The 104335-nt window shown below is 49.7% G+C and overlaps 4 protein-coding genes and 1 long non-coding RNA gene across 6 annotated transcripts; 1 reads left to right on the plus strand and 4 right to left on the minus strand.

Moving 5' to 3' along the window:
* The first annotated feature begins 3363 nt into the window (after positions 1-3363).
* On the plus strand, positions 3364-58868 carry RIMS4 (regulating synaptic membrane exocytosis 4). Its single transcript, XM_032126711.1, has 6 exons — positions 3364-3636; positions 34502-34643; positions 47885-47997; positions 48642-48743; positions 49002-49141; positions 51034-58868. Exons 1-6 carry the CDS (start codon positions 3540-3542, stop codon positions 51250-51252), a joined length of 813 nt encoding a protein of 270 aa, XP_031982602.1. The 5' UTR covers positions 3364-3539; the 3' UTR covers positions 51253-58868.
* A 1859-nt stretch (positions 58869-60727) lies between these two features.
* Positions 60728-66795, minus strand: KCNK15 (potassium two pore domain channel subfamily K member 15). The gene is made up of 2 exons (XM_032126710.1): positions 66453-66795; positions 60728-63073 (listed from the first exon to the last, which is right to left on the minus strand). The coding sequence occupies exons 1-2, from the start codon at positions 66733-66735 to the stop codon at positions 62160-62162; spliced, it is 1197 nt and encodes a 398-aa protein (XP_031982601.1). The 5' UTR covers positions 66736-66795; the 3' UTR covers positions 60728-62159.
* Positions 66796-77805: 11010 nt separating this feature from the next.
* LOC116452508 (P2Y purinoceptor 1-like) lies at positions 77806-80469 on the minus strand. The gene has a single exon (XM_032127083.1). The coding sequence runs from the start codon at positions 80133-80135 to the stop codon at positions 79080-79082; it is 1056 nt and encodes a 351-aa protein (XP_031982974.1). The 5' UTR covers positions 80136-80469; the 3' UTR covers positions 77806-79079.
* A 3675-nt stretch (positions 80470-84144) lies between these two features.
* Positions 84145-92314, minus strand: CCN5 (cellular communication network factor 5). 2 transcript variants are annotated; one of them, XM_032127084.1, is made up of 5 exons: positions 89680-92313; positions 87133-87349; positions 86232-86483; positions 85840-86033; positions 85197-85314 (listed from the first exon to the last, which is right to left on the minus strand). In XM_032127084.1, exons 1-5 carry the CDS (start codon positions 89737-89739, stop codon positions 85291-85293), a joined length of 747 nt encoding a protein of 248 aa, XP_031982975.1. In that variant the 5' UTR covers positions 89740-92313; the 3' UTR covers positions 85197-85290. The 2 variants fall into 2 exon arrangements, with proteins under 2 accessions (XP_031982977.1, XP_031982975.1); XM_032127086.1 differs by lacking the exon at positions 85840-86033 and having other exon boundaries at positions 84145-85314; positions 89680-92314.
* A 335-nt stretch (positions 92315-92649) lies between these two features.
* LOC116452510 lies at positions 92650-99056 on the minus strand. Its single transcript, XR_004243518.1, has 2 exons — positions 98830-99056; positions 92650-98408 (listed from the first exon to the last, which is right to left on the minus strand). It is a non-coding gene; the product is annotated as an uncharacterized LOC116452510 (long non-coding RNA).
* Positions 99057-104335: the final 5279 nt, after the last annotated feature.

A 104335-nucleotide genomic window follows, 5' to 3' on the forward strand; every position in this document is an offset into this window, starting at 1 on the left:
CCCAGCATGTGGACTATTTTTTGAGCAAGCAGTGGGCAGAGAGAGCAGAAAGAGCAAACATACACAAATCAGAGAGTTTGGTTTTATTTCCAAACAGGCATACACAGAACCGTAGGGAGTACAAGAGGGAGAGGGCAGCATATCCTCTTGCTCCAGTATAAAAACAAACTTCCTAGGCTGACCCAGACACCTAAGAGTAAAGGCAAAAATATAAGCTACGTGACTAGTGGGAAGAGAAAGAGCCAGCAGGAAAAATCTATCAGAGCTTTCCATGGTTCAATCAGTCAGAGCCAGCTTCACTGGGGAAACAATCAATTAACCACTTCCACTAGGGCAGCCACAGACGTGCTGTTCTGGAGGTAGTAAATCTTTGAGTTCATTTGTTCTCGGTTGCACTCTCAGCTTATTTACAACATCACAGGAATCTTCCTCCTTGTTTATCCTCACTTCTGCAAGTCCCTCCCAAGGATTTTTCTGTCCGTGTCGATCAATGAGAAGAACTCTTACAGATTAACAGTTTCCAGCTTCACTGCAAATCCCTATTTCCCTTAAACAGGTAGCCAAAACAAACAGTTTCCTCCAGGCATCCAGAGGGCATTACGCCTTTAACTGTCCGTCTGATTTCCAGCTGTCAATGCATTTTGTCTCACTTCAAGGCAGATGGTTTTGGTTAAGGATGTTTTGGCCCAACCAATAATCAAAGAGCCCTGCAGGACACGTATTTGTCCCCACCCTGAGGAGCAAAACGTAGCAGTCAAATGAGAGGCAGATGACACCAAAGCCAAGGGGTGATGTTTAGAGCACACAGCCCAAGCCACACTGTGGCAGAAAGGAGCAGGGAAGGACTCGAGCATGGCTGGTCCCACAGATATGGGGAGGTGGAAGACAGCCACCTCCCACAGAGGGAGGTGGAAGACAGCCTGGAAAAAATGCACAAAAGGAGCATTGAGAGGATGTGACCAAGTGGTGCTGAGCTGTGCAGGTGCAAGGGGTTCAGACTGTGTCTGTGGAGGAAGCTGGCAGATGGATGAGCATGGAGAAAGCTGCACAGAGGTGGTGTGGGGGGGATGATGGTCCTCCTCAGCACCTCTAAAGGAGGTCTCAAAGCACTAAAAGCAGAAGGGTCTTCAGTCCTAGCATGCTGGTGAAGAAAACAGAGGACAGAGTGTTGGAGACAGAGATCAGCTCTCCAAACCACAGGCCTGTGTCTGCCATCACTGTGCTTTCAGGATGTAGTAAAACGAGCAATTTAGATGCCACAGCATAAAGCTGAGATTAAACTTCTATTCCCCATTTGAATTTTTTATTGAAGTCTTTAAATGAAAATAAACCACGGTCAGCACTTTTAGGTAACTTCTGTGCCTGGCAACCTGGAAGCAAATTTTGATTCACAGATGCCTCTTGCTCCTCTGATCAAATGTGCTGGCAGGACTGGTAGACAGGAGCTGTCTTAACAGTTTTAATGCACCTAAATTTGTCCCTGTAGCTGCTGTTAATGCCTTGATTGGTGCTATTGAAATCTCTTCTTAAACATATGGAAATACATTCCTCACTGATTTCCCTGCCTTTCAAAACTCAGACCTGGAGATATCATTGTCTGTAATAAGTTCATTCTGTTCCTTCTGCTTTGCTGCCTGCCTGGCCTAGCTTTGATGAAGTAATTCATATAACTCAGTAATTCCAGACCAAATTTTTGATTAGTTTTTGAATTAAATAACATATTTTCTATTGGGAAGTCCTGCAAACTCAGCTTGGCATATATTAGTATATGAATATTCATATGACCTCTGTCATTCTGGATGCATCACCAGTAATGAAGAGTCTGGATGTCAGGGCTGGGAGTGCACTAACTGGCCTTAATTCCCCCAAAGAGCTTCATTTGGGCCTTACATTTACCCTCTCTGCCAGGAGCTCCTTTTAACCTCCAAGCCCGGGGGGGCTTCTAGTTCTTGCCTGGGCTGTAGGTGAGACTGTCTCAGACCTGTTCCTGACCTGATGTTTGGCCTTCCATGGATGACTTTGGAGATGGTGTATTGATAGGAGCCACTGCCATCACCCCCTGCTCTATCTCCCATGGTATGGGACTGTGCCTGGTCACAGGGTTGTTCCTGCCCTGTGCAGAGGCTGCTCCTGGCACCCCTTTCCTGGGAGCAGCCCTGCTCTTGCTGCTTCTTGGCACTGGCAGCCACAAATACAATACAGCTCTGGTAGGATTTTCAGTAGATAGAAGACTTTGAATGGATTGATTTAGTAACTGTTTGAGAGAAGAATACAAGCTGTTGTTCTGTAGCACTCAACATGTAGTAGTTTGAGCCACACTTTTCCTGAGGGAAATACTGGACTCTTGATACGCAGTTTTGGAATAGTAAAAGCAGGCCTGTCATTTCAGTGGGATGACATTTAGTTATCAGGACGGGGGGACAGACCAAGCATGAAGAACATCTTCCTTTGCTCCCTGATGGAACAGCAACCTTTCTGTGCAGACCACGTCACTAGTGGAAAACACTCTAATACCATCCCAGGTTTTTTTGCACTGAATAAATAAGGCTATGCTGCGTTTCCTTCCCCAAAGCAGGAATGGGTGATGCTGTGATGTCTCTGCCATAGGCAGCACCTGTGGACAGCTGGCACTCTTGAGCCACTAATTCTCCATAAAGCTTGTTGGAAAAGAAATCAGACTTGGGGAAGGATCTAAAATTCACTCATTTCACAGAGCACAGCAGCTTCTATCCCATGGTGTGCTGCAGAATGAGCTGAATGCTGAGCCATAACAGGCAGCAGCCTTCCCATTTAACACAACACACCAAGGAAAACCTCCCGCTATGTGCTTTCTACCTGGGGGCTTGTACACATCCAAACAGTGGCTTTTTTGTGTGTCTGAAGAGAGGTACGTGGGAGAAGGCTGGGAGCCGGGCTGCTCCTTCATTCACACCGGTGTCACTTATATCCCCTCTCTTTTGGAAGAAAGCTTCAAGGCTCTACTCCTGAAAGCTTCAAGGCCGTTTTCCACCGTTTCACTCAGTGAGATCAAAGCCAGGAAAACGCTCAGCCTCCTGCATCTCTTCCTCTGTCTATTTCACTTCCCCAGATCAATTCACAGGCAAACCTACATCTGCGTTATCTCTCTGCTCGGGATGCGAAGGACCTTCTCCGGCCCGGGGAAGGCTAGAACATAACGGGGGCTCACCGTGGCCAGGCTCGAGGCAGGGCGGGGAAGGCGCACCGCGGTGCCCGCGGCCGCTCCCCGGGGCCGTCCCGCCCTCGGGCCGCGATTGGCGGCGCTGCGGCCGGGGCGGGGGCGGGCGGTGCGCAGGGCCGGGCGGCAGCAGGTGGCTCCGCTCCGCGCCGCTCCGCGCCGCTCCGCGCTGCCGCCCGCCTCGCCCGCCTCGCCTCTCCTCTCCGCGCCGCCTCAGCGCGGCCCCGCCGCCGCCAAGACGCCGCGGGCCGTGCTCCGAGTGAAGAATGGGGCGGCCAAGCTCGCCAAGCCGCCCGCGGCCGCGGGCGAGACCCCCGGCGGCGCCCCCGGACCCGGGCTCTTCATGGAGCGGTCGCAGAGCCGCCTCAGCCTCTCCGCCTCCTTCGAGGCCCTGGCCATCTACTTCCCCTGCATGAACAGCTTCGACGAGGAGGACGCGGGTACGGGGGCCCGGAGCAGGGGCGCTCGGGGCGGTGGTTCCCGGGGTTCTGTGTCCGTCCGCCGTGGGCGATGGGGGCAGGCGAGGGTGGGTGTGCAGCGCGTCAGCGCTACCCCCGACCCCGCCGTGGGTTTGGGGGCCGGGGGCTCATCCCCGGGGGTGTGCGAGGGGTGCCGGGGACTGCAGGGCTGGCGAAGGGACGCGTGTGCCTGCGGAGGTTAAAAGTGGGAACGTGTTCCAGCGGTGAAACACGCACCGGCTGCTAATCGATAGGAAACACGGGTTATTTGCAAATGGAGCGGCTCACGCTCCATCCTCCTCTGTGTGAATGAAGGGCAGCGCTCAGGGAAAAGGCGTCCATTCTGCCGGGTGGTGTGTCCACTCTGGTTTATCCACCGTGAACTCTCGGGCTCATTGTTCCCAGGGGTTGTTAGCGCCGTACACCGTAGTGCTTTTGGAGAGAGGAATAAAGGGATTCAGTTTAAAGGAGGGCAAAGTAAATCCCAAACCAAAAGCCTTTCAGAATGGACGCAGTGATTTTTTGCCGGCGTCAGAAAGACCTTTCCGGCCTCTAATAGTTGGCGGCAGTCATAAAATGAGACCAAGCTTAAAGAAGAGGGGCACTGGTAGGGAAAAGTAGGAAAGATACTGGGTTGAACGGGAGAAGGAGGATGGTGGGTGCTGGAGAAGGTGCTGGGAGTAGAGGGCAGCACAGCCGCTGCGTGGGTAGGGAGGGCGTGCGTGGGAGTGGATGGAGAGCGATCGGAGAGCACTCTGTCCATTCCCAGTGGCTCTTTGGTAATTGAGGGGTGTTTTTCTCAGTGCACACTGTACCAGAGACTGAACCTGTCAGTGAATCTTGTGAGTGGCAAATAATGAAAGTTGGTAACGAAGGTGTATTTTAACACTGACGGTCGTGGTCGCATCCCTCAAAATGCCGGCATGCTCCTTTGTCTAGTGGCTCATCCCAAGATGTGCAGATGCCAGCAGGAATACATTAGCCTGCCAGCTGCTACACCTGTAATGATGTTGTTTTTAAAGGAGTTGACGTAAGAATCAATTCATCATCTGTGTGATTAACCTAGACTTGTCATCAGCATCATGCAGGGGTGGCAGGCAGAGGATTGTCTCCTCCAACAGATGTAGTTTTTAAAAATTCTGTGTAAAAATTTTGCTGATGATTTATTTGCACTTCAGATTTGGTTTGAATGCTGAGGAGCATACAAGAATGATGGGAGCTTTGGGAAGTCTCAGCGCTGTTGCTTCAGGAATGATTGATAGTGAGACATGCTCAAGTATGAGAACCCAACACAATGCCTGGGACAGCATTTCATTCCCTGGTGTCCAACTGCTCCTGCTTGAGCAGGGTGATGGTTTAGGTGAATGCTTTCTCTTCCAGCGCTTAAAAAAGCGCTTTTGCGCTGAATTTTATTTATTCAACACTTAGTGAATGTTCATGCATGAATGTTAATCAGCTGCTCTTCATACAACACAAGTACTTGTCCCTGAATTAAATAAATCTACAATTAAGACCTCATTCTCCAGCAGCTTATTAGCAGATCTTGCCTGTGTGAGTTGTCTCGTTAGTGAAGCTGCTCAGGGTGGGTTCAGTGCAATGGGGATGTTGCAGTGTTGCTCCTGTATTTTGTGCCTGTGTGCGCACATGTGAGCAACCAGCCAGGAAGAACGTGTGCTGCTTTCTATTTCTGGTGTTAAAACTACAAGTGCATAATTTTCTCAAGCAAATAGATGTCATGAAAGAGAAATTATAAGAGAAATGCTGAAATTCTGCCAGATAAGATTCTATATTATTCAAACCCATGCATGCTTCTGAAATTGTGAGAGATTCTTACCAGTTAGGGTTGCAGCATGATTTCTGTCAAAAAAATAGCTCTCGATAGCTCATTCAGGGAGATGAATACTGCACTTGGCAAGATATCCTCTGTAGGAGATGGCAGAAAAAAATGAAATTGATCCCAGGAGCATTGACAAAATAAACAATCCTATTTCAAACAGACACATCATCCATTTTGTCTGAAGCTGAGAACCACATCTTTAAGAGAATAGTCATCCTACGGAAAAAGGAGAAGAGCTGATAAATGGCCAAGCTTAAAGGAAACTTGACGTTTTCCTCTGAAGGAGGAAAACAGTCTAATGATTGTTTAAATCAACAAACAAGAAAAATTTCTGAGGTCTTACATTTAAGTTACTATGGGTGGGTCATATCAAAGGAGCGTGAAAGGAAATTTACAGATGTGCTGAGAGCCGTGGACACATTTGAGCAGTGGTAACAATACCTCTGACTTCCAGTATTTCACCCATTTAGTCTGGAAGAATGGCTCTGCTTTTGAAAAATACAGAATACATTTTTACTTACATGCTGTTTCCTTTTCTGCCATTTCCCTTTTGTTCTTCTTTGCTGTCTACCTTGTGGACATAAGGTGAAAAGACTCTTCTCATCTTCCACAGTTCCTTTGCCTGCTACACCTGCACTGTGTCTGGACTGAGTTCTGGGCAGTGAACTGGGTGCAGATGATCTCTTAGTGTGCAGAAGGAGGCAGCCAGTGGAGGCAGGAGAGCAACAGGGCTCGGAGCAAGAGACAGGATCACATTCGAGTGCTTCCAGAGCATGAGGGTTTCAGATTCCTCATGTCCGTGTGTCTCTCCAAAGAGGCAGATGTGGTCTTCAGTGTTCTAATACCCTTTTCATTCCTCAGCTGCGTCTACAAAGAAGATGCTGTGAGCAAACACGGAGCTTTGTTCGCCAGGAAGTTGCAGTGGGGCTTTGAAATAGCCAAAATGACTGTCTGCACTCAGCAGTTCAAGGACTCGGGGTTAACAACTTTTTTGATCTCAGCATGGTAATGTTTCTGGCCTTCCTGCTGGCTGAGTGCCACTGTTTTTGCTCCACTGAGGTCCCCAGCAATGTCAGTGAAGTTTAAGGATTTTTAAACTGCAGTTATTATCAGAATAATTGTTGGTTTAACTTATGCAAATGTCTATCCTACATTTCAGTTGTGGAGCAGTAGAGTAAGAAGAGGTAAAAGTCAGTCATGCACTCTTTGTGGGCACATGTCTAGAATGCGTGTTTCTAACACAAATCTTGTGAACACAAATCTTAGCTGTTCTGAGGATCTGCCATACGCTTGGTCTTGGCTGGAATCAGCCGTTTGGAATGCTAATAATCCTGTGCGAACGTATCAGAAGGAACCAAACTGCCGAGGACTGAACTGCCAAGTGGCAAGTGCATGTGGGTTAATAACAGGATCCATGATGACTGTGGGCACCTGCCTTGTAGGCAGCTTGTGGTGCACCTGGGTGCAGCTCATCATTAAAACTGTGCGAATGGGGTGTATGAAATCCCCCTTTGACTGGCAGTGGCCTTAGCACAGCCCTCCCCAGTCCAGGATGAAGGTCATCCTTAAGGTTAGCGGGGCTGTGTTTGCTGGTGTGGAGGAGCATGAAGTTTGGAAACCTGGCTAAAGCAGAACAGAAAGTAAGGATTTTGCAGAGTAACAGGAACTGACTGGGAGCTGCACATACAGAACAAGCAAGCTTTGGGCAGGAGAGAGGACGTGGTCTGAGTAGCTGGGACAATTGGTGTAACAGTGGTGAATCCACTGGGAGTTGTTGGGAAGTCAAAAGCCATGCTCAGCTCTGGAGAGGTGAGAGCTTCCAGACGAGTGTACTCCAGAGGACAAGAACTGCACCTTAAGAAAGACAGGTAGGGAAATGCGAAAAATCACTGGAAAGGATGGGGTTTCCTTTCCTATGCCTAAACTGCAGCACTTCTTGGGTCTGGGTGTGTGCTCCAGCTGTGCTGTGGCTCAGCTGGGTGAGACACTGTAATGCACCAGCTCCTTTCATCCTAATCCTGTTTTTTTGGGAAGGACACCTGCTGGCACTGGCAGAAGGCATCTGAGGCATGCCCTCACAGGAATGCAGATTTGGATGTTTGGAGCTGTAGCTGTGGGTCACACTGCGAATGAAGCTACCCTGGAATCCAGATCCAGCTTGAGCATCTGCACAAGGGGAAACGCCTGTTCCTTACACACACAAGTGTGAAGAGCAGGGCTGCTCTGGTCAGGAAGCAGGGGAAGGTACAGAGCAGCTGTGAGGGACTTGTAAGGGTCCTCTCTTTGATTGGGACCTCAGCACAGGGACTGTCCAGCTTGGCAGACCCCTGCCCTGGCTGCAAGACAGGAGAATCAAATCGTGTCTCAGCCAGCTGGAACCAAGTGTCTGGCAGAGAGAAAATGGTTTCCAAAGTCAAAATGTCTCCTAGATACTGACAGTAAGCCTTCCTCGTGTCAGCTGCTCATTCAGAAAAGAGTTGAATTAGAGATAAAATTCAGCCCAGGCTGCTGCTTTCACACACTATAAAGTACTGGCAGAGGCACTGTGTTACGATCAATTGCTTTGAAGAGCAAGTATGTGAAATATTAATTTAATGGATTGATAAAAACATTTAAACTATTGGGGTGTAAGAATGGGCTGTGGATATTCAGGCTAATATTCTTTTGTTTGGGTTTTACCTATTGAACTTCCTCATAATTTTAAACACTGACCTTCTCTATAATTTCAAACATTAAAGCGTTACAAAGCTATTAAATAGAGAGAGCCCCTGTGTGTGTTTTCACGTTGCCATGGATATTTCTCAGTTGCAGCACTGTATTGGGGTACATATGGTTTAAAAGAAAATTATGATTCAGGACTTAACTACTCCATTTTTACGTTTTTAAAAAAATATAGCCCAAGTGTGTTAAGTCCTTTTCGTGCTTACTTTGGTTTTGCTTCATCCAAAGTTACCTTTGGAGCTCTGTAAGCCTCTAACTGGTTTTGTTAGTTGTTCATGAGGTAGGTAACCGTGCTCATGTGGCAAACATATAGGGAACAAGGGAAATTACTCCTCCATCTGGAATGTTAGCTATTTTTTAAATCAGTCTTTTATAAATGAAAGGATGCTTTATCCCTGTAACCCTCCAAAGATAGCTCTTAGAGCTCACCTGGCCATGCATTACCCCAGGGGTGCCAGCTCTCTTAGCTGGTGCAGGAGGCAGCAAAATCCAGGGCTTTTCTCTTTTCTTGCACAGTAAGGAGTGTATCTTTGTCTGTAGGCTATCCTAGTGATTGTAAGAAATGCATCTCTCCCTGCTGGGCACATTCTAGCTCTTGGTAAACGTGTTTGTTTCATAAATGGATTAAGTTGAAATAAAAAATGAGAACAATTCTAGAAGAGCTGATGTCAAATCAATCATCAGAGGGAAGTGTATGAAAGGGACCAATGGCCTGGAAGAAGATGCTGTGGATATTACCTACAGAAGCTGGTGATCCCAGACCTGGTTATGAGTTAATCCAATCCTAAATACAGTGACTGATTCTTACACCATGGGTCATTCTTACCCACCTGGTCAGGGTAGAGCTGAACAATCCATGCTGTCCCTTACCTGCCCTGTGCACTGGAGGTAGCTTTCTGCTCTCAGGCCCTGCTGCTGCTGCACGGGTGATCAGAAGACCACAGGTACAGACAACAGGTTTTGTCTCTTGTGGCCATGGGAGACTGGAGCGGAGCAGGAGCCCTGAGAATGAGTCAGCACTAGGAACAAGGGATTCGAAACCTTGTCCTTGTTTGTGTTGCTCTTGGTGTTGTGGCTGCACGTGAGAGCTGTGGTCCTGGGCCAGGTTCATGCTGTGCCTGTAGAAATGCAAAACAAAATGTCAGCGTCAGTCCCAGGGCGCTCGTGGTCTGTGGCAGAACCCAACAGATGGGGACCGTGGGACAGATGGGCAAGCGCGGGGAAGGGTGACGTGGCATCGGTCAGCGCTCAGCGTGGCAGCCTGCCTTCCTGGGCCACCAGCTGCTTCCCACTCCTGTCTCCCATGGGGTGTCCTGCGGAGTCCTCCAGCACGCCCCAACCTGGAGCATCCACCTGTGCCTCGTGCTGAATTGTTATAAACACTGATGTAAGGTGGGGGGAAGAGCGGTAGCTGCTAGCCCAGGGATCTCAAGCAATGTGCCACAAAGTGCTGCGTAGAAGTTTCTTTGGTGGGCGTCTGGGTGTGGGTTTACAGGGAAGAGGGGATGTGGATGAGGTTGTGGGCTGTGGTGGCTCTGTGCTGTCCCCTCAGCTTTTGCAGCACACACATGCAGCCATGGAGAGCTCAGTGTTGTCTCCTTCCCTCGAAGATGGCCTGACCTGCGTTACAGATACTCAGAGAGTGATGCTGAGTTCCAGCCATGTGTGCAGGAGTTTTTGAGGGTGGGTTATATGTGACCCCTGCCAGCCACAGGAAAAGGATATCTCATTCTCTTATTCTGCTGTCACCTAGTTTCCGAGTAGAAGAATCTGTCCCTGGAAAGCTTTCTATCCAGGAGACACTGTTTTCTTACTGCTTCTATTTCATGTGCAGTTAATTCTAATGCAACATTTATTAATTCAAAAGCACTCTGTTCTCCAGGCAAAAAAAAGTTATCTTTGCTCTGTCAGATTCTTGCATCGGGACAAGTTGTGAAATGCTGTAACTACTTTGCTTCAATATTTCTGTTTGACAGGATGTGTGGATCTGCTTTGTGTAGGGAAGAATTAAGTTTGATTGGAGTAGTTGTTTTGAGGAATAATTTATCCGTGCAATTGTTTTCTGAAGCGCTATTTGCTTATATTTGAATGCCTTCAGTTAGATTAGAAATGTGAACAATTTAATTTAGGAAATGGTCTGCAAGTCATTGATGGTTTTAGTGGGGCAGTGAGACCTGACTCACTCAAGACTCTCAGCTCTGCCGTCTCCTCCTCTCTCCCACAGACATCTGCTGAGAAGCACCGTTAGCATATTTGAATAAGGATTTCTGCTCCTCTGTGGAAGTGTTCAACACATTTTGAATATCCCATCTATCCAAATGATGTTCCTTTGAGGTTTGGATTTATTTTCTGGGAGAATGCTATACTATGTGGCAACACGTGTCACGATAGGGGTTCTGCAACACAATGAGCCACAGTTGTGCCATTGCTTAAATCATCTGCTGATGACACACAAATTAGGCACTCTCTGCTTTCTGTCAAACCATGCTTGCCTTGAAATCTGCATTTAAGTTATATCTTTGGCTTTGCTTTTGCAAAACAGCACGCTTGTAAAAGCTGGAAAGCCCTGGTACAGCCTCACCACAGAGGGGTACAGTAAGCTCTGTAGCCCTACCTTTTAGTCAAATCCAGCCACAGTTAAATCACTGAGATGGATAATGTTCCACTGTCATGCCATCAGGGTGTTATATCAGCTTTGTCCAAAACACAAAGCACTCATACAGCCTTGCAGAAGCCAGTGTAAAATGTCTGAGTGCTCAACAACTTGGAGAGTACACCGTGTACAGAGGTAAATGTCACATTTTTCTCAAAACTGTTTTATGACTAAGAGGAACTTAAGCTATTGTCTGTGTCCTTATTCTTGCAAATGTAGAGGTAGAGGGGTTGCTTGTATCTGTTTCCCAAGTAACTAATCTGTTCCTAATCAGAAGGATAGTTTACCCTAAAATTTAGCTTAAATCCGAATGGAAATACCAGATGGCCATTGCATTGCTCCCAGCAAAATGGGAAGCCATTGGTCACTGCTCTCCTCAAAGCAGCTCTTCTCATTGCAAAACTGTTCCTCGTTGAGCTGATAATTCCAAGTCAGGAAATGACTGTAATGACAGCCATTGCTGCCTGGCCTCCCTCTCCCTCCTTTTGCTTTTTGGTCCAAGGAAACACGATGGAGGGTTTTGTTTTTGTTGGGTGGTTGTTTACTGTTTGTTGGTTTGGGTTTTTTTTTTTTTGTGTAGAGCAGTTTTCCAAGTGTCCTGTTGGCCTTCTTGCTGGACTCAGGATGGTGTAGGAGGAGCAGTGTGGACAGTGCCCTGGTTGCTGTCTGGCCCCCTGCAGTGGGGAGTATCTGTTTCCCACACTTTGTGTGCAGTATTCCTGTAAATACACACTCTTGCTTTGCAAGAGTGTCCCTGCTCCTGGCTAACTCAGGGTATGATCCGTGCTGTTTTCCAGATCATTCCCTGCACGAGTGCTGCTTGGCTATTCATTCCCATTCTGGCATTTGTATGTTTAATTTTTTCAATGCTCTGAAGTTACTACTTTTTACATGTGCCTTCAGTGATTTTCCTTGTATTGCTTTGGAGGATTGAGCTATTTTATCCCGTGGGTATTGGCCTGAAATCAGTATCTGTTGTTTAGCAAGACCTGTGCTTATGGGATATTTGTTGCATTGGGAGGTGGGGTAAATGTCTGTGAAAAAAGGTCCTTTATCCCCTGGGCTCCAGGAATACAGCACTGGTTATGGTTAATTTTGGGAGCTGGAGGAGATGCTCTCTAACTGAGGATCCAGTAACTGGGCAAAGTGCAGCATCCTTGAAAACATTTGCTTTCAAGGGTGCTTTTTGGGTGTCATTCACAGTTAGTAGCTGGAATGAGGATTATAGTGGTTCTTCCTGTGCTTCACATTGGTGACGTCTGATTTAAGAGATTATAGTCTCTCTCCCCAATGAACACATGGTTGTGTCCCTGTCTGGAGCTGGCCATCCTCTGAGGAGCAGCAGCTCAGCTGTTGGTGGGGTCAGACTTGCAGAATGACCCACCTTAGCAAGGAAGCAGCAGTGTCACCAAGGGACAGGAGTGTGGGCACAGGCTGCCCCTCGCTCAGCTCCCTGGGCAATATGGATGAGGCTGACATTTCCCAGTGGTGACAGTTTCCCAGTGGTGTGGGACTTGTGCCAGCTGCCCACCAGCAGAATGCATATTTACAGTTAGCAGGGAATGTATCCTGCCATGTGGATGAAAAACATGTTAATTGTGTTGCAGCCAAGATGTCTAAGAAGATTAAGATTTTTTTTTTTTTCCTGTTGTAAATCCAGCTCCTTGTTTAGCACTTCTCAGCATCCTGGGAGGATTGGGTGGGTGGGTGTTTTTTTTTTTCGTTTTATTTTTGCTATTTACCTTTCCTTTCTTGTATTTTACACGTGTCATCACAGCTCCAGTGAAAAGTTAGGAAACCTTGACTCAAGATTTTAAGGTGTCTGCTTTATATCCATATTTGTGTTTTAATCAGATTGTCAGGAGAGAGGGGAAAAAAAAAAAAAAAGAGAAGGCTTTTCCTTTCTAATGCCTGTTGGATTTCCAGCTGCTGTAGTTGATAAATTCCTGAAAGTATCGTAACTCGGACCCAGTAGCTTTCCCTGTCCCTTATGTTCAGGTTGTGCTGCTGTCCCTCTGGCTGAAGCCCTGCTGCCTGCTGCCCTGAGATCTCACCAGTAGCCTGTGAGATCAGAGCAACTGCTCTGCACCACTTCTGCAGAGCCCTTGCACATTTATAGCAGTTTGAATTAAATTTACAGTTCGGGTAGGCAGTGCTCCAGACTAACTTTTGAAGCTTGTCAGCATTCTGCTTTCCCCCAGATACCTCCAAACCAGAAGGAATTGCAGAAATTGCTGTCACAACCCACTGTTGCATTTCAGTGGTGAGTTTGCTACCAATTTTGGGTTGCCAAAAACCCAGGCATCTTTGTGGGGGTTGGTGCCCACACATCTGTGGATCACACAGCCCGCAGTGCATCCCCTCCAGATACGGGATTTTTGTTTCAATGTAAGTAAAGGGGAAAGGCTTAGATTGCATTATTTGATGTACCTTGAGATAAAAACAAGTATTCCGCCATCAGCATAGCTCTTACAAGAGTCAGTGCTTGTTTTAAATATTAAACGTGCAAAGTGGGGCTTTTTCAAAAATGTCTGTGAGTTTTGGTCTCTGGTATTTGTTGAAAGTGAATGGGATTTGGGGCTGTGTCTGCTTCTGGCAGTTCAGAAAATCACCCCACAGCTCTGCAAGTGTGGGGCTGAGACTACTGCTCTGGTTGTGCAAAGCCAGCTGGAGCAGAGGAGCAGACCCTCCCTGGGATTCTGCAATTCAAGGAAGTTGATGGGGGAACATTGAAAACACTGGTGTGGAAAGCAGGGCAAGCAGTGCTGAAAGTGGGCGTGCAGGCCAGCGCTCAGCCTGGCAGACAGCGCGTGTTAAATCAGGGTGATTTATGGAACAGTTTCTGTTAAAAGCTTCCTCGTGCACTTTAGGAAGCGGAGCTGCCAGATTGGTCAAACTCCAATGCCCAGACAGTTTGAATTGGCTGCCGGCTGCAGGAACAAGCGTGGCAAAACTCAAACAGCCGTTTCGTGCTGCCTTTGCAGGCTGCCACATCGGTGCTGCTGCTCGGAAAACAGACAGTGTCAAAATGTTACGTGGTATGAGGACATTGCCATGGCAACGTTAGCATCCCATGACACCCGTTCTCGTACTGCGGTGTCAGTGCATGCTGTCGTCGGTGCACTTTCCTCCTTCAGCTGGGGCCTTGAGGAATGCTGTGGTACGGATCGTATGGATTCCTTCAGTTATGGGGCTGAGGGTGGTATGGATCGTATGGATTCCTTCAGTTATGGGGCTGAGGGTGGTATGGATCGTATGGATTCCTTCAGTTATGGGGCTGAGGGTGGCAGAGACGCTCTCCCTGGGCTTTTGGGTGTCTTAAGGCAACGATTCCTTCTTCTAGCATAGCAACTCTCACATGATTTGGCTCAAAAGCACCTGGATTTGCTTTCTGCTGCACTGATGAAGCAGCTTTCCCTCCATCAGATGGTCGCTGCAGTAGCTGTGTCCTGCCTGGCATCAGAGGCACCCACACTCTCACAGGCAGCTCTGAGATCACTCAGTTTAGAAAGACACTCTGGTCTTGTTTTGGAACCAGTTCTTTCAGCCCAGAGAAAGCCTATTGCTGATGTCCATCTGCAGCCTGCAGTGGTCTGCTCCCTCCTCCCCTTCCTTAGCAGGAGCCATCAGCTGCCCTGGGCACTGTTGGCTGTGGGGCTGGTTTTGGACAGCAGCCTCACACCTTTGGGTGCAGTTTCCTTCATGGCTACCTGGAGGTTTCATCATGTTTTGATCAATGTTTTTGGCCTGCCTAAAAATATTTCAGTTTTTGCTGCTACCTCTGTGTCCCGCCAGGATTTTAAGTGTTCCCCGTGGTTTATTTTCCCCTTGTCTTCCTATATTTCTGTTTTTCCGCCAGGTGACATATTCCAAAATTAGCATCATGGGTTTTTTTTCACATATGTTTATTGGCTCTTTTCCCTTGGCATAGGGAAGGCTGTTCTCAATATAAGCTAGAGCCTTGGCAAGCAATAAAGGTGGAGATGTTTCCTGTATGGCAGCCTGTGGACCTTCCACCAGTGCACGTTTCTCACTTCTGCTTGGTACTTTGTAAGAGCAGGAGAGAGACCTGGGGTTAGTTATTGTGCATGTGAGGATTCTGAAAATGGCATGGGCAAGGAGATGCTTAACTAAGGATTTGCGTACCCAGTGATGCAGGCTGTGGATGTGCAATTCAAGCTATGTGGGTACACAACAAAGCTATTTTTCACAGTGGTGCTACAGCATAAAGGGATCATCTATGATAAAATCCAGAGCTTGTGATCTTCACATCTGGTCTAAAGGGTCCGAGACGTGTAAATGTAAGGCTTGAGAAGGTACCTGGTGGGGCTGGGGGAAGGAGCAGAACTTGATTTTTCAATCATATCTGTTTGTCAGAACCCACTTCTGAACTGTTTCACCACAGTAATTCTCAGCTCTCCCATTCTGCCCAGTGCTCTGCTTTGAGTTGTGCCAGAGTCCCAAGTTACCATTCTAAAAACTTGTTTTTCATCTGTTTCCACTGAATTCCTGGCATCTGCCTAGTAACAGGAGTAGGTCTGTTCCTGTGACCTGGCTGCTCAGTCTGTGCAGAAACGCTTTTACTGCTCCTGCACAGGAGACGCTGCTATGTCCTAAACTCAGTTTTTCCCAAGAGCCAATCCAAGTGCCTCTAAACCTGGCATCGTGTGGGCCCTATTTCAATATTTTTCTATTTCTGTCTCAGTACTGCCTGGCTTACCTACTAAAACACTCTGTGAAATATTGCATGGTTGGTTGAGGCAAAATCTGGCTTGTTGCTCTAGGAATAATACCAGGCAAATTATCCACAGTCCATTTTATGTGGTGACTTTGACTGTTTTCACAGCCTGTTCACTGCAGCTGTCTGCTTTACAAAGGCAGCAAGCTTGTTGGACACATTGGCTGTAAAAATCAGGAAGTCTTATTTCAGGCCATAATTTTGTTTAATTTCCTGAAATCTAGAAAGCATATTTTCTAAAACATCTTTGCTCTGGAGCTCGAAGGCTGGGTGTCCAGAGATTACCCCTACAGGGTACTACCTGCATGAAAAATGTTGGTGGGAGGGTTGAATCCTGAAGCAGGGAAAATGTGATGGTCTGAAAATGTTTCACTGAGCAAAATATTAATAACTTCACAGACTTATGCCAGTTTTGTTAAGAATGTGCTTTTATATACAAGCTGACCAAGACAGGCGTGTTCTGTGAATGTCAGTTATGCAAATTAGAGCAGCATTTGGTGTTTGATACTCAGATAATGGTTTGAAAACTGGATTTTGCCTGCTTTAATGCTAAACTACTATGTCAGGAAAGATTATCAGCCTTTTATTTTGGCTTACAAGGAAGAAAAAAAAAGGCTTAACATCTTGATACAAGTACATCTTGGAGGGTTTAGACATTGTAAAAGATTTGGTGACCTGTTCTTTTGACCTCTTCTAGTCATCAGATTTGAGAGGAAATTGCAGTCAAAAGTGAACATTTTAAACCTTGCTGATCTGAGTGGTCTAATAGTCAACCTGTTCTTTCCTCTTGACATTCCTGTGCTCAGTTCTTCAGACCTGCAGGTGTTCAGTCCACTAAGGCTGCAGTGCAGAAAGGGGGAAAGAGCTGCAGAACTAGGACAGACTTGGAGTATATTTAACAATGTTCTATTTCGATGTGACAACAGCTATCGAACACCTACAAGATTGCAAACTGTGATTCACTTGGAAGCTGATATAACTGATGTCACGTTGTATTAATAGCTACAGAATTGTAACTGCTTTTAGCAGTGAGATTCATTAACAGCCTCTGCAAACACTCTTGACAATCAGTTGAAAACCTGAAAATATTAGGTGTATATAAAAATGGATTATGCCATAAAGGAACCTCCCTGTGCTGCCAAGTGTGTTTACAAATGCAAGTTCTTGAGAGTGTTATGCATAATAATTCCTCTTCATCACTTTTGGTAGGTCTTAGTGATAGCAAAAGGTGTTTGAGGACTGATCTACACTCTAATTTAATTAGGAGGTGCTGATCTAATGGGGTTACACAATGTGAGTGTATTTGGGGATTATGGTGTCCATGACATTTTCCTTGGCACATAGAAGCTGCGCAATCTTGGAAGGTGTTTGTTCCTTCACTTGTTTTAGCTGCACATTTTGGCTTCAATGGGTGTGGCAAACCATGCCTAGACAGAATTCTCCAAGGTGTACCAAGTGCAGGGAGTTCTGCTCCCCTCTGAGCCTTGCATGCTTTCCTCTGTGTGGGTTGATAGCTATGTCTGAGGAGATGGGCATGGAAGAGAAGGAAGTGTTCAGTTCTTCCTATTTTTGAAGATACTGAATTAGTAGCTAACAATGATGGCGTGTAAGGGTCCTCTCCAGCCTCTGTTAACTCTCCTCTGGGCTGAATGAGTTGGTTGCACTTTCAGGCTCTTAGTAAAGTTGTCTCTTCATTACATACATGTGGTTTTAAGGTTTGCATCCCCAGCATGATAGGTCAGGACGTGGTTGTAGAAGTGAAATGAAGACTGAGATTCAAGAGAGGAAGTGTTCAGGGTGGCATTTGCTCAGTGTCAAGTTGTGTAGTCAGGCTTGTCACTGGAAGTGAATGTGTGGACAGGTAAATCTGGGCTGACGTTTCCAATGCTCTGGGTATTTCTGAGAGTTGTTCCATCACAGTTGGCCACCTACTTCCCTCAGTTCCTTCTTTCCCATATATATCACAGTACTTCTTCTCTTCCTTTTGGCCATGAATTATTCCCTTTTCTTTAAGTTTTCAGGTGATGTCTGCTCTGTCTCATTCATCTGTCACCAGGTTTTGGCATCTCTCATTTGGATGTGACCTTACTTTTGGGGGCCTGTGACTCTTAGGGTGTTGTGTGATGACTTCTGGAGATGGAGTCTTCTGAGACTGGTAGGAAAGGTTGGCTCAGGACACAGCAAAATTGCAAATAACAGTCCTTTGAAAACAGTACTGTCTGCCAAGGAAGCAAAATTCCGTATTTTGAGAAGATGAAAACCCTAGGCCTATTCTTTCCTTTTTCATTGTTCTTTTTTACAAGGTTAGAAATCTTGGGTTTGAGTCCATCGTTAAATGGTCATTCACCCTTCCTCCCTAGAGTTACAGGCAGCTGTCCAGATAATTAAGTACAATTGATCATCTTCCAGTAACACTGTTTATATTTTAAATATCTCAATAGCAGAAGATTCCTTGGGCACATAACACAGCAAGTAATCAAACCACGTCTGGCTCAACGTGTCTGTTGAAACAGCCTACGACAGTTAAGGAGTGTAATTAGCAAGACACATAGAATGGGATTGAAAAAAGATGTGAAAATAAGCAGAAGGATTTGAAAAGGATTAAGAGAGTAAATGACAAACCAGTAGTTAAATGGTGCATGATTAATGACTATAGAAGTAAAAGGTTGACTAAATATTGTGACTCCGTAATGGCTGCCCCAAAGAAATAGAAAAATAGTCTGTTCGAAAGAATCCAGACCTGGATTTATATTGACACATATGCTGACTCTGGGTTTAGACCTGTTTCTTAGACTTGGTTTAGGTGATAATCCTCTGAGATGCTTTCCTGGTTGACTTGATGACCTGGGATTCCTCTTCCATCTTTAATAGTAATGATCAGCTTCAAGATGTCATGTACTCCAGTGAAAGGCTGAATCCTCTTCTGAGCTATGGTACAGATGGACAGGACTGGCAGTTTGCAACATGTCAGTAAAGCTGTTTCGAGGAAAATCAGGCTCTGTGTTCAGTAGCTCGCAGCTTACAAAGTTTAGTTTTGAGCACTGAATTGCTTTGATTTCAATAATTCATCTCCCTCCAACTGCTTTATTGTCATTTGATTTATTAGTGAGTTGGCTTGGACGCTGTCCTAGTGCTTTGTCACAGCTAAGTGAAAGTAAGGGTTGTGCTAAACACAGATTGTGTGAAAAATATACCATTTCCCTGGAGCTGGCTCCTGAGGGGCAGCGTGGTTAGGCTGGGTGTGCAAGAGCTGCAACTCCTGAACCTATGACCTCGTTATCAGTAGCCCTTCCCAACACTCATTCTCTCTCTCTCTATTGCTGTAGAAGAACTTCAGAGCATGCTTTCTTTTCTTTAGGAGTGGACTGTGATAGTTAATTAGAATATGTTTGTAGAGCAGTGTACAAAACCTGCCAAGGGTCACTGTCCTCACTGGTATTATTAGAGCTGGAGGAAGACTGCCAGAAGGTATTGATTACTTGGTAAAAATAAACCCTTCAAACTTCTTTGGGTTGTATTCATTACTGCTTTTTATCTTGGCATCCTGCAAACATTTCAGAGGGTGGATTTGTTTGCCAGAAGATCAAAACAAAATGTTGACAACTACTGGTGCCAATTTGTAGCCTCCCACGTGGGCGACATCAGAGGAATTTGTGCAGTGCTCTGGAAAGTCTTTCGAGGCTTTAAATCCCCTTGGATCCTGGAACTGTTGTTTGAGCAAAGCATCCAAGTGTCCTGGTGGGATAGCACATTGAGTATCAAGCATGAGAGGATCTCTTTGGGGCTTGTGAAACTGTATTGTGTATAGAAGCTTGTATATACTTCCTAAAGTTGACATTTTGATTTGTTTAGTGAAGTTTGTTGATTAATTGTGTAAAGCTGAGTGTTGCAGGGTGCAATGGGTGCTGTTGAGAGCGCTGTGTCTGGCTGGTGGGAAGGGCTCAGTGCCCTCTGTGTTTTCTAGTTCATCTCTCAGCCACGGTTTACACTTCTCGCACACCTCACCATGGAAAACAAAATGTCACACTTTGAATTCATTAAGCAGCTGTGACTGTTGAAAGGGAAAGCTGTTCCATATGACAGTAAAACATGGGGAAAAGTCATGTATCTGTAGCAGAAGATACATGAGAAAGACAAATACTGTGTAATGTTCAGAAGGGCTAAGTCATGCTTCATAAAGGGAAATTTCTAAGGAGAAGGGATACAACAGGAGGACAATTCAATCAGGAATATGGCTTGTGGGATACAAGGAGGATGTACTACTCATTTATGGATCCAGAGGACTAGAATTCAGTAGTGACTTCAAGTGTGGCCTTGCGGTTTCTCGGGTGGAAATATGCAGCTGGAGCAGAAGCAAAATGTTACATCTTTCTCCGAAACAGGCCAAGGACAAAACACAGACCTCCAAACATCTGCACATGTTCTGACCTAAAAATTGCTTCAGCAGGGAGACTAAACCAGGCTTTGGTGGAGACTGCGAAGTGCTTTCTGTGCATGTGCCAGACTTGCAAATGGATTCACTTTCATTATCACAAGTCCCCTTCGTGTTCGTTTCAAACCATTAAGTTCCTTTGAATGAATATTTGGGTAAATGGGAAGTTTTTAAGTGGACTGATGGTCATCCAGCAATCTTAAGAACTGACTTGTCATGGAGCAAAGGGCATGTCTTGTCAAAGCCAGCCAGTGATGCTGGAAGGTCCAGTGCTGGCCTGGCCTGCCAAACTGCTTCTTCAGGCACAGAGCACCTGTTGGGGGGGTGCACTAACCAGTGATACTCTTTGGTAATCTTGAACAAGCACCAGCTGCTTTTCTTTTAAAACTCAGCGCAATTCATGAGCAAAGGAAGGGCAAGAACCATCAGCAGATGCTGTCAACTCACTCCCTCAGTGCTAGGTGCTCAGATTTGTTCTAGAAGTAACTGAGATGTGAGCAAGTCTTCCAGCTGCATAAAGTATGGGTGAAAATGGTTTTTAAAAAAAGGCAGATGACAGAATTAACATGTAACTGTATGGCTGGTGAAAGGGAAGAACGGTGCTAGTGCTGAGAAGTGGCGAAGAGGTTTCTGTTATTGAGATTTCTGTTGTGGAAATATGTCACAACCCATCAGTAACTTAAAGATGGAGAAAGGGTTATGGGAAATGGGACAGTAAATACCTGCCAGCACAATTTTAATGCTCTTTCAGTTGAGCTGTTTAAATGTAGTTGCCTATTTGAGGAAGCCACTGAATATAGATTTTAATGCTTTTGCTGCTCGGTAGATTCTCATGTGGGCATTGCAAAATCATCCCTTATGGTCCAGACACGTGGGGAGTTAGACATGAGCATGTTGAGCAAGAGAGGATCAGCTCTGCAAGGTGGGACAGGGCTTGCACTGGTGGTCTGGGCACACAGACTGTGCAGGGCATCCAGTCTGCACAAACTATAGAGGAGGAGAACTTGGAAGCAGCTTAAAATGCATGGGAAGCTACTGTAGTCTGAGGACTGTGATCTGACTTCTCTCTTGTGGCAAAATGGAAGGAGTAAGAGATTTTTGTGTCTGTCAAGGTATTTGGAGAAAGTCAGGGAGATGGCAAGGTTTCTTAGGATGCTTGTTCAGGATGCTGACCCGGCTTCCACTGCCTTGTGGCTTAGGGACTTTCTCTGCTCTTGAATTTTTTCCTCATTGGTTTAATCCAATTTCTTTTGGACCCCTTGTAAAGGTCCATGAGCATCCCAAAGTCCTGCACTGAGGAGATACCCAGCAGTGCCACTGCCCCTGCCACCTCATGAGGATGTCTGCTGAAGTATTGGCATGATGGGTTCTTGGCTGTGAGTTGCCACAGAGCTGTGGCAGGGCAGACCCTAATTTTAGCACATTATGCTGCTTTAATGACAGTAATAGAAAGTCAATTTATAGGCAAGAGCAAATTGCCTTTTTATATGGGGAGGAGGATAATTCCTCCCATATGTTGCATTATTAAATTTGTAATCTTCATTTCTGATGCTTTTCAAAAGTGAATATTAACAGAATCTAAAATGCAGATCATAAATTCATGAGGTGCATTTTTTTCCCCAAATTCAAGTTCTATAATTTGTCTTAAAAGGTGAACTTCAGCAAGGTTAGGGTTTTTTTTCTTTTTTTGCTTAACTTAATAAATTAAAATCCCTCACTTGCTACCTACCTCTGGACAAGCTTAAAGGCTCCAAAGATACTGCAGTTTAAATAGCAATAATGGATATCTATTTCCATTCTTGCTGAGTGGGGAGTTCTGAGTTCAGGCTTATTCCCTAGTGATAAAAGACACCGGAGAGAAAAAAAATGACACGTTTTCGTATGTCATTTGCTAGCGAGGAGGCTGTTGTGATGCTCTTTTTTGTTGCCAAGGAAACAGAGCCCTGAACTCCTGTCTCTGCAGCCAGGAGGAGGAGGAAAGGATGTTATTTCACTCCTGAGCTCGATTTGTAATTGTGATCAGAGACTGTGAATGGGTTGGGACTGAGGGTCTCACCTTCAAGTTTGCTTTCAAAATTGTGTGTCCTGTCTCCTTCTGTTTGTTTCCGTGTTGAGATGAGTGTGAAGGGTGGAGCCTGGTGGGGTGGGTGGCTGGCTCAGGTTGCTGGCACAGTTACTGTACAGCGGAGTGAAACGGAGCCCTCGGAGCACAGGCGGCGATGGAAGGGGATTGTACTTCTCTGACCTTGCCAGTAACATCTGGAGAAATCCCCAGGCTTCCTTATGTCAGCCCAGTTGTTAAATCTGAGAACAGAAACATGAAAGTTACCTGCAGGTGTCAGAAGGCAGGAAGTGACGGTGATGCAGGTGCTTCGTAAGCAGGGTGTCCTCTCCTGACCTTCTTCCAGTACTGTTGGGCAGTCGTTGCCTGCACATTTTATAAAGAGATTCCCATCAACCTTTTTTTTGGTGGTTACATTAGAACTATTTTTTTGCTCACACACTGCCCTTTAATGCGTGTTTGATCTCCCTGAGCTGTTAGCGTTGCCTGCAAGGCTGATGCTGGCTGTATCACAATTGCTTCTTTATCTGTTCTCTTTTCTGCTCTCATAGTAGAGAGAGATTAGCAGGGCACTCTAAAGCATTTTAATCCTTGCTCCTTCTACAGAAGTTGTTCAGAAATATTTGGCACAAATCATGGGATTTTGGTGAACATTCTGCCAGGTACATGTCATGGGGTAGCCATGCTGCAAACAGGCATTGCTTCTCAGGATGCTGTGCTGGTGTGTGGCTTTTGTACACTGTGAGTGATCAATGCAAATTCCAGTCAATACGATATTGAACACTCTGGTGTGCCTCTTCTTCACAAAGGACTGATTCTTACTGCATCTTGTTGTTGATAATTGGGAAAACTAGATTTTCGTATTGTTCCTAAAGTGTATTAATCTCCTGTATTTTTAATCTGTGTTAGTCTGATGACTTTTTACTTCAATCCTCGGTAATCTGCAGCCAGGCATGATAGTTTGCTTGGTTTCCCACATTCTGCAGTATCTTTCAGCAGAGATGAACACATTATGTTTATTTTCCAGCTCTGGCCAAAGGGCTTTTTCTCCGCTATTGGAAGCTCAATACTCTGCATAGACAAACAGTGAACTGAATTTCCCGAAGGACTTCAAATAATCTGGGGTGTTTTTCTGTCTGAGTGCTGCTTTTGTGCATGCAGAAAGCAGATGTAGGAGGCAGTTATGTGTCTGCCATGTTCGTCTGTGGGAGAGTGTGTCACTCAGATGAGAGTTTGCATGTGTCTCTTCAGGGTTTGGGCTGTGAAATTTTTGCTTGAATGTTTTTTCTTAGGTGTCTACTAGTTAAATTTCAGCGCCTCTGTTTTTGGTATTGGATGGTGTTTTCCATGTGTAGTGGCCTGACTTGTCCCCAGCTGAAGATACTTATGATGTATGATTGGCAGGGCTGTTTGCAGTGATACAAACTCACTTTGATTTCTTAGTCACTGTGAATGACTTTGCATCGTAAGGAACTGTTGCTCCTGTCCTGCTTCTGGGCATTGAAGCCTGACCTTCCAGCTGTCATGACGTATCTGCAGCCAAATTACCACAGTTGTGAAGGGCAGGGTGCTCTCCATTTACTCCACCCAAGCAGAACCTGGCACTTGTTCCTGGAAAGGGATCTGTGTGAGAGAAGCAGTATGAGTGCAATGGATCTGTTTGCAGGCTTTTGGGAAATGGAGCCACTCTCCAAGCTCTCCCTTCAGCAGCACAGGTGTGCTATGAACAGGGGGTTTTGTACAGTTCTTGGTACCATTTGGGAAGAAAAGGGTTCCCTTTAGTGCAGCTGTGGCAGGCTGTGGTACTTGCCTGGCACAATAGATGCTCCATGGCCATGGAGCTGTCATGGGATGTCTCCGTGTGAGTCAAAGCAATATGTAGAATTAGAGGGGAAAAACATACTGGCTTGCTTCCTCTAGCATTTGCTACAGGTACCCCATGAGAGCACCTTTGGTGAAGCCTGACACAGGTGGTGGTATCGTCAGGTGAGATTGTCTGGAATTAGAAACTCAATGCCTGAAATTGTTTAACTTCTCTGGAAACCAGACCATCAGCTCCCCCTCTCTGCTTCCACAGTGGATCAAATAATTGCTTCCAAATGGACACAAGTTATTAAGCAGTGTGTATAATTAAAGTCAACTCCTTATGAATTTGATCATTCATTTCCTTAAGGAAAATATGATGAAGTAATTACAACCCAAGCTAAACACAAATCAAATGCTATTCTAAATGCAATTCTGCACCAGGATTCTAGTTTATGAATGACTCCAGGGTTCTGTGGCTTCGTGCCTGTTAAGGAAATGGGCCTGTATTTTTAATTGTATTTATAACGAGTGAACAAAAGGTTGCATGACTCATTCACTGTGCCAAGGCTGTTGCTCTCTGTGCTCGCACACACGGTCTTGACAAAGCCGCTTGCTCCTAAAAGAGCGTCAGTAGGACAGAAGAAAAGGGAAGAAATCTCATTAAAAAATATGGCCTTGTCAACTGCTTCCCTCTCAATTTTGTCTGTACCAAAACTAAACTTCACCTGCTGTGCAGTAGCTGTGAATTTGAGGGAGACAAGTATTTCTTCAGTGCTTAAGCCGCTGTCCTGACTTTCTTCCCGTCATTACTATGTAGCAGATACTTTCTAGTTTCAGCCAAATTTGGGGGAGAAGCCCAAGATGAGCAGACTCTAAAAATGCTGGAAAAGATGGCTCTGGGTAGAGAGAGACGCACAAACTAGTGCCCCTGGGAGAAAAGATCTGATATATAATCTCAGTCTAACATTAACCTTGTGGGTGAAAGCAGACCACTGGAGCTGAGCATCCAGTGGGACAGAAAGGTGTGTCAGCACCTCTGGGGGGTTTTGGTGGCTTCAGGAGGCTCATGACCCGAGTCCTCTTCTGCAGTAGGAATGCACAGCTTGCAAACAGGCTGCTGAAGTTATTTTACCCCTGCTTGCTTCCTGAAAGTTACCAAGTGAAGAGCAGGATGCTGGGCTCTGCCAGGAGGGGGGCAGTCGGTGAGCAGGCAGATCCAGCGGACTCGGGAAGGGCGCAACAGCCTCGTGCAAAGTTTCTTGGCTTAGTGAAGTGTAGGCTGGGCAACTCTTTCATCTCATGCCGTCCTTCTCTACAACGGCTCTTTCTAGTAGCTTTATTTTTGTGAATTCACCTCATTTTTGTGATCCTTTTCTAAATCAAGAGGTTTTCTGCAGCTCAGGCTCATTCATATTTCAGAACCTGGACTTAAGCAACATCCACAGTTATTAATAGTGTGAGATGGATGGCAGAATTAGGACATTAGGGTGCTCTGGTTCAACTCTCTTGTAATTAAGTAGAGAGCCTCACCTGGCCTTCACAACTTATGTTGGTTAGCTGGAGGACTTTCAGCCATGGGGACACAAATTGGCTCCACCTCTGTTCTCCTTGTGAATTAACAAGGAGAAAGCCCTGAGATGGTGCTGGCACACAAACCAGCCACTCACCTTTCTACTTTCATGTTTTCCTGATACCCACATCATGATAGCTGGCAAAGTTCTAAGAGTTTGGAACTGAGAACATGTAGAGCACTGCTGGTTGTTGATTCTATGTGTGATGCTTCCCTCAGCTTTCTAAGCAATAAATATTACAGTGTAGTAGCTTAAATAAATCAGTTAAATTAATTGCCTGTGTCAAATGTTCTTGTTCTCTGAGCCCATCAGCTAAATTCTCCTTACCTAGTTGGACTACAGACCCTCAGGGCTTCCCAGGTGGGCTGATGTCAGAGGGGAGTTTAACTCTTGGTGAGGCTTAAAAACCAAAATCCAGGAAGTGGAAAGATTGAATCCCCTAGTTGCCATGCAGTGAGAATGTGTGAGTGTGTATATATATATATATATCTGTGGTTTATTGCATTATAAATATCATAATAAGATTATATTTTTAAGTCATCACCCCTTGCCCAAGCACAAAAGCAGCAGATGAAGAAAGGCCTGGGATGTGGGATGTGTCTGCCCCAGACATGCAGCCATTCCAGGGACAACTGGTGCAGCATCAGCAGTTCTGTGCTTGTCTTTCCCTGGAGACCTGGGCTACGGACAGGGCAGTGTTCAGGTTTCATTGCTAGGCTGCTGCAGAAATATTACAGCAGTGAATGTTCTGGATGGATATGGCCATTTCATTTAATCAGGCTCTATTGCAAAGCCTGGCAGATTGGGGGAAGAGAAGGGGGCAGTGTGTTCCATTTTCTTATAAAAATAAAAATGCAAAAGCAGCCATCAGATGAAGCTATTTGGATCCTGCTGCTGCAAACAAAATAGAGACATGGAAAGAATTCTGAAGAGCTGGATCTAGCTGCAAAGTAGTTCCCATGAAATAACTCTGAAAGAACCAAACGTTTTTGTTAGTGTTATGGTACTGCAACTTTTTTATAGTGAAAAGCTGAACAATTTTTTATGGTAGTCAAAAACTCCATTTGAAAGTCATTGACAGTGGAACATATGTATTTACCTTTTTGGCTCTTGGCTTTCTCTCTTTTGACAGTGAAGGGAAAAATCTCCAAGTGATTTTCCTGGCTACATGTTTGTTGCAGAATTTTTTCTTTAGATACTTCTAAATGAAAATTTTGGCCATTAAATTTTTTTTTTATATAGATGGATTATCAAAAAGGTCAAAATTAAAAATAGTATAATGGGAACTATTTAATTTTAACCTCAAAAGGAGGAGAAAAAGTATGTTTAAAATGTGAAAATGGAGCTTATGAAGAAAGGAAGAAAAATTGCTGCTCTACCCGTGCCCCAGGCAAGCTACGAGAGATAACATCTACTGGGGTGGAGACCTGCTTAAATACAGGACTTAAACCAAATTGCAGCTCAGGCCAGGATGGAGGAAAAAATGCTGCTTTAAGTGTCTGATGAGATGGGGTTTGGGCTGGGTTGTGGGGGAAAGAGGGAAGGCAGCCTCAGAGGCTGTTCATGAAAATAACCCCATGAATGATTTTTAGTCCTTATCTAATGGTGAGGGGGAAGAACAAAAAACTCTGGATTCAGGGGGAGTTGGTTTGACATCCACACATCTGGGCAGGGGTGTCAGCACTGCCTGTCGGTGTGGGTGAGGACAGGCCAGTCTGAACTCTAGGTTGAGAGAAAGCTTTTTTTGTACTAAAATACCCTTGTGGGCCAGCAGCAATGGGATGTATTGGGATTGTGCTACATTGGGAATTTGGAGGTGTCTCATTGGCATCTCCAGAAGTTGCCCATACAAGCAGGGTGTCCTGGCCCTGCTCTGCCTTCACTGGAGTTGGTAGCTGTAACAGCAGTGAAAATAGTTGCTAATTTTATTATTTTCTGACTCTCACAAGAAGAGCTGATTGAACTTTCCGAACCCTGTGAATGTACCTAACCTCCACAGATTAGGAATTAACATGTTGAAATACTTTTTTCCATCCCATAGAAGATTCTGTGCTTAATTTGGAAAGAAAGGGTGTGATTTTGTTGCTGTCTGAAACTAGGACAAGGGGAATGAAGCAAACAGCCTGATTAGTGCCCCTGCTTATCCCCAGCCATTTTCTGTCATTCTGGTGGATTACTCAGGCTGTGATGATAGCCTGGCATGTTCTGGAGCACAGTACAAACTGCCTCTCTTTAGGTGCTCATAATTCACACTCCATTAGGATGTTGATGTGGGGAATGCTTGGCAGGATGTCAGGGCTTGCCAGGCATGATGAGATTGAGTTCATCTCGTTAAACTGCATGCTGAAGTGACAATCCAGTATTTATTTTTTTTTCCTCAGCAGAAGCAACCCCTTAGGAGAGCATCAGGGCTTGCTCTGAAGAGAGATACCCCTGTAAAGGGGCCTGTGCTGCCCACCCCGGCAGACGCCAGCTCAGCGTGTGCCAGGCTGCACAGGTGTTGAGTATTCATGCAAGGCTGTGGGAAGACTTTTCTTTTTCTCCTTTGAAGGCGAACAATGGAATTTTTATTCATCTCAGAATTGATTCATGGCACACAAATCTTAGTAGGTGTCACAGGGAGTCAGCATCTGACTAAACAGAATTTTTTTTTTTTTTAAATATTTCAGGAACAACTGTGCAGTGACAAAGTTTAAAGTGGAGAAGTTAATGTGCTGACTCTTTTCTCAGAGTACCTGAAAATAAGTAGGAGGTCAAATGGTCAGTGTTTTAGCAGTCTGATGGGGTGCTGAGCTGAGACTCCCATTTCTGCTTTTTGCCCACAGACATGCCAAAGACCAGTTGTTGGACTTGGGGACCTTCCTCACCTCAGCACTTGATACCATCCAGATGGGTGCTTGATGTTTTCCCTTCTTCATTTTCAGCCCCAAACCTGCATCATCTTTTCTGATGATGTGCATCATCTTTTCTCAGAGGCAGATCTTCATGGGGAAGAGAGATAGAAACAACTTTTAGGGTCAAAACCAGAGAGTGAAGTTAGTGGTTGTGGAAAGTGAAAGGGCTTGTGAACCCGTGTTTGAGCCAAGGGTAGAGCAGGCAGATTCAGCATGAACTGAAAGGAGATAGCTCGGGGCAAATCTCCTCTGCAGGCAGTCGGGTCCTGTCCTTTCTCTGCTTTCTACGTGATCTGCAACGTGCTCTGAAGGCTTCATTGGCGCTGCCAGATGGGTTTTTCTGTGTTCCTTTGCTGGAGTTGTCAGTTCTTCATGCTTCATAAGTGCAAGTTGGTATTTTGGAGCAAAACAGGCAATTCATGTGCTGAGGAACCCAGGTGTGAATCCAGAGAGCAGAGTCTGTCCAGGTCGATGCCCTGCAGCATGTTTGGATGGGAATTGTTCCATACTGCTTGACTTCGGTAAGAAAAGCAGTGGGGATGTAGTCTCTTTGCTCAAGCTCAGACAAACTTCCTTGGAAAATACAAAATGTTATCTTTTCCAGAGCTTTGCAATAGGAACAAATGAAAGTAAGCATCCAACTGATTTCCCTTTCTGGTTTTTCCCCATGCTCATCAAGTTTGGGAAAGGATAACAGCTACCCAGGCTGTTTTGCCAGACCCTTGGTGTGTCTTGGGTGGCCTGTGCTGGTGCTGTGTGTCCATGTGCTTTGGGTGCCACTGTGTTCTGTGCTTGGAAGTGGTTGGGTAATTTAGGAGCAAAGCTGATGGAGTTGAGATTCAGTCGATGCCTAATCTCAGGCCTAAATCAATACCAATTAATTCTAAAGTACAGGGCGGTCTGTAGCACATGCATCATGTTGATTTCTTTTTGTGCTGGTAGTATCCAGCAAACTGCAAGCATGGAGGAAGAAATTGAAAACAAAGTGGAAAAGAGAAAGATGGTACCAAGTACCTGGGTGGAGGAAAAGGAAGTGACAAGAGAGGAGACAGTGTAGGGATAACAGTGAAAGGGGCATGCTGTCTCTCAGAAATGTCATCAATAAGCATCTATCATAGAGTAAGTAATTCTGGGTAGGAGTAATAATTATATAATCATGACCTTGTGATGAGCTGTTGCAGGATTCACATAGATTTTTCAAGACTTGCTGGCCTCTGAGCATGGAGAGCCCTGTCAGTAGCAGAGAGGAAGAGCTTCAAAGAGTTGTGCGTGGGAGTGACATAGAAGAAGACATGAGAAGTGGTTACTCTTCCCTTGGAGGAGAGAAGGGAACAATGCCACTCTTATTTTTCCCACCCCTGTGATTTTGAGCAAATCCAATTCTTGGTGGCAGCTCTTCTACAGGAGCAGCACCATTCTTGAGAAGAGGATGCCCCTCTGTGTGGTTGACAGCTGAAAATTTAGTTAAGGGTACTCTTCAAAAGATGCTCTGCTCTGCACAGGGCGCCTGCATGGTGACCTTGCTCCTCTTCGATTATTACTGGGTTGTTGGAAGGAATGAGGGGAAACATGATAATGAGATCTAATTAATAATGAACAAAATGATGGACTATAATTAATACCAGTCAAGAAGAATGTAGGGAAAATGGGTCTTGTGAGAAACATTTTTCTCCAAGTTTTAGAAGACACAGATATCTGGGTAAATGTGATAAGTATGTTAGGGTTTTGTCCTAGAACAACATGACCCTGAAAGTGTGATCGTGATAAATGGATTAAAAACTTGCTTCATGTATCAAAAAGCAGTTGTCAAGGAAAAGCCTCAAAGGCAGGAAGGCTCTTTGAAGGCCTGGTGGTGCTCAGTGTTTTCATTTGATTTGGAGCAAGCATGAGTTTAAACCTCATTTAATTCACAAGTGATGTGGACACTAGAAAGAGAGTAAATAGTACTGGGGGTGAGAGAGCTGTATAGAGCTGTCTGAAGTTTTGCTTTCTTTCTCTTCAAATAAAATTCATTTTCTTACCTATTTTTTAATATAATGTTCTGCAAGGTCATACCAGCAGGTCAGGCAAGGGACTGCACAACCTCCTGGCAAGGTGTGATGTGATCAGGAGCTTACTGTGGTCTTGGGAGATGCCAGCAGAAGCAGTGAAGATGAGAGTACAAGCTGATTTTTACCTCTGTACGTGTTTCTGTACTAAAATGCAGACTCCAGTTCTGCTGTGTGTGTTCTCAAAAGGGCTTTTAAAACCTGGGGAGGTCATTAAAAAGATCCAAGGCCAGGAGAAAAAAAAAATGCCAGAGCATGAGAGACATAGAGATCTCAGTCTGTTTAACTTGTCAAAATAACATTGAGAGAAAACTCACCTGCACTGCAGAAAAGTCTTTATAGCAAAAACACAAAGCAGCTCTCAGGGTGGAGAAGGGCTCTAAAAAAATCTGGTGTGTGAAAGCTGAAACCAGGCAAAATTAAGCCACATCTCTAAATGTCAGGTAGTAAAATAAACCGTGCAGGCAAATGGCAGTTTCTTCATCTCGGTATCTTCAAACCCGGAGTGGATAGTGCTTTAGAAGATATTCTTTAGCCAAACATAAATTGTTTGGCTGAACAGAGCAAAATCGAAGCGCCTGTCAACACTGAGAACTTGGCAGAGTGACTGCTGGGCCCTTCTGGTTGTTGGCATCAGCGAGGTGCTGTGTATCTTCATCCTGGATATTTGACCAAAACATTTCTTCTTCCCAAGGTCATCCCAAAGTAAAATCTGCTCTTAGTGATGTGTTGCACTGCAGGCTTGACTGACTGCTTAACCTCTGTTGTTTGCTGCTTGATTGGAAGAGGTGCAGAGAATAAATCTGGTGACACTGCAGAAAATGTCGATACTACTCTTACTTGTTGCAGATACCACTGACAAATTAAGACAAATGATTTTGCCAGGCAACGCCTGCATCGATGCATATCATTTACCTTCTGATTGGCAAAGGTGTCGAAGCACGAAGATTTTGGGTAGGGAGGAGGCACAGCCCTCGTGCCATGCTCCACACTGACCAGAGAAGGTTAATGGCAGCTGACTGTTGCTTGTGAAATATTTTTGGCTCACAGATGAGAAGTACAATGTCGCCCATATATATTTCCTTTCCAGGTGTGCTATCCCTGATCTGTCCGCCTCTCCCAGCTGATGGGGCTGGATAGTTTAGGAACCTGTATCTCATTTCTGATGGCATCTCTGGTGCTTATGGTGATCTCTTACCCTGTTTCAGTCATGCCTCTGGCCACTGTAGTTTGGGAGCTTGCCTTTTTGGTAAAACAAATCACTCCCCTTCTGTGCAAGGGAAACTTTTGGCAAAAGGAGAGTCTAGGGGGAGAAAGGTTGGAGAAGCCTTTTTCCAGAGTAACGAGAGGTCATTTGTAAGATGCAGGAGTTGCTGTGCATCTCTGTCTGGAAGAAGAGGAAGGAACAAAGGATTCTTGTCCTTTATTCCCATTGTCTTGTTTTACAGAGATTCTCGATTAAATTGTTTTATTTCCTTTTTATCTCCTTTGTCTGTCCTGTTTTTGTTTTTTTTTTTTTTAATAACCCGCAAAAGCAATCAGGACTACTAGAAAATGACCCACCCAGCAGTGGAAGGCTGTGCATGTGATGCTCTACGTCTGAACTTGCCCCGTGCCAGCTAAATGATCACTGGTACAGTGCCCTGGTGCTCCCACAGTGCTGCCTGTCCTTGCCTTTGGGCCCTTCTTCTTGATGTCCCTGGCTTTGAATCAGGAGATGGCTGATAGAAAGCAAGCAAGCGCCTTGTGTTGCTCCAAACCCTTGCTCTGTCCCAAGCCTCTCGTTTGTTGCCAGCTATGGATGAATAGTCTTTTGATTTCGAGTGTCTCCAGGCACATCTCATTAGATTGGGGAAAGAAGAGATTTTTTTCAAACAGATGTTGCATGGCTGGGCAATGGGGCATTTTTAATTTGTCTCCTGCATTTTTGTCATTTGATGCTTTGACTCTGGCTGCCAGCAGGGCTCTTGTGAGGACTAACCTAAAAGGGCAGGAGGATGAGTGCTCTGAGTGCACATGTGAAGGAGGGATGGGCACTGGTGCATGTGGATGACTCAAAGATTGTTTGTGGAGGTGAATGCAAGAGAAATGAAATGGACCATCAAGTCTGCCCACGAGGTTGTGGGATGTGCCCTCAGAGGAGCCTGCAAACCCCATCAGAGGCTCCAATGAGCTGCACAAGGCTAGAGAGGGTGCATCAAAGGGAGCTGCTCTACACTGGTTGGGAGAATAGGCACGGCCGTTTCACAAGGCTTCGCTTTTGTTGGTGCCCATATTGTTATTCTTGCCTGAAGGTTTGGATTTTGAAAGCACATGAGAAATATGTTTTACGTTTGTGTAACTTCCTGATTTATACAGTGTGCTTCATGCATTGCTCTAGGCACACAAACAGTGCAAACTGTAGTTAATGTTAACCCAGAATGTGCAAATTCGATCCCCTTAGCTCATAGGGACATGTGTACACATGCTGCACCATATGTGGGGACAGCAGCTGGTACAGAGCCCTGGGGCCAGCACGTTTACCCACTTGGAAACCTCATGATACCAGAGGAAAAGGTACTTTACAGCTGTATTTATAGGAGAATTTTTGTCTTTGCTTTTCGGCGTAGATACAATTGGAGAAGTAGGATAGGAAGTATTTCTGATACCTTACCAAATTTTTTTTCAAAGTCTCACTTCACACCAAGATCTAAAGAAAAGTATTTTAGGTCAAGCAGCCTGCTACACAAATAACAGGGTATTTTAGGCAGGTTCTTACAGATACCCTCATATTTCCAAAGTAGTTCGGAAAGTGATTCACAAGAAGTTCCACCTGAATATGAGGAAGAATGTCTTCACTGTGTGGGTGCACTGGAACAGGTTGCCAGAAGGTTGTGGAGTCTCCCTCACTGGAGATACTCAAGAACCATCTGGATGCAATCCTGTGCAGTGTGCTCTAGGATGACCCTGTTTCAGCAGGGAGGATGGATCAGATGAACCACTCTGGTCCCTTCCAACCTCACCCATCCTGTGATTTTTTGAAAGATTTGTTTCCTTTAATATTTGGTGTTCTTGAGTTCTCCAGACTCAGTAGCCAGGTCATTTCTCTTCTGGAGGTGGTACTCAAAAAGCTGGAAGGTTTCTGAGAGCATGGTGGGTCAGGGGTTTGTTGCCTGAGTCCTGGGTAATGACTGGGCATCTTTAGAGGATTTAGATAATTCTGCTTTGTTCAGAAAACTTGTAGCAGATGTGTTTCAGGATGAGTGCTCTATGTGGGATGAAATCTGGAGCTTCCTAACACCAGCTACAGCAATTAATAGTAATGGTATTCATTACGTATTCATTACATAACATGGTTTGTTCTGAGAAACAGACTGCTCGAGATGGAGGATGAAAATAGCAGCTGTTAATTTCAGAGGGCTGAGCCTCTGAAGACTGCACCCAGGAGGAACCAGAACCTACTTAATTCCCTCTATGCTGTGGCCGAGGGCGTCTACCAAGGGGAATAGTCCTCTCCAGGGTTTTCCACTGCTGATGCCTTTCCAGTGCCACCAGGGAACATTTTGACTGTGCCCAACTATTCCCCTGTGGCCGGTCTGGGAGGGCTTCTGCTTTCACAGCACCTCTGGTGCTGCCTGGCCTTTCCCTCCCCTCTGATCACTCGTTGCCCACCACAACCTGCCACTGTTTTTGCTGTTCCACACAGCCTGAGGCAGCAACATGGGATTTGGGATAGGCTTGGAGGCATCAGGCTGTACTCCTCAGCCCACGGTTGCTGCTACTGTGTTCCCTGACTGGGTAGCTCCAGGTGTAGCCAGCTCTGGTGTGGCTGCCTGCTCAATGGATAATTAACTGGTACAAATGGTTGGAGTAGGTAGGGAGGTGTGCATGCTCTGAGTATCTGCTGGCCCTGGCATGGTGGAGCACTGAGTGTGTTCCAGAGATGACTCGGGAGGTGCTGATGAAGCAGGGCTGAGTAAGGAAATGTTGCGTGACAGATGCCAGGCTGGTCTTCCAAAAGACCTTTTCTGCTTCTCCTTGGCTTTGTCAGTGCAAAAGGCTCTGGGAATAGAGGCTGACTGCCTTTTCTCTCCTTGTGTTCCTAGACGGTGATGGTCGGAGACTGAAAGGAGCCATCCAGAGGAGCACAGAAACTGGCCTGGCTGTTGAAATGCCCAGCAGGACCGTCCGTCAAGCCAGCCACGAGTCCATCGAGGACAGCATGAACAGTTATGGATCAGAGGGAAAGTAAGTCATCCAAAGGGAGCTGGGTAATCACTCGTGGGATGCACTGTCCCTGTACCTATTAATTTTCCTCCAGCATGATGGACGATGTGTTTTTCTGACTTGCCTATGCTGCAGGTGTCCTGCCCATCCAATTAGAGCAGATCTCTGTCTGCATAGCTGGCACATACTTGGCTGTTTATATACTTTTTTTAGTGTCCTCATTATTCTGAGCTGAAGCAGATACCCATTACTTTTAAACGCTTTGCCTTTGGATGAGTAATTCAGGGTCAATAGCAGAGGCTCATTACTGATCGTAAATTATAAGCCAGTAGTTTTTAGTGTTGCACAATAGTTGTCCATTTCCCCTGTTTCAAAATAGCCCTTTGGTTTGGGGCAGGCAGAAGTGTCAAGGTACTGAAAAGGGTGAAAGTAATAAAATACCTTACAGCACAGCAAAATTCTGATATCAAAATATATCTATTTTGGAGCCCGTGTGTACTTTGGTTAAAAACCTAATTTTGTTTCATCTGAGTTACAGGGTCCTAAAATGAAGTGTTTCAGAAAAGATTTTTGACCCCAAGAGAAGTTACAATACACTTTGTTGCATTTAGACTTTATACCAGAGTGCAAAGCAGGGGATCTTTAGGCCAGAACTTTGGGACCTGACTTGTCTCCAGTTCTGGTTTTTATATTTCCATTACTTGAAGCTGTATAGGGCAATTTAATAATTTTACCAAGATGACTGTTCATGGGAACCTTTGGAAGGAAAAAACCCACAGTATTTAAAAAAAAAGGCAGTGCATACCATCCAATTTTGTGCTTTCTAGGTGTGAGCCCAAAATGTTTCTATACCTAAAAGGTGTTCTGTTTAAGCCAAGGACCACACTTGGCATCACTCTATGCTCTCTCTAGTCCTGTGTGATATTCCAAGTACACTGTACAGTTAAAATGCTGGGAGAGTCCAAAGGCACTCTCAATTAATGTGATTCTGGTGTTAAATAAGTAACAGGCTGTAAATTAAGAGAGACTTTCTTTAGCTTTAGAAGTAGGCTAATCCTGGAAAGGCATCATAGATCTGTGCTGAAGGTTCAAAATAGTAATGAGGCACAGACTGCGATAGCAATCTTGTCACTCCAAAGCTGTGATGTACCTTATCTCTTCTGTGAGCTGCTGTCTCCAGGGAAATATTCCTGCTACACCAGCACAGTCCTGTGGCTTGGAGTTCTGCCTCCGCTACTAGATGCAGAGGATTAGTGATTAAGTTCAGTCACTGGGCAATGAGGAGCAAGAGTCTGCTTTCATGCAGAGTAAAATTCTTTCCTTTTTATATTTACATAGCTTACCCTCCTGGGAAGGGGTGTAATTCCCTGAATAGTCTGTGTCCTCTCACTGCATGCACTGGCTGCTTTGTTGGGCTTTCATGGAGAGGGAGTATTTCTGCCAGCAAAATACTGCACCCCTGCAAGTGCTGTCTCACCCTGAAGGCAGGTGACATGTAGCTATCAGCTCGACAGAGAAAGGAAAAGCCTGTCTTGGAATCCAAGTGTCTTTATTAGAACAAGCCTAACATTTGGTATTCCAACCTTGAATGCTGCCAGAACATCCTTGCGAGCACCTCAGCCAGGGATGGGGTAGTTTCTTCTCTGAAAAGTGTGATTAAGTGGTTCCTGGATGCTTTGTTCCTAGGTGGGATAATTAATCTCTTCTGGGAACCCAATGGGAATTGCAGCTATCTGCCTGAGCCACAAATGATAAGCAAACAGGGCTGGGAGTACAAAGAACTAAGAGAGCTCAGTTCTCTTAAAACGTGGTGGGAGGGGAGTTTCTCTGCTTTCTTTTCCTGCAGCAAAGAATGGAATTGTTTGGGGAATAGCTTTGAGGAACAGAAATGTGTTCTCCTAAATCAGATTTCTCTTGACCTCTCTTGTTTGCTGTAGCTGTCTTCCCAGGGAGGCAAAATGAAGATTCATATGTCTCTGTTAGCTGTGGCGAGTTGATTTTCTTTCTAATAAAAGCTGGGTTTGTGACTGGTGCAGATACTCCCAGGTCAGAGAGTTTTCACCAGTGACTGTCAAACCCCTGGTTTTCAGCAAGGCGAGGCTGTTCTAATTCTTTCCACCCGTGCATCCCTTTGATGTGTTCGCGCCTGGAAGAAGATGGATTGAAAACCTCATCTTCCAAGAGGGCTTGTTTCTCAAATTCCATGTGTTTTTATAATCCTTATCAACTTAAGGATAACTTCCAAAGGTGGCACACTGAAGTGATCAAAGATTTGGTGAAACTTTGCTGCAGCAGGCTTAAATACTTTCCCTCAGCCATACAAACTGCTTTTACAGAGAGTTGCTCACTGACTGCTTTTTCATGTTTGTTGCAGTGAGCTGGTGGCAGCTGCCACAGCTGCTCTGTGCTAGTGCAAGGTATCACAGGCAAAGAATATTCTGAAGTGCATGATTTTGAGCAATGCTGCTTTCGTGTGAACACCAGAGTGCATAAAATCCAGGGTTTTTTTTCATGGAGAGGCATATTATGCAGGGGTATACCTCTGAGGTATGCTAGGCCTTCTTTCAGCAAAATACTCCCTTTACCTGAAGATGAAGTATACTGGAGACCAGCTGGGCTAAATGATGCATCTTCTGGAATTTAAGCTCATACAGCATGCCAGTAAATGCTGGCAGTGTCAACACACTGCTTCATGTAAGTTTTTGCCAGACAAAAAGTCCTCCAACGTTCTTATCCAGGTTTTCTGTTGCACAGTGGTTGTGCACTAGTTAGGAAATTAATATACTAAAACTCAATGTGAAACTCTGTAGAAGGAGAAGTAGATATTTACTTTGAACAAAACTGCTTTCAGTCATTCCCATGTCCAGGTTTCATTCCCTCATGCTCTCCACCCCATGCAGGCACCAAGCCTTGTGAATCCAGGTGCTGAAGCCAGGCTGGGTTGTGTGCTGCAGGGAGGACATGGGACACCATCTGTCAAGCCCTTGCTGTGTCTGCTGAGTTGTTCTTTACAACAGACTGGCTCTTAGAGTATGTTTTTCTTACACTTTCTAGGACTTACCTGCTATTTTGGAGTGATCTTTCACTTCAGGGTCTTGCTCTTTTTCATCTCTGTAGATCTCAAGCAGCACTGCCACAGTTTTGTTCCCTTTTTGGGGGGATCTTTATGGCTACAGTCTGCCCTCAAACAGGGCATGGAAGTGATGTGCTCTCTAACCTTGTTGTCCATCCTTCCCCTGTCATTGGAGAACAGATCTGCTACAGCCAGGCTGGTTGTGCTTTCACAGATGTTTCCATTCATAATTAATCTGAAACAATCTTAGCACTGGTTACAAATCTCTACAGCAGTGAATATTTTCTTCTATGTATATACTTAAAAATCTGCTTGAGAGAACAGTTATCCACTGTAGTAAGTGCCTATGGGGTAGTCTCAGGACAGCAGGATTGCTGCAAGGATACTATTCCGAATATAGGAATAAGTCACAAACAACCCTGTGAGATTCAGCAGAATCTCAGCTCCATCCTGGCTCTTGCACGATCTACATCTTGTTTTGGCTGGGTTTTGCTGCAGCTGCACGAGACCATGTACAGCATTCAGAAAGCAGTAGATTCTGGACTTGCATGTAACTTGTTCCTGCCAAACACTTTTCTTCCTGAAAATGGAGCAGAAAGATAAAAATGGACCTGGAACAAAAGCCTGCTAGCTGCCACAGTGCCTAGTGAGTGGTACTCATAGCGTTTTTGTTCTTGCTGGCTGCTGCTGGGATGATTAAGTTCTGGAGAGCTCAGGTGATTTTTACCTTAGAAAAACACAGCAGGTGGTGACTAACAAAGACTTGGAGGATTGCTCTCGTATTATCTGAGAGGAGTGTGCAGGTCCGGCAAGGAAGCGTCTTGTTGTTGGCTGTCTCACCTCTCTTCTCCATGGTGAGTGCAGTGCCACCTGTGCTCTGCCTGAAGGCTGTGTTGTGCCCATGGCAGGAGGCAGGACACAGCCTGGCACCAGTGCCACCAGCACGGGCATCTCGCACCTCTTGGCTTCCTTCTGTCTCTGGTACCAGGTCTCCCACTGGGCTGGTGTGAGCCAACACTGGGGCTTAGGCTGGGGGAGCTGCCTGCCCTTCTCTGCTTTACTGTGGAGCAATAATTAATAGGAAGCAGGAGAAAATACTGGCCTGGGTTGTGACCACATGGCCACATGAAAATTCATTTTTCCTTCAGCAAAAAGTATCCCTCGTCATTCAAGAATGACCAAAAGACTTGGTTCCTGAATGCCCCATTCACACTGCAGCTATTCACTGAATGTTTCTTTTTTGACTTTCAAAGCCAGGAGACTTCTAGACTCTTTTATAACAGATTATCTTCAGGCCTCTTTTTATCTGAGTCCTTTAAAAAAATGTAATGAAACATGTTGTTAATATCAGTTCAGGCTGTAAGAAATCAGTGTCTTTTGAGATGGAAACCAGGAAAGGCATGAAGATTATTTCTGTAATACCTCGAGAAATTCCTCAGCCTGTTCAGCAACAGCACATCATTTTGTGCTGGCAAAGCTTGACCAGCACAGCTTGGAAAGGGTGTGACCTTGAGAGCTGTAGTTACAGCAGGAAATACAGTGAATCCCACCTTCAGCAACCTCTTGGGAACAGACAGAATTGCTCACTGAAGACAGGTAACTATCTTTTATTCAGTGCATCTGAGATGACTAGTGACTGCTAAAAATGGAGCTAGCCTGGCAAGGTGGGGAATGGAATGGGGGAGGTCTTTGTACAGAATTCGCTGCATAGTTTTTATAGCACTGTTTCAGTGGCAGAATTCATACAGCAGAAGGAATCGGATACGCGAGCGGAGTACAATGTGTTACAGCACATAAGACAGCACGTCACAGTGCTAAAAATGTTACAGAAAGTGGAGTGGCCCAGAGAGAAACAGAGCTTGTTGAGAGGCAGAGTTTGAGATCTTGCCTGGCAGAGGAGAGGTGTGCTGTTGGTGGGCTTAGGGTGATTTGGGTCCTGCAGGGATAGATGTTCATGGAAAACCTTCCCAGCCAAAGTGAAGGCTCCTGCAGCATTCACATCGACTTTGACAGGTTAAGGGGCTGTGTGCCCAGTCCCTGGACAGTGCAGTTGGATGCACATTCCTTGTGCACACGATAAATATTTGAAAGATGGGGTAATGGACATGGGCAAATTCTGCCTTCCTCCTTAGCTGATAGATAGCTGCTTGGCTCCTGCCTGTGAGCTGCGATCTAGAAGACTTCAACATGCAATATGGATGAGTGTGATTGTTACACAGAACATTACTGCTCCCTGAAATTGGAGTTCTGATGGGTTTTTTTTAATGCTCAAATAAAAAAACTGTCAAATATGTTATCAGTCTCAGAGGAGACTTCCCCCTCCCCATTTCTCCTGGCTGAAGGAATGTGTTGCTGTCCCTGTTTTTTAAAGATAGAGCTGGACACTTCGGCTCTGTGTTAGATGTAGATGTGTGGTGTATCTGTTAGTTCAGCTGTGCAAGTCAAACCACTGAGATGCATGGCTGTGTTTAGGCAACTTGCTTATTAATTGCAAGTTTGTGCCATGAGAGGACAAAAAAAAAAAGTCTTTTTTATTTACAAGAACAGAACAATAATTTCTGAGCCCTGGGCCCAGATGCATCCCATGCACATACCAGACACAGCGGAACAGCTCTTTAAGAATGTATCACCTCTGGAGACTTGAGATGATGGCAAATAGGTGTTTGTGTGGATAGTGTAAATGAATCCATGAAAAGAACAAGACAAAATGTTATCTTTTGAAAATAGCTGTTGTCTGGGTGTGTCAGGGGGTGGCTGTGTTGAAGCTGTCTGGCCTCACCACCGTCCCACCTCACTGAAGCCACGGCAGTGGAGCAGTGGAGCTCCGTGGGAGTCAAGGTGTGCAACTTGTGAAACAGGGAGACAGGAATGGGGATTTGGTCCAAGGGGGAGGACACAAAATTCTCTTGAGAGAGCTTCTGGGCAAAAGGATCTTACACCCAGCCTGTGAAGGGAGCAGATGAATGCCTCACTCGGTATTGCTTCTGCACAGACACAGCAGCAAGTGTTACAAGTTAGTACAGTCAAGACCAGTCTCAAAATCTTGTAAGATAAAGTAAAAACGTATGATATCAAGAAGAAAAGAAAGGGCATATGTGGTCTGTTTTTCAAACTGATAATTCACAAATAATGTTCAGGACTGATGTGTAAAGAGGAAGGACTGGAAAAAGATTTGGAAGGAAAAGTAAAACAATGCACCAGAATAAATTCTCAGGGAATGATTTTAAGAACAGATTAGAAAAGCGGCTGTCATGGATGGTGTAAATAAGCCTTGGGACCTGGGTGTGGACTGGCTGACCTGTGGAGATGCATTTTGACCATATTTCCTGCGAGTTTTACAATACTGTGACAAGCTGATTCTGCAAATGCTCGCAACAGCATAATGGGATACCTGGCATACACAGTCCCAGAAGCAATTTAAAAATAGATTTAGAAAAGAGGTCAGACAAACTCCGCACGGACAGGAAAAGAAATTAATGATACATTTTCCCTAAATGTGTCTGCCTTTGCACGCTGCATGCTAATCTGTAGCCACCAGCGGGCGGGAGTGCGGAAGAGGCTGAGCAGAGCCACATATGCTGTGAGAGAGGGATCAGCACAGCTGCTCTGCATTTTCTTTGTAGCATTTTGCATTGAAATCAGTGTTGTCCATGTAGGCATTCAAATCCTGATCAGTTTACAAGCAAACTCTGAAAAACTGGTTCTCCATCCAGTCATATATAAGGAGCAGCTGCTGCACCATGAAGGAAGCGACTGCATGGTGCACACAGAGGGGAAGGACACAGATCTTTGCAAGGGGTAGGTCAGGAAATGCTGATACCTTGAAAGAGCAGAGAAGCAAGCAGCTGGCAAAGAGCCTTTAAACCACTCTTAAATTACTCTACAGAGGACAGATTTCATATGCCCTGACCTACAGTGTGCAGCACAGGAACACAGTCTTCAGAGGGTGCACAGATTTCCTAGATAATCAGGATTAGGAATGTTGTGTTTAAAAGAAGAAGGTCTGGGCAGTTTCAGCCTCAGTTTGAGCACACAGTTTCTAAGATCCATAGAATCGTGGAATATTCTGAGTTGGAAGGGACCCACCAGAATCCTCAAGTCCAACTCCTGGCCCTGCATAGGACACCCCCAGAATCCTACCCTGTGCCTGAGAGCGTTGTTTAAATGCTTCTTGAACTCAGACAGGATCATTGCTGTGACCACTGCCCACGGGAGCCTGTTCTAGTGCCCAACCACCCCCTGGGTAAAGAACCTTTTTCTAATATCCAATCTAAACCTCCCCTGACTCAGCTTTATACCATTTCCTCAGGTCGTGTCACTGGTCACAACAGTGAAGAGATCAGTACCTGCCCCTCTGCTTCCTCTCATGAGGATGTTAAAAACCACAATGAAGTCCCCCCTCAGTCTCCTCCAGGATGAACAAACCAAGTTACTTCAAGTGTGTCTCATAAGCTTGCCCTCCAGTCCCATTTCCATCCTCACGGGCTCCTTTGAACGCTCTCTAATAGCTCAATGTCTTTTTTTATATTGTTGTGTCAAAACTGCTCCCAGGACTCGAGGTGAGGCTGCACCAGTGCAGGACAGAGCAGGACAATCCCTTCCCTTGCTGTTGATGCTGTGCCTGATGCACCCCAGGACATGGTTGGCCCTCCTGGCTGCCTCATGTTCAACTTCCCATCAACCAGGACCCCCAGGTCCTTTTCTTCAGCGCAGCTCTCCGGCCTCGTTCCCCAGTCCGTACACACAGCCAGTTTTATTCTGCATATAAACGTGTCACAAAAGACAAAAGTGGTTTATGGGCTCGGTCATCTGTGTCATAAAGCCGGGGTGGTGGTTGGTACCTGCTCTGCATGGAGATTGCTCGCGGGAGCTGCTGCCGGGCGCTGCTGCCAGCGCTGCTGTGGGGTCTTGTCTCCCTCTCGTGGCTGTCCCCTCGCTCCCTGCTGTCTGTCCCGAGGTGTGTCCCTGCTGCCCTGCCTGCTGGCTGTTGTGCCAGGGACGGTTCGGGCATAGAAATGGCTATTTTATGCATCTGGCTGGAATGGCGTTTGCAGCCTGTGCTGAGCCATGGCGGGAGCTGCTGCCTGTGCAGACAGCATTAATGTTCGTGCAGGTTTCTGCTGCATTGGTGGGCTCAGAGATCCCAGGGTCAGTAGTACCCAGTGTCATCTTTCTGCTGTCCCTGCTCTGCCTCCTTACCTACAGCTAAGGACCATGGTCTGAGCATCCTCCAGCAGAATGTCCTTCGTTTGTCCTTGACACCCTGGAGGCATCGCTGACCTCCCTGTGCTCTCCCTCTGCCTTCTGGTCAATAGAGTTGCATTCAACTTATGACCAATTCCACAGCAAACCCATAATCTTTAACTCTGTTAAAATAATTCCCATTTGGCTATGGCAAAGCAGAGCCTGTAAATCATGATTAGTGAAAGCAAAGGGCCAGAGAAGAGATAATTAATTTCGCTTTGCTGTTCAAAGGCTGTGCTGCCCTCACTCAGTGGAGGATTTGTGCCCTTTAGACAAAAGGCTGACAAGAGTCACCTGTTAATCTTGTCTGTGTGCAGCTCTTTACAGCATGAGATGGTCCTGTGACAGGGCCCTGCTGGCTCTGACAGCTGCTATTTGCAAGTCAGCTGCAAAACACTCCCTCTTTATTCCTCTGGCTATTTTTAACATTTCTCTTTAGATGCAGTAAAAAAAAAGACATCTCATATTGGTGATAACCAGGTTGTAGTGATTGTTCCCCTTAAGGGAGAGGCATGCTGGGCAGTGGGAGGGGAAGGGCTTTCCAGGATGGCTCCAGTGTGTATGAAACATCTGCTGGCTGTCACCCAGGGTGGAGACACCACTGTCATCTGCGGCAGATGCCTTCAGGAGCCTGTCTCCAGCACATCCAGTGTGTGCTGGAGAGCTGGTTTCTGGATCAAGGGCAGGTCAAAACAGCTCAGTATCTGCAGAGGACAGGCAGGAAAAGTCTGCTGAGCCTGCAGCATGCTCCAGAGCAGCAGGGAAGGGCTCTTGGGAGCATCAGGGTTGCATTTAAAGAGTTGAAAGAAGTTACAGTGCTCCCTGGAGGTCTTTTCCTCCCTACTTTAGCTGCAGGAAAAACGAGTGAGTGAATGGGGAAGGTCTGTCCCACCAATCTCACCGTACATGTGCCCCCACCTCACAATCCCAGCTTCTCTCTGAGCATTTGACAGACAGCTCACCAAGCTGGATTTGAGCATCTGAAATTTAGTCTATTCTGCTAAATGGTTCCTGCTGCTTTTAATTCACATTCATACTAAATTTCTGCAGGTTTTTTTTTCCCCTTCTCTCTTCCCTCAAGGGAGAAGCAATGGCTTTCTTGGAGGTAGCTTATGATTTTTCCAGACAGAAATTGTTTCCATTCCAGGGTTATTGGCAATACCCAAATATATGTCCAGGAATTGGTCAAAACCAAGATTTAGAGCTGCTGCTTCTAGTGTCTAATAAAGCAGCGCTGCAAAAGGTCAGCCTCTGTGCAACGTAGCAGCCAGTTCTCCCAGTTAATGGCATAATCTATTATAGAATTAATTCCCTATGTCTTCCCTTCCCAGTCAAATATAACAACAGTGGGGAACATTAACTGTCTAATCTAATACTGAGTTTCATATAGTGCTAGTAAACCCATTAACTGGGGCTGTTATCCAGACTGATGGAGTCTTGACCTTGGCCTGTGTTTCTAAGTGAGCTTTGCCATTCCCCTTGGGATCAGCCTTGGTGTTATGAAGCAGCAGGAGCTTCATTCAAGCAGCAGCTCCGCTGCCCTCCTTGCGAGGGTCTGTGCTGGTGGCCCAGCCCGGGCCAGCAGTGTCCTGCCCTCTCGCTGTAGTTTGCACTGCAGAGCATTCATCATTTCAAGGTCATCTAGAGCCCTCTGGCTTCGAATTTACAGAGGGTAACAGCAGCCTTTGCTTTGCTGTAAACACTCCAGTTGCCATTTCACCAGTTCACCTTTAGGCCAACAGCTCTTATTCTTGTGCCTTTTAAGGTTGTCCTTCATGCTCTCCTGCTGTTTTCCTCTATATCACTGATGCAGGCTGCAGCATCAGCTGCTCTGTTAGCAGGTGCTTTTACTGTCTCCTGAGCTGCCTCAGCTGCTGCGCAGAGCCTGAGCTAGCAGCATTCATAGCATCACAAGAATGCCTTGGAAGGGACCTTAAATACCATCTGGTTCCAGTCCCACTGCCGTGGGCAGGGACACCTCCTGCTAGACCAGAGGAGGGGTGGGCTGGTGTGAGAGCACAGGTGGCTTCTCTCCACACAGTTATGTGCAGAGGAATACTTGGTATCAGCCTTTGATGTGATTCTCTCCCTGGCAGGCAAGAGGAACTGTTTTAGTGAATTGAGTATTTAGGGGCCAGAGGGGTTTCTCTTCCTTGCTGTCCTGCAGCACATGAGGTTTCTGTGGGTGGTTTTCTCCCACCTTTGTGGCCCCTCTGCAGTAACATGGCTGGACATCCCCCTAGAGAGGAATTGCTTCAAGACCTGGTTCTGGGTGTGCTGTGAACTCTCACAGCTCTCAGCTTCGCTCAGTCCTGGGCTTCCCCTCCTCTGTCCTGGTCCTTACCATCTTGCTAATTAGCCCAAGCATCTGTTCTGAGCACAGCAGTGAACATTTCCCTGAACGGCTGTGAGTTGTCATGCCAGATTGTTATTTACGTGCTCATTCAGGTCACACGCTCCCCAGGGCAGGAGCGAGACCCGAGTTTGGCCCATTTGTCTTCCATGAGTTGAAGAGAATAAAGAAAACATTTACCTTCTGGCTGATGGTCCATTCATCTCCTGCTGAATCTTGTGTCTTTGTCTGTCAGGCCTCCTTTTTCCTGCACTATTTTGAGTTCTCTAGGCACTAGTTTTCATCCTTTTTTGACTCTCTGCGTGCAGCCCAAAATGCCTGAGCCAGCAGGGTCACAGAGTCTCGCTGGTCCTCATGTGCACCAGGACTCACTTCTTCCCTCCTTGTATGGGCAAATCACGAGCCTGATAAAGCTGGTCTGGCTCCAGGCTCCCTCTTCCTCTGCTTCCCCCATCCCATGTCCCTGCAGATTTTCCAGCCCTGGGGCTGTCTCTCTCTGTGCACGGTTTATCCTTGGGAGCCAAGCCACAAATCCAGCACCTCTGGATCCCAGAGGCTGTCCCGGTGGGGCCGACAGATGCCAGATGGGTGGTGGGTCAGGAATTGTGTACCCACAGGGAGCAGAGTGTGGCCCTGGACATTGGGGATGCACCTTGTGCTGCTGAGGAGTTGGTGACACAGGAAACTGAGAAAAATGTTAAGCCTTCTCTGCAATGAATGCCATATAAATGGCGCTGTTTCTGTTGTATCTCAAAATATCACCTGGAGTGTTGGTGCAAACAGTGGATGCAGGGTGAAAAAAACCACTGAACTGAGGAAAATACACCCAAGCAGAGCCCCTCCCAAGCCTGTCACCTGGGATACCGAGACTCCCTCATCCCTTTTCACAAAGGTGACATTCGTAAAGAGCTCAAGGGCAGGTTTTTTCATGCTGATGGCTCAGCAGCTCTCCCTGTGTAGCAGCAATAACCAGGTTTCTCAAAGAGACAGGTCATCAATGTAGAGGGGAGGTGCAGTATTCCATGGAAAAGTCAGGCCATTTAATGCAGTGCCCCTGTCACAGGGAGCTGGCTCACCCCATGAACCTGTGCTAGTGACCTATCCTCTTCAGTCCCACGTGTGGCAAGATGCTGAGGGGAGTGTGCTGGCATCCTCCTTCCCTGTCAGAATAAATAAATATTCCCATGGGGCTGAGAGCAGGTCTGCAAATAGCTAATGAGAGCTGAAATCCCAACCTGAAATTAACACGCTGCTGGTTGAATGGGGTTTGAAAAGAATTTCTTTTCTTTTTAATGTCTTTTAAATGTAACTGGCTTGCAGGGGGGCATCACCGAGTCTTTGTGGCTGACTCAGCTGTGTGAGAGCCTGCGGTCCCCAGCCCACCCCGCAGGCAGGGCTCCTCTCTGCCGTCACTTGTACCCAACGTGCAGCCTCCTGACAGCATCCTTTGTGAGAAGTGGGTTTGGGGAGCAGGGGGCTGCATCATTACTTGGGTAATTGCCCCCCTCCAAGGACGCCTGGAGAAGTGGAGGAGGTTCGTGAATGTGCCTGACCTCGGCACGCAGCAGGCAGGGAGCGACACCCGGTGCGGCAGCGTGGGTATCCCGGCACAGAGCTCCTGACGTGTGTCTCAGCAGCTGTGTCGTGGCTTGGCAGATGCCTGTGGGACAAATGTAGGTGTCAAATGCTGGCCTCGAGCCTCCTCCTTATCATTTGCAGCAAGTTCTTCCACAACCTCCAAAACAGCTGCGTAAATCAGGGTACAACTGGGTAAATCTTGATTTGTATCAGTGTACCACAGAGTTTGATGCTTTTGTGTTGCTACAAGTGCAGTGACCAGCACCTGTAGCTGTGCCATGGGCCAGCCTCAGTGCCTGGCGATTAGACTAGAAGGCTCTGTCCTCTCAACAGCTTTTGTTTTGCTGTGGTGACTGTGGCAGAGGCGCTGCTGCTGTTTGAGGATGTTTTCCTATTAGCCTTGCCACCCATATTCAGATCCTCTTTGTGACTACAGTCATGGAAGCAGATATGAAAACCAGAGTGGACAGGGTAGATGCTTCTGGTGTTGAGCAGTAGGAAATGGGATCCTCTGATCAAAAAGGAGATATATTGCTCTGTGTGTGTGTGTGTGATAAATAGGGGATTGAGTCCCAAGGGGATTGATGCTTGCCCTCCTCATCTCACTTTTAACTACTGCTCTAGATGCATTATTTCCTCCCTAGAAATGAGGACAGGGAAGGGATGGGCTACCAAGAGAGATCCTGTAAGTTATTCTAGGAATCTGTTATCTGAAGAGGTGACAAGCTAGATGTGATCCTGAGATGGCAGAGATTTTCCTTAGAGAAAATTAGTTATAGCTAAACAAATATTGACCAGCTGGTGACTGCAGCCATTATTGGGGTTTTTCAGATGAGGAAAGAGATTTTAGATGGATTCCATATAACTAAAGTGTGTGGAAATCAGCAAGTTTTTCTCGAGAAAAGGCTTTTCTAGATGTCATTCATTTCGAAGATACATTAAATATGGTTCTTTAGTTATTGGGTTGCTTTTAAATGCAAATTAACCACTTGCCAAAACAATTTTCTTTTGCAGCTTGAATTTCAGTGGAGTCCATCTGGCATCTGCTGGGCAGTTTAGTGACTTCCTGGGGAGCATGGGCCCTGCACAGTTTGTTGGCCGTCAGACCTTGGCCACCACCTCGATGGGTAAGGAACACAAAGGAATTGGGTGGCTTTAACTGAGTCTTGAACAGACAGCTCCTATAAGCCACCTAATAATCTGTCCAGCATCTGCTGATCTAACACTGTCCTGCTCCATTTCTCTGTTAAATTGAGTGAGCTTGGCTGAAAGGTTTTGCTGACTGCAGCAAATGTGGCATTACGAGGAGAGCAGCAGCTTTGTGCTTTTCTCCCTCGGCTCTGTAAGGCCCGGACTGAGTAAAATGCAGCTAAAATCCTGAAAATGCATCTTCTTCATCTTGGGTTTTTTCTTTCTCTCTCAGGCCCAAAATTCAGTAAGAATTTTGTTATGGTCCACCACAATTGCATTTTCCAAAGCGGCCTGCAATCCTAAGTTCTTCCATTTGGGAGAGATGAGAGGCTTGCTGCCACAAAGAGTAGGAGACTGAGCCACCAAAGCCATATTAGAGGGCTCCTAGTCGAGTTTGCTTTTGAAAATGTGGCTTGGAATCACTGTGGAGCTGCTGCAGAGTAGCACAGGAGAAAATCAGGCACATGCAGTTTGTTACGCTTTGTGCAGGAGGGACATGAAGATTGTTCTTTTAACATTTTAGTAACGCAAGGATATATTGTTTTGAATGTCTTCTGTATATTTTGACATTTTGGTTTAGGGGATGTGGAGATTGGCTTGCAAGAGCGAAATGGGCAGCTTGAAGTGGATATCATTCAGGCTCGAGGACTGACACCAAAACCCGGCTCCAAAACACTGCCAGGTAGCATGCTTTGATCTCCTGAAGTGCTTCCCTGAGCCCCAGCCTCCGACAATGCTTGTGAACAGGGAAAATTTGAATTTTGCTTGGCTTCAGCAGGACTAAGCAGCCTGTGCACAGTACTGAAAACAAGGCTGCTTGGGCAGATCTTTTCCCTGCTGTAACTGCCTTCTTTAGATACACCTGAGACATGGCACTCTGTCTTTTCTAAAGTGAGCATGAAGATTTTCTTCATATTTGACCGTGTTTCTTTTTTTGCAGCTGCTTACATCAAAGCTTACCTGCTAGAGAATGGCGTGTGCATTGCGAAAAAGAAGACAAAAGTGGCTCGCAAGTCGTTAGACCCTTTGTACAATCAGGTGTTACTGTTTGCTGAGAGTCCCCAGGGCAAAGTATTACAGGTAAGATGAGCAAGTCTCAGGTCTGCCCCTCACTTTCTTCCACATCTCATACTGGAAGGTGCCAAGTCCTGTTGTGCTGGTTAATTAACATAGATGAGAAAAAGCAGATGTTTTCAATCGAACCAAATGCACTCGATCTGAACGTAGCAAATGGAAAGGAATCTGGTTTGGTTTTTTTTATACTCAAGCTGATGATTATTTGACACCCTGCCAGGTACCATAAATGCCTATCCAGAAAAGGCTGGATTTTATTTTTTTAATTCCTTTTTTCCTACCCGGTTAGGAGATAGGTGGTACCTATACATGCTGAACGGTCTTGCAGCATGGTTTGTCTTCTGTGTTTATGCACATTCTGGGCACTCTGCTTTGCCATCACCCAGTCACATATCCTGCCCTTTTCTACCTCTTTACTGCCATATGTTTTTTGCCATACTCATATTTTTAACTCTGTACCTATGTTCCCAGAGCAAAGAGTGATTTGCATTGTTAAATCATATCAAAATCATTTCCATCCAATAAAGCCTGGCTAAAATCTGTTTGCAATAATCCATGAGTTTCTATTGTTTACCTCCACTGGCATACGAATTGCCAGCTAACCTGCTGGACCCTCTTCTTTGGTGACTTCTATCCCCCTTACCTTGATTAAAAGCATTTTCCCCTGATGCAACAAGACTGCACATTTATGACTGAGATGGAGTGGGACCTGGTTTGGTCTGCTCTTGCCTTGCGTGGGTTTCCTTACCTGCTGCCTTGCTGCCAGGAAAGGCACTTATTCCAAAAATAAATTGAGGAGCTTGGCTTTTTGCTGATGGCCATGTCACCAAACCCACTTTGTGCAGTGTCTTGCTCCATCGCCTGCTGGCCTAGAGTGTGAATTTTTGGTTTTTGGTTGACATTCGTTGTCTCTCCTACCTCATTTTACAGAAAATTGTGATGTTGTGTTGAGGGAAAGAAGCTGTCAGGATTAGCCAGAGATCACTAATTGTCATCATAACTCATCCTACCCATCCTCTCCTCTTCAGAACATGGACTAACTCTGCAGTCAATCGTCACCTTTGTCTTGAGCCATGCAGGGCCACTTGGCCGCGTGCAGACCTCCAGCATGCCTAAGCCCATGACCCTCACTGCATTTGTTCTTCCACCCACTGGTCTCCATCGTGTCGTAAGTGTGACTCAGCTTTCCCTGCTCCTCTGCCAGCTCTTTCATTAGCCCTTCCTCTGTGTCTGTGAGCTGTTCTTGGCTGGCTGTGCTGCTTGCCCTGCATATCACTCACGTGTGCCCCTCATGTCACTGGTCCCATTGGCAGCGCCCGGTTCCTGCCCTTCCTCCAGGTGAGTGACCGTGCCTCATCTCTATCTGCCCTGTGGTACGAGCTCCATGTGCAGAAGTTAAAACCTGCTCTTCTCCTAAAACTGTTGGCTTTTGGCCCAAGTTGTTGCCCACCTTTTTTTTATTGGTTTATTTTTCCAGATCAGGAGCTCCTCCTGCCCTTCCCCCCCCTAGGTCACCTTTTGGTGTGTCCAAGGCCTGTTATATGCCAGGACCAGATTTTACCTGTAGGTGTTGGACTGCAGCCCTGAGGATACTTTGTGTAGGTGCTGTCCCTGCCCAGCAAAACAGTGTGTCATCCACATGCACATTCACCTCTTTTCCGTGGGGGAAGAAAAGAATCTGATAACATTAGGATCTGTAAATACATGCTTAAAATAAAAAAGTAGTATCAGCCAGAGTTTCATGTCACCTGTTGGTAGAGTAAATATTTCTGGTCTTCTTAGGCTGTAGTAAAGCTCCAGAAAGTTGGATGAGTAGAAGAAGACTTGGTCAGACTTGTGCTTCCCAAGCGAGTGTGCAAGTTGGAGGATTAATTGTGCTCCCCCTTCTTATCCCTAAGGTGATAGTCTGGGGAAACTATGGACGCATGGAGCGCAAGCACTTCATGGGAGTCGCCAGGGTTCTCCTGGAGGAACTGGATTTGTCAACTTTAGCAATCGGCTGGTACAAGCTCTTCCCAACTTCCTCGATGGTAGATCCCACTACAGGCCCGCTCCTGCGTCAGTCCTCACAGCTTTCCCTGGAGAGCACAGTGGGACCCTGCTGTGACAGGTCTTAGTGAGTAAGGAAGGGGGAACTGCTTTTGTTTTTTAAACATGCTGTCAAGGTTTTGTTTGCTGGAACTCTGACCTCAAGCGCAATGCATGTTCAATCAGTTCTTGTGGAGCTGGAAGAGGAGGATAAACCAGTGACCTTAGACAGAAGACGAGGGGGAGGGCACTGTGCCCTCTCCGTCCGAGGAGGAGGTGCCATGGGGCATGAGTCCTAGTTGTCAAATTAGACATACACCTCTTGTTTCACTTCTCTCGCTGTCATTCTTGGACCCTTGTTTCAGATCAATATTAACCCTGGAAAGTTGCAGCATTCAAAAGAATTTGCGGGGAGTAAGGAACGAATTTCTCTTAACTGTCTGTCTTAGAAATTTCTAATATGAATTCTTTCAAAGAAAGTACCTGAAAAATTCAGAGATCATCGTCTGGCCTAAAAAGAGCAGGAACAGAAAGTTTAAGAGGAAGCATTAGGTTTTTTTATAATGTCTGTCTTTCTGAGAGGAAGAAGAAGAAAGAAACCTGCAACTCTTTCTTTAGAATCAGTTCCCTGTCACTGAGTCATGTTAGCTGTAACACTGTCGTTGCTGTGTTTTCAAACTGTGCCAAATTACCAGCAAGTGTCTTTACTGCATTACGTGTCTAACACTGCTGATGAAGCATACTTGGTGGGAGAACAAGTAGCGCCTGCTTAGAGCAGACAGTTTAAACAGAGTTCGAGTTTAGCAGGCTAATTAACCGCAGTTTTGCTCAGAAAAAAACCCCAAAACACTAGAAGTGGGAGCTGAACATCACCCTCGCAGCTTGAGGTGTTTTGTATTGTCAGATAAGATGTTCTGCAATTTGCTGACTCCCTTACTTGTTGCTGTGCATCCTTCAGTCATGATGTCTTCTATCTCCTGCTTTTTTCCTTCATCTCCTTGGTACTGGTACATATCTGCTGGAGATGCTGCCCTTCCTGTTGTGCTGTGCACTGACCTGAAACAGGACTGTTTTATTCTGCCATGGGAGAGGAAATGGGGGCTTCTGGGGGGGCAGAAGAAAGAAACCTCAGTTTGCCATTTGAGAAGAAGGTGCTGGAGAGCCCATAACTTTCCTTGTGGAGAGAGGGAAGCTTTAGGCAGTCTCGGTAGTACACAGACATTGTCAAGTGTCCTGCAAGAGGAGATGTGATCCCCAAAGTACAGAGAGGTGGTGAGTGAGGAGTGTGATGACACAGTGCTCACAGCACGTATGTTCTGTTCATTAAATGAGTAAAGCACATTTGCTGAGCTGTGGCAGCTGCTGCCAGCAGAGCCACGTGCTGGAGGAAGTGCGCTGAATCCTTCAGACAATTAAATTATCCAGAATCACAGAGAATCTCCAAAGATTTTCTGTTGATAGCTCTGTTTTGGCTAGGTTTTGTCTTAGTTCCTAAATGAGGATTTGATGACTGCTGTCCCAGAAGAAGCTTTTGGAGATGTTTTACGTTGTGGTTTAAAAGTGAAGGTCCCATGTCCCATGTAGGAATGAGCAGATTCTTGACCTGTCATAGAGAAATACTGAGCATTTATTTCTGCATGTGGACCTCAGCTTTTTTAGAGTAAAAGCATGAGTGTTGAGTGGATGGTAAAAGCAGTTGCTTTTGGTTCTAGCTTGTCTATGGCATTTTAAATTATTTTGAGATAAATTACAGGATAGAAGCAAAAAATTATAGGCCTTACAATAATCTGTAAAAAATTATATAATATAAAGGAGAGGGAAGGAGGACAAGGGACATAGAATGACTAGTTTTTTGAGTCTTCAGTGACAAAAGCCTCAACATTTCAGATAAATCTCTTAATTTCCTTGATCAAATATGTCTCTGGCCTCTCACTAATTATTTTTTCTAATTGTATTAGACAACTTCTATATATTAGCTGAAGAAAGTTTGTTGCATGCTGGTCAAACTATGTTGTGGCACTCTCTCTTCTATTTTTATTTTTAAAAAAAAAGCACATTTACTGTAATTCAAGTCAGCATCTTTTCCTCTTGGTATGTAGTACTAGGCAATATTGTACAATATGTGTATGAACTAGAATAGATTAGGTAGATTTAGTGGTTTGTAGCACTGGATCTTTTAATAACTATGACTTTAAAAGGACTGTGGGGAGCTCCAGGTACACACCAGACCTGGCAACAGGGCTTCTGTCTTAAGTTGTGCCGAAACCTTTGTGTTGGTACTTTGTTTGGACATTATCTACCAGTAAGAGCTAAGTTAATCTTGAGTTTCCTGTGTCCAGTAAGATAAATGCAGCATTTTTGCAGTTTGTAATGGGGAGTAGGAGACTATATATGCCAAAAATATTTCCCCAGAAAGCTTTGTTTAATGACTGTCTGTCGAAAAGCTCAGTTCCTGTGTGCCTGGCAGATGCGACGTGTCTCTGTTTCCTGCCCCTCTGCAATCTCTGCAGGCTCAGTGATGATCAAGTCCGTTACCACAGGACTCCTTAACACCGAGGACTGTCTTCCGTCTGGTTTTAATCATGCTGAAAAGTCACTGTCAGGGTAAAATAAAGAAGTTACAGTTCTAGTTGTGTTATTTTTGTTAACATCTCCAATTCTGTAGTTTGGAGGCAGTTTCACAGTCTGCTCCATCCTATTTTCTTCTGCATTCTTTACGTGGTTGGTTGTGGTCCAGTGCTTCTCGTTTTTGTTTTACTCACTTCCAAGTCCTGTTTCTCCCCAGTGAGTGAGCACTGCAATCCCTGGCTGCCAAGCACAGCACAGTCACATGAACTGGCAAGTGCAGGTGACCTTTCTTCACAAAGCAGACTCACAGGAGCCCTTCTGTGAGTGCCCATGGGACACAGAGTGAGGCCAGGGGAGTTGCATGGTACCCTACAGTCTAAATTCTTGCTTCACTCATACCCGTGATTCCTGCACTGGCCATGGTGTGTTGTAGTCAAAAAAATAACTCTTCTAGTTGTCCATTGATTTAAGACTCCCAGTGTAGCATCCAAGACAAGTCTCAGGCTTGGAATAGCCTATTTTTGTAAAGCCTAACCCACTTTTCCCCAAAAAGTTTGGCTGGCCAGTTTCTCTCTAAGGTGATGTGATATGAGAGTTTGGATTACCAGTGTGGTTGTGTATAAAGCAGCGTTTTGCCAGAGTGATGAGCAGCTGAAAACTGAACTTTTATCCCCTTTGCAAGTCCTGGCTGAGTCTTTTCCTGTACCTGAGTCTTGCTGTTGGTTACAGTCAGGGAGGGAGAGAGGAAGAGCAGGAGACTTAAATAAAAGGAAAAAAAAAGGTCACAGTATTTTTGGTTGGTGAATGATTATGAGGGATGAGACTGAGGAGAGATAAATACCTGCCCAACTCGGGGTTGATTCCCTGTTCCTTATGCATGAACTGTACATTACATTACAACTTTACATTGTAAAGGTAATGGGAGCATTGCTGGCCAAAAAAACCATGAAGAGCCAATGCCTAAATGTTACCTGCATTATGGAAAACAAAGAAATCCTGATGCTGAGAGCATCCCTGAGAGCAGAATGATCTCTCCCCTGTGGGAATCCCCTGCACACAGGGAGAGCAGCCTCTCATGTGGCTTTGTCTTCTTTGTGCTCTAAGCAAAAAGCAGCTGTGACCGTGGTTGGTCCTGGTTTGTTCAGGCAAAAAAATGTGATCTTTCCCAGTCTCCTGGTGTTTCTTTCCCTTTGCCCCAACACAGCTGGGATGCCCAGGGTTCTCACTCTGCAGTTCAGTCCATGGGTTCTCATCCTGCAGCCAGAGCTGCTGGAGCATCCCTTTGCTCTGCAGGCACTGTGGGCAGGGTAAGGGCCAGCATTTCTTGGCCATGGATTGTTTCAAAGGACACTGCAGAATTACTTGCTTTGAATAAAAAGATATATTTATTGTTCCTAGCTACCGGATCCTTTATCATTGTACTGTTCTAAATTTGCAGGTCTTCTGGAGTGTGAATATCACAAGTTCCTATAAAGGAGCTGTTTTTAAGATGTTGAGGCAGTTAACAGAATCTCAACCTAAGCATGTTTAGCAATGTTTAGACAGCAAGACAACTTTTTTATGAAACTCATTTTAAGTTAGTTTATTACATGCTGTTGGTAATATTTTAAAACAGGAAAAATATTTTTCTTTAAAGACAAAATGATATGTATGTTTTTTAACAGGTAACATAATTTAGTGTTTTCAAAAATGTTTGATGTTCTTGGTATGAAGTTTACTCATTCTTTTGATTTCTATGTTCCTTGTTATATTTTATCAACTTTTTTCCAAAAGAAAAGAGGCATATGTAAATAAACACCAGAAAAGAGTCCTACAAGAAATTCTCTTCAAACTGGCCATAAAATTATTAGTAAATATTTGTAATCGTTCATTAACTCTCAGCTACTTTGTTGAAAGAATCGATGTTGTATTTTCAAGATGAGAACTACTTAGCTAGTTTTGTCATAATCCTGTACTCTGTATAAAAATCTTTTTATAAACAAAGTCTAATAGGCTACCAAGCAATAATATATTCCATTGGGTGTGCACAGATTGTGACTTGCAGGCTGTAGTACATATTGTTGATACAGTTTCTAATCGTCCTCAATCTCAACAACATCACTTTTGAAAAAGATTCGTATTAACTTTGATTGTACAAAACAAAGACTGGGCTGTTGCCTTGTGAGATATATTCATCCTATAGACTTCTCTGTGAGTGTCTGTGCCCATCGACATGAGATCTCTCTTAGGTGAAGAAAGAAACAGCTGTAGGTGACTTCTTACTGCAGAGGTAAGAAATAGTTTCAGTATAAACTTCATGACTGTTTCAATCTCCTGTTTTTCTTAGGCTATCTAGTATTTGTAACTCGACGAGAATGGTTCCCACTGCCATTGTAGCCCTGATAAAGCAAAAAAGCCTTTGCACTCTGGGGCCACTTGAGTTCTGCCTGACAGCTGCCTATTTTCCTCGAGATACCTGGGGCAGGCTAAAGGGAGGGTTTTTTTCAGAGCAGCAGATTGGGCTGCTCTTCTTTAAAGGCTCTGTGGGTAATTTTGTCCATTTCATAGGTGGTATTTGTCCATTTTGTTAGAAAATTCCAACCAAGGCAGAGAGGTTGCACCTTTGCAGGGGGTCACAGGGGACCAAGGTATAAAACAGGCACAGGCTGTTCTGTGCCTTTCTTCAGAAATTTACTAGTGCTGGGCTCGTCTAAAGATTTTTCCAAAGTGGCAGGGTCAGGATACTGGATTTTAAGTCAGCTCCGTCATTGATGCAGTGCATAGAATAAAAGAGCTTCAAAACAGCATCCCGGTCCATTGCCTGTGGATTCCTCCCAGCATTTCTCACAGGACAAGTGTCCGTGTTGTTCTCGAGATTGCCAGGCTGCTGGCTGTGCAGGCAGCAGGTCCCAGTGGTGCTGGGAGCCCCAAGAAATGCTGGAAGTTCCTGTTTTTGGTGAAATGCTTTGAAAAGAGAGAGAGAGACATGTAAATGCAAAGTGCCATCGGTAGAGGAGTCCAGGGCATATTGAGACCTGGAGGGAGCATCTAAAATGAAATTGCAGCTTCCGAATTTGAGCCAACCATTTAGAAAAGAGGATGATCAGTGAAAAGAGAATGATCAGTGAAAGCCTTTCTGTGTTTACCCCAGTGCACACCAGCCAAGGTGTGTGTCTGTGAATATGGTAATTCCACAGGGAGTTTGCAAGTGATTAGGTGTTCTCAAAATGTGGCTTTAGCTCTCACTGCCAGGCTCCTCTGCTCAGTGGCCACACCCCAGTGACCAGGCAGCTGCACGTCCATCCCCAGCTGCTCACCCACGGCAGCAGCATCACACTCATCCCTGGGGAGCCTCAAGCTCTTCGCATGGGACAAACCCCCTCTGCCCTCCCTTCCCCGTGGTTGCTGCTCTTAGCCTGGTGGAGGAGAGGAGCCAGGGAGAGTTTCTTTGTAGCATTTGGTTCTGTGCACTTTAGTGGCTGAAACAGAAGGACCCTGCACCAGCCCTTTCCAGAGCACCAGCAAACAGAGGCAACGACCCAAGGACTTTCCCTTTGTGACTTTCCGGTAGCTAAAATGGCAACCAAAGCAGTATTGTTAATCCCAGCTTTGCCAGGTCCATGGACAGCCTTGGCATTTACTGTGGGCATGTCATGTGGGCTGAGCCCCCTGTGTGTGGGCAGGGAAGGGCTGTGTCTGGCAGAGAAGCCATGTGGGCACACACTGTGCCCAGGCAGCTGTGAGCTCCACTCACTGAGCCGTGGTGGGAGCAGAAGCAGCCCAAGGGAATGACTGAGGCACATCCTGCTGAAGCCATCCCACAAGATTTGCAAGAGCTTGGGCACCAGATGTTAGGATATCTGCCCACTGGGGCTTCAGGTCCCACTAAATGCCAGCCTGGAGCTTCAAATCCTTCAGCAGTTTTTTCCTTTGGGGCTGTTGCTCCTGACCCAGTGCTGCACACTGGTCTCTGCTTTGGTGATTCCATCTTCTTGACCTGGAGCTGGTTTTGGCTTTGGAGCCAGGGAAAGCGAGGTTTGGAGAGTGACTCTTAAGGCATGTTCCCCATGCCTCACCACACTGGGATTGTTTTCCTCCTGCTCCCTGCAAGCTGCTCCCTGCACAATGGAAAGGGCATCCTGGGGATGCAGTGCCTCCCCCGAGACCCCCTCACGCAGCACTGCCATGGCCTGCCACCCACCAGGGATGCCCGTGTCCTGCCCACGTTTTGTGGCAGTCCCACATTCAAACTCCAGGGGATCCTTCCTTTCCCATCCTTGGAAGGAGCTAGGGGTCTTCTGCAGGGGCTTGGCAGCCCAGGCAGGCACGATGTGCCATTTCCAACAGCCCAGGAGCAGACAGGGAGCTGCCTCTGTGCTGGCCAGGGAGAAGGGGAGCTCCCAACAAGCTTTCCTCCACCTTCCCTTTGCTTTCCCCAGCGCCCTCTGCTCCTTACATGGGTCCCCACTTCCCTCCCGACACGAGGCCTTATTCCAGCCCGAGGGAACTGAGGCTGCCCCCAGCATCTCTTGGCACTGACGCACCCATCCCACGCTGCCCGCCGGGAGCCCCGGGGCGGTGCGGCAGAGCTGGCCTCTGCTCGGGGATGGGGCCACCCCCAGCCCATCCATGCTCCCACCCCATCTGCCACCGTGCTGGAGCTCTGCCTTGTTCCCCACTGCCAGGGCCTTGCCACTGTAGGGAAATCTGCTTTCACACGTTAAACCTTTTTACTTCATTAATTGCTCCACAAAACCTGGTAACTTTGCAGGTGTGCTGCACTCCTTGTTTTTCCCTAGGAGTGGGGGCAGCTGAGATCTGCTCTTTTTGGCCTCTGCAACCCTCTCCAAAACTTTCTGGAGGTTTTTTAACATCATTTGGTGAGATGTAATCTCTGTGGAGCCAGAGCGAACACAGGCAATGGAGCTGGGCAGCCTGCTTGCCCAGGTGGCGAGTTGCTTGCAAGGTGCCTGGGCTGCCTTGGGTGGAAGGTGGGACGCCAGCCACTCGTCTGTAGTCAGGAGAGGATTCTGCTATACTTTTTTCCTGTCTGTAGGTTTTATTCAGACAATATGTAATGATTGAGTGATTTACAATTCAGTGTTAAGCTAATGAAAACGTTGATAATGGTGATAATAAAACCTTTTTTTTTTTCCTACGGTGTGTTGGAGGTTTTCTGTGGAGTGTCTCTGCCCTCTCCGTTGCCACCACTATTGTCTTCAGCCTAAGATTTCAGCTGGACCCTTCTTTCTCCTTGTGCCTATAGGGCATGAGAGCAGCTCAGCCTGGTGTGTCCCAGTGCTCCGTGGAAGGGCTGTCACTCCAGCTCCCTCCATCAGCCCCAGCTTCAAACCTGCATTTCCCCGAGCCACTTCTGGATGTAATTTGGCCATGGGCATCTCCAGGCACAGAGCTAAGTTTGCTCCCAGTTGTACTCTGCTCGCCACCCCCGTCCAAAGCTCCTGCTGTTTTCTTTCCAAGACCCTTAATGGTCAGCACTGGCCATTCAAGGGTGATTTTGAAACTCCGGAGGTGAAGACTATTGGCAGAAAAAAACCCCCACCCCTGGCCCAGGCTGTTGGGAATACCCAGTGTGGGTGAAGGGGAGCCTGGGGACCCCCAGGGGCAGGAGACCCTCAGATGTTACTGGGTGTGCAGCTGCCGCCTGGATGACCTGGAGCTGTGAACCCTTGGGTGGGAAATGTCTGGGGGATCCTGCTGGAGGGGTCTGTGGGAGGAGGTGGTGGTGAGAACAGGGAGCATTCTCTGGGGAGCTACTGCAAGTCCTTTTCCTGTTGGAATGAGGGATCATAAAGTCATAGTTCACTAAGAATTTCTGAAAGGTTTTTGTCATGCCTCCAAATCCCTCTGCAGGTCATCAGGGCAAGACCAAGGGGCAGCTTTCCACCTGCCCCAGCTACAGCCCCTGGGGGAGCAGTGATGGAAAGGGGAGGAGGAGGGTTTCTCTAGAGTGTCAGGGGGCAGCCCAGTCTCTCCCACCCTCAGACCCCCACCAGCTTTCCAAGCAGAATGGGGCTCAGGCTGTCACTGAGCAGCCAAGCAGCGCTGCCTGGAGACTCAGGCCACATGGAAGCAGCAGCAACCAGAGCAGGTGCCCGGCTTCCTGCACTGTTACCTCGTCACCAGCGCTGCCCTGCAGGGTGTGGAGGTCACACCGCCAGCCCCGCTGCCTCTGCCAGGCTGTGCCTTCCTAGGGCTGCACTGTGGGCTCTGTGACACAACCATGGAGCCACTGAGCTTGGGCAGTGCCGTGCTGAATCCAGAGGGAGAACGCAAGGCTGGCTCAGCCTCTGGATTGGGGTTTTCTCCTGCTTCCAGCTCTGCCAGAGGTAGGTTTCACCAGGGCAATACCATGCAGGTCTGACTTGAGCAGGAATTGAAGGCCTGCTTCTTTCCACAATGCTGGATGAGGGTGAGAGGTGCTGGCTCCATCTTGGCCACTGGGAGGATGTCCAAAGCTCAATATGGAAAGAGGGAGAGACTTCCATCTGCTCAGCTCTGATGGCAAAGGGCAGCACAGCACAGCCAAACCTTGGGCTGAAAACTGGAGAGAGTGGGGGAAATGGGGCATGGCAACAAAAGGGCTGAGCTGGTGGGATCAGCGTGAAGTAACACACTGAGGAGCTGAGAAGCCAATGAAAGCCTCGTTTTTAAGCCTGTTCTCAACGCTCACAGCTTGCTTTGTCCTCCCCCCCCCCCCCCTTTCTCTTTAAACCAAGGCTCACCCAGCTGGTGCAGATCTGGGGCCACTGGTGCAAAGCGAGGCAGCTGCTGGACCCCCCAGCCCCTGGAATGCCACACACCCCAAAGGACCCTGGGGAGCACCCAGGTGAAGGTGTCACAAACCAGCCCCTGGTGCCAGCCCAGAAGCACCTGCATCCTCCTCCCTGCCTGCGTGCCCAGGCTGTGCAGCCTGCCCACAGGGAGCCAGCCTGGAGTTTGGGGCTTGGACACATCCCTTTGCTCTTCCTCGTGACAAATAACCAACCACCACCAGATGGATTCACCTTTTATTAAGCTGCCACCCAAAACAAAAGGAGGAGAGAGCAAAGCCTGCCCTGAGACCTTCCCAATACTGGCAACTCTGCATGCTTTCCCCACCAGGAAAAGGGGCTATTTCTCCACAAAAACCCCCTCAGAGGTATTTTAGATAGAACTGAGAGTGGAAATGTCCCTTATTGGAGAAAAAAAATGAAATGGAGCTCCTACCACTGTCAGAGCCCAGTCCTGCTTTCGTGCAGATGAGACAGGATGGACAAAGGCCACACTGGGGTCACCAGCTGGAAAGAGCCTCCCAGGTGTGGCTGTGGAGGTAACAAATCCCCAGGTGTGAACATGGAGGTGGGACCACCCCCACCTCACATAACCCCAGCAGCAACAAGCACAAACCCATGGGCTCACAGGGGCTGGGAGGAGGCAAGGAGCTGGCACAGCTGCTGGGTTTCCAGCTGGAGGAAAGGTGGGGAAGGAAGGGGTGATTTTAGCTAAGAAAAAAAAAAATCTCCTTAGGACCAAGCCCTTTGCAGGTGACTGTGTAGATCAGGAAGGCTCTCCCTGAGGCTGCCCTTAGTACAGTGTGGACTCAGCACAGAGGAGAGCTGGGGCTGGGCTACACTGGGCTGAGCTGGACTGGAGGAGTTCAGCTGCCCCTGGGAATGGGACACACATCCCTCCAGCCAGTTCAGCCAGGAGGACCTACACCTGGTGGTGAGGTATAAGAGGTAAGGTGTGCTGGTGGGCAAGTGGGTGAGTGCGTGGGCCTCCAGCTTCCAAAAGCACTGAGCCAGCCACAAACCTGAGCTCAGACCCAGAGGGCTGCTCACAGGAGATTAAGCTCTTCCATGAAGCTGCCCCCATGTGCTGAGCTTCAGGACCAAAGCCCACTCCCTCCTGCCCACCTCTCCCAGCCCACCCACCAGCTGCAAACCTACTGTGTGGCACTGACTTACCTGCACCTGGTGTCAGGGGGCAACTTAAAGGTCCCTAGCCCTGCAGGGCTTGCTCACACAGGCTTTGCTTTTGACACTCTCAGCAAATGCAGCCCTGCCCATGGAGCAACAGTCATGTGCTGGCAGCAGCCACAGCCAAGGTTCGACAGGGTGGGAGGGCAGCAATGCACCCTTTGGGAGCAGGGAGGTGGGAAAGCAAACCTACAGCTCACTGGGCTTCACATCGGGGTGGGGTGGGGGGGGGCGGCTCTTACCAGTCCCAAATGCTTGAGCCTACTCGGGAGGAAAAAGCAAAGAAAAACGAACGATGTCATTCAGTGCCTGCAAAAAAGGAATAATTATTTCCCGACAGGATTTAGATGCTCCTGCTGGGGGGAGGGAGAGGAACAGAAGAAATGAGTAAGAAGAACCTGACATCTCTGTTCTTAATTAATCATCATAGTAAGACTCGAGCGCTGAGTACAGCTCGGCACGCGCTCCTAGATGGATTTCCTCCGCAGCCGGGGGTGCTGCCGGCAGCGAGGGCTATTGGAAGACAAAGTGCTCCCCGGGGAGGAGCCGGTCTGACCCCGTGTGCTCAGGGACACCTCGTCGATTTTGTAGGAAATGGAGTTGTAATACACAGGGTTGGTGTGGCAGCTCAGGGTCTCAGGGTGGGAGGGCGCCGGGCTGCCGCACACCGGGGGTCTGTAGCACAGGCATGTGCAGAAGGACGGCACCGCGGCCGCAGAGGTGGCCGACTGGCGCCGCTGCCTCTCCGCGTCCTCCTGGACCAGCGGGATCAGGTTCATCTGGCTCGTCCTGTCCTCCGCAGGGAGGAAAATGGCATTGCTGCTGCGGTTGTCCTCTTTGGGCTTGAGGTGGATGTTGTTGCGGGCTCTCCTCAGCGAGGCTCGCTCTTCGGCATCCCGCCGCTCGTCCTCCGAGTTCATCGTCAGGAACCGCAGCACCACGAGGTTGAGAAAGGCACCGATGACAGTCAGGCCCACCAGGATGTACATGAAGCTGAAAGCCACATATGGGGGCTTCTTCTGCAAAGCCTCGTTCTTCTGCAGAGCCACAAAGTCTCCAAAGCCAATAGTGGTCAAGGTTATGAAGCAGTAGTAATAGGCATGGAAGAAAGTCCAGCCCTCAAAGTAAGAGAAGGCTGCGGCGCCGATGCACAGGGTGCCCATGCAGGACAGAAAGCCCACTAGGACCATGTTCTCCATGGAGACGTGGGTTGTCCTCATGCCCAGACACTTCTTGATCTTCTTGAGCAGCAGCCGCACGACAGTGTTCATGCGCTCCCCCAGGCTCTGGAACATGACCAGCGTCAGGGGGATGCCCAGGATGGCGTAGAACATGCAGAAGACTTTGCCAGCGTCCGTGCCAGGAGCAGCGTGCCCATAACCTGTGAAGGACACAGGAAAGAGGAAAGGCGGCGTCAAGCCTTCACTGGGGTTTCCAGCAAGGCTGCCCTGTGACCAAGAGGAGCAGTAGAAAAATGGGGGGAAGCCTGGAAAATGATTCAGTAACAGATCCGTAGGCAATGCTAACGGGGCCATGGGATGCCACATCCTTTGGGATGACGGCACGTTGCAGTATCGCATAGGCAGAACCTCATTTGACCTCTAAAGAGAAAAGGTACCCTCTTGATAGCCCCCAATGTCACAGATGGCAGGAGGAGGCCTAGAGCTGGACTGGGGCTTGCAAGCCTCCTGCAGCTCACAAACACTTCAGAGGCCATGATGCCGTGCCAGTGGCAGGTGTGCAGGGTAACCCGAACCTCACAGCGAGCGGGAACAGAGGCTCTGCAAGATGCTGAGACCAACAGTGTCAGATCACCCTGTGGGGAGGTACGCACCCAGCCAGGACCATCCACAACTGCCCTTGCAGGGGCATTGCCACCTCCCCTGTCACCTGCTCCTCCTCCCAAGCCATCCAATGTCACATGCCCATTTGAGTCTCAGCTCTATGAGCACTTGCTGTGTGGCCGGTTGGACAGGAGCTAGAGCGACCCTGTGCTATAGGTACAGTCCCCACAGGGGCAGCTGGAAGGACTTCTGCAGACCCCCTCCAGATTTACTCCCGTGTCACTAAGATCCAGACCTAAAGCACCGCCAGACCGCTGGGGAGGAGGGGCTGTGCTGTTTTAGATGCAGGGTAGGGAGCATTTATGGCACCGCAGCCCTGTCAGCCCTTTTCCTGGGGACAAGGAGCTCCAGGAGGACAAGGTTCTCCTTGAACACCTTCTGAGATTTAATTTCTCCACCTTGGCCCAAGTTTCAGAGCTGTGACTCAAGGACACACACAATTATACTGTGAGGTATTCACTGCAATCTTCCGGACTCCAGCGATTCTGTGCCCACCTCAATTACAGCAGCTTAGAAGAAATCGGTGGCCCCTGACCTCAGCGGATGAGTAACGAACTCAGTGCAAGGGAGTCACATGGCGTGGGGAGTAACAGCATCCAAAGGCTCCAAAGGCATCTGAGCCTTTCTTTTGAGTTGCTTTTACAAGAAACTGCTAGGGCCTGAAACTTCCCTTCTGAAGGCGCCTGCAGGACAGCGGCAGCTCCTTCCTGCGCTGCTGCCAGGCCTTTCACAAACAGCTATTTGTATTTTCACTTTCTGCAGGAATTTGTGTGACTTTTGCATGGAGAACATGGGGGAAAACACCCTCTTGTTACCCCACAGTCTTGTTCTAAGCTGTGACTTGGCTTCACCTCAGTCCTTGCTGCCCCTGGATTTCCAGGACACTTGGGGAAGCTGCAGCACCCAGTGATGGAAGGGCTAGAGGAGGATAACCATGTTATCCTGGGCTCCTGAGCACACCTCCTGCTCCAGGAAACTCCTGCATGGGACAGGGCTGAGGGGCTGATGACAGCATTATCCTTCACCATGCTGTGCTCTGGACTGCAAGCAGGCAGCAAGGGACCAGCTTCTAATTGCTCTCTCTGTTCACAAATTCACACAACAAAAAATGATGAATTTAATGCCTGCATGCCACATTTCATGAAATAGAGAGCAGACAGGAGACTGCAGTGGCAAAACCTCCCAGTCAGATCCAAGCTTAATAACCAAGTGCAATCACCAGGTCCCAGGCTACAAGATAATACAATGACAGCAATGAGGAGGTAAATATAATGATCCAGAAGAGCTGTAAGTGGAAAAACAATTGTTATACCTTGAGAGACTGCTGAAGGAGTGTTTGACTGATGGTTTCAAAATGACAAAGGGAATTAGAGTAAACACAGCTACAATAATGTTAAAACTGAGATTTGGAGCACAGCCCAATATAAAGAGATCTGACATGCCAGTGTTTTAGAAATATGGCACCTGGGCTGAAATTAGCACACAGGTTGTGTGATAAGCACAGCCATTGTTTATCACAGCCAACAGGAAAATCATGTAAATGAAGCTATAACCTGCCAGGTGATGAAGGGGATTTTTGCTGAAGCCATTCATCTTTCCTTCCTGCTGGGGTCTGACCCGAGCCGTGCCCTGAGCCCACCGTGGTTTGCTGGCCATGTGTGTTCCCAGCTGCACAAACCCCACACCTCATCCCATGGGAGCACATGGAGACCCCAGGCAGGGCCTGCAGGATACCCGTCCCTCTGCCACCTCTTGTCCTCTGGTAACACGGTGCAGTTGATCCCACCAACCCTTGTCCTGAGGGACGATGCTTCCAGCTACCAGAAGTATTTCAACCATCCCAAGCCCTTTGGTAAGGCTAAGTCCTGTCCTGAAGAACAGTAGGCAGCTGCTGGCTGTGCCAGGGCAGGATTCAGCCTCAGGATTCCTGCCTCCAAAACACATCTGCTGACCGAAACCCCAGCACAAGCAGTGACACGGGCACAGGATCCCTGTCTACCCCACGGGATGCTAAGGGTACATGGATTAATCAAAGTGGATTAATTAAACAATGCTCAACTCCCATGTGGCTATTTTCACCTAAATTAAGGCAACCTTCATTCAATTTAGTTTCATTCTCTTGCAAAATTGAAGTGGACAAACCAAGGTTCTGGGCTCCAGTGTGGATAAGCGGGTCTACACAGGAGTTTAATGCGATTCAATCGCTCCCCTCCAAGCTGACATCCATCTCTCTGCAGGTTTTTGTGCAGGCAGAGCCTCGGGCAGTGGCTTGTGGCTCTCTTGGCTCCGTGAAGCAGGTCTCATACAGCCAAACATCCAGAGTTTTGAGCCAGCAAAGAAGCCAACAATTCTTGCCCAGCTCTTGACCCAGCTCACTGGCTACAGCCAGCGCAGGGGACCGATATGTCCCCCACCTCTGCCCTCCCACACCGCCGCCAACTTTGGCAGCTGCCTGCTCCAAAGGTTCCCGCGGAAGCTCCGAAACCTGCTGCCTCCGTGGGGCAATATCGTGTCTCGTGGCCCCAGCCATAGCAGCACCCCCAGAACAGGGTGGCCCCAGCCTGCCCGTGGTAGCCTCGCCTGCCACTGGGCACTGGGAGCCCCACAGGGTCAGCTCGGGGGTGGCCTGAAGAGATGTCCCAGCCTTGCAAGGGTGAGACCTGCCTCTGCCATGCGGGCACCCTCCAAGCTGTCCTGGAGCTCCCCGGGGTACTGGAAGTGTGGGGCTGGAGGAGGATGGGACGCAGGGACATGGAGATGGGGGGACATGGGATGCAGGGGCGTGGGGATGGAGGGAGATGGAAGGCAGGGATGGAGGGACACGGGGTGTAGGGAGATTGGGATGGAGGGACGCGGGGTGCAGAGCTTCAGGGATAGAAGGATGCCGGGCGCGCCGGCCGGGCTGCCCGCACTCACCGATGGTGGTGATGACCGTGATGGCGAAGTAAAAGGAGCCGGCGAACTTCCACTGGCGGCCGGCGCGGTGCGGCTCGGCCTGCAGCACCAGCCGCTCCAGCTCCCGGTAGTCGTCGGCGGAGAAGCGGTACTTCCTCCGCAGCTCCCCGCGCTTCTGCTCCAGCAGCCGCTTGCGGCCGCTCTCCGCTTCCGACTCCAGCGCATCGAAGACCGCGGCGCCCACCAGCAGGTAGGAGAAGATGCAGAGGATGAGCGCGGCCGTGCGCAGGTTCTGCCGCTTCATGGCGAGGGGCGGCCGCCGCGCTCAGCCCGGGCTCCGCATGGCCCCGGCGCCGCCGCCCCCCGCCCGCCCCCCGCGCACCCCCCGGCCGCGCACCGCCCCCCGCGCACCGCGCACCGCGCACGGCTCACCCCGCACCGCGCACCGAGCCCGGGCACCGCGCACCGCGCACGGCTCACCCCGCACCGCGCACCGAGCCCGGGCACCGCGCAGCGCCTCCTGCCCGTCCCAGGCTCCGGCTCCTGCGGGCTCCGGCTCGCGTTCACACCTAGGCTGGCTCCGGTGTGCTCCGAGCCCTCCCTGCCTGGCAGCCCCGGGCAGCGCTGGCAGTGCCCGGCTGCAGGTGTGCCCTAGCGAGGCCACGGTTCATCCTCGTGACAGTGACAGCAGTAACAGCCCCCTTTCTCGAAGCTGCCCCTGGATGCTCCCAGGCCGGAGGAGTTTCCCATGCCTACACTCTCTTGGCCTGCCCTCCCAAAAGCAGGGGCCTTTGAGGCTGTGTGGCTGTCCCAAAGTGCCCTGTGGTACCATCCCTGCGCGGGCAGCCCTCGCTCCTGCTGCTCTGCACAGTTCTGGGCCGCTTCACGCCCATGGCACTGAGGAACACTGTTACCGGTGTTACCTGTGTAATATATTTGTGTTACCTGTGTAATCTATCTGTGTTATCTGCGTTATCTATCTGTGTTAACTGTGTTATCTGTGTTGTCTGTGTTATCTATCTGTGCTGTGTCACCAGTGTTATCTATCTGTGTTATCTGTGTTATCTATCCGTGTTAACTGTGTTATTTGTCTGTGTTAGCTGTGTTATCTGTCTGCGTTATCTGTGTCATCCGTTTCCCAGCTGGTTACCAGAGCAGAGAGTCTGGCCTGTCGTGTCCAGTGCTGTTTTAAGAAGGCAGAAAGGAAAAAAAACAGATTCAGTGTTTCTGCCGCCTTCTTTGGCACATTGGTGAGAGACTGCAGGCACAGGGGATGTGGGGCCTGTCCACCCTGTGCTGGTGTGGGGGGCAGTGAGCTCAGCCTCTCTGCACTGATGTGCTGTGGACAGCCCAGGTCAGCCCCAAGGAGCAGGGAAATTAGCTGTGGTAGGAGGCAGAGCCCACAAACTGAAGACCCTGTTTCTCTTTGCTGGTTTCCATAGCTTTTACATAACGCCTATACTTCACTTTTAAAAATAGAAAGATACTTCTGAGTTGTGTGTTGCAGGAGATAGTATCTCTTTCAGGAAAATAAACTCTTCTTCTTTTGGCTGAGAATAAAACACAGAAGTGAAAAAAACAACATCCCTCTTCATCCATCTTGCTTCTCTCTCTGGAGAGGACAAGATGCCTTGAGATTTAATTGCAGCAATGAAGGTTTGAACTGGACATAAGAAAAACTTTTGACCCATGAAGATAGTGAAACACTGGAACAGACTTCTGGGGGAGATTGTGGCACCCCATCATTTGAGGAGTTTAAAAATAAGATAAGCAGATGTCTGGGTGTCTGCTGAAAATGCTCTGGGTACAGTGGGTGCTCTGCTGAAGGAGGAGATGACTCAATGCTCTCCTAGAGCCCCTTCCATCACTGCCCTCAGCATTTCCATGGCCAGCCCAAGGGACGCAGTGGCCTTGCCTACTGTAATTGTGAACTCTTTTTCACCCTGGCCACTTGCCACTTCCCTCCTCCTTGCTGAGCCTCCGTGCCAGCACCATTAGTGAAAGTTGTTATTGAAGAAAAAATAGACTCCGGCATCCATCAGGAGCAGCACAAGCTGTCGGTTTGCTGCTCAGCATCGCAGTGCTTGCAGCCTCCTAAATCATGTGGCAGAGCCTCCGCTGGAGGAATGTGTCTGGTTTGTGTTCTCCGTGGTGTGCTTCCAGCCCTGCTAACAAGGCCTGGGATGCTGCCAAACCTCCGACCCCAAAGATGCGTGGGGGCCTCCTGCTTGAGAAGATGCACTTCACCTGGTGCTGGTAATTTTTTCCACTGGTCAGCAATGACATCCCACCTTGGTGACAGGAGCCAGAGCTGCTAACTGAGCTTCTGTTGGTTCCATTAGAGAGGAAGGAAATCTTTCGATGATTGCATCTCTGGGTGCCTGTCACACATCTTTTAGGAGGTGTTCTGGGGCCTCCAGTGCCTTGCAGATCAAATTCTGGGGTCCTGGAGTGATATTTGGAGGGTTAAGCTGATGCTGTAGCCTGTTATTGAAAGCAAACTGCTCTATGCAGATGTTGGACCAACATGCCATGGTAGGTTCCAGCATGGAAAACCCTGGGAGATGCTCTCCACCGTGGGTGAAAATAGGCACAAGGTGCTTGCCCAGTTTCCTTTAGGAGCAGCATCAATCTCAGCTGATCATGAACTAAATCCTGCACAGTTTTTTTCCAAACCCTTGTTGGTGATGAGAGCCAGCAGAGCTCGGGCAGAGATGGTACAGCACAGCCTTCCCAAGGTGCTGCCTACACAGGGAAGGGTCTTTGGGTAGCATCTCCCCCTCCCTGGGGCTGGGGACACTGGGAACAGGGGGAACATCTCTGCTGTCACAGTATGAGCACCTCTCAGTGCTCCCTTCTGCTAGCCCTGTTCTCCTTGGGGCTTGCACTGGGCTGACCTTGGCTGGCTCCAAGGTCTTCTCCTGATGCCAGAAGAAATCCTTACTTTGCAGTGTCTTGGGACACAGGTCTTCCCTCAGCATAGCCTTTCCCTGCTGCACTGGGAGTTACAGAGATTGGGATGTCACTGGGTTCTCCTTTTGGGGCTTGCTTTGACCCCATGCAGGTCAGAGGCCCCTGTGGAATAAATGCTGCTCAGCAGGAAAAAGGATAGCAGGATCCATCTCCTAATGAGAACCCTCCCCCAGTAACAAACCAGGACTGTGTTTGGAGTGGGAATGGAGGCTTCAAAATTCAGGCTGGACTCAGCCTGCTCTGCCTCTCACTGCTCACACACTGCTTTTTTCTGCCTGCAGTGATCACAGGGCATGAGTGACACCAAACTGTGTCAGATGGCTGGTGTGGAGGGCCATCCTGTCCCGTTCCTCCTGAGGCACAGGGAAGTTTCACACTTTCCTGCTGGGAAGCCGTAAGTTCAACCTTTGTGTTTCCCCGAACTTCACTCTGCTTGAGGAAGGTCAAGCTGGAGCCGTGGGTTCAGGGCAGGCAACATAATGTACTTTATCATTGATTTTCAGTGAGAAGTTACATTATGAGATTAAATGTCTCATTTTTATTGCATGGGGAGGCAAAGAAAAAGCAGGAGCTCTGAAAATAAAACGTAAATCCAAATGCTGTGTTTGTATGGGGAGGTGCTTGTGACTGGGGGAAAATGTGCCTTTTTTCCAGTCCTTTGGAGGTGAACTTTGAGAAGCTGCTTCCTCTGAGGTTGGTAAACAAAGTCAAACCTCATCTGTATTTAAACCAGTGCCTAATTAATGTGTCTAATTGGCCCACATCTACTAATTCCAGGCTGGCAGGGAGTTTATTAAAAAGGTTTTCTAGTTCTAATGGATTGAAATAAGCAAAGCTGCCTAGCAGTCTCAGACAAAAAGCACTAAACAGGGACCAGTTGTGTGGGTCTGCTTGAGTCAATCCCACATCCCATCAGGTGTCAGCCCCTTTCCTGGTTTCAGCTGCAAGGTGTTCCAGCTCCCTGAGGGCTTGGGGACCATCCTGATGTACTCTGCTTCTTTTGGTTGTTTTTAAACACCAAACTGATGTTTTTGTTTGCCTTAGTAAAAGCATCAGCTATTCTAGCTTTAATGCCATTTAATACTTAGATTATAGATAGCCTGGCAAAGCCACAGGGTATTTCTAAAGTAACAGATTAGTTAATTTCTAGAAAGCATTAGGTATTGGGGTATGAATAACCAGCTGCAGCTGCCCAGATGATGTCCTTAAAACCACAGCAGACTCCAGGCACTGCTGGGCTGCCCCCAGCCAGGTAGCACTGTGAGCTGGGCACAGGGAGTGATCCCTCCTGTCTGTGTGAAGGGCTGTGGCAATGCCTTCCTCTGCAGACACAGCATCCCTGATTGGATCCCGGCTGGATGTGTTTGCTTCTGTCCCAAGACTCCACAAATCATCCTGTAAAACATCCTCCTGCACGCCAGAGCTGCCTCGGATCTGTCCTTTGGCCATGCTCAGAGCTCCTGCAGGCTCAGGAACCTCAAGGCTTTCTCTCGGCTCAGAGAATTCCCGCTGCCTCCCTCCTGGGCTCTTTGTAGCTCAGATGGCTGCAGGCAGTTTGCTCTGCATTGTGATCTGGGAGCTCAGCAAGGGAACTGATGAAGCATTGGATATGAACTGGTTGTAAACGCAGATTGCCTCTGCACAGTCTCCAATGGATGTGACTTCCAGGTTTCCAACTCCAGAGCAGGTGGACACAGTTCCATGTATGACTCTTCAACCACCTTGCCCAGTACCAGCCATGCTAAACGTCACCATGCCACCCCCTAAAACCCCAGAGCTCATCAGGAAGCCTTTCCCAGCTACCCTTCCTACCCAAAATGGGTCCTATGAGGGGACACACAGCCCCATCCTCCCAGCCCAGCAGCCTGATCTGCCAGTGGTTGTACACAAAGCAGACCTGGGCTGGAAATGCTGACAGTGGTCTTGACAGTTTATGGTCACAAACTCTATTTTCAGCCTAATAAGTTTTTTATATGCTTGGAAAGCTGTCAGCTGAACATCAGCCAGGCACAAAGTACCTGCCATAAAGCGCCTGGACCACAACCAAACAGGAGAGGTGCTGCTCTGCTTTAGCAAGTTCTTGGTCTTGGATGCTTTAGTGGGTTCATTTATTTTGTTTGAGGATCTTGGCTTTAATTATAAAATAATAAGATAAAATCATAATGCCTCTACTTAAAAGCTTGTGGGAATATTTGCAGAGAGCCTGTTAAAGCTGTCAGCCAGCTTGGATTGGGTTTTGGAGGTGAGAGGCTCTGTGGTGCTGCTGCTGGTGCCAGGGTGGACTGGTTTCTGCCAGGAGACCCTGGATCCTAGTGATGAAGGAGAGAGACTTTGGGAGTGTGTCTGGAGAAGGGTCCCACTCTGGGCAAGGTGAATCTGGAGATGAGCTGCCACAACCACCACCACAGACTCAGCACAGGAACGTGGCCCCAGGGGGAGCAGGGCCTGATCCCAGGTGGCAGCAGCACGATGCTATAAATTACTGTCCTGCATCACAGTCTGTGGGACTGCCAGGAAGGTCAGGGGTGGTGGGTACAAAGGGTCTGGGAAGGAATTACAAGTATGTGAGGCTCTTTCAGAGGCTTCCCCGGTGACAGCTTCGCCCCTGTCCTACGAGGCAGCCCACGCCATGGTACCACTGCACTGCAGGGATTGGAAAGGTCCTGAACAGCTGCAGGGATCCTGTGGGACGCCCCAGGGGGAGGGATGGGCTCTGCCATGCTGTTTGCTGTCTGCCAGGCGGTGAGCACCGGGTGGCCTCAGTGCCAAAGGCGTCTGCCCGCACGGTGGGTGCGTTAACCGGGTCCCCCGGATCCCATGGCACCTCCCTCCCCAAGGTGCCTCCCACCGTGGGCTGGTGGGGCAGGAGGCAGTGCCTGTGCCTGCCTGGATGTGCTTCAGGGAGGAACGGAGGTGGGTCGTGCCCCATGGGCGAGCTGAGCCCCGCTCCGGGTGGGACAGGGCCGTGGGGCAGCCGGGCCGGTCACTGCCGCAGTCCCGTCTGCGGCCCCCGCGCTCCGCTCCCGAGCAGACGGTTTAAAGCAAATGGCTCCTTTCGATGCTAAAAATAACCCGCTAGGAAGCAAATCGGCCCCAGGACTTCAACTGGAGTAAAGTGCATTTATTAGTAAAACTCAAGATGTCCTTTCCTGTTTTCCTCTGAAAAACCGGTGCTGAGAGGTTGATTGAGCTTCCCAGCCAGGCACCGACTTATTTTGGTGCAGGGTTTGATTCCTCCAAGGTTCATTTTTCTTCCCCTGCCAGCAATGCTCCGTGGCTGGTCCCACACTCCACTGGCCAGAATGGCTCTGGGTTTGGGGCCACAAGCGATTTCCCAGCCAAGGGAGCTGTAAATGCCCCGTGAAAATGTTCCTGCTGCCCATGCCTGAGAGCACAGCAGGTTCCCAGTGGGGAATGAACGGAACAAAATGAAATATTTGTTTTCTCTTGCAGTGTAAGCACCGTATTAGGGACTTATTTCTTCCTCCACCTTAAACCTGCAGATTTTACTAAGTCTTGTTTATATACAAAGGGTTTCCGGTTGGTTCTCTCCAGGCTCTTCTCTGGAAGGACTAATTGGGGAGATAAGACACATCCTCTCCGAATTGCAAATGCAAAAATGTCCCTGTGTTTGCCTGGCCCAGCTGCTTGTCCCCTGCTCCCGCCCTGGCCCTTTCTTTCCAGCCATGCTCAGGAGCTGTGTGGTGTCCCTGGGACACAGCAAATGGTGCCACAGGAATCACAGCTGTTCCAGGCGTTGGGACGCCAAATCTGCCATGAATCAGTTAGAGGGAATTAAATTAACAGTAGGCTTTTTTGGAGGCAGGCAGACCACCTGAGGTAAATGGAACAATAAACCAGAGGCTTCTCTGTGTTCTGAAATATTTAACTGACTTTTGGGTCCCGTTTGAGAGTCTCTTGAGGTGGGAGCTGAGGTGCTGAGCAGTGACAGGAGGTGATGCTCTGGGTATCCCCTGGGCATCTCCACACAGGATCAGGCACAGACTCAGAGCATGGCCATTTTGGGGTTTCTGGCTTGTGACCCACATGTGAACAGCCCCCTTTATGGAGGCAGATAAGAACTCCCCCCAGGCTGGGACTGGTACATGCTGGTGTGGCTGCAAGTCCAGCACTCATCCCCGTGCTGTGCCTTTGGGAGAGGATGTGTCCCGTACTCCCAGGCTGAGTCTGCTGTTTATCCATGGGCCACCCTCTGCTCCTCCATGCCCCGCTGGAAAGGAAAATAATATTTCAGCTCGCTCACTGTGCCCCTTGTGCAGCTGGTGTCTGCCCTGGGGCACCCTGCCTGAGCTTGTCCCACATCCCAGCTCAGTGCAGTGGGATAGTGGCTACAGGGCTGGTTCTGTTGTTTCAGCTTTGCACACAGAAAAATTCTTTCCTCCAACAGCCCTGAGGAAGATGCAGCATCTCATGATGGGTATTGCAGACCTGCTGGGCTCTTGGACAGCCCCAGGCTCCTGGATGAGTTGCATCCCAAGGGACCTGCATCCCCATCTCCTCTAGGCTCTCAGCATGGCACTGTGTGACCAGCACTATGTGCTTTCAAAGGGGGATTTTTGCCTTCAAACCAAGTAACACTTCATTCAGTGAGAAGGGATCTTGGCATCCCCACCAGTGAACCTACCCCTGAGCTCTCCTCCATGCCAGCAGCTTCCCATTGCCATGGGACTGTCTCCCCACTGCCTGGCCTGGAGACACAGAGGTGCCGCAGGGTGGGCTCTGCTGGTAAGACCAGACTGGGAGCTGTGGTGGGTTTTGCACACTTTTGGTGTTCCTTACTCTCCCACAAGTCAAGCCATTGTTGAAAGAACACATGACTCTTTAAAATGTATTCTAGATCAGCAAAAGGGAGCAACACCTCTGCATCCGAGCAAAGGCTGCCAGGACAGAGTTAATCTGTCTCCTGTCCTTGGATGTCCTCAGCACAGCATGGAAGCAGCCTCTCCAAGGAGGAGTTGTGGTGCCTCTGGGAAGCCTGGGAGCTCTCTGATGCTTCTTAGGGTAAACTTTTTGCCCATAAGCCCAAACAAGCAGAAGAATTTCACTCTGGCTGGGCTGTGTGTTGGCACGAAGGGCTCTTCAGGGAGCCAGACTGGACCTGAATGTCTCCTGTTCATGACAGAGTGGAGGTGTTGGGCAAAATTCAAATGATATCTTCCTCCCAGGGTGCTGAGGAGGCAGCACCAGGCCGCGGTGCACTGAGCAGCTCCCGGGGCTTTCTCACTGCCCTGCTCCTGTGCTGGCGATCCGAGGCAAGGAGGGCTTGCTGCGGGGGGATATTTAGAGGAATGGGGTAAAAAATGGCACAACTCTTTTAAGCCCGGAGGGCTCGGCGAGTCCTCCAGAACAAATCTGTGCCCGCAGGGTGCAGCCGCAGTCGCTCTGTAGCGCACATACAAATGCGCGTCGGGGCTGGGAGCGGCGCAGCGCCGCGGCCGGGAGCTGGCCGAGCCTTCCTCGGCTCACACGCTCCCCAGGTCCCACGCTGCACGGCATCACCTATTTATAACTGCATGCGCTGCAGGAGTAGTATTAGACTGATGGCTTCACACAGGCACGCTAAGTGTTGTTCTATTTGTGTCACTTGCTCTTCTGCACAAGCTGTTGGTCTCTCGGATGCCAGAACGCTCCACGTAGTATAGACGAAGACTCAGATTTTTCTCTTTTATTACAATTTTCACCAACAGCACCCCAGTGGCAGGTTTATTTACCATTTTTCCCAGTTCACCTGGATAATTGCATCTACTCTTCCCTCCCAGTCTGATCAATATCCTTGGTAAATAGGATAACCTGTCAGGTCTGTTGTCACTGCAGCCAAAGGTACTTTAGCAATGAAATTGTTTTGCTGAATAAATAAATGCCTCTCACAGAATCTGAGGATGCTGTGACCTTTCGTTAGTGACCTGAGTGACTCATCCCTTTTTGTGTGCACACTGCAGCCTCCCACCACACTGCAAAAGATGCTCCACAAAGTCCTAGTGTTGGGTGCCTGGAGCAATGGGGAGCCAAGGCCTGCGGGAGCCTCCTGCTCTCACTGCTTCTCCTCCAGCTTCACACATGGTCTTCACACCTCGCCTGGGCCTGAGGGCCCTCATGTTATGGCCATGGGGTCCCAACAGGGACCTGTGCACCATCTCAGTCCCACAGTGATGTCCCCGGCACCCCCAGCCCTTGTGTGCAGCAGCTCCGGCTCTCCTGGGCTGTGGAAGTCTCTGACACAAAGGCACGAGCCCATGTTCTCAGCACAGGGCAGCCAACCCACACTCATTTAGCAATCAGGGCTCCACTGGCCATACCAACACCCCTGAACTGAGTCAGAGCCAGATTTTAGCTAACGTGGGCAAAATGGAATAAAGAATTAATCAGAGTTGAGTTCTGTGCATTTAGATGTTGCTGATAGCAATATTTTCCTCTTGTAGAGTGTTTTGCATGCCAAGAAAAACAGTTCTGCATTCTGGAGGAAGAAAGTGGTTGTACATCTGTTTATCTGTATGTGTGCCTGTTATTTCTGCCTGACTGGCTTCCCTGGGCTGTCAGCTCAAAAGTTCTCTGTAACATAACAAATCTTGACTGTGTTTGCAACATACCCTCAACCAAGAGTGGTTTATTTAATGAAGCAAGAAATGCTGCCAAATTTCCAGGCTTGATTCTGATCCCATTAGTGTCAGGAGGAGAATTTCCACCATGTTTGATTTATTGGTCGGCTCTAATCTGGGTAAAGGAGTTAAAAATCTGCTTTTGCAGACGAGATCATTGTTCCATGCTGCTGTACCAGAGAGGCTGTGGGAAAAGCAGAGTGCAGGTGGGATTCCTCTCACCTGCTTTTAGACATCTTCAAAGTCTGGCAACAGAAAGCCAAGTGAGGGAAAGAGGAATACTCAGCTCATCATAAGCCAGGAGCCCAAAAGGGGTGATGATTCAGGAGGTAACCATGGCACAGCTTCTCCAGTGCCACTGGCCCCCTCCTGCCAGCAGCATATGCTTGTGTGTGGCCCTGCCAATTCCTGGCAGAGTGCTGGGAGAAGGGGAGGGGGGATGATGGCAGCTCCCCCTCCTTTCCTGCCCATTTACCCACTCCCAAAATTTCTTCCTGTGCCACAAGTGGGAACTGGGACAGACTGGGAGCTGCCCATGCTGGTTACTCCAGGGACAGTCCCATATTCTGGTCCCATCCCAGGGGATAAAGAGCCCTGGGAGGTTTTGAGGGGTGAGCAGTGCCCACACATTTTGAGCAGGATCCCTGCAGTGACCACACACCTCCATGTCCTGCAGAGAGCAGTGGCTGCTCATTGGGAGGGAAGGAGCCTCCCTGGCAGTGAGGAAGGAGAGATGGAGGAGGGAAGGCTGGAGGAAGGAGGGCTGTTTTGTTGCCCCACCACCAGCTGTGAAGAGGCTCATGTGCCAGTGGCTGAGCCTTAATTATACACACACACCTAATAAAGGGAAAGAGCTCATTCTCCCCAGTTCACAGTGGGAAGCAGCGCTGTCTGAGAATCAAGGGGAGTGCAAAGCTATAGATTAACAAAAGAATTAAAAATTCCACCCCAAATATCTGAGATGTCAGCCCAACACACAGATCCTTACTGGCTTTTGCCGATTTGACAGATACAGGACACAGAAAAATGTGCAGATTTATGTCTGCAACTGTCCCTAGGGCTCAGAGATGCTTCTCAGGACACAGATCTTTAAATCATTGTTAACAGTGATGGGAGGGGGCACTGGAGAAGACAAGAAGACGTATCTGGGCACAAAGATGCAGGGGGTGAGAGCAGAGTTTGCTGGCACCTCCTACGCAGTGCTTTCTCCCTAGCATGCGGTGATGCTTTACTTCAATCAATCATGCCCAAAGTGGGTGCAGTGACAGGGTGTCACAGCTCCCATGGGCTGCAGGAGCCAAAGCTGGTTCTGTGGGGAGCTGTAGCATCTTAGATAGGATCCATGTGTGAAGATGGAAGAGCTGGACAGCTTTCAGAGTCATGGGTGTTTTTTGAGGAAAGGAGGAGAAGAGTTCAGAGCTCTGGAGAAGCCCAGATCTGGAGCATGTGTGCAAGGAGAAGGGACCAGATGTGACCCTAATGTCTCAACCTTCCTACTACAGAGAGAGATCTCATTGGTGAATTTAAGCTTTATCTTCAGGTTTCCTCTGGCTGAGGTGGGAGCTGGATGTTGCTGGACCCCTGACCGGCGCTGAGCAGACTCTTCAGTGTGTGCCTGTCAAAGATCACTCTTCACTGGCTGCAGTCTCCCAGCACTTCCCTGTCTGCAGAACACTGGGAAGATCATCACCACTCCCTGAGCAGGCAGGCCCCTGCTCCAACCCACAGGCCAGCTGGCTCCCAGGTTCCCATAAAGCTTTAAAAGAAGGCAGACAACTCACAACTGAAAGCATGAGGTGTTTATTTGCACTTCAGATATATTAACAGCGCTGAAAGCCAAGTGTGCTCCCTCCGCTGCCCAGCTAAGGTGGGTCTGTGCAAGGAACAGCTGACAGAGACAAATGTCAGGAAAAGAGCACAATGTCCATCCCTGGGCCAGTGCTTTCCAAGAAAGGGCTGATTTTAACTCACAGGCCACTTCCTTCAGCTGGGCTGCAAAAGCTGCTGTTGCTGCAAATCACATTACTGAATTGAAATGTTCGAGCTGTTTGTGTGGGTAACAAAAAGATCAAAAACCAAAATACTGCTTGGGAGTCTCTGCTCAAAGCAGAGATCTGTCACCCCTGGTGATGACAGACAGCTGCCCTCATCATCACATCCTGCTTTCACAAGCCTTCAAGCCAGTGCTGTTTCTCTTTTACTTTTTGCACATCTAATTTAACAAGTCATATCAAATGCCCTCGCAAGGATGGATGCAAGATGCAAGCACCCACCTGAAGATTTGCAAACTCTCTTGGCATTTGCCCCCCAAAAGCAGGAGTTCAGGCTACTGCAGTCATTCACCTTCCAAAATAAAACCCCAACCATTAGCCTCAAAAAACTTTACAATGCCCATTTGTTAGTTCTGCTAAGTGCTCTTCCAAAAGAGAGGGAGTAATGCCAAAAATGTCTTTTCCTTCTGCAGAGGAGGTGGGCAATAGAGGATCCCACACGTCTTGAAACAGCTCAGTCACCCAGGAACTGGCACAGCTTAGTCATGTACTTAAAACCTGATTTTTTAATGAAAATTTCCATTGCCAAAGCACTTCCCCCCTGCAAAAATTCACCCTCTTAGCTGTCCTGCAATGCAGGATCTCTCCTTAGGTGAAAGATGCCTCAAACCCATGTGCACTAGGGTAGAGAGGATGCAGTAGAGAGACAAGGGGTCAGTCCCTCCCATCCCTCAGTCACAGAGGAGCTGGGAAGCAAGGGGATGTTAACCAGCTCAGACTGCTGCATGAGAGGCTGGAGGGAAATACTTTGTACTGGAGCAAACCTGATGTTCACCTCTTTCCATCTCCAGGCATACTGTAGGCAAAATGGTGGGTTGGGCAGCTTTGCTTGTAAAGTCTGGTCCCAGTTTTCTCTCTGATGCTGGCAGTCCTGTCTATCCCTTGTGTGGATGGAGCCCGTGATGCTGCTGTCACCATCTCTGCAAAGCAGGTGCCAAGGCGGGGGGCTGCACCCAGGGAAGGGCCAAGCACAAGCTGGCATGGCAGAAGCAGGGGTATCAGGTACTTCAGAGCTCGTCAGAAGCCTCCCCCTTACAAAGAATGGTGCTCCTCTTCTTCTCAGATGCCTGGTAAGAGGTTTTGCTCTGGAAGGGTGGCCTCAGACACCGTCTGGCGCTTTGGTGGATGGTTCTCATTCGTGACCTCCAGTCTTTGCTAGTAATCACGTAGAGCAGGGGGTTGAGGGCACTGTTGAGGCTGGCCAGGCCCCGAGTCACCTGGTAGGAAATGTAGACGTCCTTTAGAGCCTGTGTGCAGGACCCTTGCAGTTTCCAGCGACGAAACAACAAGTTGAGGTTCCTGAAGATGTGGTAGGGGAGGAAGCAGATGGAAAAGAGAACCATCACGAGAATCACCAGTCCGATGCTCTTCTTCCTGAGGCTGGGGTCCATGCTGTCATTCCTGCAGAGCACAAACACCACGTGGCAGTAGCACCCGATGATGATGAGGAACGGGATGATGAACCCAGTCACGGTGACAGCAAAGGTGTAGGGCAGGTAAACATCCAGGTGCTCATCTCCTGTCGTGTCGTGGCAGTGCATCCCGCTGTGATCCATCTTGCTGAAGGCAAGATCAGGAGCTATCTGGGCAATGACCCACACCCAGACCACCACGCTGAGCCACACCGAAGAGGCTGCACCCTGGCACCTGCCACGTGCCTTCAGCGGGTGCACGATGCCCAGGTAGCGGTGGATGCTGATGCAGGTGAGGAAGCCGATGCTGGCGTAGAGGTTGAGGTGGAAGAGGCTGCGGGTGAGGCGGCACCAGGCCTGCCCGAAGAGCCACCTTCTGCCTCGCAGGTAGTAGCTGACGAGGAAGGGCAGTGTGCTGACGTAGAGCAGGTCAGCCAGCCCCAGGTTGCCCACCAGCAGGCTGAGGGGCTGGCGGGCGGTCTCCCGGGGCCCTGTGAAGAGGTGCCACAGCCCCAGCCCGTTCCCCAGCAGCCCCAGGGGGATCACGGTCAGGTACACGGAGGGCAGGAAGCGCTGGGCGAAGGCGGAATCCACGGGGCAAGGAGCCCCACTGCCATTGCCGGGCCACGTGGAGACAGCCTCCGTAGCCATGGGGCGCCGCGGCGGCCCTGCCCGGGGTGGCAGCGGGTGGCGGCCGGTGGCAGTGCCCGGAGGCGCCGGTGCCAGCCTCTGGCACGGGCTGCGGCTCCCCTCACCTCTCCGCTCCTGCTGAGCCCGGCCTGGGACTGCAGGGCGCTGCACTTTCCCCCGGGGCACGGGGAGGATGTGCCGAAGGCAGCCCCGGCGGGGCGGCTTCCGCCACTCCCTCGGCGCCTCCCCCCAGCCCACTCGGGACACCCTGAGCCGGGCATCGGGGACACGCAGCCCCTCGGCTATTTTGGGTGCTGGGACTGCCTGGAGGGAGCAGGAGGCAGGGAGGGGCGGAGGGGCTCTGCCGCGGAGCGGCTGGGAGATGTCTGAGGAGCGGAGCCAAAGCTTTCACCCCGTTTCGGTTCTGTCCCACTTGCGGTGAGGGGAAACCTTCCAGTTTTCCAGACCTGGAAGCCTGCACCCCATGAGCCGCCCTCACTGCTACTCCTGACAGCCCTTCTCCTGGCTCCAACGCCTAGAAATACCGGGAGCAGAGGTAAGGAGGAGACTGGCAGTGTTCCATGGGGCTCGTGCTGCCATCCCCGGTGCCGCAGGCAGTGCCAGCAGGCAGAGATGTATGTGCCAGGCTGCCTGGCCCCAGCACAGGCAAAGCGAGCCCTGCTCAGGAGCTGCCCCCTCCCTACAGCTGCTCCTGCTGCCTACTTCTCTCTCCCTCCCCAAACACAAAAACCCTCTCCCCCTTCCTCCTTCGAGCGGTTCAGATCCGTGCAGGGAGGACGTGAGAGGGGCTACCCCCTTCCTTTTCTGTCACAGGGACCGTGAGGCAGAAGACACTCAGATACTGTGAAATTGGGGCAAGAGCTAAAACCAGCGACCCCAAAGCAGACCTCGAGGAAGGGCAGCCCCGACTGCATTGCTGAGCAGCTGCTGCAGCATAAACGGGGCCAGAAATCGCTTGCATCTGCAGTCGCGGGAGTTAACAGGGAAGCAATCAGCAGGGAGAATGTTTACCCTGATAAGCCATAGGAAAACGACCTTGGGAAAACGACTTGAGATGAAAGGCAAAGCTCTGGAAGGGCCACGGCCGCCTGCTTTCCGGGAATTGAATCCGGGCAGGAGATGGGAGGAGGAGGAGGCTGATATCTCAGCAGCCAGTGTGGAGGAGGAGGAGGAGGGAGGGTGAGTCCTGCCCAGCCATCCCGACCACACATCCTTGGGAGCAGCTGAACATCTCCGCTGGACCACGCTCAGGCACGGCAGTTCGGGGACACGGTGGGGAAGCCCAGGATGCCAATGGAGCGGCGGTAGCCGCATGTTGAGAGTACCAGTGTGTTTGTTGACTTCAAAAAGTGCTTGCTAGAGCGGATAAGCGATGGGGAAACGTTGTGTGTTATTTCCTGCCTTTGTAATAAAACCTCACCACTATGGGTGTGCCGGAGAGGTGAAGTGTAGGTGTTTCCATGTGGTGAGGATATGGCTTTTCTGAAGTTTGCAGAGGCTCTGGTGGGTTTGTGCTCCTGGAGTGACAACAGCAGAGGAGGAGGTCCATGGGGGTGCACTGCTTAGGGAAGTGATTCTCCATCCTGCCTTGCTTCTGTCCCCTTCACCTCTGTGCACTTAAGCTGCTCCTGCAGCTGGGCTTGGGGTAGCACTTGCAGAGCAACTTTATGGAGGTGTGGAAAGGCAGGGAGAGGAGAGGAACAGACTGGGAGCAGTTCCCTTTGTCCCAGAGCATCAGCCTTTGGGGAAACTGAGGCAGAGACAGCAGCTGGCTGGGAGGACTTCTGTGATCATGGGAAGGGTCGTGAGCTGCTCCCAGCAATGAAGGCAAAGCTTTTCCTGTCCCCAGAATGAAAGCTTGGAGCTGGTGCCTCCTGCCAGGGAAAGAGAGGAGCACTGCCCATGAATGGCTGCAGCCCCGTGCCCTCCACATCTCCTGCTCCCTGGACCCGTTGGAGGCACAATCACAGAGCTTTTCTCTTGTGTGTTTTAGGTGTTCACTTGACCCACGGTTTCACTCGCGGTACAGGTGCTACTGCCAGCTCTGCCCAAACATTCTGCATGAGGACGCTCCCCTCTGGCTCCTGGCTCTGGCAGGGAACAGCAGTTCTGATGCCAGGATGAGCACACAGGGCCAAGACAGCTCCTGCAAACACATAACCTGAATCATGTGTTTCCAGGAAAAATAAAAAAACCATTTGATCTACTTTATTTTTTTTCAATTGAGCACTGCATTCCTGTGCTCAGTTTCTGAAAATGTTTTGCTTTAATAAGGGCCTCATCCAGCCCTCTCTCACCCAACTCCATGCATTTAAAAATCGTCAATCATGAGAATGGCTTGGAAAAGACATTCTGATGGCATGCTGTTTGCTCATCCAGCGGGACAGTCTTCCCTCAGCTGCTGCGTGTGCTTGCACAGAAATGAGCTGTGATCTGCTGCTCATCACTGGCTCAGGAGTGTGGTTGGCAGATCTCAGGCTGTGTGCAGATGTGGCCTTGTGCCTTGAGGACAGGAGTGAATTTTCTTTTGGTTTGGGGATTTTTATCTTTACACGTTACCTGTGGATGGGGTGGAATATTTCTCTGTTGCTCCACATGAGCAGGCAAAGCCAGGACCCTGCGTCAGAGCCTCAAATAACCATGTTTCCAGGGTAGCAGGGCTTTAGAGGGAATGGCAAATATTGTGAGACTGGCAATCAAATTGCAAGAGTTGATTTCCCTGTATTCATAGGGAAAAATAACTCTGATTTATTTGGAATCATTATTTCATTATTTAGATGTTTGCTGCTTAGTGAATCAGGGAGACATTCTGCAGGGGAAAAAAAAAGATAATTATAGCAGAGGTGTGTTGAGTCATTTGTTTGAGATGAGAATTGCAGGTTGCTGCCTAAAAAGTGACCTTCTGATTTTTACCATCACCCAGAGGTGGCTAGGCAGGATCTGGGAGTGTGTGACAGCCCTGGCAGCTCACCCAGCCTTGGTGGCTGAGTCCCAACATGCTTGAACAAGAACTGGCTTAAAACCAGGATTTTCAGTACCCACAACATGTTTTATCTGTGTCAGTTGAGGAGTGTGGTGGTTTTGGAGTCTAGATGAGCTTTAGGTCACCACTTGTTTGGCATGGCCACTAGAGAACTAAAAAAGTCAACCAAAGCTGTTCATTCTGCAATTTGCTGCCTGCTGGAGGTTCACCATGTGCCCTGTATCAAACAGAATTAATGATTTGTATTCAGGCCGAGTACCAGATGATTGCAGTAAATAATTCTCTTTGTAGGCAATGTTTTACTGCAAGAGCAGTGAGGTTTCTTTTTTTTTCTTATATATATATTTTTTCACCCGAGAGGTGACTGAACAGCATCCTTGACTTTCATTTTATTTTCATAATAATATGAATTATTATCAGGGCCTGACAGAGTGGGTGAGTTGCCTTGGCCCTGCTGCCTTTTCTGCTGCTGCTGGGGAGGCTTTTCCTTGGGCTGGAGAGAGGAGCTCCCTCTGCCAGGCAGCCTTTTGCCCCTTCACGCTGCCCTGGGTCAGGAGGACAGTCAGCTGGTGATGATGGTTGCATCATTCTGGAGAAACCCCAGTCCAGGCGAACTGGAGGAAGTGTGGGATGAGGGATGAGTTACAGGGGAGTTTGGGCTTTGATTTTTGGGAAGCTGAGAAGAGGCATGGCCTGGGCTGTGCCTGTGGCTGCAGACCCCGCAGCAGTGCAGCCAGTGCCATGCCCTGCCCTGCACATCCCAACACTGGAGACCTGGGCACTGCTATGGCCAGGGCTGGTGCCATCAGCGGAGCTTACGGCTGGGTAGAAGTGAAGGGTTGAACCCAGGATGTAGTAAAATGTGTTCAGTGCTTTGATTCACTTTTTTTTTTTTTCTTTTTCCTTGTCTTACTCTAAGCAGCCTGAACTGAGGTACCTCCAAGCTGCCCCACCCTATGCCAGGACTTTACTGCACCCACCTGAGCAGCCGGGCTGGGCCCACCCTGCACAGACAAGCTCCACACCTGGATGAGCACATCTTTATTTTTAGTTTCAGAAATACGCATCTAAAAAGTCCATTTCTCACCTGGACACGTCACCCAAACCGCTGCTCCTTCCAGCTGCCCTTCCCGTGGTGGGACGCGCGTTCCCTCTGCACATCTGTGCGAGGCCATTAGAGGGCATTTGGGCTTCATTTTCCACCACCCAGAAGGACTTTCACTGGGAGAAAGTACAGCCGCAGCAGCCGAGCAGCTCTCCTGCGCCGACTCCTGCATGGCTGGAGCAGCTCCAGCCCGTCGGGAGACGGCCCCGACTCATCTTTGCGATTTGTTTTCCCTTTTTCCTGCTTTTCCCTTAGCTCCGGCTCGCAGGGAATGTGCTTGGATGGCAGGCGGTATGTCTGGTGCTGCGGAGCGGAGTCTCCGGTGTCTGAGCTCCTCGCTGGCCGAAGCCCTGCCAAACCACCAGCGCTTGGGAGAGGAGGAGGCCAGGCAGAGCGGGAAGGCTCGTGTTTATTCTGGAGGGATGAGGGGAAGGTGAATTAGAGCTGCCACCAGGAGGACCCTGCCCGTGCCCGGGAAGGCGGCTGCTGGGTTGCGGGGTGGGTACCATGGGATGGCTGAGCCCCTGCACGGTCGAGCAGCTCAGCCTGGTGTGGCAGTGACTTGTGGGGTGGAGCTTGATGACCTGTTCCCTCCCTGGGGGGGAGAGGGCGTGAGGGTTCCCTCCCGGGATTTTGGCTTCCAGGTGCTGGAGATGGTCTCTCTTGATGGCCCTGCAAAGCAGAGCTGCATGATGTGGTGGAGAAGCAGCATCATCTCTTCAGAAGCCCCACTGATCCAGGAAGGACCAATTCCTGGTTTCTTGGGTGGGTTTATGCTTGGAGCAGGATTTCCCCATTTCCCATTTCATTCAGCCTAAGAAGCTCAGGGATGCTGCCCAGTAACCCCGCCTGGGGCAGCGGGGTGTGCAGAGGAGGCAGGTGATGGGTGACACGGGGATCTTGTTCTCTGTTTCCAGCCTCCTTTGCAGCCAAAGTTCATCATTTCTTCTCTATTTTCCCAATGGAAACATCCTCCATCTTCACCGTAACCACAGTGCCATGGGTTCGTGCCAGACTCTTTGCCGGGATGAGGCGTTGGCTCAAGGGTGAATCCGGGGTGGGCACAGCTACAAACGACCTCCTCTTCCCCTCTGGAAAGGCAGAATGGAGACCGATGGGAGATGGAGAGGGGTGGTGGTGTGTCCCTGGCAGCTGCGGAGCGGGGGCAAGTGGCGGTGCAGGGGGAAAGAAGTGGGCAGAAACCACTGCATGCCAGCAAGGCAGATTTGCACTGTGCCCACGCTGGGGCTGTGCCAGGCTAATAAAGGGGTGGCAGAACCACCTCCCGGGTGTGCCCAGGGAGCCAGGCAGGAGCTGCAAATCCATCTCTGGCCATAGGGGCAGGCCGAGCTCACCTGTGTGGGATCCACAGTGCTCCTGGATTCAGACCTCCAGAAACCCCAAAATTCAGGTCTGCACCTGCCATCGGCTGTTTTCCAAGCAAAGTTTCAGGAGATGGTTTATGTGTCCCTGAGGCACGGTCAGCTCACAGCTGAGGAGGGCTGATGGGGTGCCCACAGGTAAGCGGGGATCCCTTGGCTCGTGTTGGTTGCCACTTCCCCTTGTCAGTCAAAGGTGTTGCCCAGAGGCAGCAGCTCCACCCAGCCCTCACTCACCGCTGGGAACGCTGCCGGCAGGGCCGGGCAGGGTCTGACCATGCAGAGCCGCCTCTGTGTCTCCAGCCGGCAGTAGCGGTTCTGGTTGGACACGCGGGTGGCAAAGCCCACGCCGCAGGTGGCCGAGCAGGCGCTCCACTCCGTGCCCCACTCCTGGCAGGGGAATCGCAGCAGTGGGGACACTGCCCCGGGGGCTGCAAGAAAGGAGATGGGAGGGGAAAAGGGTGGTTGGAGCCAGGTGCTGTGCAGATGCCCTGTGGTGCTGCAGGCATAGCCCTGCGTGGCAGCGAACCGTGAGGTGTCTCCTGCTGATGTTTCACAGCCTGGGGTGAAGGGGCCATCCCCAGAGACCTGCGTGGGCATCCCCTCCCTGGAGTTGCCCTGCATCTTACCTGCCCTGGCATCCCGGAGGAGGTGCTGATCCTGGGCTTCACAGATCCACTCAGGGCAGCACTTCCCTGGGATCTCCACGCGCCGGGGGTAGGGGCAGTCCGGGGTGGGCAGCCGGACATCCTCCTGGCAGAGTGGGATGCAGTTGAAGCCCCCGTCCAAGCATTGGCATTGGATTTTGCAGCTGGGCTGGAAAACCTCCCCCTCTCGATAGACTCGGCCGTTCACCTCGCAGCCCTCCTCATCGTCTTCAACTGCAAGTGACAGCCGGGGAGCCAGTCAGGCCATATATATTTCCTTTCCACGGGACTGGGACAGCGTGACACAGAGATGGGGATGGCGGGGGCACTGCTGGGGGTGGCTGCGGGGCTGACACAAAGGGGCTGAAGTGGGGGGACCACAGAAGTGACTGAGAGGTGCACAGGGCAGACGTGGGTGTGCAGCAGCATGTTCATCACCCAGCCTCCTCCCCTTCCCTGCCTTCTCTCCTCATCTCTGTGGTTTTTCAAAGCAACAGCTCACAAGCTGTGAGAAGCTCCCTGCCCGTTGACTCTGACCCTGCCTTCAGGCTTTCCAGGCTAGGAAAAGTTTCTCTGAGATTTCTTTGCTGGACCCCCAGGCTCCAGACCTGGACTGGGTGACTGCAGCATCCCTGGGACTCCCCTGTCCGTTCTCACTGAAGCCACCCTGAATCCTCTGTCAGAAAGCAGCAGAAGAGCTGGCAGGAGATGGGGCACAGCCCCATGGCCAAGCTGTGTGCATCATCCTCAGGAAAGCTGCTTTCCTAGCCTTAACCACTCCCCGGATAGTGCTGTGGGATGCCTGTAGCCAAGTCAGGTCATGACTGGAGCTGGGCTGGAGTGTGGGGGTATCCCCGGGGAAAATGGGCACCCCTGTGCTCACAGTTGCAGGTGGCTCCTGTCCCTGCAGATGCTGAGCTGTAGTCACAGACGAGGCCCTGGCTCTGGTCACAGACGTGCAGAAAGTCGCAGGGCTCTCCCAGGCGCCGGGCACAGATCTTGCAGCAGCCACAGCCATCCAGGACCAGGGGGGACCCGCGGGGGCAGCGGGGTGGCACCCAGGGGCAGTAGCATGGTCTCCGGCACAGCTGGGCACAAACCTGTGGAGGCAAAGCTGAATCCATGCAGGTGGTTTTTGGCTAACAGCTGCTTTGTCACTGGGACAGACAGGTAACCTTAGCTCAGTCATGGGGGCAGATTTTTGGTGGAGGGAGGCTCTGCAAATCCATGGGAATATGTCGAAGCAGCCTGGAAAGCTACTGTCCCCTTTGAAGGGCACCTGTGGAAAACCACGGAGAATCAAGGATGCTCAGATGCTCAGCACTCTGCAAGATGGAGGTGTTAATGTACCACTGCTCTGAACACACAGGAGGAGGATGGAGCTACAAGGTGAACATCCCAGGTGGTTATTTAATGAGGTCAGCAGCCCCAGGCAGCCCAGTGGGAGGGAGGAAGGGAGGGAGGGAAAGCAGCCCACCCCCATGCCTGCCTCCAAGGCAGCAGGCTGTACCCAGCTGGAGAGGTGGCTTTGCAGGGACTGAATCCACGTGGTGAATGCACAGCACCTCACTCCTAATGGTCTTAACAGCTCTCATTCACGCCAAGAAACAAGACATTGCATCAGCAGTGGGCATCTGAAGCCAGGCAGACCTCACTGCATTCCTCACTGGTCCAGCTGCATCCTCTGCTTGTCCCTGGCTGCAGCATCCTCACCTGGCGTGGCCCACTGGGTGAGGAGCCCAGAGATAGGCAGGTTTTCAAGGACTTTTCCCTCGTGGCTAGACTGAGTAACCACTTTGGCAGGGCTGTGCACTGCAGTCCTTTGCCTGCTCAGTCAATTGCCTGCCAGGGCTGTGCCCATGGGACTTCACCTGGGCAGGTGGATGTTTGTACCCTTGGCTCATCCTGCTTGCACAACCACCCTGGCACCAACAGCTTTTTTAGGCAGCGTTTGAGCTCCAATCATGTCAGGTCTGGCAGAGCTGTTGCATGTAGAGCCTGAAGCCACGAGAGTTGGCTCTGCAGTTTGGAAGTGAATCTTTTACCAGTATTGGCCTGACAGTGCATGTGAGCCCCCAGCAGCCACGCTGCTCAGCACCACGCACATGCTGCTGGATGCAGGGCCAGCATGTGCAGCACAGCAAGCATGCAACCAAAACATTCATCCCTGCCCTGGTCCAGGTACTGGTGTGACTGCTGAGTCTGCCAGGAGAGTGATGGGTTCAGCCAGGCCGTGTAGGTTTTAGATACCATTTTTCTTTTCCTTTCAGTTTCTCCCAGTGGCATCAGGTCTGACATGATGAGGTGAGACAGAGAGGGTAGCTACTGGTGCACTATCTGTTCCCCACTTGCAGCAGTTCAGATGCTTTTCATGGGGCTGTAGAAGTGTCAGTGCCAGTAGTTGGAGTTAAAATATATCCAAAATGGATTGGGTAATCTGGGTCTTGTTCTAGTTCTGTCAGTGAGCAGCATTATTAATGTGACAGAAACCAGAGAGAAACTTGTGGCAAGGACCAAGGGGCTGGCTGTGGTGGCCAGGTTTGGGCTGGCAGCACAATGGTCCTTGGTGATCCTCCAGGCACTCGTGAGCACCTGGGGCAAGAATCATTGCTCTGTTACATCTTACCCAGGCAGCCAAGGGCATTTTTCATCTTTCAGGAGGTTGCTATTACAAATTGATGTTTTAGAAAGATTAGCCAAGCCATAAATCCATCTCCCCCTGCTCCTTGTAATTTACTTGTCTTTAGGTGACAATGTGGCTCCTGTCAGAGACCTGAACTTTCTGGGGAGAGAGTCAAACAGGCACCACATTGCCACGACATCCCTGCTTGGGGATTCAAGCAGCAATTAGAACTTGGAGCTGAGATGCCCCAAACTTTTCAACATTCCTGTTCTCTGCACAGGCAAATATTTTCACACAGAGTCCAAGAGAAAGAAAAAAAAAAAATCGCTACAGCAACCCAAATCCCATCGGAGGCACTGGCTTGGCGTGAGCATTCCGAGAAGTGGGGAGAGCTGAGTAATGCCAGGTCTGGTGCTCGTGGCTTGGCCTCTGCCTCGGGAGCCTGGGCGGGGATGGAGGAGCCTGGAGGAGCCGCTACCGCCCAGCTGCTGCTCGCTGGCTCGCGGGGACCGAACGTAGCCCAGCCCGGGGAGCTGCAGGGACGGCGAGCAAACAGCGCATTGCTGGCATTCCTGTGTGCCCCAGGGACTCGCACAGCGGAGCCTTGGGCCCAGGAACGCTCAGATCCTGCTGCTTCATCTCAAACACCTCTCCCAAGCATAGCTCTGCCCCCTGCATCAACACAGCCTGGCTGCCGGCCGGCGAGAGCCGCGGGGATTGTGGTGACACCCCAGTCCCCCTGCACCTCACTTTGCCAGAACCGGGTGCTTCATGGCTAAAGCTGCCCCAGTGCCCCATCTCCCTTACCTTGGAGAGAACGCAGAGGAGAGAGAGGAAGAGGAGCTGCTTCTCCAGCTGGAGCCTCATGGTGCTCTCCCCTCTGCCACTTCAGCACATCACCCCCCAGGCAGTTTGGAGGCAGTGGTGTGTTCGCAGGTTTGAAAGCCCAGAGTAGGTCCTGCTGGTGTTTATACTCTCCCTGCTCTGATGTCACTCACAGGATCCAATATAAACATGAGTAGGTTTGGACAAGCCTCAAGATTTTCTTCTTTTTTTTCCTTTCTTTTTTTTTCCAGCCCACATTCCAGCTGCCATTTCCACTCTCCTCAAGGTGAGAATATGTGTCTGCCGAGACAAGGAGGGCAGGGAAGGGATGCTGTGCTGTCCCTGGGGAGCAGGGGAGAGCGGCTGGGGAACCAGGCTGGTGGGGTGATCCAGCTCCCTTCTCCTAGCCTGGCAGAGAAGGTTCATGCCCCATCCTACTGATCAAGGTCTGTCCAGGTAGAGCTGGTATCTTCCTCCTGAGATTTGAAGGGATTGACAGGACTGTCCCTGCTGCTGTGGGACAATGCCATGACCAGGCAGGAACAGGGCACCCACCCCATATTCAGTGCTGCACCCAGTGCATGGCAGGCTGTGGAAGACGGGTGTGTCACCCAAAGGAGCTGGAAATGGATTTGCTGTGGTGGTGCTGCTGCTGCTGCCACATCATCTCCATCCTGAGAGGGACTGAGAGGGACTATGGCCACCTGGGGAGGCTGTTGGGGTGGGGTGGCTGGGTGCACACTGTGTTGCATTGTCCTGGGTACGTAATGCACAGAAGGCTGCAGTCTGACCCTGCTGATTTTAAGCCTTGTAAATGCAAATTCAGCCCCTGAAGAATTATGATGATCTTAATCAATTGTGAGAATTATAAATCCAAGTTTGGGGAAGAGAAGCAGGTGCTCAGCAGTTGCCTCCCAACGCTTTCTCAGTCTGCCTTGTGCAAGCTTTTCTCTTGTCCCCTGTGACCGAGGGTGTGAGGCTGGCTCTTAGACAAACCTAAGCACTTCAAGACCTCCACTAGACAGAGCCACTTCTCCATATTCCCATTCCCCAGATCTTATCACAAGATGTGAGAGGAGATGTGGTGAGCCCAGAGCTCAAAGGAAAGGCCTGAGCATAAGGATGCAGGTTGTCCTGCAGCTCTCCCTGGCTCCTCTCCTGCACCCTTGCCCTTTGCCTGTGTTCTGGGGGCCAGGACTACTGCTCCTGTGCTGGCCCAAGGGATGGATCCTGGTGGCTGTGCACAGGACTCTCTGTATCACTCAGGCATGATGAGAACTGCTGCTGGATATCAGGTATGTGTTGGCAAACACACAGGAGATGCTGAGTGCTATAAGCAGATCACCAAAACCAGGCAACCAAGAGTGATGCCCCATCTCTCCCTCCAGGATTTATTCCCTCTTTTTTGCCTTTGTGAAGCAGGTTCTCAGTCACCTGAGCAGCAATCCTGACCTCAGCTCCACACTTGCCAGAGCCTGGAAGCCAGGGCATGGAGCAGGGAGGGCACAGCCCAGCAGGGAGGAGCACAGCCTGATCTCTCACATTACCACCCCAAATCTCCGCTCTGGCTTTGCTTCATTAGCTGCAATCAGGCTGTTAACGAGGTCATGGCAGCTTGTGCGAATACCAGGCCACTTTCCAAAGGCTGCTGTCACTTATCCCAGCGCTGGAGCCTCTGTTCTGCCCCAGCTCCGTGCATCACCGAAGCCGTGCCTGGAGATCCAGGGGTCTGCTCTGGCAGCCCTGCCTGTGGCAGAGGAGGCATGAGGATGGCACATTGCTCTGAACTTACGGGCAGGGAGGTTCAGGACCCACTGACAGGCGCTCACAAGCCGAGGATTTGATACCTAAGGCTGGAGACACCTCTCATGCTCCACTTTCTTCACCAGAGCCAGTGTCCCCACACTGGCCACGGCTCAGCCAAACATCCTGGGAGTGTCTTGGGAGAGCCAAAGTGCTGATCCAGCCTTGCCACAGGAGGACCGTTCAATTAATTACTCCAGGCTGTGTTCATTAGGGACTCCTGATTAATGGCCATGAGTTCATTTCCCAGTTAGAAATCAAGTGACAGTGCTCATAACAGAAATAAAAACCTCTCATTTCCCACAATGAATGACCCTTGGAGCAGCTGACAGACCTGTGTGTGAGGTCTCAGGAGGCAGCAGGGCACCTCTAGGAGAGGCTGAGGCTCAGGGCTGCCCAGGCAAGCCCACTGGACATCAAATCCTTGTCACCTGATGTGTCCTGGGTACAGGGTCATCTCCCTTCTTTACCCTCTCCTCACCTCTGAACAAGAGGGGGCCTTGCTTCCCCCCACACCTGCTGTCATTGGGATTTAGATGCAGGAAGGTGACATCACTGCGATGGTTTGCCATCACCAGGAAGCTGTCAGAGCTCAGGCAGTGACAGAGAGCCCGAGTCAAGCCTGACTCAAATCAACACCCGGGAGTCAAGCAGCCAGGTGGGGCCAAACCCAGCATCCCATGCCTGGCAAGCTGCCCACACTTCCGATGCCTTTGGCAATCCTCACCGGTACCTTGCTGCATTTTGGAAGTGCCCAGTGGAGCCATCTGGAGGGGTAGCCACAAAGTCTCCCATGATTTGCTTTCCCAAAGAGGATTCTCCGTGGGTGACATGGGCTTGAGCTTCCCTTCTCCCATCTCTCCAGGTCCCACCTGCCTGCCCAGGTCGCTGTGCTGGGGCTGCAGGGGCTGCAGGCAGAGCCTGGCACAGGGAATCAGCACCTGCACCAGTTTTGATGTGCAGAGTTGCACCAGATCAGCACATTAGCAGTTCAGGTTATAAATACTCAGTTATAGCCCTTCCCCTCTGGAGTATGTACCCCATATGTGTTCTGTACCATACGTGTGATTTCAGAGCTAGTAATTAAGTCCATATGTCTCGCTCTGCAGTTTCCATGGCATTATTGTCAGATTTTTTGGGGGGTTGTAATTTTTTTTTTTTTTTTTTTTGTGGTCAGTTGTGCAAGAAAATAGTTGATACAGGGATCTGAATACATTTCCTTTGAGTTAGCCGCTGGCAAGCGCTGCTGTTTCTATAGAAATGAAGGAACTGCCCCAGTGAATTTACATTTCAGAGCGCTGAGTTTTTAATGTGTTTGCTGTTCTAACGTGCCATAGTGAATAACACAGAAAAGCTCTCATTTGCACACCCTGCTCAGCTGAAATTGCATCCATCTGGGATGGGTATTGAGCATGTTATCCCTTCATGCCTTTCCTTTGCTGGAGACTGCCCTTCTTTATGTCATGTGTTAAACACTCTCCCTAGAGCTGGGGGAAGTCAGAGCGGGGTCTGGATGTCCAACTCTGGCAGGGAGCACTGAGGCTGTCCTGGGTCCTGGCTGTGAAAACATGGGTCTAGGGTGAGCCCAGCCTCACACCTTAGTGGGGAGAACATTCCCTGGGCACTCCTGGCTCAAATCCCTACTGCAGAGGAGCAGGGCTGCCCATGGAGGGTGGACAGCACTGGTGGGAAGGCTGGACATACATTCAGCTTGGAAAAACCAAGAGCCATGAGCTGAAATGGAGATGCCTCAGGTCTCCTTCAGTTGTTGAACACTTTGGGGTGGCTGCTGGAGGTTTTTCATCAGACTTCTGGAAAACACCATGGCTTTGGGAAATTTTGAAATATCTCTGCTTTTGGCAGGATGGGAGAGTTGTTTCCTACCCAGAATGAATCTGGCTCCAGTTTCAAACAGCAAGAGCCGAGAGAGGTGGTGATGGCTATTTCCATCCCTGTCTGGTCATTTTTATTCCCTCTGGGTCTCACACCTTAACTGGACAGCGGAGCCAGGCTGAGAGGACTGGCCACCCCAAGGGACAAGGGATGGGCCAGGCAGTCTTTTACCTTGAGGTCACTGCTTCCACCCCAGACCCGGGATGCAGGGACTGAAAGTATTTACCAGCTGGTGCCTGGCCAAGTGACTTGTGAGAAAAGAATTCAGGGCTGCCGTCCAGCTTCTGATGGTCAGGCAACTGCATCAGGAACCTTGGCTACATCTGGGACCAGCTGACCCCTCCAAGCTCCCAGCCACGGTGGCAAGGCCCAGCAAGGCAGCGGCCGGGCATCGCCCCTGCCAAAGGAGAGACAGGAACGATGCCTGGTGCTGGGGACACTTGATCCTTCACCATTTCCCAGACATTTTTAGGTAGGTTTCACTAGAAAGAAGCACTGATAAATGGGCCTTGGGGCTGGTTCTGCTCTCTGACATTGCCAAGAAGAAGGAGCTGAGCAATTACATGAGGAGCAAATGGACTATCACAACCAAGAAAAAGCTTGGCTTAGCCAGAACTGTAGTGAGACCTGATCCTTCAGACCGAGGGGCTTCTCATTAGCACAGCGCAGCCTTGTATCAGCTGTTGTGGAGGGACAACAGGGACATATCAAACCCATCAAACCCTGGGCAAAACTTCTGTATGATTTTTTTTTTCTGCAGTCCAGACAAGAGCAATTCATAATTGTCCCCCTAAGTTAAACAATCAGATAACTCAAAGAATAAGACTTTTGTAAAACAAAGCTTGGAAACTTCAGCCAGATGAGGTTTTCCATAATTATTTGGAAAACAGTGTCAGAAATCATCATGCATTCGACATTGTGATCCTCTGGGAGTTTATTTTCGGTATCAAACATCATCAAACATAAACTTCTTTCAAAAACTATCACTAGAAGTTTTATCTTCCAGACAAGATATAATCCCCAGATCCTGACCTTGTGTGGTTACTGACAGACCCTTTATATTTTCCGTGGAACTGGAAGGCTCACTCATGTTTCCTGGTCAAATTGGTCATTCTTTTTGAATCTCTATTTTTCTCATGGTTTCAGGCTAAAATAGACAGTGTTTTTCCTTCAGTTCTTGTCTAGCTCAAGGGTGCTGGGTGTTCTCACACAGCTGCCATGTCCCCTGCAGCATCAAAGAGGCTGCAAATGGAGGCACTCACTGATGCGCAGCCAGTGATGCTCCAAACTCACCCTGTAATTGTGCCAGCTCTGCTTTCGAGAGGGGTTTGGTGGTGGCTGTGTTCCCTTCCAGCCCTGCTTTCTGTGACTCTGGCAAGGCTTTTGAAGATGTAAGTGCTGCACACATGAGGCAGCCGGTGTTATGCCTGGGAAGCGTGTGCTGCTGCAAGAGATTTGGGTGACACAGGCTGTGTCTGTTCCCAAATGTCACAGCCCTTCACATCCCCAGGGTTGCTCTTGGCTCACCATCAGCAGGAGCAGCTCAGGGTGCTGGTGGAACCAGGATGGTGGGACAGGGCGGTGACCTGGGGCAAAGACAGCCCTCTTCAGCTGGTATAGCTCCAGTGGATGCTCTGCAAACCCCTGGCTGTGGCTGGGACCTTCCCAAAGGCAGTGAAGTGGGCACTCCTCAGCATCCCTGATGATTGGAAGCAGCCTGGCTCCTGCAGGAGCTTTCAGCATGGACCTTGGGCACATTGGGAAGCTGGGCTGGGGGGGACTGAAGGGCTGCCAGTTCACCCTTCACACCCAGCACTTGAAATGACTGGTCACCACCCAAACCAGCTGACAAGGGGACATGCTGCCTCTCCCCAGGACTAATGCCAAAGGCTTTGCAGGTGAGTCCCACTTCCAAATTCCACCCCAGGGAACAAAGCAATGGCTGGGCTTGCTCTCCATCTTCTGAGCAAGACTGGAAAAGCTGAAGCAAGCGATGCCTCCATGTGCCAAGGAGTCCCAGGCCCCCAGCCCTTCCCTATGCCCCCTCCTGATGCCAGAGACATCTGGAGACATTTCCCAAGCATGAACTTCACATAAACCACCTCCTCTTGTCCCCTTCCCCAGCCAAATCAATAAAGACATGACTGAAACCTTTAGAGTGTGTGTGGGATCCAGTTGAGAAAAACAAACCTCTGGGTCTCACTATGGTTATGAAAGCAGCGATGTCGCCTGGAAAGTATGTACCAGGGAGCAGAGAGCAGAGGGGCGAGCAGAGGAGCCGGGCACCAGCTCAAATATGACTCAAAATCACGGGAAATTATTTCTGATTAATGTAATTACTTCGGCTCCAGCCCTGATCAATACGAGGAGCTAAAATGCTCATAAACCGGCCGAGAATGTGAACTATGCAGAATGATTTGTAAAAGGTGTTTGGCTGGGTGTGCTCTCCCCTGGCTGTTGGGTTGCCCAGGGCAGGGTGACCTGGTGCCGTGGGAGGTGGGAGAGCAGTGATTTGCTAATTGCAAACTGGTGGTCCCCAAACAGAATCCCCCTTAAAGGAACAGGGAGGGGACTGCCTCATGCAGGTCCTGAGTCTAAATAAAAGCAACCAGCCTGCTTGGCTGGGCTTCTTCTGTGCTCTGACCACAAAGCAAGAGCCAAGATTGGCCTTTTACAGGCTTATGGTGGCCCCCACAGCATGGGGAGGTGCTGGTGGGCTGGCACCCAGCACAGCCCAGGCAGGGGCTCTGTGTGGGCACTGAGGGGGCAGTGGAGAACTGCAGGAGCATGGGGACACAGCTGGAGAGGACAGTGTCCTCAGGCCTCCTACCGCCTGAGCCCGAGCTGTGCCAAGTGTCGTGTCAACCTGCACGGCAAAGGTGCTGCCTCCTCAGGGGCATGGCTGTGTCTTAGGGAACCGCATCCACAGAGGCAGATCAGGAGGAGGAGCCTGGGAGATCCCTGCAGATCGAGGACAGGTTGGATGGGACTTTGAGAAGCTTTGTCTGGTAAAAGGTGTCCCTGCTCGTGGCAGTGATTGGAAACTACATGATCATTAAGATCCCTTTCATCTCGAACCATCCTGTGGTTCTAAGATCCCCTGCAGCAGGTCCCCAAGAATGATGCCTGTTGGCCATATGAAGGTGGTAGGAACTTCCCCCTGTGAAAGCAAGCTGGGGTTGGGGAAAAGGTGCTCTGGGACATGGGGGTCTCCCATGAACTGGTGGTTCCTCTGACATGGTGAGGAAAGGGAAGAAGGGCTGTTACAGTCTCATTTTTGTCCTGCTGTTTCCCCAGGAGACTGAAGAACCCCACTGTGAATGTCTCCCGCTATCCAGATTTCTCAGGACAGTGTCCCCAAAAGCAGGGATAGAGGCAGAAATAGGAAATAAGTTCTCCTGGGCCAGGAGCTGTCAGTGCTCTGGCACCACGGGGCAGGAGGAGATGGAGTGGTGAGGGCTTCACCCTCCCACTTGAGCTGCTCTTCAGGCTCCGAGCTGCCACTGCCCATCAAACAAGCTGAAGTCCCCGTCTTTGGTGGTGACAGCTCCATCTTTACCTGGCAGTGAGGCTGCAGGTGACAGCCACCACCTGATGCTGCTATTGCTGCCTCTCTCCCACAGGACACTTGATTAGCAACTGCTGGAAAACTCCCTGGTTCTTTTTGAATGGGACTCTGTTGGCTTTCAGCCATGCAAGCCCTGCCTGTGTGAGGTCCCTGCACCTACAGCCCTCCTGGCCACGGGAAGGAGACTGTTCTGGAAGTTTTTAATTTTCTGAGTACAGTGTTTATGATTTTCTCTAAAAATGGGTAAAAAAAGAAAAAAAAAAGGCAAGAAAAGCCCGTGACTCGTGACTCAGTGGGATGTGTCAGGCTCTGGATTAGAATCTGCTCATTCTGAGCACTGCCACTGTGGATTGCCTCTTCTGCTTGCATAACTGGTCCAGTTCTGCTTCTGGCAGAGAGATCAGCCCACTGGTGATCTCCTTTTGAGAGATCAGACAATCCAGAGTGAGAGGAGCCCCCTGAGCCTCACAGAGCATTGCTGCCCCACCAAGCTGGCCACAGACCTCCAGGGCCATCTGCAGAGACATCATGGAGGGAGGTAGTGCAATGGTGTGAAAACATTCCAGATTTCTGTGTCCCCAGGTGGAAAATATCAGGAACTTCTATCAGGGGTCACCAGAGCAGGGCTCCCATCTGCAGCCACTGCTTCCAAGCTGGGAAAAGCCCGGCAGTTTGTGGTGGAGCTGCAGCAGCACTGCCTCAGCCACGCTGGGAACCAGGATGGGCTGGGCTGGGCTGGGAATTGCAAAGCATCCCTCCTGTACTTTCAAATCAAGACCCTTTGGGGTGGGTTTCCACTTGCTGAAGGGCTTTGGGGAGGGAAATAGAGAAAGGGAGTGTTTGACTTACGTGGCTGTCTGCACCTGGTCACCCAGGGCTGGTGATGGCAGCCTGGCTATGGCTTGGCTTGTCTCTGGAGCTGCTCCCAGCCAGTTTGGAATCAGCCAGAGCCCCAGAGGAATGTCTTACAATGCAGCAGCTCTTCAAAGGCAGCTCTTCTCGAGAACCAAACCCCAGGAAGGAAAATGCATCCTGGAACCCCTGTCACCAGGGCAGCAACTGGAGTGTGGAGAGCAGTGAGTGCATGGGGCAGCCAGGCTGCTCCTCTGCCCTCCCTACTGGCCCAGGCTGCAGAGGATATTTTGAGGGGATCTGGCTGCTGTGTATGCTGTCTGTGATACTTTTCTGACATTACCTCCATGTTCTTCCAGGGGCAGGGAGCTCCCCAGGCCACATGGAGAAATCCTGGTCTGTGATTTTGCTGGAAACCACATGTAGCACAACGTGGTTGGGGTTGGGAGAGCATTTCCCCGGCATTTGTCTGCATTCTCTAGCTGCCAGAAGCTGACCGCGTTCAAATCCCGGTTTTCTTTGCATCCCTTGGTCCTGCTGAGCTGTGGTCTGCCATCCTGCTGGCCTGCCACCCAGAAATCCTGCTCTGGATCATCTGCATGAGGATTAAACACAAACACTTCCAAACCGCAGTCCTCGAGCGGGAGGCAACGAGCCGAGGGCTGTCGGAGCAAAGGGAAGATCCTCGGAGCTGTGCAGGAGAAGCCAAGCCAGCCTGGCACATGCTAGTGGGCAAGGGACAAGTGCAGAGGCTCTGACTGCAAGGGACACCAGCCACCCTCTACATGCAGCCCCAGCTTTGAGATCTCGCTTTGCTGCTGCCACAGTTCCCAGACTCGTGGTGCAGCTTCTGCTGCAGACCAGTCCCTTGCCCAGCAGCTTGGTCCAGGGATGCTCTGCTCAGCCCAGGCTCCCTGCAGCAAGGCAGAGCTGTGCCTCCAGCCTTGGCTGCTGCAGCCTCCCTCCCTAAATTCCACCTGACAGTGCTGCTGTGCCTTCCCCTGCGTTACACTTACCTCGTGCCTCCTGTGATGGCACCAAAGGTGCTACAACCCCATGGAGAGGCATCTCGAAGGTCCTGCATTGTCACACAGCTCCTGCTTGGACCTGGATACATCCTCCACAGCCTGATTGTCTTCCTTGTCCCCATGCAGGACCACGGGCACCTGCTTTGAGCCAACCTACCTCTCCCAGGGCTTGTCTGCAGGGTGAGAGCCCAGCCTTGCTCCTCCTGCCTCTGAGCCCTGGCCCCTGGAAACATCTGCAAGGAAATAGCTGAAGGTATTGAAAGGGGAGGCAGGAAACGCTCTGAATATTTTTTTTTCTAAATATAATGGCACTAATGTTGTTTGCAGTGTTAAAAATAGAAACGAAGAGAACCTGCCTTTTTCCTGTTTGCTTTCAGCTCTCACTTTCCCGCCTGTCTCTGCATTCTGGGGCTCTGCATGAAAATAAACCCAGGAAAGATCTCAGCAGTGTGCAAAGCAAAGCCAGATGAGTTTTGCCTTGGCTTCAGCTTCCCCAAGTGGGGCCATGCTCCTCTGTGGAGCACAGGGATCTTCAGGCTGTGCACTCCTCACCTCCAGCCACTGTCCCTGCAGGCTCCGTCCAGCTGCAGTGGGACCAGCACTGACCCCACTGCTGCAGAACTGGCCACTCACTGGGAGTGTGGCCACCCTCCTGCACCCTGTGTTCAGGCTCTGGTCACTCTCCTGACTTTCCCAAGTGGATCAGTGCTACAAGTGGGCTCCGAGCAGCACTGCTGCTCTTCCTCCCATGGCTGACAGAGCTGTGCTCCTGCCCCAGGCTGGATCTGCCAGGGTACTACCACAGAAGCCCTGGGGAAAATCTTCCTGCTCCCACCTCTTCTGCTGGAGATATTTCTCCAGATGCCTGTGGCACATTCCTCTAGCATGCACTGCATGTACCCATTCTCAGGTCTCCCTCCCGCCTCCTTCCACTGGGAGGATTTTGCTGCCAATCTCTCACCAGCTCATTACAGAGCAATGGCCATCACTAAACTCAGAGGCTGATGGATTCAAATTCACTTTGGCAGCTTCGAGCCAGACCAGGGTTCCCAGAACCTGGAGGATCAGGTGTGGGAGCCAAATCCCAGTCCTGAGCACAGCAAACTCGCCAGGGACACAGTATCTGAACAGCAACGTGCTTTTAATCCGGGAGGCGATACCACACCCGGCCCCAGCACGGCTGCTTGGTTGCTGCAGGTGTTCAGAGGAAAAGCTCAGCACTCATTTTTCAGCAGAGCAACCCAGGGAATGCGTGTCTTGGATGGAGGCTGCTGCCTGATTTATTACAGACTCAGCTCGAGGTGCCTCGGGAGAGTAAGCCCTGGCAGAGGATGAGAGGCAGGCGTGTGTATGGATGGATTGCAGCACACAAAATGCTGCGTTGTAGTAAGACTGCCTAGAATGCACCGAAGCCGGCAGCGGGAGGATGAATGAGTTCTCTGGCCTGGTTTACATTCCTCTGCCACCCCCAGTTTCTTTCTTGAGCTGGTGAATGGGGAGGGTGGGCAGCCTTGGACTTTTGGTCTGTCTTGGAAATCCACGAGGCAGCCAAGTGCTGGCCTGGAGTGTTGCTGGCACTGTCCTGGCCACATGAGCATGCTGACAGTGCCAGAGGACTGGCTCCACTATGTCCAGGTGCCACCCCTTGTGCAACATCCCTCAAAAGGCTGACTTTTGCAAGGAGTGGTTTCTTCATAACGTGGCAGCTTACAGGGCTGACCTCAGGTTGTTCTTAGTTAGCTGAAAATCAGGTGTTTAAAATGCCACTGGACTATTGTGAGTCACTGTCTGGGCCATTTATGTGTCAAAGAGCCAGTTCTCCTGTGTGTCACTGTAAAGTCTGTGCTTGAACCTGGCACGATGTGATTTTAAAAACAACAAGAAGCTTCCTCATGCTTCACTCCCCTCCACTAGGTGCTTTCCTGGCCCTGGCATAGCTCTGGCCTTGGGTAGCCCACACACTTCTGCAGCTTTTCGACTGCCTCTTCCTGACCGAGCGTGTCTGGTGCTGCCAGTGCCCAGTCTGTGCTGTCAGCGAGCATTCAGGTTTTTCAGCAGTGGTGTGTCAGCAGTATCCAAAAGGATCATTGATTCACAGAGTGTGACAATGATGAGCTTCACTGGGGCTTCCTGACTGTGCTTTTGGGGCCCATTTGGGCACCAAACCTGTGGTAGGAATGGGGTTCTGGGATTGCACCCACCTGGTGCAATCTGTCATGGTGTTAACTGGGGCTGAGCCAGAACCATTGACAGAGGGTGGGCAATGGGGCCTGACTGCCCATCGCCAGGAGCTCCTGCCCTGCTTAGTGCAGACTGTCTGTCTGACAGTCCCTCTGTAATGCACAGTGGGGTGATTGCCCTGGATTTACAGGTGGGAGCTCAACCACAGGGATTTCCCAGGTGTTCCCCTCTGCCCGGTCCTGCTGCTCATCTGCGAGATATCCCGCCCACAACCCATGCTGTGGTGTGAGCTGGGAATGAGACAAAGCCTTGGCATCCGAGGAGAAGAAAACAGCCCTTGGAAAGGACTTTAGCCATAACCTGTGTGTTCAGGTGCTCGGCCTCTTCACCTGGCCAGGCCGAGCAGACAAACGAGGGTTCCCGGGGCGGAGGGCAGGGGGCTTGACCCGTGGTCTGGCCGGGACGGGGCGGGCGGTGGCGGCTGCACAGCCCCGGTCCCTCAGCCCCGGCCCCTCAGCCCCAGTCCCGCAGCCTCGATCCCTCTGCCCCGATCCCTCTGCCCCAATCCCGCAGCCCCAGTCCCTCAGCCCCAATCCCGCAGCCCCGGCCCCTCAGCCCCAATCCCGCAGCCCCAATCCCGCAGCCCCGGCCCCGCAGCCCCGATCCCGCAGCCCCGATCCCGCAGCCCCAATCCCGCAGCCCCAATCCCTCTGCCCCAGTCCCTCAGCCCCAGACCCGCAGCCCCAATCCCGCAGCCCCAATCCCGCAGCCCTGGTTCCTCAGCCCCAATCCCGCAGCCCCAATCCCGCAGCCCCAATCCCGCAGCCCCGGTCCCGCAGCCCCGGTCCCTTGGCAGCGCGCGGGCTCTGCCTCCCTCTGGTGGCCGCTGTGCTCGGGCTCGCCGGGGGCTGCGGGGCTCAGCCGGGGCTGCGGGGCTCGCCGGGGGCTGCGGGGCTCAGCCGGGGGCTGCGGGGCTCGCCGGGGGCTGCGGGGCTCAGTCGGGGGCTGCGGGGCTCAGTCGGGGGCTGCGGGGCTAAATCGGGGGCTGCGGGGCTCGCCGGGGGCTGCGGGGCTCAGTCGGGGGCTGCGGGGCTCGCCGGGGGCTGCGGGGCTCAGCCGCGCTCCGGGCTCCCCGACTGCCCCGCACCCCGTGGTGCCGGCCCGTGGCCCTCGCTGGGCGCACACGCGGGTTCATCCCAGCCGGAGCCGGCGGGTGCTGGAAGTGTGAGAGGGGCCAGAACCGCTCCTGGACATTCACCTCTTGCTTTTAAGCAAAACCTTTCTGCTGCCCCTGGGGGAAAACTCTTTACAGGCAGTCTTGCATCACGCCTGGTTGGATACTAAGCCAACCTCACTAGAGACAGCTGCCTGGGAGTTGAAGCTGTTTTATTCCCAATAATCTGTTTTCAATTTCTTCTGTTGCCCTTGAAGCCAAGAGCTGAACAAAACAAGAGCTCCAGGAGATCCTATAGAATATTAATTGGGTCAGGGCCCTGGATTAGATAAATTAAAGCATCTCCAGATGCTCCAGAAAATTCCAGCTCGAAACAGTGAAGACTGGTTGCTCTTCAAACATTTTTTTGCAGAAGCAGAGGCTGCGACCAGTTGGCCCTGGGGCTTGCAGCCACTTTTGCCATGACAGCAGCCAGGCAGTGCCCCAGATAGCCCACTAGTACCAGTCCTGCCAGGAACCAGCATTAAGGAGATATGTGGGAACACCTGGTTATTCCCCTTCTCCCTCTGCTTCTTCTCCCCTTCACCTGCCTTTCTGTACCTGCAGTAGCTCCCAGTGTTGATGTTTCAGCTGGTGCTCAGCAAGCCCTGTTTGAGCAGTGAACATCTCATGTAAGTACTCAGTTTGGGATCCTCCGTTTGGAATCAGCCAGACCCTCACTGGCATTTCAGGGTGAGTGATCTGGACATCCTGGGATGGCACCTTTGAATTGAGATCAGGGAGGACAATTTAAGTTACTGCTCTGCTCTTCAGATCCTAAATCTGGGCATGAAAACAGCTCCTGTACCAAAGCCACCTACAGGCAGGGTGGGGCAGCAGCAGGGATGGACCAATGCCAGGACCAAACCCTGCTGTCTGCCAGGTTTAAGGGCTCTGCAGGGTCCGGGTGGCAGAAGAGTGAGGACAATTCCCCCAGCTTTGCTTTGCAGGATGTGACCTGCAAGTGTCAGAGCCCTGAAAGCATTAACTGACCAGCCTCACCTGCCCCATGCCTGTGTGCCCAGGAGCTGTAGTTAAGCTCAGCCCAGGGCCTCAGAGTCTTCCTGGCTATGCTGGGGGAACACTAGGCTCCTGTACAGCCACAGTGGTGCCTGGCCATGGGTCCTTTCATCTTGACTTCCACCTGTTGACTGTTTTCCTGGCTTGGTGTCAGCCCTGCACCATTGCTATGGACCTGCTGGTGCTCCTGGACCTGATCCTAGCCCTGATGGTCAGACTGACTTCCTGGCTGGGCCTGGGACCTGCCCCATCACTGTGATGTTGCCTCATTATCTGTGCTCTCAGCTGGACCTGGCTGCCACCTCTGGGTCCGTGCTGCTCCCTTTTCTGGCCCAACACCTGAGTTTGGGCACAGACACAAAGATCTGGCCGGGCCTGGGATGGAGATGAAGTTATGGTGCAATGATGGACCCTTTAGCCCTGGCCTGTGAGTGCTGCTGAGAAGACCAGGGACCCCCTTCAGCTCTGGCACTGCTGTGTTACAGTCTGAGCAGGAGGGCTTGGTCAGAGCTTGTATCAGAGGCGTTAAATCCCTGCTGTGGTGGGGTTTTGAGTGGATGAAATGCCCACCTCCCCCAGTACTGAGGGGCTCCACAGAGAGCACCTCCCCACTTGTGAGCCGTGTCTCCTGCATCCTGGCAGCAGCTGACCAGCCCTGCTCCCACCCCTCTTCCCCTAGACCTACCCAAAATGAGTGTGTGATGAAGGGCTGAGAGCTCAGCTAAAAACCCCGAGGAAGCACAAAGCTGATCTTGTGGATCCCTGGGATGTGTGGGAATTGACAACCCAACAAACCAGGTTCCAGAAGGTGTTGTCTGGGCACCCTGTGGCGAGGTGAGAAGTGGCATTTGGTTCAGCTGGAAGCTCCCAAATTCCCCTGGGCAGGGGATCTCCCCCAGCTTTTAGCTGGGGAAATTTGGGGTTTCCTGCTGTGGCAGCGGCATGGGCTGAGGCTGTGATATTAGAAAGAGTCTGAGGGGGGCAATATTATACTGATCATTTCTGTTTCCTGCTGCTCCATCCCATCCGAACTATCTCTAAGAAGGTCAGATTTGGCAAAAGCATTTTCCCTTTCTTTTT

Source organism: Corvus moneduloides, chromosome 17 (assembly GCF_009650955.1).
Source record: "Corvus moneduloides isolate bCorMon1 chromosome 17, bCorMon1.pri, whole genome shotgun sequence".
Classification (NCBI taxonomy): Eukaryota; Metazoa; Chordata; class Aves; order Passeriformes; family Corvidae; genus Corvus; species Corvus moneduloides.

Bases quoted from the DNA above. Each gene is read 5' to 3' on its own strand.
- RIMS4 (XM_032126711.1), top strand. From the start codon at position 3,540: ATGGAGCGGTCGCAGAGCCGCCTCAGCCTCTCCGCCTCCTTCGAGGCC. The intron at 34,644-47,884 runs GTAAGTCATCCA...TTTCTTTTGCAG, and splicing joins AGTTATGGATCAGAGGGAAA to CTTGAATTTCAGTGGAGTCC. The intron at 47,998-48,641 runs GTAAGGAACACA...ATTTTGGTTTAG, and splicing joins CTTGGCCACCACCTCGATGG to GGGATGTGGAGATTGGCTTG.
- KCNK15 (XM_032126710.1), bottom strand. From the start codon at position 66,735: ATGAAGCGGCAGAACCTGCGCACGGCCGCGCTCATCCTCTGCATCTTC. The intron at 63,074-66,452 runs GTGAGTGCGGGC...TGTCCTTCACAG, and splicing joins CACGGTCATCACCACCATCG to GTTATGGGCACGCTGCTCCT.
- LOC116452508 (XM_032127083.1), bottom strand. From the start codon at position 80,135: ATGGCTACGGAGGCTGTCTCCACGTGGCCCGGCAATGGCAGTGGGGCT.
- CCN5 (XM_032127084.1), bottom strand. From the start codon at position 89,739: ATGAGGCTCCAGCTGGAGAAGCAGCTCCTCTTCCTCTCTCTCCTCTGC. The intron at 87,350-89,679 runs GTAAGGGAGATG...TTGCCTCCACAG, and splicing joins TCCTCTGCGTTCTCTCCAAG to GTTTGTGCCCAGCTGTGCCG. The intron at 86,484-87,132 runs GTGAGCACAGGG...TGTCACTTGCAG, and splicing joins GACAGGAGCCACCTGCAACT to TTGAAGACGATGAGGAGGGC.